We start from the raw sequence: 144,179 nt of genomic DNA, 5'->3' as shown, positions 1-144,179 counted from the left end.
TTTTCAAAAGGGTAATAAAACAAAACTGTACTTACCTTGAGAGACCGGAGTGGAAGGGGGCCTCGAGGATTCTGCTTCTGTAACAAGAAAAAGAGAAAAAAAGAAAGTTTATAACAAAGCCAGATTCCTGCAGTGGTTCTGAATCCACTGAAGTGATTACACTGCATACCTTGAGAGACCGGAGTGGAAGGGGGGCTTGTGGGGTCTGAATCTGTAAAGAAAACACAAAACAACAAGATTTAGTGTTTCCTGTTTCAAGTGTATTGTTCAAATGCATTTCAATGAAACTGTGTCTATGCTGCTGTCTCCACCAGGACAATAATAAATACTAATACAATCAAACAATAAGTCATTTATTACAAAGCCACATTCAAACTGAACTAGTGCACTCCATACCTTTAGAGGCTGGAGTTGAGAGAAGGCTTGAGAGGTTTGGATTTGCAGTAAAAAATACATCATTTGCCTTTTTACATTATTGTTTAAATATATTTGAGTGACATTGTGTGTGTGTGTGTGTGTGTGTGTCTGTCAGTGTGTGTGTGTGTGTGTGTGTGTGTGTGTGTGTATCATTGTGTGTATGTTTATGTGTGGGTGTGTGTGTCAGTGTGTGTGTGTGTGTGTGTGTATCATTGTGTGTATGTTTGTGTGTGTGCGTGTGTGTGTGCGTGTGTGTGTCAGTGTGTGTGTGTGTGTGTATCATTGTGTGTATGTGTGTTTGTGTGTGTGTGTGTCAGTTAGTGTGTGTGTGTGTATCATTGTGTGTGTGTGTATTTGTGTGAGTGTGTGTGAGTATTTGTGTGAGTGTCAGTAAGTGTGTGTGTGTGTGTGTGTGTGTATCATTGTGTGTATGTTTGTGTGTGTGTGTGTGTGTATCATTGTGTGTATGTTTGTGTGTGTGCGTGTGTGTGTGTCAGTGTGTGTGCGTGTGTGTGTGTGTGTGTGTGTGTGTGTGTGGTGCTGTCCTCACCAGGGCAATGGTGAACTCACTGTTGAATTAGTGAGGTTGATAAGAGCACTGAGATTCATTTATAACTCATGGTGTGGGCTGTCAATCACACTAAACAAACTGCCATCTTCAAATTGCACTTACCTTGAGAGACCGGAGTGGAAGAGGGGCTCGAGGATTCTGCTTCTGTAACAAGAAAAAGAGAAAAAAAGAAAGTTTATAACAAAGCCAGATTCCTGCAGTGGTTCTGAATCCACTGAAGTGATTACACTGCATACCTTGAGAGACCGGAGTGGAAGGGGGGCTTGTGGGGTCTGAATCTGTAAAGAAAACACACAACAAGATTTAGTGTTTCCTGTTTCAAGTGTATTGTTCAAATGCATTTCAATGAAACTGTGTCTATGCTGCTGTCTCCACCAGGACAATGCTGACAATGACATGGTTTATTGTTTTCAAATAAATATAATAAATAGACAGTAAGAATGTATATCACAGCACAAGTCTCTCCTGGGTATAACAACGAGGGGTAGCTGCTCCCTCTCACACTCTTAATGACCGGGCTGGATTCTGGTTCTTCAGATCTCTAGGATACACCCTGTCCTGCACTGGAGGTCAGACAGCTACTGTAGGATCAGATGGACTGAGCCTCTGAGTCCCTGCTCACATGGGGTGCAAACACTGAGCTGAATAATTAAATGAACCCCATGTAAAACAATAAGACCCACGTCGTCTGTAACATGCAGCACAGAATGTGAGTTAAGTGCAGGGCTCAGGTGAGGTGCTGGTACCTGGAACACAAGAAGCAGACGTGTAGAGGTAAACTTTCAAAGATGAACTCTTGTGTTTAGTTAGAGGAGTGTCTAATGTTAGGGCAGTTTTCAATAGATTTAAACATGTTGTCAGTCAGGCAGTCAGTTGCCTCACGCTAGATTCAGCTTTCACATTATTGTTGCACACAAATCTCACATGGCTTCAATAGGTCTAGTGGTTCACATGACACATGAGAGAGCCATTCTACTGTGGTTTGTGAATCACACTGAAGTGATTACACTGCACTTACCTTGAGAGACAGGAGTGGAAGGGGGGCTTGTGGGGTCTGAATCTGTAAAGAAAACACACAACAAGAAGATTTAGTGTTTCCTGTTTCAAGTGTATTGTTCAAATGAATTTCAATGAAACTGTGTCTATGCTGCTGTCTCCACCAGGGCAATGCTGACAATGACATGGTTTATTGTTTTCAAATAAATATAATAAATAGACAGTAAGAATGTATATCACAGGACACGTCTCTCCTGGGTATAACAATGAGGGGGAGCTGCTCCCTCTCACACTCTTAATGACCGGGCTGGATTCTGGTTCTTCAGATCTCTAGGCTACACCCTGTCCTGCTCTGGAGGTCAGACAGCTACTGTAGGATCAGATGGACTGAGCCTCTGAGTCCCTGCTCACAGTCTGGGGTACAAACACTGAGCTGAACAAGAGCACAGACTGAACAGGGAGCCTTCAGTCACAGCAGAACAAGGGGTACTGATAGCTGCAATCCACATCACCCCATTACCTCTGGAAGGACATTGACCATCCCATCAGCCTGAATAGGGAGCCTGTGATTGATTCTCAAAGTGGAAACTGCTCGATTTGTCACCACCAGGACCTATTGAAGAGGTATCTAATCATGCTTCCCTCTTTGAACCTGAAGGTACACACTGAATTAAATGAGAACACAGTCTGAACAGGGTCCTCACCCTCACAGCAGAAGAAGGACTTCTGAGAGTTGCAGCCATAGTCAAACCATTGACCAGTCTTACTCATCGCCACACACTTCTCATCCCCTCCCCCATTGTTTGGTTCCCAATAGTTCCAGTTGTGAAATGTGTAGTTATCCCCCTGGTGTGACCACTTCCAGGGCTCATTGAACAGGCCTATCCAGAAGGGCTTGCCCTGCGCTTTCTTCACTATTTCTTCATTTTCACTGGCGTTCTTTATACTGACGAGGTCGGTGTGGTGTTCTCTACAGTACTGCTGAGCTTCAGTCCAGGTTTTCAGTTCTTCAATCAGGGTGTATCTCTCAGTGATGTTGCTGGGCTCTGTGAACACAAACAGCAGATCAAAATCAATGTCAGCTGTGGAGGTGCGCTGGCTCTCCTGTTGTATAGTGATTGAACCCGAGTCACACCCGGCTCAGCTATCAAGGTCATGAAAAGCAGCATCTCTAGCAGTGCATGGGAGTCTCTTTAGTTTATGTCTGAAAAGTATTTAATAGCAAAGTGGGGAAATAAACCTGTTTAGAAGAGAAATACATTTGTCACGAACAACAACACTGTGGAGACTGTACCTCATGAAACATGGCATTTATGCAGCCTAGTGTTGGTTAGGGAAGCACCTGCCAACCGAGTACCTGCTGTGCTATCAGCTGTGTATCAAAGTCCGTCAGATCATTTGCCTATGGTGACTGAAAATAACTTGTAACAGGGAGATGCAACTTTTATATATTGCAGAATACCTGTAAGACCTCATTTGCATAACAAATGAATCAGTCATGTGAGGTTCAGCCCACTACACACAATACAGCAAAGCTACAACCCTCTTTATCACCTTTTATTCTAATACAAATAGTTATTTAACTGCTAAACATATTTCTTCTACATATCTAATAAGGGCCACATATTTAAGATGAGGATTTTGCTGTCTGGAATATAAACAATCTAAACAAAACAATAAGAACATTTCTTTGAATAATACACGTTTTCTTAAGTTTCTTATGAAGGAAAAACAATCTAAGAAACTGTGATATGAATAACACACCTTCTTAACATTTTTCTTAACAAAAAGATGTTTCTTCTTTTGAATGTTTCAAGATTACGGCCCCTGTGCAGTATCCAGGGGACCTGGCTTCAACTCCCAGTCCAGTCAGCTGTTTCATTAACAAGGGAATTGAATCTCAACTCACCGCTGTAGCACATGAAATAGTTTCTCTGACTGCAGAGTGAATCCTCCCACTCTCCCTCTGAATTCACTGAAGCACAGAAGAGGTATCGTCCCCAGTTGGAGTAGATGACATCACCTCCACTGGACCACTGCCAGTTCTCTTTGTCATGATACAGCCCGATCCAGTAATACCAGTTATATACAGTAAATGAAGGTGTAAGACCTATAAGCTTATTAATCCTGGCCTGGTCTTGAATGGTGGGCAGGTCTCTGCCTTGGTTTCTGCAGTAGCTCTGAGCTCCCTGCCATGTCTTCCCAGTTCCTTCATAGAAACACTGACCAGAGGAGCTGCCTGGGGAGAGGGGACAGCACAATAAAGATGAGTGAAAACGTGTTCTTCACAGAAAAGATTTCCACTGGAAATGGAACCAACAGTCACAGATTACTGGTCTTGTAAGAATGTAAGATACTAGTAGAAGTGTATGGTGATAATAAATATACTAACATGCTTGTGGTTTGTACTGTAACACGAGTATCATTCTGGCATGAGTGACGAAGGTCATGGAAACACCAGGTAGACAAAGAAATCGTTGTGAGAAAAACTCAGTTCACTGTCAATCAATGTTAATGTTATTTTAGAATGTGTAAAGGTACATGTCTTGTTATTATAGGATATTGCACAGCACAGCACAATACCTTAAAGCCTAAGGAAATATAACTGGGGTTTTGTTTATTATTTTTACCCCATCTGTGATTGAATCTCAAAGTGGAAACTGGTAGATTTGTCACCACCAGGACCTATTGAAGAGATCTAATCATGCTTCCCTCTTTGAACCTGCAGGTTTACACTGAATTAAATGAGAACACAGTCTGAACAGGGTCCTCACCCTCACAGCAGAAGAAGGAGTTCTGAGAGTTGCAGCCATAGTCAAACCATTCACCAGTCTTACTCATCAACACACAGTTATCATCCCCTCCCCCATTGTTTGGTTGCCCATAGTTCCAGTTGTGAAATGTGTAGTTATCCCCCTGGTGTGACCACTTCCAGGGCTCATTGAACAGGCCTATCCAGAAGGGCTTGCCCTGCGCTTTCTTCACTATTTCTTCATTTTCACTGGCGTTCTTTATACTGACGAGGTCAGTGTGGTGTTCTCTACAGTACTGCTGAGCTTCAGTCCAGGTTTTCAGTTCTTCAATCAGGGTGTATCTCTCAGTTATGTTGCTGGTCTCTGTGAACACAAACAAACAGCAGTTGGAGGCTGGGAGCTGTGGAGGTGAGCTGGCTCTGAACCCAAAACAAATTGTGTTTTCATCAATCCTACAATTTATCACAAACAGCATCCTGTCTACAGTCAGGTACATCTGTGTGTTATTTAAAAATAAGGGGCAACATTCTCTAATTGGCTAATTTACTCCTGTTTCGGTGTTCTCAGTTTGGTATTGCAAATCACATTGCAGACAGATTGGCATTCTCAGTAATGAGTTTAAGTCTGTGAATGTGTAGACACTGGCTATCACTAATTAATCAATGTAATTTACTCAGTATGCAAACGTAGAGACACGGGTTATCACTGTGTGTAATTTACTCAGTATGCAAACGCAGAGACACGGGTTATCACCGTGTGTAATTTACTCAGTATGCAAACGCAGAGACACGGGTTATCACCGCGTGTAATTTACTCAACGTTTGCCCAACACAGGAGACAGTGATTGGCACCTCCACTTCAAACAGTGTCTCAGCTCTGATATGACCAGCCAATCAGAAACGCTCTCTGGCCTCCCTTTGTTCTGAAGATTCAAGTCAAAGTTGTCCCTTCAGAATGGCTGCAAAGCTGTGGAGTTGGCGTGCCAAGTCTCTGGTTCCCTTACGACATCCTGCTTTACCTGAAACTGAACTATACCAACGGGAAGTACACGCAAGTATCAAGCTAATGGTTATCAGGGTATGAGATATATACAGTGCCTTGCGAAAGTATTCGGCCCCCTTGAACTTTGCGACCTTTTGCCACATTTCAGGCTTCAAACATAAAGATATGAAACTGTAATTTTTTGTGAAGAATCAACAACAAGTGGGACACAATCATGAAGTGGAACGAAATTTATTGGGTATTTCAAACTTTTTTAACAAATAAAAAACTGAAAAATTGGGCGTGCAAAATTATTCAGCCCCCTTAAGTTAATACTTTGTAGCGCCACCTTTTGCTGCAATTACAGCTGTAAGTCGCTTGGGGTATGTCTCTATCGGTTTTGCACATCGAGAGACTGAAATTTTTGCCCATTCCTCCTTGCAAAACAGCTCGAGCTCAGTGAGGTTGGATGGAGAGCATTTGTGAACAGCAGTTTTCAGTTCTTTCCACAGATTCCCGATTGGATTCAGGTCTGGACTTTGACTTGGCCATTCTAACACCTGGATATGTTTATTTGTGAACCATTCCATTGTAGATTTTGCTTTATGTTTTGGATCATTGTCTTGTTGGAAGACAAATCTCCGTCCCAGTCTCAGGTCTTTTGCAGACTCCATCAGGTTTTCTTCCAGAATGGTCCTGTATTTGGCTCCATCCATCTTCCCATCAATTTTAACCATCTTCCCTGTCCCTGCTGAAGAAAAGCAGGTCCAAACCATGATGCTGCCACCACCATGTTTGACAGTGGGGATGGTGTGTTCAGGGTGATGAGCTGTGTTGCTTTTACGCCAAACATAACGTTTTGCATTGTTGCCAAAAAGTTCGATTTTGGTTTCATCTGACCAGAGCACCTTCTTCCACATGTTTGGTGTGTCTCCCAGGTGGCTTGTGGCAAACTGTAAACGACACTTTTTATGGATATCTTTAAGAAATGGCTTTCTTCTTGCCACTCTTCCATAAAGGCCAGATTTGTGCAGTATACGACTGATTGTTGTCCTATGGACAGAGTCTCCCACCTCAGCTGTAGATCTCTGCAGTTCATCCAGAGTGATCATGGGCCTCTTGGCTGCATCTCTGATCAGTCTTCTCCTTGTATGAGCTGAAAGTTTAGAGGGACGGCCAGGTCTTGGTAGATTTGCAGTGGTCTGATACTCCTTCCATTCCAATATTATCGCTTGCACAGTGCTCCTTGGGATGTTTAAAGCTTGGGAAATCTTTTTGTATCCAAATCCGGCTTTAAACTTCTCCACAACAGTATCTCGGACCTGCCTGGTGTGTTCCTTGTTCTTCATGATGCTCTCTGCGCTTTAAACGGACCTCTGAGACTATCACAGTGTAGGTGCATTTATACGGAGACTTGATTACACACAGGTGGATTCTATTTATCATCATTAGTCATTTAGGTCAACATTGGATCATTCAGAGATCCTCACTGAACTTCTGGAGAGAGTTTGCTGCACTGAAAGTAAAGGGGCTGAATAATTTTGCACGCCCAATTTTTCAGTTTTTTATTTGTTAAAAAAGTTTGAAATACCCAATAAATTTCGTTCCACTTCATGATTGTGTCCCACTTGTTGTTGATTCTTCACAAAAAATTACAGTTTCATATCTTTATGTTTGAAGCCTGAAATGTGGCAAAAGGTCGCAAAGTTCAAGGGGGCCGAATACTTTCGCAAGGCACTGTATGTAGTAAAATTACTATCGAAAATAAAATCATACACAAACAGACACATACACGCACAGACACACAGACAGGACACAGACACACAGAGACACACACAGACAGATACAGACAGTCAGACAGACACAGAGACAGACAGACAAACAGAGACACAGACAGATTACAGACAGTCAGACACACACAGACAGACGCACACACACACACACACAGGACACAGACACACACACACAGAGATGATCGAAAGGCAAAGTCAATCTACTGCTGACAATGTGAGAAGAACCCAAAGATGAGATTGCATCCAGATTTGCCACTATGCTGCTGTTGGGGGCGACAGGCCCTCAAAGATGCTGAAATCCAAAAGGACACGGTCCAGAAGAAAAACTCTAAGGGCTTTATGTATGATTGATTTTTCAACCTGAACTGAAAACTAATGGTTTACACCAAGTCCACAAGTTAGCGTCAACTATCAGCAAGTTTGAACATCACCATTGAGGGACACATCAGTCATATCCTGGATATTATTGACGATTGGGAACTGACAAGTGATCTGCATGAGGCCAGACTGCTCTCTCACACTTGTAGACACAGTACAGGAGTGGACCAGGAAAAACGTTGAGAAACTATGCACTGCCTTAACAGGGAAATGCTCCAAGTATGGTGATCCTGCACAGCCCTGCACACAGCCTGTCTGAGACAATATGAGGAGGATGAGAACCCGGTGATCCATGCACAGCCCTGCACACAGCCTGTCTCAGACAATGTAAGAAGGATGAGGACCCGGTGATCCATGCACAGCCCTGCACACAGCCTGTCTCAGACAATGTAAGAAGGATGAGGACCCGGTGATCCCTGCACAGCCCTGCACACAGCCTGTCTCAGACAATGCAAGAAGGATGAGGACCCGGTGATCCATGCACAGCCCTGCACACAGTCTGTCTCAGACAATGTAAGAAGGATGAGGACCCGAGAGACTTCTACAAGGAGCTGAAACTCCTTTACTATGCAGGTGAAGCACATCCAGGGAACAATGTAGACAAGAGCGTCAAGCTGCTGTTCATACGTAACCTGTCTGCAGAGGTCAGAGCTGCCATGAGCGCAGTGGAAATGCAGACAACTCAATGCCCACCATCCGGAAGCTGCGGAGAGTATGGTGAAATATACAGATACCCGGCCCAATACCAGCAGCACTCGGGTACTAGGAGATGAAGCAGAGCCTGACTTTCCTGGATCTGAAAGAAATGAACTGCCACAGAACTCCCAGAGAAGATTTCAACCTTCACACAGCAAACCCCAGCCCAGAGGGGAAGGTAAACCTGACAGCCCTACACCTCACCAGAGGGGGGAAACACAGTGTTATAGATCCATCCATCTATCACTAACGAAATGTAGGTATCTTTTGGAACTGCCCCTGAAACACACCAAACACATCTAATAAGCGTATGTTTTTGTATCCTTTCAAGGGCAACTTGGATTCAGGGTTTTGACTGAAAATATTTGCAAGCTGAAATAGTTTGAGATATTAGCAGCTGTAGGAGTGGGTGGATTTGCAAACTCATACAAGCTCCCCTCACAAGGATGCTTAATAATTATAAGAACTGAAATAAATGAATAATCAATTGCAATATATATATATATATATATATATATATATATATATATATATATATATATATATATATATATATATATATAATTATGTCTTTACCTTTGTAGCACATGAAGGCTTCCTGAAGGTGGCAGGGTAAATCAGTCCACTTTCCGTCTGAATTGACTGAAGCACAAAACAGGTCTGCCCTCCAGTTGGAGTAGATGACATCATCGCTGTTAGACCACTGCCAGTTCTGTGTGTCATCACGATACAGCCCGATCCAGGAATCCCCGAGAGAAGCTCCTGTAATATTTAAGAGCTGCTTTGCTTCTTCCTGGCTGCGCACAGTGGCCAGGTCTGTGTGCTTCTCTCTACAGTAGCTCTGAGCTCCAGACCAGCTCTTCTCAGTTTCCACAAACACGTGTTTTCTGATCTGGTTGTACGCAGGTACACAAAACCCTGATAAAAGAATAAACACCATTATTAACATGCTGATAGCTAGTGGAGTGAAAGATTAATAGACTGAGACAGGACAGCATCCTATACCAGCTCATTCTCAGAAATGTTCTGTCCCCGCCGAGGAACTGAAGACATTTTAAAAAAATAGATTTTTATTTGTATTTAAATTTTAGAAACATATTTTCATATATTTTAACATCAATGGAGATTTATTAATTTTTAAATATATTGCAATATGTTCCATCAAATACATGAAGATATTTTGAAATCTATTCTGATTGATGTAAGGTATTACCCTGTGTGGCGCTGTAGCCTCCCAGATGGTATTTGCAGGCACAGACACAGAAAGCTGCACGGTTAAATGCACTAATGAGCCTTTTAATTAAACAAATGAACACCACAAAATGATACAAAAACTAACAACACCACACAGGTCAAAATAAAAGGCACAAGGGCTGACAGCGGTGCGAGGTATTCCGGCAGCGTAATGATGCTAGAGGCAACGCTAACAGCTGTGCGGGGCGCTGCGGCAGAGGAAATGATGCTAGAGGCAATGCTAACAGCTGTGCGGGGCGCTGCAGCAGAGGAAATGATGCTAGTGGCAATGCTAACAGCTGTGCGGGGCGCTGCGGCAGAGGAAATGATGCTAGTGGCAACGCTAACAGCTGTGCGGGGCGCTGCGGCAGAGGAAATGATGCTAGTGGCAACGCTAACAGCTGTGCGGGGCGCTGCGGCAGAGGAAATGATGCTAGTGGCAATGCTAACAGCTGTGCGGGGTGCTGCAGCAGAGGAAATGATGCTAGTGGCAACGCTAACACCTGTGCGGGGCGCTGCGTCAGAGGAAATGATGCTAGTGGCAACGCTAACAGCTGTGCGGGGCGCTGCGGCAGAGGAAATGATGCTAGTGGCAATGCTAACAGCTGTGCGGGGCGCTGCGGCAGAGGAAATGATGCTAGTGGCAATGCTAACAGCTGTGCGGGGCGCTGCGGCAGAGGAAATTATGCTAGTGGCAATGCTAACAGCTGTGCGGGGCGCTGCGGCAGAGGAAATTATGCTAGTGGCAATGCTAACAGCTGTGCGGGGCGCTGCGGCAGAGGAAATTATGCTAGTGGCAACGCTAACAGCTGTGTGGGGTGTGACAGAGTGGTTGCAGTGATGACGTCACGGTCCAAGAAACAGCAACACATAAACAAATACGGGCGGTAGTGAAACTGCAGTGCTACAGCGCTCAGCGTTTTATTAAATAATAAAAGATTTAAACAAAACAAGAAAGAAACAAATGGGCACGTTGGCCAAACAAATAAGTATCATGCTATTGAAAACCAGTATAGTTACCAGTTGTTTTTAACAGTTGTTTTTAGCTCTCCTTGCTCGCTCTCCCATACTCTCCCCTGTACACTCTCCGCGAGGGTAGAGAGCTGCAGGTTTATATACAGTGACCATCTCCCGATTAGCAACAATTAATCAATGAATTAACTCGGGAGATGGTCACCGTCTGCACGAGTTTAATAAGGATGCGTGACTGTCAGCTAGCTAAATAAATCACTAGCTGATCAGTAACGCATCCTCACAAAGTTTTTAAAATCTTAAAACAGTAACAAATACGCAGCGCTTTTATCCGCGCTGCAAACAATAATACAAATCATAATAACACAGTGCACATATATATATAGAGGCGGGACACTCCGCCACACATGCCCCTCCTTGTGTGCAGCACACATGGCCTTTTCAGCCACCTCCCCCCTTAGTCCCCAAAGTGCTCTTGCTGGTGGAAGTGGTGGAGGTGGAGGAGGCAGAGGCAGGTCCAGCTGCTCTGCTCTTGCTAGTGGAAGCGGTGGAGGTGGTGGAGGCAGAGGCAGGTCCCGCTGCTCTGCTCTTGCTGGTGGAAGCGGTGGAGGTGGAGGAGGCAGAGGCAGGTCCCGCTGCTCTGCTCTTGCTGGTGGAAGCGGTGGAGGTGGAGGAGGAAGAGGCAGGTCCCGCTGCTCTGCTCTTGCTGGTGGAAGCGGTGGAGGTGGAGGATTCAGAGGCAGGTCCCGCTGCTCTGCTCTTGCTGGTGGAAGCGGTGGAGGTGGAGGAGGCAGAGGCAGGTCCCGCTGCTCTGCTCTTGCTGGTGGAAGCGGTGGAGGTGGTGGAGGCAGAGGCAGGTCCCGCTGCTCTGCTCTTGCTGGTGGAAGCGGTGGAGGTGGAGGAGGCAGAGGCAGGTCCCGCTGCTCTGCTCTTGCTAGTGGAAGCGGTGGAGGTGGTGGAGGCAGAGGCAGGTCCCGCTGCTCTGCTCTTGCTAGTGGAAGCGGTGGAGGTGGAGGAGGCAGAGGCAGGTCCCGCTGCTCTGCTCTTGCTGGTGGAAGCGGTGGAGGTGGAGGAGGAAGAGGCAGGTCCCGCTGCTCTGCTCTTGCTGGTGGAAGCGGTGGAGGCAGAGGCAGGTCCCGCTGCTCTGCTCTTGCTAGTGGAAGCGGTGGAGGTGGTGGAGGCAGAGGCAGGTCCCGCTGCTCTGCTCTTGCTGGTGGAAGCGGTGGAGGTGGAGGAGGAAGAGGCAGGTCCCGCTGCTCTGCTCTTGCTAGTGGAAGCGGTGGAGGTGGTGGAGGCAGAGGCAGGTCCCGCTGCTCTGCTCTTGCTGGTGGAAGCGGTGGAGATGGAGGAGGAAGAGGCAGGTCCCGCTGCTCTGCTCTTGCTGGTGGAGGTGGAGGAGGCAGAGGCAGGTCCCGCTGCTCTGCTCTTGCTGGTGGAAGCGGTGGAGGTGGAGGAGGAAGAGGCAGGTCCCGCTGCTCTGCTCTTGCTGGTGGAGGTGGAGGAGGAAGAGGCAGGTCCCGCTGCTCTGCTCTTGCTGGTGGAGGTGGAGGAGGCAGAGGCAGGTCCCGCTGCTCTGCTCTTGCTGGTGGAAGCGGTGGAGGTGGTGGAGGCAGAGGCAGGTCCCGCTGCTCTGCTCTTGCTAGTGGAAGCGGTGGAGGTGGTGGAGGCAGAGGCAGGTCCCGCTGCTCTGCTCTTGCTAGTGGAAGCGGTGGAGGTGGAAGAGGCAGAGGCAGGTCCCGCTGCTCTGCTCTTGCTGGTGGAAGCGGTGGAGGTGGTGGAGGCAGAGGCAGGTCCCGCTGCTCTGCTCTTGCTAGTGGAAGCGGTGGAGGTGGAGGAGGCAGAGGCAGGTCCCGCTGCTCTGCTCTTGCTGGTGGAAGCGGTGGAGGTGGTGGAGGCAGAGGCAGCAGGTATTCTTCTGCTGCTGGAGGCCTAGGATCTGGACCTGTGGGCCTTCCCCCCTTGGGCTGTGGCCTCCCAAGTTCCCCCCTTCTGGGCGCTGGATGCACGGGCTCCCCCCTTCTGGGCACTGGACGCACGGGCTCCCCCCTTCTGGGCGCTGGATGCACGGGCTCCCCCCCTTCTGGGCGCTGGATGCACAGGCTCCCCCCTTCTGGGCGCTAGATGCTCACACTCCCCCCTTCTGGGCTCTGGATGCTCGCTCTCCCCCTCTTCGTATTGCATGGGGCATATGGCCAATGTGTGCCCATATGCCCCACAGCTAGGGCACAACTCCACCACGACGTTCGTAATATAAACCTCCCAACCATCCTCCCCGATCTCCTCCTGCTGTTGCTGCGGTTGCTGTTGCTGCTGCAGCTTACCTCTCCCCCTTCTCCTCCTGCTCCTTCTTCCTGCCTTCCTCTCCTGGGCCGGTCCCTCCTCCTCGTCCTGGAAGGGGCAGATCGCTACCGTGTGCCCGTAGACCCCGCAAGCAAGGCACCAGCCTTGGTCCTCCAGACCACCGAGGAGGTCCTCAAACACAAAAAACACTTTTTGAAAAAAAAAAAAAAAAAAAAAAAAGCCCTTTGCTGTTCCTGGTCCAGCTCCTGGAGGCGTTGTTTGTCCCACGCAGGACACCATATGTGGCAGAGGGGTTGCAGCGATGACATCACGGACCAGGAAGAAGTAACACATAAACAAAGAAGGTCGGTAGTGAAACTGCAGCGCTATGGTGCTCAGCGTTTTATTAAATAGTAAAATAAAACAAAAGATTTGAACAAAACAAGACAGAAACAAAAGGGCACGTTGGCCAAACAAATAAACAAATAAATATCGTGCTAGTGAAAACCAGCATGCTTAGCAGTTGTTTTTAGCAGTTATTTTTAGTTCTCCTTGTTCGCTCTCCTGTACTCTCCCCTGTACACTCTCCGCGAGGGTAGACAGCTGCAGGTTTATATACAGTGACCATCTCCCGATTAGCAACAATTAATCAATGAATTAACTCGTGAGATGGTCATCGTCTGCACGAGTTTAATAAGGATGCGTGACTGTCAATGGGCTCCCGAGTGGCGCATCCAGTAAAGGCGCTCCTCGCAGGATGTGCCCTATAGCCTGGAGATCGCTGGTTCGAATCCAGGCTATGTCACAGCTGACCGTGACCGAGAGTTCCTAGGGGGCGGCGCACAATTGGCTGAGCGCTGCCCGGGTAGGGAGGGCTTAGGTCGGCAGGGGAATCCACGGCTCACCGCGCATCAGCGACCCCTGTGGCCGATAGGGCGCCTGTGGCTCTGCAGCGGAGCCGCCAGATCTGTGTTTTCCTCCGGCACTATAGGTCTGGTGGCATTGCTGTGGATCTGCAGTGCGAAAAATGACGGCTTGGAAGGAGCACGTTTTGGAGGATGCGTGTTCCAGCCTCCGTTTCCCGAGTCGGCGGGGGGGTTGCGAGCGGTGAGCCGGGGATACAGATAATAATTGGGCATGCTAAATTGGGGTGAAAACCGGGGTAAAAATAATTGGCGACGACTAAATTAAAAAAAAAAAAAAGAAAAAAAAAAAAAAAAGGATGCGTGACTGTCAGCTAGCTAAATAAATCACTAGCTGATCAGTCACTCATCCTCACAAGGTTTTTAAAATCTAAAAACAGTAACAAGTATGCAGTGCTTTGATCCGCGCTGCGAACAATAATACAAATCATAATAACACAGTGCACATATATATATATATATAGGGGCGGGACACTCCGCCACAGGGGCGCTGCGTCAGAGGAAATGATGCTAGTGACAACAGTGGCAGTGCTAACAGCTGTGCAGAGCGCTGCAGCACAGCTAGCAGTGGCAATGCTGACAACAGAACATGGCTTCTTGGCTCGCCTCTGGGGACGACCCCCCTTCCATTTCCTCAGCACTCGAGCTGGCAGCTGTTCCTCCTCCTCTTGGAGGGGGCAGTTCCCCCCAGCGTGCCCTGACTCCCTGCAGACAGGCGAGGCACCAACCTGAGGCCTCTAGCACGATGAGGAAGGAGGGGGAAGGAAACACTGGGAAGGTGGGGAATCCACCTTTGAAGGTTGGAGAGCCTTGAGGCGGAGCCATTCTTCAAAAGACTCCACTTCTTGGCCAAAGTAGGCCTTGAACAAGGGTCTGCCCCCTTGCACTCCCTATGGATGTGCCCAGAGTCCTGACATACAGTGAGCCCCTTCTGCTCCTCCACGCTCTCATCCTGCCCCCTTTTCTTTCTCTCCATCTTCCTCTTCGGGGCAGGCGAGGCACCATGGAAGTGCATCCTCCATCTGGGTCTTTTGGTCTGGTGGCTGGGGTTGGATCCCCCAAAGGAAACCATCCCTCCTCCATCCTCACCTCAACCTGATAGTGGCATTCATGCCAGAGGGGGTCTTCGTCTGGGCCCACGTCCTGCCGGTGCCCAAACTCCTCGGAGGCGGCCACCTTTGGCCAGCGCTGCTGCTCCTGCTGGATTTCCTTCTGCTCCATTTTCTTTTCTTTACTTTGTTTTCTTTTACCCTGCAGTTTCTGGTCTGTCACTAGGGGCGCTGTCCTGCTTCTGACACCGTATGTGGCGCTGTAGCCTCCCAGATGGTATTTGCAGGGTCAGAGACACACACAGAAAGCTGCATGGTTAAATGCACTAATACACCTTTTAATTAAACAAATAAACAAAACAGTACACGCACTAACAAAACTACACTGGTCAAAATAAAAGGCACAAGTGCCAAAACAAAAGGTTTGACAAAAACCTCACAAAATGTAAACAAAACAGACAGCATGGAACACGAAACACAGAACACAGCCCTACACCTCTATCATATCAATCCTAATCCTTACCAAAGATCTGATCTATACAGTAGATAGTCAACTATCACACCAATCCTAATCCTTACCAAAGATCTGCCACATACACAAGATTGTCAACTCTGCCTTTTCTTCCATCCCTGTCGAAGCAGTGCATCATGGGAACGCAAAGAGTCCCCATAGCGACTTATCCCCTATCTGTAGAATGTAAAATATGCTTCATTTCCTATTCAAAGCATTGTCTTTTTAAAACGGTTGCATTTTTAAACACGATTCACTTAGATTTATTTAGAGCTTCCTTAACACATACGTGTTATTATTTCTATGATCAATGTTTTCACCTGGCCTGACAAGAGCTCTTTATCACTGAAGTGCTGTCAGAAATTGCCACTGTCATGCATATTCATGAGCAGTCAAGCAGTGTGGCTTGGTTGTCAAGGATAGACAACAGCTAGTACTACAGTATAATGCCTCGGAGGTTGTGGCAGACAAAGCTGCAGGTCTTTTAGAACATAAGAACATATGGAAGTTTACAAACGAGAGGAGGCCCCATTCAGCCCATCTTGCTCGTTTGGTTGTTAGTAGCTTATTGATCCCAGAATCTCATCAAGCAGCTTCTTGAAGGATCCCAGGGTGTCAGCTTCAACAACATTACTGGGGAGTTGGTTCCAGACCCTCACAATTCTCTGTGTAAAAAGTGCCTCCTATTTTCTGTTCTAAATGCCCCTTTATCTAATCTCCATTTGTGACCCGTGGTCCTTGTTTCTTTTTTCAGGTCAAAAATGTCCCCTGGGTCGACATTGTCTATACCTTTTAGGATTTTGAATGTTTGAATCAGATCGCCGCGTAGTCTTCTTTGTTCAAGACTGAATAGATTCAATTCTTTTAGCCTGCCTGCATACGACATGCCTTTTAAACCCGGGATAATTCTGGTTGCTCTTCTTTTCACTCTTTCTAGAGCAGCAATATCCTTTTTGTAACAAGGTGACCAGAACTGAACACAATATTCTAGGTGAGGTCTTACTAATGCATTGTAAAGTTTTAACATTACTTCCCTTGATTTAAATTCAACACTTCTCACAATATATCCGAGCATCTTGTTGGCCTTTTTTATAGCTTCCCCACATTGTCTAGATGAAGACATTTCTGAGTCAACATAAACTCCTAGGTCTTTTTCATAGTTCCCTTCTTCAATTTCACTATCTCCCATATGATATTTATAATGCACATTTTTATTGCCTGCATGCAATACTTTACACTTTTCTCTATTAAATGTCATTTGCCATGTGTCTGCCCAGTTCTGAATGCTGTCTAGATCATTTTGAATGACCTTTGCTGCTGCAACAGTGTTTGCCACTCCTCCCATTTTTGTGTCGTCTTTTTAAAGCAAATTTAACAAGTTTGCTTACTAATACCAGAATCTAAATCATTAATGTAGATTAGGAATAGCAGAGGACCTAATACGGGATCAATAAGCTACTAACAACCAAACGAGCAAGATGGGCTGAATGGCCTCCTCTCGTTTGTAAACTTTCTTATGTTCTTAAAACAGCGCCTCACTCACAGATGCACTCAGGACAGACACAAAACGATGCAACACAACACAACACTCAGTACAGATCACTATAGAATAAACACTGGTGCGCGGGACGTGGCACACCAACACAAATTCGCTGCAGTTTCCGTTAACAAAACTAAAAAAACAATAATAATAATAATTTTGCCGCCCTAGGCCTATCGTTAAGGCCGGACCTGCCCCTCGGCCATCGTCTGCACGAGTATAATAATGATACTAATTCAATAATTACTAGATGACAGTCACGCATTCCCACGAGGTATTTAAAAATACAAAACAATAACAAATAAACGGCGGACGGCACCTCGCTCGTCCTGCCAAATAAATCAAAACAGCGCCTTCATATCTAAAATACCTAAATCATAACAGCAATACAAAACACATACAAAATAATACAAAACATGCACAGGGGCGGGGAGTACCGCGTCACGAGGATATACGTAAAGCACACATAACATACATTAAGAACCACTGTTAGAGTATTCAAAACTGTTCAGTCATGAATTTCAACCGTATCTCAGAACTGAACTAAGAATATAAATACAAGCTGATCATTTTAAAAGAGACGGAAATGTACGTCTTTTTAAATGAAGCAGTTGCTTTAAGGGTATTAACATAGAATTAAATCCGAAACCATTTATATTGATCCCAATTCAAATCATCAGACATTATGTCAATTCGTACAGATAAACATTAAAAACTGATACATAAATTATACAATAGATGCCGCTTATTAGCAACTCCGATAAAGACAACTTTTGGTTATTAAAACCTTTACAGGAACCAATCCTATCCCATGGTTTTTCGCTTAACAAGTTTCAGATAATTCCAACTTTTTGATGGCTACCAAGCAGCATCTACTGTATATAAATCAAAAGCTGAATTCAGGAGTTGTAAAATTTACAAAGGATCATGCCGCGGAAGATTGAAAAGGGAGATAATACTATTTTTTTTACTGTGTTGCTACAATTAAATGAGGAACATCCCCGAGGCATTAGTACTACGCGTAGTAGTGATAATAATAATAATAATAATAATAATAATAATAATAATAATAATAATAATAATATCTACCCGCTACCAAACCAAACCACGCCCCAGTCTTGACTGCTCATGAATATTCATGACAGTAGCAATTTCTGACAGCACTTCGGTTATAAAGAGCTCTCGTCAGGCCAGGTGAGAACATCGATTGTAGAAAGAATAACACGTATGTGTTAAGGAGGTGTGTCTCTAAATAAATCTACGTTAATCTCGTTTAAAAATGCAATCGTTTTAAAAAGAGAAGCCTTGGAATAGAAAATGAAGCAGATTTTACATTCTATAGATAGGGGAAAAGTCGCTACCGGCACTCTTTGGATTTCCATGATGCACCGCTAAGGCACGGAAGGAAGTTCCAATGTTAAACCAGCAAAGGTGACCATGTTGTGTAGAAAGAAGATCTGTGTCCTTACTAATTACTACCTGTGAATACGTATTCTATTCACCCGTGTCTGGAGCCTAATTAATCACTTAATCATGTATTCACTTGTCGGCTCCAGCCACATTCCCACGGATCTGACAGGGAGAAATGTAACCCCCTCCCTCCCTGCCAACCCAATATACCCCCTACACACACACGCACGCACACACACACGCGCACACGCGCACGCACACACGCACGCACACACGCACGCACGCACACACGGACGCACCCTGTGACAGGCAGACTGAACGCAAGAGGGCTGGCAACCTCTCCAGATACATGGAAAATAATGTGTAACATACAGGCAGGGAGTGTGGGAAATATCAAAGCAAATAGTGAGAAAAACAGAGATAAAGGAAACCCACCTGCAAGCAGAAGGATGAGGAACCCCCTCTTCTCCATCACAGCAGACTCTGCATTAGAAAGAGAAGACTTTCTATTAATCACCTTCATAAGGGAAGCTTCAAATATAAAAAACACAGCAAAACAAAACAACAATAAAAACACAACACTCAATCACATTGGAACCGCAATAGAAACGTTTATTTAACCTCAATAGAAATGTTTATTTAACCTCAATAGAAATGTTTATTTTTATTATTTATTGAGGAATTACATTGCATATGTGTTCCATGTTCCAAGACTGCTGTTTACAAAATAAACACCACAGTATATTTGATAGCTCTGTGATACCACAGTGCTGAAGAGAAATAATATCATTAGAACTGAATATTTTCATGTGTTCAGTTCAGTGTTCGGTATTGAAGAGTTTGATGCATGCCCGTGCTTAAACACATAACAATTCCTCATCTGCATTGCTTTCTTTAGGTTCATGATGTATTGGTGCTTTCACAGTAATGTTTTACTCGTTAACAATTACAGTAGAACCTGCAATATCCGATTTAATAGAGACGAACAAAAAGACAAAAACATAATACTGTACATGGACAGGACAGGAAAACATGCTGTATTACATAACAACGGATCCGCTTCTAACAGATGTGACAGCGGTCGTCATGGAAACGAGTTCAGAGCCCCAACACTGTCGATTTAAACATCATGAATGTGGACAGGTGTATCACAACTGTATCTGTACTGTACCGGTACTGGAAAGTGAGTCAGGACAGAAAGTGGTTTCGTACGGGTATATTCTATAACGAAACAAACTGTACCGATACAAGTGTGAACAGCGCTTAAAAACACTGTTGTGCCTGCTGATCTGATTGAGATCAGTCGATTGAATGGGACATTATCAAGCAAAAATCATCCCATAGGAATGGGCCAGTAGGTACCTACTAGCCTCCTAACCCCTAAATCTACCCCCTACCCCTAAACCTAATGTCTACAACTAACCTAACAGCCGAAGCCGTCACTTTGACTGCCTTTTACAATACATGTTTTTATTTTTAATATAACCTGCAATATTCTATGTTTTTTTTGTATTTTATTTTTTTTTTATATGGAGAGGTGGGGACAGCAACGACTGTACCTGAGACTGGAGAGGTGGGGACAGCAACGACTGTACCTGAGACTGGAGAGGTGGGGACAGTAATGACTGTACCTGAGACTGGAGAGGTGGGGACAGTAATGACTGTACCTGAGACTGGAGATGTGGGGACAACAACGACTGTACCTGAGACTGGAGAGGTGGGGACAGTAATGACTGTACCTGAGACTGGAGAGGTGGGGACAGTAAGGACTGTACCTGAGACTGGAGAGGTGGGGACAACAATGACTGTACCTGAGACTGGAGAGGAGGGGACAGCAACGACTGTACCTGAGACTGGAGAGGTGGGGACAGTAATGACTGTACCTGAGACTGGAGAGGTGGGGACAGCAACGACTCTACCTGAGACTGGAGAGGAGGGGACAACAACGACTGTACCTGAGACTGGAGAGGTGGGGACAGCAACGACTGTACCTGAGACTGGAGAGGTGTGGACAGCAATGACTGTACCTGAGACTGGAGAGGTGGGGACAACAACGACTGTACCTGAGACTGGAGAGGAGGGACAGCAACGACTGTACCTGAGACTGAAGAGGTGGGGACAGTAATGACTGTACCTGAGACTGGAGAGGTGGGGACAGCAACGACTGTACCTGAGACTGGAGAGGTGGGGACAGTAATGACTGTACCTGAGACTGGAGAGGTGGGGACAGTAAGGACTGTACCTGAGGCTGGAGAGGTGGGGACAGTAATGACTGTACCTGAGACTGGAGAGGTGGGGACAGTAATGACTGTACCTGAGACTGGAGAGGTGGGGACAGTAATGACTGTACCTGAGACTGGAGAGGAGGGGACAGTAGTGACTGTACCTGAGACTGGAGAGGAGGGGACAACAACGACTGTCCCTGAGACTGGAGAGGTGGGGACAGCAACGACTGTACCTGGGACTGGAGAGGTGGGGACAGCAACGACTGTCCCTGAGACTGGAGAGGTGGAGACAGTAATGACTGTACCTGAGACTGGAGAGGTGGGGACAACAACGACTGTACCTGAGACTGGAGAGGTATGGACAGCAACGACTCTACCTGTGACTGAAGAGGAGGGGACAGCAACGACTGTCCCTGAGACTGGAGAGGTGGAGACAGTAATGACTGTACCTGAGACTGGAGAGGTGGGGACAGCAACGACTGTACCTGAGACTGGAGAGGTGGGGACAGCAACGACTGTACCTGAGACTGGAGAGGAGGGGACAGCAACGACTGTACCTGAGACTGGTGAGGTGGGGACAGCAACGACTGTACCTGAGACTGGAGAGGTGGGGGAGTAATGACTGTACCTGAGACTGGAGAGGAGGGGACAACAACGACTGTCCCTGAGACTGGAGAGGTGGGGACAGCAACGACTGTCCCTGAGACTGGAGAGGTGGGGACAGCAACGACTGTACCTGAGACTGGAGAGGTGGGGACAGCAACGACTGTACCTGGGACTGGAGAGGTGGGGACAGCAACGACTGTCCCTGAGACTGGAGAGGTGGAGACAGTAATGACTGTACCTGAGACTGGAGAGGTGGGGACAGTAATGACTGTACCTGAGACTGGAGAGGTGGGGACAGCAACGACTGTACCTGAGACTGGAGAGGTGTGGACAGCAACGACTCTACCTGAGACTGGAGAGGTGGGGACAGCAACGACTGTACCTGAGACTGGAGAGGAGGGGACAGCAACGACTGTACCTGAGACTGGAGAGGTGGGGACAGCAACGACTGTACCTGGGACTGGAGAGGAGGGGACAACAACGACTGTCCCTGAGACTGGAGAGATGGGGACAACAACGACTGTACCTGAGACTGGAGAGGTGTGGACAGCAACGACTGTACCTGAGACTGGAGAAGAGGGGACAGTAAGGACTGTACCTGAGGCTGGAGAGGTGGGGACAGTAAGGACTGTACCTGAGGCTGGAGAGGTGGGGACAGTAATGACTGTACCTGAGACTGGAGAGGTGGGGACAGTAATGACTGTACCTGAGACTGGAGAGGTGGGGACAGTAATGACTGTACCTGAGACTGGAGAGGAGGGGACAGTAGTGACTGTACCTGAGACTGGAGAGGAGGGGACAACAACGACTGTCCCTGAGACTGGAGAGGTGGGGACAGCAACGACTGTACCTGGGACTGGAGAGGTGGGGACAGCAACGACTGTCCCTGAGACTGGAGAGGTGGAGACAGTAATGACTGTACCTGAGACTGGAGAGGTGGGGACAACAACGACTGTACCTGAGACTGGAGAGGTATGGACAGCAACGACTCTACCTGTGACTGAAGAGGAGGGGACAGCAACGACTGTCCCTGAGACTGGAGAGGTGGAGACAGTAATGACTGTACCTGAGACTGGAGAGGTGGGGACAGCAACGACTGTACCTGAGACTGGAGAGGTGGGGGAGTAATGACTGTACCTGAGACTGGAGAGGAGGGGACAACAACGACTGTCCCTGAGACTGGAGAGGTGGGGACAGCAACGACTGTCCCTGAGACTGGAGAGGTGGGGACAGCAACGACTGTACCTGAGACTGGAGAGGTGGGGACAGCAACGACTGTACCTGGGACTGGAGAGGTGGGGACAGCAACGACTGTCCCTGAGACTGGAGAGGTGGAGACAGTAATGACTGTACCTGAGACTGGAGAGGTGGGGACAGTAATGACTGTACCTGAGACTGGAGAGGTGGGGACAGCAACGACTGTACCTGAGACTGGAGAGGTGTGGACAGCAACGACTCTACCTGAGACTGGAGAGGTGGGGACAGCAACGACTGTACCTGAGACTGGAGAGGAGGGGACAGCAACGACTGTACCTGAGACTGGAGAGGTGGGGACAGCAACGACTGTACCTGGGACTGGAGAGGAGGGGACAACAACGACTGTCCCTGAGACTGGAGAGATGGGGACAACAACGACTGTACCTGAGACTGGAGAGGTGTGGACAGCAACGACTGTACCTGAGACTGGAGAAGAGGGGACAGCAACGACTCTACCTGAGACTGGAGAGGAGGGGACAGCAACGACTCTACCTGAGACTGGAGAGGAGGGGACAACAACGGCTGTACCTGAGACTGGAGAGGTGGGGACAGCAACGACTGTCCCTGAGACTGGAGAGGTGGGGACAACAACGACTGTACCTGAGACTGAAGAGGAGGGGACAGCAACGACTCTACCTGAGACTGGAGAGGAGGGGACAGCAACGACTGTACCTGAGACTGGAGAGGTGGGGACAACAACGACTGTACCTGAGACTGAAGAGGAGGGGACAGCAACGGTATCGTTGAACTCCCGACCGTACCATAACAACAAAATTGAGAGGGGGGAAATGAAAATCGTATTTCCTGAATTAACAAATTATTATTAGTTTCCCCAATGGTGAAGGCACAGACAAATAAAAAAAAAATATTATCACGGATTACAATTTTGATCCAGACAGAAACACAGATGTGACCCCCTGTGTGCTGAACTATATATGCTATGTCTCCCTATTCAGTGCAATGGAACGGTCGCAATTCACTCTGCCTAGCAACGACGTCAGGCTGCCATGACGTCAGACTGCTATCTTTGGGGTTCAGTTTCTGTAAAACTAGGACCCCCCCACAAAATATATTAATTATTGCGCATGCACACCCCCGGGATTATGTGTATGCCGAGCGGGGTTCTTTAATTTGCTATGCTTAGAGATACAGGTGTATAAAAAAGAATCTTAATAATTTAAAAGAAAATAAACTCTGTATCTCAACAAGTATTCAACCAAGTGCTACCCCGTTCTCAGGGTTTGTTGAGCCTGCCAGTCCGACCACACATAAACATGTTCATCCATATCGGTGGGATGTTACCTCCCTTTTGAGCTGGTTGTAAAATCGACTTTAAACAGGACCTTCAAGGCTTCATTCAGACCTTAACGATGCCTGTGCGACCGTGCAGACACAACATTAAACAGCTCTACAGCCATCTCCACTCTTAACGAACAGTACTTAATCACAAAAATGTTTATGAAAAAATCTACATATTTCAATAAGAAACTGGAATGATAAAGTAAATACAAAGTCTGCTCTACAGTTTTATATAAGCATTGGTTAAAAATGTACACACTGGCATCTGTTTCTCTTTTTAAAGCTTGTGAGGCATAATAACTTAAATAACAGTTATTCACATTTTGGGTTAGTGTAGGCTCACAGTTTAGATACTACAGTAATCCGGCGTGAATCCGCACGTCACATATCCTCCACGATCAAGCTCTTCAGCAACGTTAGTTTATTATTGAACAGAGAAGATTAGTTCAGAGATTGTAGATCCCACCACAGTTTTCGTACACTGTGTTGTATGTGTTCCATGCTCTTCCATTGCTGGTAGTGTCACGTGAGCTGTTCAATGTGTTGATATGTAAATAAATCCTGCTCGCCTGCGGGGGGCGTATCAACTTCAACCTCCGTCTCGATCTCCTGCCTGTCACTCAGCAGTGAATGCACGCACCCACACGGCAGACGGCTACTCTGTCACAAACATTAATATCTTTCTAAACAAGGTATTTAGAGGAGCTCCATAATAAAAGCTGAATCTCAAAACAAGAATTGTGTGAATATATTAATTGTTACAGCTGTGTGTAATGGTATTTAAAACAGGATTCATTCATCCACTTTTTGCATATCCACCCTTACTCTGGTCCCACCGCAGTCAGATATGAGACGGATTACTGTACTTTGCAATTATTTCTGTTCAGTGGAGTTATATACTTACAATATGACATACTGCAGTAAGAATCAAAGTGTAATATGCATCATTTGGAACTGATTTTATTATTATTATTATTATTATTATTATTATTATTATTATTATTATTATTATTATTATTATTATTATTATCCCCTTCTTGTTTGAAAAGAAACAAACTGCAGTTACATCACTGACCACTTGGTGTCTGTCTCTCTGTGAATCCAAATAATTATCTTTACTGAAATTATTCAACAGTTTAGACAACATTCCTAAAACTATGTATCAGGACACTTTTCTTGCACTAATTAAACAAATTATATTGTAGCAATTATATTGTAGCACATATAAAATGTATAACCACGTGTGTTGTAGAGGTGAATTTAACCCACAGCACCAACTAGCCATCCAGCTAGGACACCAGGCATCCACAGAAAGGTGACAGGCTGGTCTAGTGCATTAACATTAACCCACAGCACCACCTAGCCATCCAGATTGGAACCCAGGCCTCCAGAGAAAGATGACAGGCTAGTCTAGTGCATTAACATTAACCTACAGCACCACCTAGCCATCCAGATTGGAACCCAGGCCTCCAGAGAAAGATGACAGGCTAGTCTAGTGCATTAACAATAGCCATCCATAACTATTACACACTCAATAGTGCTACATTTAGAAATACTAAAGAAGGTATTTCTTAACATTAACATAAACCCAGTGCAGCACCTAGCCCCCCGCCCCTCCCCCCTCTAGGACCCCAGGCCTCCACAGCAAGGTGAAAGGCAGGACACCAGTTTTGATTTGCAGACAGGTTGCTTTCCCTCATGTGACATATCTCGAGTGTTTTGCATGATCACATTTGAATCAAAGGCGAGCCACAGGACTGGTCTGCTGTGGAGTGCCTTTGATTCAAATGTGATAATGCAAAACAGTCTGTTCTTTTTTGCTTGTTCTTTTTTTCTATTCGCAGTGAATCGCAGAACCTTTAACACTTTGTATCCAGGATCCCCAAGTGAAGGGCTTGTAGACTATTCATTTATTTTTACAGTTTTTTAATGGTTAAGTTATAGCCCAATTAAGGGATTATTTAACTATTCAGACAGTTCACCTGGGTTTCAAAATCACCAGTGTTGAGTTATATACATTTATAAACAAAAATGATTAGTAAAAATGATTTACAAAGGATTTGTCGATAAGGACAGGGGGTGACCCGGCTGCCAGGAGGCTCATAAATATGGTAACAATATCTCAGAAGGGTGATACAGCAAACCTGGGCAGGTACAGACCTATCAGCCTTACATCCAGGACATGTTAAAATATGGAAACAATAATAAGACTGTAACACATGTGTTTTGTGTTTCTTTTTTTATTAGTAGTACTGTTTTGTTTGAGTTATTGATTGGTTTGTGTACATTCCTGTCCCCTTTTGCACAGCTGCTGCTGGTCAGACTGCTGGCTCCTTCATTGTGTGTCTGTTCCCCTCCCTGCACACATGCCGTGGAGGGAGTGGAACAATCTGTGCTCATTTACATCGGTACCAGTTCTAGAAATTGACGGTAGTGGAGTGTGGGGAGCTGGTCCTTTTGGACTTCTTTCTCATTGTTGTAACCTATTCGGTATTTTTTTTTTCCTCTCTGCTAGCACTCTCGGCTCCGCTCCAGCAGCGCCTCAGTCTGGTGTTTGTGTGGATGTGTGGGATTTTAAATATTTGTGCGCGGCCGGCACATTGTTTTAAACTGTTTTGTTTAGTTTGTTGCATTATAGGAGTCTCAGGAGTGAGTTATTGAAGTATATTCCTGCCATTGTATATTAATGCATTTAGCCATTTTCTCTGCTAAGTCGCTGTTAACTTGTACCTAGCTACTATAGTTTGTTTTGTAAAATTAACTACACTTAGCTACATCAGGTTGTTTTATAGGGTTCTTGTGTATCTTAGTTTTGCTGTAGTTTTTGTTTTAGTTTAGAAACACTTATTATTTGTGTGATTGCACGTTTGTAATTGATACTGCTTCGTTTTGATTGCTGTGTTTATTTTATTATTGTTGGGTTTTATCTTAATTGATTTTCAGAGTGTTTTGCTTTGTTTTGGTTTTCATCATTTTGTTCTATTGTATTATCAGTTGACACTGACCTGCCTCTGCCCCCTCTCTGGGTTGTCTGGAATTGTGAAAGGGTTAAATTGTCTTTTGAATTTGTTAATATTATTTGCTGAATTTCTCCTCCTGTCTACAGCTCTTCTCTTCTGTAATAAAAGACTTGTTGATTTTTAACTTGCCTCTCTGGTATTTGTGACAAGGGAAGGACTCCTATTGAAAACACAAAAGAACCTGTGTGCTAAGAATAATATTTTTATTCAATTATTTTATATATACATTTTGGGATTCAATCCCAAATGGCGTAGCCGACTACAACAAGTATTTTAAATTAATTATGATTTACTGTTATCCAGGGTTACAAAACTATCCTCAGTATACAGTCACAACACTGATGTCTGCTGCTGGACTACAGTCTGCACGTTTTATAAAAGAAAATACAAGACAGGCTGATCAAACTAATGGGCTTAAAAATCCCTTTAAATATCAATTGTGGCTAAAACTTTACATATGTATCCATGGAAATACACAGTGGCATAAAAAACATATTCAGACAGATCCCCTAGGTTTCACTATGACCAATGTTACACTATATCAATAAAATGATAAGGAATCAGTATTTACAAATAATTTGCTGAAACAAAAAAATACCTTCAGCAAATCTGACACTTTACCTACACATACCCTGAACCATCTAGCCATCCAGATTGGAACCCAGGCCTCCAGAGAAAGGTGACAGACTAGTCTAGTGCATTAAAATTAACCCACTCACCACCTAGACCCCCAGATTTGAACCCAGGCCTCCAGAGAAAGGTGACAGACTAGTCTAGTGCATTAACATTAACCCACAGCACCATCTAGCCATCCAGATTGGAACCCAGGCCTCCAGAGAAAGATGCCAGGCTAGTCTAGTGCATTAACATTAACCCACAGCACCACCTAGCCATCCAGATTGGAACCCAGGTCTCCAGAGAAAGGTGACAGGCTAGTCTAGTGCATTAACAATAGCCATCCATAACTATTACACAATCAATAGTGCTACATTTAGAAATACTAAAAGAAGGTATTTTTTAACATTAACATAAACCCAGTGCAGCACCTAGCCCCCCGCCCCTCCCCCCGCTAGGACCCCAGGCCTCCACAGCAAGGTGAAAGGCAGGACACCAGTTTTGATTTGTAGACAGGTTGCTTTCCCTCATGTGACATATCCAGAGTGTTTTGCATGATCACATTTGAATCAAAGGCGAGCCACAGGACCAGTCTGCTGTGGAGCGCCTTTGATACAAATGTGATCATGCAAAACAGTCTGTTCTTTTTTGCTTGTTCTTTTTTTCTATTCGCAGTGAATCGCAGAACCTTTAACACTTTGTATCCAGGATCCCCAAGTGAAGGGCTTGTAGACTATTCATTTATTTTTACACTTATTTAGTATTAACTTCTGCGATTAATGCATAAATGTTTTTAGAGATTCATTATTTTAACGCGTGTTAATCACATTGCTGTGTCTTGAGCCTTTTGGCACACCGTACTTCAATCCCGGCCGTGGCAGCATGGTATTGAGTGTCTGAGTGCAAGTTATTCTTTAAATAGAAAGTTAGTCACTGAACCTCTTAATGGAGCAAAGCACTGAAAATGAATGGGATTTTTTTTTGACGGCTCACTGGACAGAAAGACGCTTACTTGTCTACTGTCAAAGTGAGTTCCAGTATCACACACGAGTACATCTAGCCTGCTGCGTGCTGAACACGCCTTCATCTCTCAAAATACACGAGCAGCTCTTCAGCTACAGACAATAACAACAACAAATTAAACCCACCAGTTTTAATAGAAATGCAGGATCGCTGCAAGCCCATATCAAGCGAAGAATGATCATGATAATAAATGAGTTAGGCTGCGTTGCTCCTTTTTTTCATGTAGTATGTAAAGCCTGACAATTGTTAGTTTGCAGTTTTTGGAGATGATGACAGTTTTTTTTTGTATGTTCTCTTCACAATTAACAGTTCATTTCCTAGAAGTGCTTACTATAGCTACATATTTATAATTTTATTAAAAAAAACTAATTTATTTCAGTTCACAATCACATTTAAAAATAGATATCCTATGTATTGTGTTTTCTGATCTCTGTATGCTGCTGATCAAGCTTGAACCGCACATGTTATTGTGTTGGTTGTATTTGTAATTTCTAAATTCTTGCCCCTAGTACATTTTGGTGGTGGTCTCAATGGGTACATTTCCTGGTTAAATAAATACATAAATAAATACATTTTAAACAATTTTATTTACAGTTAAGGATAATGAAAACAATAGCATCAGTAATAAAACACATTTATATTCAATGGATGTAGTAATTGTGACAATTTAATATGCAATTAAAACTGAGATTAACTAAGATTCATTTTTTTAATCGTGAGATTAATCGCGATTATTTTTTTTAATCGCTTGACAGCCCTAATTTGAAGTTATAGGCCCAATTAAGGGATTATTTAACTATTCAGACAGTTAACATGGGTTTCAAAATCACCAGTGTGGAGTAGTGGTTAGGGCTCTGGACTCCTGACCGGAGGGTCATGGGTTCAATCCCAGGTGGGGGACACTGCTGTTGTACCCTTGAGCAAGGTACTTTACCTAGATTGCTCCAGTAAAAACCCAACTGTATAAATGGGTAATTGTATGTAAAAATAATGTGTAAAAAATAATGTAATTGTATGTAAAAATAATGTGATAAGGGCGTCTGCTAAGAAATAAATAATAATAAAAATGATTGACAAAAGATTTGTCGATAAGGACAGGGGGTGACCCGGCTGTCAGGAGGCTCATCAATATGGTAACAATATCTCAGAAGGGTGATACAGCAAACCTGGGCAGGTACAGACCTATCAGCCTTACATCCAGGACATGTTACACTATGGAAACAATAATAAGACTATCCTCAGTATACAGTAACGACACTGAGGTCTGCTGCTGGACTACAGTCTGCACGTTTTATAAAAGAAAACACAAGTCAGGCTGATCAAACTAATGTGCTTGAAATCCCTTTAAATATAAATTGTGGCTAAGCCACTTATTTTTAAACAAACAAACTAATATTCCATAAGCTCCCATTGCCTCTGCTGGTGTTATCCCTGCTCTGTGGAGACGTAAAGAGGACTGGTCTCCAATCCACCACCTTCAGAGGAATAGAAAAATAAAGAAATGAAAGAACATTTGAAAAATCACTGAGATGTGTGCTTACCGATTACTAGTGAGTGGAGTAGCTGCTCTCTGTCTCTGTGTCCTGCTCGTTCGATGTGAAGGTGCTGCTGTATTAACACCTGCACATGAATGAGATCACACTGTCAAACCCAACCCAACATGCAAATCAATACTGTGCAAGACATCGAGACATCTTTTATTATAGATTCACAAAGAAACCCATTCCCAATACAACCTGATTGCTGATCATTAACTTCATTTACTAATTAACTATCAACAATTAAAAAAAAAAAACTTTACATATGTATCCATGGAAATACACAGTGGCATAAAAACATATTCAGACAGATCCCCTAGGTTTCAATATGACCAATGTTACAATATATCAATAAAATGATAAGTAATCAGTGTTTACAAATAATTTGCTGAAACAAAAAAATACCTTCAGTAACTCTGACACTTTACCTACACATACCCTGAACCACCCAGCCATCCAGATTGGAACCCAGGCCTCCAGAGAAAGGTGACAGACTAGTCTAGTGCATTAACATTAACCCACAGCGCCACCTAGCCATCCAGATTGGAACCCAGGCCTCCAGAGAAAGGTGACAGACTAGTCTAGTGCATTAACATTAACCCACAGCACCACCTAGCCATCCAGATTGGAACCCAGGCCTCCAGAGAAAGATGACAGGCTAGTCTAGTGCATTAACATTAACCCACATCAACACCTAGCCATCCAGATTGGAACCCAGGCCTCCAGAGAAAGGTGACAGACTAGTCTAGTGCATTAACATTAACCCACAGCACCACCTAGCCATCCAGATTGGAACCCAGGCCTCCAGAGAAAGGTGACAGGCTAGTCTAGTGCATTAACAATAGCCATCCATAACTATTACACACTCAATAGTGCTACATTTAGAAATACTAAAAGAAAGTATTTCTTAACATTAACATAAACCCAGTGCAGCACCTAGCCCCCCGGCCCTCCACCCGCTAGGACCCCAGGCCTCCACAGCAAGGTGAAAGGCAGGACACCAGTTTTGATTTGCAGACAGGCTGCTTTCTCATGTGACATATCTCGAGTGTTTTGCATGAACACATTTGAATCAAAGGTGAGCCACAGGACTGGTCTGCTGTGGAGTGCCTTTGATTCAAATGTGATAATGCAAAACAGTCTGTTCTTTTTTGCTTGTTCTTTTTTTTCTATTCGCAGTGAATCGCAGAACCTTTAACACTTTGTATCCAGGATCCCCAAGTGAAGGGCTTGTAGACTATTCATTTATTTTTACAGTTTTGTAATGATTTTAAGTAGGGCTTTCAATTAATCTCAGTTAACTTCTGCAATTAACACCTAAATGTTTTTAGAGATTAATTATTTTAACTCACTGGACAGAAAGACGCTTTCTTGTCTACTGTCAAAGTGAGTTCCAGTATCACACACGAGTACATCTAGTCTGCTGCGTGCTGAACACGCCTTCATCTCTCAAAATACACGAGCAGCTCTTCAGCTACAGACAATAACAACAGCAAATTAAACCCACCAGTTTCAATAGAAATGCAGGATCGCTGCAAGCCCATATCAAGCGAAGAATGATCATGATAATAAATGAGTTAGGCTGCGTTGCTCCTTTTTTTTCATGTAGTATGTAAAGCCTGACAATTGTTAGTTTTCAGTTTTTGGATATGATGACAATGTTTTTTTTTGTATGTTCTCTTCACAATGAACAGTTCATTTCCTAGAAGTGTTTACTATATCTACATATTTATAATTTTATTAAAAAAAACTAATTTATTTAAGTTCACAATCACATTTAAAAATAGATATCCTATGTATTGTGTTTTCTGATCTCTGTATGCTGCTGATCAAGCTTGAACCGCACATGTTATTGTGTTGGTTGTATTTGTAATTTCTAAATTCTTACCCCTAGTACATTTTGGTGGTGGTCTCAATGGGTACATTTCCTGGTTAAATAAATACATGAATAAATACATTTTAAACAATTTTATTTACAGTTAAGGATAATAAAAACAATAGCATCAGTAATAAAACACATTTAAATTCAATGGATGTAGTAATTGTAACAATTTAATATGCAATTAAAACTGAGATTTAAGATTAATTTTTTTAATCGTGATTATTTTTTTTAATCGCTTGACAGCCTCATTTTAAGTTATAGGCCCAATTAAGGGATTATTTAACTATTCAAAACATTTCTTCCTAATTGAGAATTGTTCAATAATGAGAGTAATTGAACTCTAATTAGATAATTGACATTTCTATTAATAGGCTACAGTGTGTATCCGTTTGCTGGTGTGCCGTCATGAGTTCGGAGTCTGAACCTGAAATCACACTGACACAGACAACATATTGTGTTATAAGTGAAGATAGCAACGAGGACTTTGTTTTAAATTTAGACCTTGAAGGTGGCATTAGAAAAATAAAAAGAATGAAAATAACAAAGGAGAAAGCGGAAAGTAAGCGTTTTGCTGCCCCTAAAACAGATGAAGAAGTTAATATCTTTGCAAGCGATCGATTTTCTGGAAGTACTCGCGCAAAATGTAAATGGGCTGTGAATCTGTTTGAAGTTTGGTTAAATGAAAGGAATTCAAAAGCTGACTTTAAATCTGAGATGCGTGTAATTAGTGGAGATTTAGTCAATATGGATCATGCTGCTTTGTCATACAGCCTTAGCTGTTTTGTGACAGAAGTAAGAAAATGTAACGGAGAGGAGTACGGTGGTAATTCACTATACGAACTTGTAATGTGTAGACAGCATTTTCTAAGACTGCAGGGACGCACTTTAAGTTTCTTAAATGACCCAGCAATGAAGCACAAGAACATATATTGTACTGAACTGTGTGCTGAAATTGGAAATCAATTATGTTTAAACGGTATAAAAGTATAGCTAATTGTTGTTTTAATTGCTGCTTATTAAAAAGACACTCGCTTTTTGTCAATTATTTGTGACTGTGGTTTGTTAACGAATCCACAGTTTTCTGTGGATTCGTAGCTCAAAGTGTGTATTCGTTTATCAACAATTCATCTGCCCTGCACTCCCCTTCTCTTCAAAGCCACACTGCCACTTTAGTTAGACGATTCGTAGATATAATCTACTGAAAGATCAAAGGCTGGCGTCACAGAAATGTTTTAAAAATGGGATAAACCACGGTAAGTGTTGAATCGGTAAAATAATCCACAGTATCTCGTGCCTAACGGCACTTGAAACGGAGGATTATTTTACCGAGTCAACACTTTCCGTGGTTTATCCCTTACAGACAGTTCACATGGGTTTCAAAATCACCAGTGTGGAGTACAAATGCTACACTATGGAAACAATAATAAGACTATCCTCAGTATACAGTCACAACACTGAGGTCTGCTGCTGGACTACAGTCTGCACGTTTTATAAAAGAAAACACAAGTCAGACTGATCAAACTAATGGGCTTGAGAATCCCTTTAAATATCAATTGTGGCTAAGCCACTTATTTTTAAACAAACTAATATTCCATAAGCTCCCATTGCCTCTGCTTGTGTTATCCCTGCTCTGTGGAGACATAAAGAGGACTGGTCTCCAATCCACCACCTTCAGAGGAATAGAAAAATAAAGAAATGAAAGCACATTTGAAAAATCACTGAGATGTGTGCTTACCGATTACTAGTGAGTGGAGTAGCTGCTCTCTGTCTCTGTGTCCTGCTCGTTCGATGTGAAGGTGCTGCTGTATTAACACCTGCACATGAATGAGATCACACTGTCAAACTCAACCCAACATGCAAATCAATACTGTGCAAGACATCGAGACATCTTTTATTATAGATACCCAAAGAAACACATTCCCAATACAACCTGATTGCTGATCATTAACTTCATTTACTAATTAACTATCAACAATTAAAAAAAAAACCTTTACATATGTATCCATGGAAATACACACTGGCATAAAAAAACATATTCAGATAGGTCCCCTCGGTCTCAATATGACCAATGTTCCACTATATCAATAAAATGATAAGTAGTGTGGAGTAGTGGTTAGGGCTCTGGACTCTTGACCGGAGGGTAGTGGGTTCAATCCCCAGTGGGGGACACTGCTGTTGTACCCTTGAGCAAGGTACTTTACCTAGATTGCTCCAGTAAAAAAAAAAACCCAACTGTATAAATGGGTAATTGTATGTAAAAATAATGTGATATCTGTATAATGTGAAATAATGTATAATGTGATATCTTGTAACAATTGTAAGTCGCCCTGGATAAGGGCGTCTGCTAATAAATAAATAATAATAATAATCAGTATTTACAAATAATCTGCTGAAACAAAAAAATAACTTCAGTAAATCTGACACTTTACCTACACATACCCTGAACCACCTAGTCATCCAGATTGGAACCCAGACCTCCAGAGAAAGTTGACAGGCTAGTCTAGTGCATTAACATTAACCCACAGCACCACCTAGCCATCCAGATTGGAACCCAGGCCTCCAGAGAAAGGTGACAGGCTAGTCTAGTGCATTAACATTAACCCACAGCACCACCTAGCCATCCAGATTGGAACCCAGGCCTCCAGAGAAAGGTGACAGGCTAGTCTAGTGCATTAACATTAACCTACAGCACCACCTAGCCATCCAGATTGGAACCCAGGCCTCCAGAGAAAGATGCCAGACTAGTCTAGTGCATTAACATTAACCCACAGCACCACCTAGCCATCCAGATTGGAACCCAGGCCTCCAGAGAAAGATGACAGACTATCCTGATGCATTAACAATAGCCACCCATAACTATTACACACTCAATAGTGCTACATATAGAAATACTAAAAGAAAGTATTTCTTAACATTAACATAAACCCAGTGCAGCACCTAGCCCCCCGCTAGGACCCCAGGCCTCCACAGCAAGGTGAAAGGCAGGACACCAGTATTGATTTGCAGACAGGTTGCTTTCCCCCATGTGACATATCCAGAGTGTTTTGCAAGATCACATTTGAATCAAAGGTGAGCCACAGGTCTGGTCTGCTGTGGAGCGCCTTTGATTCAAATGTGATAATGCAAAACAGTCTGTTCTTTTTTGCTTGTTCTTTTTTTTCTATATGCAGTGAATCACATAACCTTTATTGATTTATTTTTAAACGTTTTTTTATGATTTTAAGTTATAGACCCAATTAAGGGATTATTTAACCATTCAACAGTTCACCTGTGTTTCCAAATGGCCAGTGTTAAGTTATATCCATTTATAAACAACAATGATAAGTACAAATGATTTACAAAGGATGTGTCAATAAGGACAGGGGGTGACCCGGATGTCAGGAGGCTCATCAATATGGTAACAATATCTCAGAAGGGTGATACAGCAAACCTGGGCAGGTACAGACCTGTCAGCCTTACATCCAGGACATGTTACACTATGGAAACAATAATAAGACTATCCTCAGTATACAGTCACGACACTGAGGTCTGCTGCTGGACTACAGTCTGCACGTTTTATAAAAGAAAATACAAGTAAGACTGACCAATCTAATGGGCTTGAAATCCCTTTAAATATCAATTGTGGCTAAGCCGCTTATTTTTAAACAAACAAACTAATATTCCATAAGCTCATATTGCCTCTGCTTGTGTTATCCCTGCTCTGTGGAGACATAAAGAGGACTGGTCTCCAATCCACCACCTTCAGAGCAATAGAAAAATAAAGAAATGAAAGAACATTTGAAAAATCATTGAGATGTGTTCTTACCGATTACTAGTGAGTGGAGTAGCTGCTCTCTGTCTCTGTGTCCTGCTCGTTCGATGTGAAGGTGCTGCTGTATTAACACCTGCACATGAATGAGATCACACTGTCAAACCCAACCCAACATGCAAATCAATACTGTGCAAGACATCGAGACATCTTTTATTATAGATTCACAAAGAAACCCATTCCCAATACAACCTGATTGCTGCTCATTGACTTCATTTACTAATTAACTATCAACAATTAAAAAAAAAAAACTTTACATATGTATCCATGGAAATACACAGTGGCATAAAAAACATATTCAGACAGATCCCCTAGGTTTCAATATGACCAATGTTACACTATATCAATAAAATGATAAGTAATCAGTATTTACAAATAATTTGCTGAAACAAAAAAAAATATCTTCAGTAAATCTGACACTTCACCTACACATACCCTGAACCACCCAGCCATCCAAATTGGAACCCAGGCCTCCAGAGAAAGGTGACAGGCTAGTCTAGTGCATTAACATTAACCCACAGCACCACCTAGCCATCCAGATTGGAACCCAGGCCTCCAGAGGAAGGTGACAGACTAGTCTAGTGCATTAACATTAACCCACAGCACCACCTAGCCATCCAGATTGGAACCCAGGCCTCCAGAGGAAGGTGACAGACTAGTCTAGTGCATTAACATTAACCCACAGCACCACCTAGCCATCCAGATTGGAACCCAGGCCTCCAGAGGAAGGTGACAGACTAGTCTAGTGCATTAACAATAGCCACCCATAACTATTACACACTCAATAGTGCTACATTTAGAAATACTAAAAGAAGGTATTTCTTAACATTAACATAAACCCAGTGCAGCACCTAGCCCCCCGCCCCTCCCCCCGCTAGGACCCCAGGCCTCCACAGCAAGGTGAAAGGCAGGACACCAGTTTTGATTTGCAGACAGGCTGCTTTCCCTCATGTGACATATCCAGAGTGTTTTGCAAGATCACATTTGAATCAAAGGTGAGCCACAGGACTGGTCTGCTGTGGAGTGCCTTTGATTCAAATGTGATAATGCAGAACAGTCTGTTCTTTTTTGCTTGTTCTTTTTTTTCTATTCGCAGTGAATCGCAGAATCTTTAACTCTTTGTATCCAGGATCCACAAGTGAAGGGCTTGTAGACTATTCATTTATTTTTACACTTTTTTTAATGGTTAAGTTATAGCCCAATTATGGGATTATTTAACTATTCAGACAGTTCACCTGGGTTTCAAAATCACCAGTGTTGAGTTATATACATTTATAAACAAAAATGATTAGTAAAAATGATTTACAAAGGATTTGTCGATAAGGACAGGGGGTGACCCGGCTGTCAGGAGGCTCATCAATACGGTAACAATATCTCAGAAGGGTGATACAGCAAACCTGGGCAGGTACAGACCTGTCAGCCTTACATCCAGGACATGTTACACTATGGAAACAATAATAAGACTATCCTCAGTATACAGTCACAACACTGAGGTCTGCTGCTGGACTACAGTCTGCACGTTTTATAAAAGAAAACACAAGTCAGGCTGATCAAACTAATGTGCTTGAAATCCCTTTAAATATAAATTGTGGCTAAGCCACTTATTTTTAAACAAACAAACTAATATTCCATAAGCTCCCATTGCCTCTGCTGGTGTTATCCCTGCTCTGTGGAGACGTAAAGAGGACTGGTCTCCAATCCACCACCTTCAGAGGAATAGAAAAATAAAGAAATGAAAGAACATTTGAAAAATCACTGAGATGTGTGCTTACCGATTACTAGTGAGTGGAGTAGCTGCTCTCTGTCTCTGTGTCCTGCTCGTTCGATGTGAAGGTGCTGCTGTATTAACACCTGCACATGAATGAGATCACACTGTCAAACCCAACCCAACATGCAAATCAATACTGTGCAAGACATCGAGACATCTTTTATTATAGATTCCCAAAGAAACCCATTCCCAATACAACCTGATTGCTGATCATTAACTTCATTTACTAATTAACTATCAACAATTAAAAAAAACCCTTTACATATGTATCCATGGAAATACACAGTGGCATAAAAAACATATTCAGACAGATCCCTGAGGTTTCAATATGACTAACGTTACACTATATCAATAAAATGATAAGTAATCATTATTTACAAATAATTTGCTGAAACAAAAAAATATCTTCAGTAAATCTGACACTTTACCTACACATACCCTGAACCACCTAGCCATCCAGATTGGAACCCAGACCTCCAGAGAAAGGTGACAGGCTAGTCTAGTGCATTAACATTAACCCACAGCACCACCTAGCCATCCAGATTGGAACCCAGGCCTCCAGAGAAAGATGACAGGCTAGTCTAGTGCATTAACATTAACCCACAGCACCACCTAGCCATCCAGATTGGAACCCAGGCCTCCAGAGAAAGATGACAGGCTAGTCTAGTGCATTAACATTAACCCACAGCACCACCTAGCCCTACAGATTGGAACCCAGGACTCCAGAGAAAGATGACAGGCTAGTCTAGTGCATTAACAATAGCCACCCAGAACTATTACACACTCAATAGTGCTACATTTAGAAATACTAAAAGAAGGTATTTCTTAACATTAACATAAACCCAGTGCAGCACCTAGCCCCCCGCCCCTCCCCCCGCTAGGACCCCAGGCCTCCACAGCAAGGTGAAAGGCAGGACACCAGTTCTGATTTGCAGACAGGTTGCTTTCACTCATGTGACATATCCAGAGTGTTTTGCAAGATCACATTTGAATCAAAGGTGAGCCACAGGACTGGTGTGCTGTGGAGTGCCTTTGATTCAAATGTGATAATGCAGAACAGTCTGTTCTTTTTTGCTTGTTCTTTTTTTTCTATTCGCAGTGAATCGCAGAATCTTTAACTCTTTGTTTCCAGGATCCACAAGTGAAGGGCTTGTAGACTATTCATTTATTTTTACACTTTTTTTAATGGTTAAGTTATAGCCCAATTATGGGATTATTTAACTATTCAGACAGTTCACCTGGGTTTCAAAATCACCAGTGTTGAGTTATATACATTTATAAACAAAAATGATTAGTAAAAATTATTTACAAAGGATTTGTCGATAAGGACAGGGGGTGACCCGTCTGTCAGGAGGCTCAACAATATGGTAACAATATCTCAGAAGGGTGATACAGCAAACCTGGGCAGGTACAGACCTGTCAGCCTTACATCCAGGACATGTTACACTATGGAAACAATAATAAGACTATCCTCAGTATACAGTCACGACACTGAGGTCTGCTGCTTGACTACAGACTGCACGTTTTATAAAAGAAAACACAAGTCAGGCTGATCAAACTAATGTGCTTGAGAATCCCTTTAAATATCAATTGTGGCTAAGCCACTTATTTTTAAACAAACTAATATTCCATAAGTTCCCATTGCCTCTGCTTGTGTTATCCCTGCTCTGTGGAGACATAAAGAGGACTGGTCTCCAATCCACCACCTTCAGAGGAATAGAAAAATAAAGAAATGAAAGAACATTTGAAAAATCATTGAGATGTGTGCTTACCGATTACTAGTGAGTGGAGTAGCTGCTCTCTGTCTCTGTGTCCTGCTCGTTCGATGTGAAGGTGCTGCTGTATTAACACCTGCACATGAATGAGATCACACTGTCAAACCCAACCCAACATGCAAATTTATTTTTTATTTATTTATTAGCAGACGCCCTTATCCAGGGTGACTTAGAATTGTTACAAGATATCACATAATTTATTTATTTATTTATTTATTTATTTACATACAATTACCCATTTATACAGTTGGGTTTTTATTGGTGCAATCTAGGTAAAGTACCTTGCTCAAGGGTACAGCAGCAGTGTCCCCCACCTGGGATTGAACCCACGACCCTCCGGTCAAGAGTCAGAAGCCCTAACCACTACTCCACACTGCTGCCCTAAATATGGATGCTACTGTGCAAGATATTGAGACATCTTTTATTATAGATTCACAAAGAAACCCATTCCCAATACAAACAGGGTGAATACTTAACTAATGAAGACTTTTCAGTTTTTTATTTTTAATTGATTTGTTTTTTCACCCCCCCCCCCCATTTTTTCACACATTGAAAGTGTTGAGTAGGTTGTGTAAATCAAAGGGAAAAAAATCTCATTTAAATACATCAAGATTTCAGGTTGTAACACAACAAACTGTGAAAACGTCCAATGGGGTGAATACTTACTATAGGCACTGTATATAGTGAAAAGTGTTGAATTAAAATCAAGGGAAGTAATGTTAAAACTTTACAAAGCATTAGTAAGACCTCCTCTAGAATATTGCGTTCAGTTCTGGTCACCTCGCTACAGAAAGGAGAGAAAGAGTGCAAAGAAGAGCAACCAGAATTATTCCAGGTTTTAAAGGCATGTCATATGCAGACAGGATAATATAACTGAATCTATTCAGTCTTGAACAAAGAAGACTACACGGTAATCTGATTCAAGCATTCAAAATCCTCAAAGGTATTGACAATGTCGACCAAGGGGACTTATTTTTTTTTACCTGAGAAAAAAACAAGGACCAGGGGTCAGAAGTAGAGATTAGACAAAGGGGCATTCAGAACAGAAAATAGGAGGCACTTTTTTTACACAGAAAATTGTGGGAGTCTGGAACCAACTCCCCAGTAATGTTGTTGAAGCTGACACCCTGGGATCCTTCAAGAAGCTGCTTGATGAGATTCTGGGATCAATAAGCTACTAACAAGTAAACGAGCAAGATGGGCCGAATCGCCTCCTCTCGTTTGTAAACATTCTTATGTTCTAACCTGTGAGCTCCCCCACTCTGCCACTGGAACCACGTCTAACTGCCCAGCCAGTCTGTGATATCTCTTTTGGAGGCTGCCTGCAATGATGCACGAGGCAGGAGCAGCTCCAGGCTGGATTGAAGTGACTGTTTGTCCAGGGGGTCCCCCTCTGTCCCAGCAGGGAGTCTCCCTCAGAGGGGTGAGGCTCTACAGTGACTGAGCTTTTGAGGATGGGTGGCAAGAGCCCCCAGAGCAGAGACACACAGAACACCACACCTGTAGGTTTGCATTCAACAGGAGAATAGTTAGAGGTGAAACACGGCTTCAAGTTACCCTGAGAATTTCAAAAATGAACAAATAAATAAATTATACCACAGCTTTATAACAGATCATTGTTTAAATGTAGCTGAATTAATAAATAAATAAATAAATAAATAAATAAATAAATAAATAAATAAATATTCCTGTGTGTGACCGCTAGGGGGTGCTGCAACCCCCAAAAGTTATTATAATAATACAAAAGTAAATAAGTCACCATATTTGTCTACTTCTTTACCTTTCTACATGAATGTGTGTATATAGTCAGTTTATTATCACACAATATCAAACTTATCTAGGATTGTCTTTATTTTGCCATATTATTATTTATTTCTTAGCAGACACCAGGGTGGTTTACAATTGTTACACACAATTACATTATTTTTTTACACATTATTTTTACATATAAATACCTATTCATGAGTTGGACTTTTACTGGAACAATCTAGATAAAGTACCTTGCTCAAGGATACAATGAACTGGGTGAGGAGGTGATTGAACTCTAGTCATTACCATTGCAGGCATGGAGATTACACACACAGAGCAATGAACTGGGTGAGGAGGTGATTTACAAAGAAAAGAAACAGGAAGATTCTTAGAAGTTACATTTTTTTGAAGAGAGGAAATTATGTTTCACAAAACAACAAAGATTTTGTTTCGATCATCCATCAATTTTTTTTTACATTTTCACATTAGTAGCACAGTAGAAGATTAAAGGTATCATTTAAAAAGATAAATGGGTTAAACATAATAATCTAATTATTAGAAGACACTAAACACAAATGTTTGTGTACATTCACTTTATTATACAGCAGTTTAAACTAGGAATCAAAGAATGCTTTATATTGTAGTAAAATTACCCAATCATTTCAGTACTGTTTCAAAAATATCAGTAATTCTGTTTGAAATATCTAGGCCCGCCCCTTTTTACTGAACTCATTCAAGGAGGAATGAACATTATCAAGCAATGCAGTCTAAACTGTACAGTGTAAAAGCTGAACAGTGTTTGGGTGCCACCTACTGGATACATTGAAGCATTGCAAATTTAACGCTTGTAACGTTTGAAGGGTTACAACTTAACGCCACTCAAATAGAATATTGGTGTTATTAATAAAACCTGAGAGATGTCTCGTCATGTTTTAATAATAAACGCTTTCTGCAATGCACACATTCTGTAGGCTGCTCATTCACCTTCACTCGTGTTGCTTCTCCTGAATGAATACACTTTGTACAGACCGGGGACAACAACTACAGACCCAAATACAGCTTTACCGAAAGTACTGTTGGGCGCAGTAATATAAATGCAGAGTATTGTATGAGAATATTTACCTTTGTTTCCAATCTGCGCAGTCATAAGCAGTTAAACTACTAAAACATTTTTAAAATACTGTAACTGGACTGTTTAATACAAACCTCTCACTCTCTGACATATATGATCTGATTTCATTATTCATTCAATACATTTAGTTTATTAACCTGCTGTGTCACTCCACTGGGTAGTTATTCATATAATAAAAAGCATTTCATTCAAAGAGCTTTAGTTTTCTAACGCCTCTCAGGTTTTTCTTGTGGAATGGGACGCTTTTTAATCACAATAAGACACCTCAGGACATCTTTTCAAAGCTTTTACACCAGTCTTTAATTAACTCCTATTTATTTTAAAGAGGTAAACCACCTGTTCATTTTACAAAACTAGAACCACACAGCTGAGTAATACACTGTATTTCAAGCCCTCTTCAGCACTCTCAGTGTGTTTAGTTTTTCATGTTGTAACATTAACATGATGTCTTGTCCTTTTTAAAATCAATAGCAGTTAATTAAAGGCTGGAGGAAGCGCTTTGATAACGCGTCCCCTCGAGTCTCACAGAGCAGCGCACTCCTTGGCGTGTCTCATTGCTGGTGACTCTTCTGCTGCTGTGGACGCGGCTCTGTTGCCTGGTTTATTATTATTATTATTATTTATTTCTTAGCAGACGCCCTTATCCAGGGCGACTTACAATTGTTACAACATATCACATTATACATTATTTCACATTATACAGATATCACATTATTTTTACATACAATTACCCATTTATACAGTTGGGTTTTTACTGGAGCAATCTAGGTAAAGTACCTTGCTCAAGGGTACAACAGCAGTGTCCCCCACTGGGGATTGAACCCACAACCCTCCGGTCAAGAGTCCAGAGCCCTAACCACTACTCCACACTGCTGTTTAGTTCGCAGCGCAGTCTGAGGAAGATTCTAAATCTGTGCCGCTGGACAGCAGGGAGGAATACTGTCCTGGATAAAGAATAGGAGACAAGAATACAGTTTAAGAGAAACTAAATAAAAGCATGGGGTAGAAATAGCAGAGGTTACTGCCTGGAAGTTTACTCGTGAAGAATGACCTTTCTGCGACCCTGTGCTGTATTTACCAAACAAGTTCACACGCCCTGAACCTCCAGACTAGCGAAGAGAAAGCTATGAAACTGCGCCCATGCCTGCGCCATTGTGGATCTGTTTGTGACAACGGCGCTCAACTTGAATTAACCTGATATACGTCTAAAAACATTATCAGGGGTATCGCGTTAGTGTTTGAACATCTCATTCGGAAGAAGAGGACGGGAAATATCAATATAATTACACGAAACACAGATTATATATCTGCGTGAAACTCACAGCATCGACGCTGCTGCAGCCTGATAGAGAAAGGACTATACCAACTCCGGCATGGGGGAGGGGTTACCTGAATTCAAATTGTATTCACTGGGAAAAATATAGAGCTACAAACAGCTCGATTATGATGTTAAAATTGAAAGTCATATTCATTTTTTATTAAAAGATTCCCGGTATCACAATTCCCTTTGCGGTTCATATTCGATGAATTGTCAGACCGCGCTGATCGGTTTGTATTTTGTGATTGGTATATTCCTCGTTCTGTGGGAGACAGACCCGTTCAGACACTGAGGGAGAGCAGAGAGGAGGTGAGAGAGTCTGCATGGAGCTCTACAATGTGTTTATAAACTACAGAGCGCTGTTATATTGTATTATTTTGAAAGGTCCGGGTTGTAGTGTGGTAGGAGCGCGTTGTTTTTGTGTGTGTGTGTGTGTTGTATTTGTGAAGCGGCGTGTCTGTGTCAGCGCGTTTGTTTTTATTCTCATCCTCTCATTCACAGTCTGTGTGTTTCAGGGCTGACAGCTTCGCGGGTTTCCAGACAGATTCTCATTGTTCTGAAAGCGTCTCGCGGGTCAATACGGGGTTCGTTCTGTTACCCGGAGCGCGCGCCGGCTGCTCGTGGCTGCTGTCTTTCTGACGTCACACGCAGCTTGTAGAGAAGCGCGTCTCCAAACCTCGCAGCGCAGCTCAGTGACGCGCTTGAAAACGCGACACAGCATTCCCTAATAACACTTGCCATGCATTATGACTTCAAAGTCATCACTGTAAGGCGATGACCTTATTATTTAATGATTTTATTTTGTTTTATTTTACTTTATTATTTCTTTGATCACCAATTGCCACAGCAACACACTGTTTATGTATGTAGTACTTATTTTAAGGTAATAAATAAACACAATTCTCTAGGGATTTATTTATTTTTAATTCTTATTACTCTCTTACATCTCATTACATTATGTATGTGTGTGGAGATTAGATAAAGGGCTATTTGGAAGAGAAAATAGGAGGCACTTTTTTACACAGAGAATCATGAGAGTCTGGAGCCAACTCCCCAGTAACGTTGTTGAAGCGACACCCTGGGATCCTTCAAGAAACAGATTATAATAATAATAATAATAATAATAATAATAGTAATAATCTTTAGTTTTATAGCGCCTTTCATAGTGGACCATCATCACAAAGTGGTGTGTGAGCTATGCATCAGCTGCAGAGTCACTTACAACAACGTCTCACCTGAAAGACGGAGCACAAGGAGGTGAAGTGACTTGCTCAGGGTCACACAGAGTCAGTGGCTGAGCTGGGATTTGAACCGGGGACCTCCTGGTTACAAGCCTGTTTCTTTAACCACTGGACCACTCAGCCTCCTAAAAGGAACAATAAGCTCCTAACAACCAGGTTTGAGGACAAAATGACTCCTTGCTGATCAGTCTTTAAGAGAATGTTTTATAAAACACCAAACATACTTATTTAATGAAAAGAGAACTATAGTAACTTTCATCCATCATTCTTGAGATTAGACAGATACAATCCTCTGGGATTATAAACGTATTACAAGAAATTCTGTGTCCCTTCAATAGTAAATCCAGCCCTGCTATTAAAGCCAGGTTTTGTCGGTCCCTTGAATGGCCTTAGTAGCACTATATTTAAATAAATGCATTTATTTTTCAGCTGTTACTAAGCAGAATCTCGTGTGCTGCCATGGACAGTGTGGAGATGGAATCTGTCCAGATTAAAGAGGAGTTCTCTGAACCTGAACTTGTCCCATTTAGAGCAGAGGTCTGTGGGCTGGCTTCTCTCCCCATTAAACAGGAGCTCTGTGAGATGCAATGTGACAGCAGTCAGCCACAGGTCTCTGAGGTTAAAGCTGAGCGCAATGAATTGGAGATCCCGCAGACAGAAGAACCCCTTCCTGTGAAACAAGAAGAGGTGCTGGAAATTAACCATATTAAACAGGAGCCCCCTGAAGTAGAGTTTGACCACATGGACCAAGGGATGGAAGAATCCGAGGACTTCAAACCAAACATCCCTAAGCTGGAGAGAGTCTGTGTGAGAGAGCAAGGTGCTGGAGAGGAAGGCTTTCTCAACAGCATGCAAGGAGGTGGAAAGGAAGACAGGCAGTCACATTCAGAATGCAGTCTAGCAGGTGAGTGACTCCCAGTAGCTGTGACATTGTCATTCTAGATTGCGTGATAGTGTGGCAGAGAGGGAGGGAGGGAGCATGTGGGTTACATTACTGGCTATTTGTCTTTCCTTTACCACTCACACCAGTTCAGGATAGGACTCGCTACTGGTGATCTTAAGATACAGATATAAGCCTCTTTCACACGGGCACTCCTACCCGATTATACCAAGGGGAGAAGAACTAAAGTACTGTATATAACATTAGAAATGTTCAGTGTCTAAATAGAGGGATATTATTGTACATGTGTAGCTTTATTAGGGGTGCTTGATTCCGCTTCATTTATTTTAGACTGTTAGACTTCTACAAATAGTTAGTTTAAACGTTCAAGTAAAAACATTGAGAGTGCTATATCTTTTTAAATAAATAGCTTTCTGTAAATGATCGCACAGCCTATATGTCTGTAAAAATGTCTTCTGATTGTTCAGTGTTTTACCTCAGCTTTTCAGCTCTCCTTAAAAAATGCAGTTGATCCTGTTAAGTCGAGGTGCAGTCGGCACCCTCATTTCGTATTCGATTATCGTATAGACATTTATCAATGATTATCCATGCATTGAGGTTTTATTTTTCAAAATAAACAAACGTTAGTTTTTTTTTTTTAACAGACGCTCTAATAACTAAAACAGTGTTGTGCATAGTAGTTAAACAAAAAGGCACGACTTGCATTCAAATGAGAACACTTCAATTATATAAAAAACAAATACAAAGGACTTACATTTAACAACTGAAAAGAATATGCGTGCGTCTGCATCAGATTAACATTGTAATAATAATTTAAAATACTGTATTTAACAGAAGTAATTTCTGAACTATGGTTGTTCAATACTGTTCACATTTTATGTCCAAAAGCAAAGCGTTTGAATTAATCTCACAAACCGTGACTAATGTAAAAATTGTACTAAATTCAGCTTATTTTTCTATAATATTGCCATATAATCCAAAAACAACATGCTTTGAAACAAAAGGTAATTGGTAGATTTAATAGATAAAAATAGTGTTGCCTTAATTTTTAAATGAAGAAACCGTGCATCCAATAGGCCTGCTTGTGATTTGTCTTCTCCAAGACGAATGTAAAGGCTTGAAGTGTGTATCCTAGCAACGCGCTGATCTGCCGTACCAGCACACAAAGCAGCACACTCACACTCAAGGATTTAATGCAAACCAGCAAGACTAAAAATCTGGATCAACAAAACACATGAACTTGTTGAATCAGTTGCGATCGTCTCAGTAATCAACCATGGTATTGTGTTTTCAGCCAGAGTTTTATCGCGTTTCCTGCACTACCAGCCATGCACTTGCATTGTTGTTTGCCTGGGCCCCACCTCCTCCTCACTAGATCTAGCACCAGTAGATATATTTTCATATATTTTGACATTGTTCCTGTGCTGCTGCTGTAACTAAGCACTGCAGAGCACAGTCTCCCTTTATATCACAATGTGCCCAGACAGCGCTTCGGTTATTTAGATCTCCTAAAGATAACATTGATAGTCATGAGAGCAAAAGCATGGTGGAAATTGCGAGGTGAATATCCAGTGACAATGATGTCACGTGACAAAGGTAGGAAATGGACAACGAAAGAAAACTCTGAGCAGGCGTTATTTGCTGTTCTTAATATTTGAACTGCACATTTGACAAAGTTTAAACAATTCAGCAAAATTAAAAACATTTGACACTTTGCTAACGTTTAACCGTTTAAACTTTAAATGATTAACACCCTTAAACGTAATGCTATTGAAAAATATATAATTGTAGGGTGTTTTAGAGGAAATAGACCCGAAACATTACAGGAGAACTCTGAGGGCAGATTTTGATGCCAGGGCTCAGTTTCACCAGCGTCAGTCTTTACTGACTTTGCTTTTACACATAATGTAAAAAGAGTATGTATCGGGATTCTGAAAAATATAGCGTTCCACGTCCCCACGTGTTGCTACAACTGTTTAAATAACGTACCTGTCATTTCTTTTCATTGTTCACATCCTGACAACTTTTAACACATGACTTTAGTCTGTTGCAAAGCTCTTTTAGAAATGTCTGCTCTAGTGCACTGAGGTTTGAGATCTGTACTCTAAATCACTGCAGGAAGAGAGATCCATAAAACAGGGGTGAGTCTGAATAATCGAGTATTCTAAATGAAATTACTACTCGAATACTGTGTGATCAAGTTTCAAGTACTCGTTAATTTCTAAAACAAATGGAAAAATTAGCTATCTACACCCGAAAAAGCTTGGCATGGTATTTTGACAGTGGAGCAAGTTAAAAGTGATCAGCCACTACAATTGTCACATCACTGATAACTGACAGGAGGCGGGGCTCTTCCTTACCTAGCTCTGCTATTGGCTAAGGGAGTGCATGAGCAGTGAAAATAGCATCTTTTAAAAAAAAAATGCAGTGCTTGGAAGTATTTTGAAAAAAGTTAAACAAGATCATCGTGCAATGTAATCTCTGCAGCACAAGCATTTCGTACTGTAAATCAACAAGTACATTCTCAATCATCTAAAATGCCAGCACCCATCTGCTACTTTGGAAGAAAACACAGAATGTGGCAAAAAACAAGCAAGCAGTGCATCTTTTACTGTGTGCAGTGGGGATGTGAGGCGTCTCGACTGAAACAAGCAAGCAGTGCATCTTTTACTGTGCGCAGTGGGGATGTGAGGCGTCTCGACTGAAACAAGCAAGCAGTGCATCTTTTACTGTGTGCAGTGGGGATGTGAGGCGTCTCGACTGAAACAAGCAAGCAGTGCATCTTTTACTGTGTGCAGTGGGGATGTGAGGCGTCTCGACTGAAACAAGCAAGCAGTGCATCTTTTACTGTGTGCAGTGGGGGTGTGAGGCGTCTCGACTGAAACAAGCAAGCAGTGCATCTTTTACTGTGTGCAGTGGGGATGTGAGGCGTCTCGACTGAAACAAGCAAGCAGTGCATCTTTTACTGTGTGCAGTGGAGATGTGAGGCGTCTCGACTGAAACAAGCAAGCAGTGCATCTTTTACTGTGTGCAGTGGGGATGTGAGGCGTCTCGACTGAAACAAGCAAGCAGTGCATCTTTTACTGTGCGCAGTGGAGATGTGAGGCGTCTCGACTGAAACAAGCAAGCAGTGCATCTTTTACTGTGTGCAGTGGGGATGTGAGGCGTCTCGACTGAAACAAGCAAGCAGTGCATCTTTTACTGTGCGCAGTGGGGATGTGAGGCGTCTCGACTGAAACAAGCAAGCAGTGCATCTTTTACTGTGTGCAGTGGGGATGTGAGGCGTCTCGACTGAAACAAGCAAGCATTGCATCTTTTAGAGATATGAGGCGTCTCGACTGAAAAAAGGCTTTTTGTTTATTAAGCCATATCCACACGGAACGCGAGCAACACAAGCAAATAATTTAGAAGTCATTGCAGTCAAATGGGAGTATCCACACCAGCAGCGAGTGATGCGAGCGACGTCGCTTTGAGAATTCTGCGTCGCTAAAATAGAACTTGTTTCTGTTTTTATTTTTTTTTCATTGCGCAACTGGAATGAAGCTGACCAATCTGAAGCAAGGTTAACACCCTTGACAGACATCAAACACATGCCTCAAAACACGTCCCATCCATGGGGTGAGGATATTAACACTTTTATCTGAACACAACACTTCATGTCAAATTCGGGGATACGTGTTTTTAGTTTACTGATAGAATGTCTGAATGCATAGAAAATATAATCATTCATAAGTAAATGAGATCAGAGATGACTCAAACACATGATCTGATGTGTCACAGTCTTCAACAGCGTTTATGAAGAAGTGTAGCAAAAAATGGATTTGCAGAATAACACGGATAATACTAATAATAATAATAATAATGTTGCACTTTAAAATACTTTTAAAAAGTTAATGAACAAAAAGGATCACAAAAGGAATTTGTAAAGAATCACAATTGAGATTGCAGTAACGTGTATATATATTATTTTACAATGGAGTTGCCAGAGGTCAGGATAACATTTTATCAAAACAAGCCCTGTTTTGTAAAGACAGCCCATCTCTAGTTTGTCCAATAGGAATGCGTGGGCGGGGTCATGTGTTTATTTCCAGTCTTCTGGATCCTTTCCAACATTGACATTCGGTGACTTCGCTCGCGTCGCTCTGTCTGGTGTGGATACGGCTTTAGAAGTGACCTTTCATTCAGATTTACACTGCAAACTATCCAGGCAATGCTAAACCTTTGCTGCTACTGATATATATATATAATATATATATTGTGAGCGAGCTTGCCACTCACTCAGGTTCGTGCCCCTTTAAGAACTGCGACCCAGGACAGAGAAATGGAGGTTTAAGGCGCAGCTGCACTATTTTTATTAAACAGAAACAAAATAAACACAAAACAAAAACCTAACTCCGTTTTGGAGCGCTTACTAAACAGGTACTTTCCCTGGCTAACTTGCAGGACGGCTAAGCCGTTTACCTGGCACCACAGAACACACACGCTAACACAGCACTTACTTTTCTGACTGCTCAGAAGCAGAGCACCTCATCTGCCTCCTTCTACTCAGCAGCCTTGAGCAGACTTACTGCTCCTCTTAAATACCCTGTACCTGGCTCTAATTTACAATAGCTACCAGGTGCAGGGGATAATTAATAATAAAACAATTAACAAAACTAATTAACTAAATACAAAAAGGTGCCATTTTTCCTTCAGGGAGGTTTTAACCCCCTCCCTGCTGTCTCACACAACACACTGCCTTACAATATATATACAGTGCCGTCCTACCCCACAACTTCCAAGTGAAAAAAATATTCTAGAAATTTGTAGAAAATTAATTAAAAATAAAAACTGAAATAGCTTGTTTGGATAAGTGTCCACCCCGCTTGTAATAGCAATCCTAAATTAGCTCAGGTGTAACCAATAGCCTTTAAAATCACACACCAAGTTAAGTGGCCTCCACCTGTGTTAAAATGTAGTGATTTCATGATAAATTCAGCAGTTTCTGTAGGTTCCCTCTGCTGGGTAGTGCATTTCAAAGCAAAGACCATGAGCACCAAGGAGCTTTCAAAAGAACTCCTGGACAAAGTTGTTGAATGTCACAGATCAGGGGATGGGTATAAAAAAAATACCAAAGGCCTTGAATATCCCTTGGAGCACGGTCAAGACGATTATTAAGAAGTGGAAGGTGTATGGCACCACCAAGACCCTGCCTAGATCAGGCTGTCCCTCCAAACTGGATGACTGAGCAAGGAGACTGAGGCTACCAAGAGGCCAATGACAACTTTGCAAGAGCTACAGGCTTTTATGGCCAAGACTGGTCAAAGTGTGCATGTGACAACAATATCCCAAGCACTCCACAAATCTGGTCTGTATGGTAGGGTGGCAAGAAGGAAGCCGTTACTCAAGAAAGCCCACCTTGAATCCCATTTGAAGTATGCAAAAAAAACACGCAGGAGATTCTGTAGCCATGTGGCAAAAAGTTTTGTGGTCTGACAAAACTAAAATGGAACTTTTTGGTCTAAATTCAAAGCGTTATGTTTGGCACAAACCCAACACAGCACATCACCCAAAGAACACCATCCCTACTGTGAAGCAAGGTGGTGGCAGCATCATGTCATGGGGATGTTTCCCATCGGCAGGGACTGGGGCACTTGTCAGGATAGAAGGGAAAATGAATGGAGCAAAGTACAGTGAAGTCCTTGAGGAAAACCTGCTGCCCTCTGCAAGAAACCTGAAACTGAGACAGAAGTTCAGCATGACAACGACCCAAAGCACACAGCCAAATCTACACTGGAGTGGCTAAGGAACAAAAAGGTAAATGTCCTCGAGTTGCCCCGTCAGAGCCCCGACCTAAATCCAATCGAAAATTTCCATCAACGCTCCCCAAGGAACTTGACAGAGCTTTAACAGTTTTGTAAAGAAGAATGGTCAAATATTGCCTAATCTAGGTGTGCAAAGTTGGTAGAGACCTATCCCAACAGACTCACAGCTGTAATTGCTGCCAAAAGTGCTTCCACCAAGTATTAACTCAGGGGGTTGGTGACTTATCCAATTATGATCTTCCAGTTTTGTATTTGTAATATATCATCTTTTTCTCAATAAAAAAACTTTTTTTCCCCTTAACAGTGTGGAGTATGGTGTGTAGATAAGTGGAAAAAATCCTCATTTAAATGCACGAAACTCTGAGGCACTGACACAACAAAATGTGAAAAAAGTTCAAGGGGGTGTAGACTTTCCATAGGCCCTGTGCATAAGAACATAAGAACATAAGAAAGTTTACAAACGAGAGAAGGCCATTCAGCCCATCTTGCTTGTTTGGTTGTTAGTAGCTTATTGATCCCTGAATCTCATCAAGCAGCTTCTTGAAGGATCCCAGGTTGTCAGCTTCAACAACATTACTGGGGAGTTGGTTCCAGACCCTCACAATTCTCTGTGTAAAAAAGTGCCTCCTATTTTCTGTTCTGAATGTCCCTTTATCTAATCTCCATTTGCGACCCCTAGTCCTTGTTTCTTTTTTCAGGTCAAGAGTGTCCCCTGGGTCGACATTGTCTATACCTTTTAGGATTTTGAATGTTTGAATCAGATCGCCTGCAAATATCTTATTATTCGAAATTCCCACCCCTCACAAAAAATGTGAGTGTTGTGTTTGTTCGTTTGTCTAGTAAACTGTTTGTTTGTTTCTAAGACTACTAACACTGTCCGGAGCTGTAGCCACAGGCCAGCATCAAACCTGGACACCAGCACTTCCCTCACCACAACAAATTGTATTACACATCACGAGCACTAAAATCACTCACTAAAGAACTGTGTCTGTGTTTTGTGTTACGTGTGGGTGTTAAAAGAACGGGATTTTTTGTTACGGGTCAAACCCGGGGATTCTAATTGAAGTGATACACGTTACTGTATCGCTTTACAACAGTATTATTTACAGCTGATTGCCGTCAGCCTCTGGACATTGTGAAACCAATACACACCCTTGCACCTGGATATAATTGTGTCTGTTTTCTTGCACCTGGATATAATTGTCTGTCTGTTTTCTTGCACCTGGATAGAATTGTCTGTCTGTTTTCTTCTGCACTGCTGCATTACCTTCATCTGCACTCACTTACCCACTTTGCCACAGCGTCCCTATGTGTGGTTGCTGCTAATACTTTCTAAAGACCTGTCACTGTTATGAGTAATTAGAGGTTGAGGAGTCGAAACTTTCATTTTTGGTATATTCGAATATCTTATTATTCGAAATTCCCACCCCTAACAAAAAACCTTAAGTGCTCTGTTTTTTCTGTTCCGTACCACGTCATGGGTCACTATTGCTGTGTTACCTGACAATGTTGGCAATAATCCTGACGCTATCAGTGCACTAGGGTGGGCATTTTGAAAAGACCTTTGAAACATACTTTAAAGTTATGTGTAAAAAGTTGTCATGATGTTAGCATTGAAAATAAATGACTGGTACGTTATTTAAACAGTATTATTATTATCATTCTTCTTCTTCTTCTTCTCTTAGCAGACGCCCTTATCCAAGGCGACTTACAGTCGTAAACAAAAATACAGTTGTAGCAACACATGAGGATGTGGAACGCTATATTTTTGGAACCCCGCTACTTACTCTAAGTTTTTAACTTTAAGCTGGTGTAACCCAGTGCAAGCCCCCACAGCTGAAATTCATATGCTTTAATCCACTCCTCCACCGTTGTTGAACTCCATGGCAGTGCTTGACAACACAGTGGGGCTCGGGCACAGAAATATCGCACGTGCACATCCAGCGATCTTTGAGAAACTGCCTCTGCACAGGGGATACACAATCCTATGGGTTACAGAAATCTGCATAACACCCTTCAGGACAATTTGATTTTGAGATGCATGCCTTGGTTTGAACGTCAGTGAAGTCAAGTTTTATCTATATATCTAGTTTGCCTATGTGTTAATCCGGCCCTGCACATGCCCTGAGAGTTGGTTCATACATCACTGCAGATGAATGCGATACACCAGCGCAGACCCCATGCGATTTCAGATCACAGACGCATGAGAAAAGGCTGTACGACTTTCCAAAAAAGACGCATGTCGCAAGAGTGTGTGTGACCTGTCACACAGGGTCAGAGACCCTCAACTCCGACCACAAATTATGTTGGAGTCTGAAGTATGAACCAACCTTAAGCCTACAAGCAGTCCGTCTTACTTTCTTTCCTGTTCTTGTTTTCCAGGTTCCAGTCCAGCAGCTAAAGCGAGGGCAGACGGTGGAGAATATCCTGACTGTGGTAAAGGTTTAACGCAGTTAGGGCATTTAAACAAAACCCAGCGAATTCACACAGGCGAGAAACCGTATTGCTGCACTGACTGTGGGAAGAGTTTCAGTCATTCAAACAGCCTTGTTTTACACCAGCGAATTCACACAGGAGAGAAACCGTATCACTGCTCTGACTGTGGGAAGAGTTTCAGTCAGTCAAACAGCCTTGTTTTTCACCAGCGAACTCACACAGGAGAGAAACCGTATCACTGTTCTGACTGTGGGAAGAGTTTCAGTCGGTCAAACAGCCTTGTTTTACATGAACGAACTCACACAGGAGAGAAACCATATCACTGTTCTGACTGTGGGAAGAGTTTCAGTCGGTCAAACAGCCTTGTTTTACACCAGTGAACTCACACAGGAGAGAAACCGTATCACTGCTCTGACTGTGGGAAGAATTTCAGTCGGTCAGGCAGCCTTGTTTCACACCAGCGAACTCACACAGGAGAGAAACCTTATCGCTGCTCTGACTGTGGGAAGAGTTTCAGACAGTTAGGCAGCCTTGTTTCACACCAGCGAACTCACACAGGAGAGAAACCGTATCACTGCTCTGACTGTGGGAAGAGTTTCAGTTGGTCAGACAGCCTTGTTTCACACCAGCGAACTCACACAGGAGAGAAACTGTGTCTCTTAAACAAGCCCTTCCAAAACACCAGTGAATTCACAGAGGAGAGAAACCTTAAAGACTGTTTTGTGTATCACTCCTAACTCTTTCTGGTCCATTTATTCAGCATGTATGTTTTGTGTATCACTCTTAAGAGCTTGCATTTTAAATTATAAAAATGCAAATCCACTCTCTTGCTCTCTGTCAAAGTGGGTGGTGACGTGAACACGTCACAAGAGGCTTCTCTGCTGTCAGTTTAACTCAGGCTGTCAATGCAGTCAGTGCCTGGGAGTGGGAATATGCAGAAAGGAAACTATTCCACACCTCATCTGATGGACGAGTTGGGATAAATCAATAACTCGGTGTGGAAATGAGTTTCAGAGTTTAACATTTGAACTTCATTAACTTGAAAATAAATAAATTGATGGGAATGAGTATCCAGACCCCTGATGTAGCATCCCAGAGATGAGACTGCAGCGTCCTTACTGGGCAACCGCCTGGAGGATGGGTCTTGGAAATTCATCACTATTCAAAAACGAATGAAAACTGATAGTGTTGCATGACTGTATTATGACATGAATGAGTGAATATTGCGTGACGTGTCGCTTTGCAGTGTGCATTGTCCATGCTTGTGTTTGTGTTGCTTTTGTAAAGTGCCCCGAGTAATAGCAGTGCAGTGTAATGGATGTGTAATGGATGTATTTATTTTTTTGAATGTAATAAGATTGAGTTTTATTGTGTGATTTTTATCATTTTTACTGTTGCACTGTCCCTTTAAACCCCAGGGAGACTATTGGTCTCCATAGTAATAGCAGTGCTAATTTGTAAAGGGGGCCAGCTGTATAAAAACAGGTGGGGTTAATCAGTGCGAGGGCGATCGGGTTTGAGAGATTTGTGAGCTGAGAGCACAGGTCGGGGAACTACTGTTTGGTAAGGATTGTAACTTTTCAAGTGTAATACTGAGGCGCTGTGAATTGGCTGAAGCGCTAGAAGTTAATGGTAAACTGTTCATATTGAATAGTTTGGTCCGCTCTATATTGGAGTGGTTTCAGTGAAGTATCCCCCGTGCTCTTCGGTCGCAATTGTATGAGATTGATTACAAAAGAGAGTGTGCATTGTCTGTATTCTGAGTTGGTAATTACGATCCTGTGAATTCTGATGTAATTATCTGAGCGCTGCATACGAACTTTTTTTTCTGTGTTATTGGTTGTTTTAGACTTTGAGAGTAGCGTCTTTGTCCTGATTATCCTAACTGTAATTGTGTATGTGTTTACAATGTATAGTTATAAAAGGCCTGTTAACTGTTGATTGCACACCTGCACTTTATCAACTTGTGTATTAACTAAAATAGCGGCTATTGGAGGGTTTAAGCATTAGGCATTTTTTAGGTTGCATGACGTTTTCTGTTTTTCTATGAAAATCACTGATTATTATTTTTTTTTTAGTGTGTTATTTAAGGTTTGTTTTATTGTTTGGAATTGTGTTTGTGGAAACCACTATTTGCTTGAAGGCTGTTATTTAAAAGTGTTATTGTGCTGTGATATTTTGTTTAAATAAAATTCTTGTTGTTTTTATACCTTGTTGTCCTCACTTTACACACTGTGCTGTCTTGATTTTTAAAGAACCTGTTATTTATTTGGAGTTATATTAACTTCAAATTGGCATAGTCATTAATTCTACTTAATTGGTTATTTAAGATAGTCAATTTAATTATAGGGATAACCAAGGGAGTTATCCTTGGTTGACTATTGAACGGTGTTTTGGAGGGGGGCGCTACATTATGCACGGACAAATGTGATCGCACAGTTCCGTTTTTCCGAAGCTGGTAAAGGATTTATACTTTACAGTCCACTCACTATTTTCTGTAGGAGTCTAACCCTGTATAATATGCAGAGTCTGAGATACATATTTAGCATTCAAAAGCAATCCATGTGATTTCTTTACCAGTCGTTCATTATTTTGTGTATCAGCCTCCACACAAAGCCGAGCGCAGTGCGGTATACTGTAATGATGCTGCAGTCAGTCTGCCCGGACTGCACCTGAACCATCTTAAAAACACGAAGCCTCCAATAAGCTCATTTGTAAAAGTTAGTAAAGAATGGCGCTATATAATCTAAGGAAGCTGAATGTGAACTCCTAGCTGGAGCAACGAGAGAGGGAGAGAGGGGGCGGGGCAGAGAAGGAGGCGGAGACGCTGCTAGGCAACCGGCTCCTGAACATTCCACTCCGCTGAGCAGAGACCGTTAGGATTTAAAAATGCCAAAGTTCCGAGCGGCGTCAGGCGCTTCGTTTAATTAACACACCGTTGCTGATATTTTAATTTTGAAGATAACCATATTTTAAATATTCAAATAGCACTGTATTAAAAAACACTTCAGTTCCAGACCGTTTCCCAACAAATAAAAGAAGGTACGTATTTATAATAAGTATATTTGTTATGATATTAAGAGTAAACAAATGTGCTACAGTTTGGTGTATCATGTATTTATTTATAAAATGTTGTAGTGTTTCTTTTTTTAATTTATTTTTTCACAAAATAACATCCATACATTATCAGTTAGTCTGCCAGTGTAATCAAATCTCAATATTACTCGTCAGTAATTCATACATAGACACGCTGTGGTAACTTCAAGAAGTTAAAATGGAAGGCTGGATTACAGTTTAACCAAATAAATAAATACATTAATAACAACATGCAACAAAAATACGTTTGTGTAGCTCGTACATATTTAAATTACGAAATGCGACCCGTTTTAGAAATGGATTTATATACTAACTGCCATTTAAATCTAAATTAAATTTAAAACTGTTTAAGGGGCAGACTAGCATAGATGGTTTCTAAAATCCATTCATATGTTAAACTATAACGCCACATTACTTAGCAATATAGAAATGATTCATTTGTAAATTAGCTGTAAAATTAAGAAATAATCAGAATTATGGTTGCATGGATTTATGATTAAAATATACCCACATGTATTTGTTTCATGTCGTAATTTATTTATTTATGTATTTATTTAAACTTTAATTGACGCTTTCATTTGAACCTCTTGCTGGTGCCACGGCTTGTCTCTGTATCTATTCACTGATATTTGAGATTGTGTTTAGTACAGACTAGCAGCTGAGCTGATAATCTTATTGATGTTATTTTGTGAAAACAATAAAGCGTTAATACTGTATTAATACTGTAATAGTGTGGAGTAGTGGTTAGGGCTCTGGACTCTTGACTGGAGGGTCGTGGATTGTATGTAAAAATAATGTGGTATCTTGTGTAACAATTGTAAGTTGCCCTAAGAAATAAATAATAAAAAATAACAAAAAAAATGACTCTACGTGTTGTAACTTGTGCGGGTGATGTCATAGGTTGTCATGGCAGCGCCGCTCATCACGGGAGGGGTTATCCGGGACAAACGCTTCCTTCACTGGGTCGAAGAAACGCTGGAGTTCCGCTGACTTCTCAATAAGGATCCCGAGATATCCAACCTGAATATCTAAATCAATACAGTGACAACAAAGGACTGTGACATCTAACCCTAATGACTACATCTATATACGTGTGTGTGTATTTAAAATCAGTTATAAGAATGGTTGTGTTAATAGAAAATAGCCATGGTCCTGGAAGTGAAACGGAATATTAATTTTTAAACACACAATCAGAATGATTAAACAAGTAATCTAGAAATGTATCTCTCTATATTTTTTCTATAATAAATGAATGTGCGGTCACTTGCTGAGCACACCACTACAGTTTAGCGAGCCAGTCATACAGGAGCACAGTAAGCGCTTTCCAAACCCGCCCGTGTTGTGTCCCGATGTGAGGAGCGCTGAGACAGGCTCGCTTTTCTAAAGGTAAGCAGGACATTAGAGCACGCTGCTGTGTTCAAGGAATGGAGTAGAAAGTGAACATGTGGTTCAGAGCAGACACGCACTCTGACAGGCTGGGTGGGGTTTAACATGGCTACTGCGACAGGATCACTGTTACTGCAGCTGCGGGCACCTACTCTGCATTTTATAATGGAGCGAAACTAACCACACACCATTTCTGAGGATGTGTACTAGCTATGTAACAGTGGAAATGACATCGTCCTGTCACACAAAACATGGTGTAATTGCACTTGAGAGAGAAAACGTTGAGAACTGAGATGTATGAATTGTGGTAATGTAACTTGTACTGTGATCGTGTCGCTTGTGAATATAGAACACAAAGCTACCTAATGATTCGCTGGCTGCAGAGTCATTTGCTGCTAGGGAAGAGTGATCTGACTCGCTTCGTGCTGGCAGGAAAGAGAAGTCAAACACAGACACACATGCTGTGTGTTCTTGAATCTTGAATAGAAAGTTCTTAACTCTCGTATTTGAATAAACGAGATATTTAGTAGGCAAAGGTGCTGGGTGGGGTTCAGCCCTGGCAGGGGTGCAAATCGATCTGAAAATTGGTGCTGAACTGTTTTGAGGTCCACCGAGAGGACGGATTTCCCCGGACACAGCGACTCGAAGGGGAAAACAAACTATATATATATATAGTCTGTTGTTAATATATATTAGGGGTGAGGCACCATATTCGAATATTCTACATGCAATTAACATTCAAATTCTTTGCTATAGGTTTGATGTTTATACAACAGTAGTTTTTGAATACATTATTATTTTTTTAACAAATGGAAAATTCGCCAACTACAACCGTAAAACTCTCACCTCACTGGACACTGCAGATATTGACAGGCAGGCGGGCGCTCTTCATCATGCAGCTCTGCTATTGGCTGAGGGAGTAGACGCCAGTGACGCAGTTGTTTCCTGTAGTCTCGCGTCTGCAATACGAACAACTACAACAGCTTCGAAAAAGAGTAACGCCTGAAACGATCTTGAGAAATTAAATGAGACCCCTGAACAAAAACCTGTGTGCACACCACAAGATAGTTTTTTTTTTTTCAACAGCGGGACTTAATAGTTAGATTGCGTTTTCCTCTTTCCCCGGAACATGTGTGGACGTGCGGATCTTTTTAAACAACAACGTGGTGTACATTACAGAGCCAAAAAAAAGTTTTAGATTATGGTACACTTAACTCACACTTAAATAGAAAAGTCTGCCAATCTTTTTGTCGTTAAGCTTAATAGGTCATTTTAAGAAAAATGAAGTGAGAAATACAGAAATTATGAATTTATTGATGGAATATACTGCCGGTCAAAATATTACAGTTCATGAGGTGAAAAAAAGTCCCTGAAGACTGTTTGATTGTAACATTTTGTACTTTTTCATTTGCCATAAACATTACATTGAATATTCCCGTTCATAGTAAAATGTTTGAGATAAAATGGCATTTGTGAATTGAAAGCAGACTGATTTATCACATCTGAGGGAGGATTCACGGAACAGCCAAACACTGCACTGGCACTCGAGGGAGGGGCTTCCGAGTGGGTTTTTTTTTGTAGGAAATGATCCTATTTAGGTTTGGCGGTGTTCAAGACAGCTCACCAATAATTCCTGAGGCTGTTTTCACACCGATGGCCGGTAAGCGGCATCATTTCCCAAGATTGTAAACCAGCATTAGATGACATGTGGACTAAACGAGTTCCGTGTCAGTTTGCGCAGTGCCGCAGCCCTTCCCGTCCGCGGCGAGCTCAATAGAATTCAATACCGAACCCGACCGTGTTTAAAAACCCAACGGGTGTGTCAGCAGAGAGCAGGAGAGATTTTAATTGTGTTTTAAATATGTTTCTGAAATCGGAGGGTAGTGGTGAGATGTATCTGTTGTGTCTAATTTAAACATTGCATCCTCACTAGTCAGTTTTATAAGGCAATATTTAGTTTAATAAGTAGATGCCGCTGTTGCATATATATTGTAAATGAACCTCACCCACTCGGGTTCTTTGCCCCTTTAAAAATAGGCCCACGACACTGAAATTAATTTTTTTTTTCAGCGCTGACGTGCTATTTCTTAAAATAAACAAATACACACAAAATAAAACAAATCCAAAGTAAACACCGAGCTCTCTTCGAGCAGCAACTAAACATAAACCAGGAACCTAAACTAAAGACAGGACAGCCAAGCTGTTTACCTGTTGCCAAATAAAACAAAGCTACACAGCACACTCCAACAAAAAGGATTCACACTACCTTTTTTTTTCTTTTATTTTATTGTACGCCTGCACACACTCGCAAGCGGGCTCCTCACACAGCAGCCCAGAACAGACTGTCTGCTTTCCTTTTATACCCTGCACCTGGCTCTAATTTACAATAAATCACCAGATGCAGGGGATAATCACTAATAAAAACAATTAAACAAATGAAGGCTTTTCAGCCTGTGACCTTCTGGGAAATGTAGTCCTTTGCTCCCCAGGACTATACTTCCTCACTATATATATATATATATATATATATATATATATATATATATATATATATATATATATATATATATATAATTACATGCTGAGTGAGACTTACGTGGTGATTTCTCAGCTGGCTTTTGAATAAAGTGTTACTGCTTACCTCAGAGGTTTCTTTGTTCTGTTCTCTGATTAAATACCACTGTATATTAGCCATTTATTCTGTAATTCTTAGTGACAGAGATGAGAAAAACATTGTTGGGTGATTTAAATGCTGTTTCAGTTGTATGTTGACATTTTTACCTACAGAAACACTGTTTAGATCATTGATACTATTAAGGTGTAGTAATATAAATAGATCAGGGGCCGTATTCACAAAGCTGACTGAAGTCTAAGGCTGGTCATAACTCGTCAATTTGGACTTAAGTCTTATTCACGAACGAGTCTTAACTGAGTTTTGGTCTTAAGTTAGGTCTTAACTTTAAGACTACCCTGAAGGAGGCTTAAGTCCAGAGCTGCCTTTGAAACAACTTTTTTTTCTGCCATGGCTCGACAGGTGATAGTATGTGATTTACTTGATGATCACCCAGATGAGAATTGCCCAAAGCAATTCTACCCTAAGACTGAATTGAGAAGTCGATACCGTTTTAATAAACAGTCACTTGAAACCAAATCGAAGCAATCCAATTCCAGCGTGTTTTTTTTTATTGTATTACATTAAATATGTTATTGCAATGTAGATCATACCATTAACATTATAACAATAATTAGGGCTGTAAATCTATGTTTAATTTATAAAAAGCAGCAGTTTAATCATATGTTTAAATATAATTATAACGATAACTTTTTAAATAAAAAATTACGAACTTCTATAATAAAATATACATTTGACATTATTTATATTTACATGACATAATGATTTTTCTTAAGTCCCAGTGAAGAATCAAAATGATCAATCTGTCCCTCAGGCAACTGCTTTCTCTTGAGTGGAAGACAGTGAAGACGTTGTGCGAGGACAGAAACGCTGGTCTAAGTTAAGACTCCCCAGAAAATCGTTTCGTGAAACAGACTTAAGACTCCGTCATAACAAAGTCAGCAAAAGTGACTTAAGCCCGTTTTTTGGTCTTAGACCAAAGCAAATCAAATCCTAGTGTGACGGTACAGCAAAGCAAATCGAATCCGAGCGTGGCAGGGTACAGCAAAGCAATTCGAATCCGAGCGTGGCAGGGTACAGCAAAGCAAATCGAATCCGAGTGTGGCAGGGTACAGCAAAGCAAATCGAATCCGAGTGTGGCAGGGTACAGCAAAGCAAATCGAATCCGAGCGTGGCAGGGTACAGCAAAGCAAATCAAATCCTAGTGTGACAGGGTACAGCAAAGCAAATCGCATCCGAGCGTGGCAGGGTACAGCAAAGCAAATCGAATCCGAGCGTGGCAGGGTACAGCAAAGCAAATCGAATCCGAGTGTGGCAGGGTACAGCAAAGCAAATCGAATCCGAGTGTGGCAGGGTACAGCAAAGCAAATCGAATCCGAGCGTGGCAGGGTACAGCAAAGCAAATCAAATCCTAGTGTGACAGGGTACAGCAAAGCAAATCGAATCCTAGTGTGACAGAGTACAGCAAAGCAAATCGAATCCGAGCGTGGCAGGGTACAGCAAAGCAAATCGAATCCGAGCGTGGCAGGGTACAGCAAAGCAAATCGAATCCGAGTGTGGCAGGGTACAGCAAAGCAAATCGAATCCGAGCGTGGCAGGGTACAGCAAAGCAAATCGAATCCGAGCGTGGCAGGGTACAGCAAAGCAAATCGAATCCGAGCGTGGCAGGGTACAGCAAAGCAAATCAAATCCTAGTGTGACAGGGTACAGCAAAGCAAATCGAATCCGAGCGTGGCAGGGTACAGCAAAGCAAATCGAATCCGAGCGTGGCAGGGTACAGCAAAGCAAATCAAATCCTAGTGTGACAGGGTACAGCAAAGCAAATCGAATCCGAGCGTGGCAGGGTACAGCAAAACAAATCGAATGTGGTCATCTCGTAGTTGCTTGCGTATTGAGTCAAACTCTCGGCGGCTCTTCTGAACGGCAAATGAAAAATCCTGGAAGAACATTATTTTCCTCCCGTTGAATGTCAGATCGCCCTTCTTTCTTGCAGCCTCCAGTACGGCTTGTCTATCCCTGTAGTTGTGGAATCTCACGATAATGAGTCGCGGTCTTTCTTCAGCTCCAGGCTTAGGTGTGAGCGAGCGGTGAGCCCTCTCTATTTTGAGAATTCCATGCTTGGCTGTAATGTCCAGTTGTTCGGGTATCCATTTTTCACTGTATGGGTGATTTCCCCTCCGTGCCCTCAGGCAGACATGTGATTCTTACATTTTTACGCCTCCCCCTGTTCTCTGCATCCTCCACACTTGTAACTCTTTTATCACCTTCTCAGCCATCACTGTACGCTTATCTCGATCAGTAATCTCTGTCCTCAATAAAAGATATACTTCTGTTGCTTGAATCATTTTACCAGATTCAATAATTTCTGCCTTTAGAGTGTCGACTGAGCTGATAATTCGTTCAAGCTTTCTATCCAGTATACTTTTGATTCGTGTAGAGACATCTTGAACTATCTGCGAGATGAAGGCTTCAGGTATACAACAGCGGTCTCCATCTTGTCCCTCTTCGTGTCGAGTAGCACTCCTAGTTTTGGAATTTTTCTTCGTTGATTTTGTGGTTCGTTTATTTTTTTGTTCGTTGATCTCGGTCGAATTCGCCCAATATTCATCCAGGGACATTGTTACTGGAGGTTTAGTATTTGTTACTGGCGAAGTAGAACAGGAGGGGGTCAAATGGTGGCAAAATACAATCAGGTAATGCGGAGCTCGTCTCTTTCACATCCCCCCAGAGAATTAATTTTAAAGATGATCAGCCCTCCTTTAAAGGGAGGGACCAGTGGTGAGTTAAGAACTGTTTCAGTTCAGGGGAGGCGGGGGTGGTGGTTCCTGTGCGTCATCATTTCCTGTCAGTGCAGAGAGGAAGTTGATTTTCTGGTGCACAGTGCGGCCGTGTGGACAAGACAACAAGGTAGAGATCTAAAACAGTTTCACTCTTTATATACATAGATTTATATTAAGTTAAAGGTATTCATAGGTTTTTTTTTCAGTAAAAATGTCATAAAATATGTGATGGAAATCAATCGCTATTGATGGGTTAGTAATGTGAGTAAGACTGTCCTCTCAGTGATTCAGTCATGTGAACGGGGTTTGAAGCAGAATGCAGAGCATGTAGTTTAGGAATCTAAAAATCTGGTGTAACTGCGCAACACTTACACTCGGTTATACAGGTCCTGACTTTCTGTTGATCTGTTAGTAATGTGAGTAAGACTGTCCTCTCAGTGATTCAGTCATGTGAACGGGGTTTGAAGCAGAATGCAGAGCATGCAGTTTAGAGATCTCACTGCAGTCCCTCAGTCTGGTGTAACTCCGCAACACTTACACTCGATTATACAGGTCCTGACTTTCTGTTGATCTGTTAGTAATGTGAGTAAGACTGTCCTCTCAGTGATTCAGTCATGTGAACGGGGTGTGGAGCAGAATGCAGAGCATGCAGTTTAGAGATCTCACTGCAGTCCCTCAGTCTGGTGTAACTGTGCAACACTTACACTCGATTATACAGGTCCTGACTTTCTGTTGATCTGTTAGTAATGTGAGTAAGACTGTCCTCTCAGTGATTCAGTCATGTGAACGGGGTTTGGAGCAGAATGCAGAGCATGCAGTTTAGAGATCTCACTGCAGTCCCTCAGTCTGGTGTAACTGCGCAACACTTACACTCGATTATACAGGTCCTGACTTTCTGTTGATCTGTTAGTAATGTGAGTAAGACTGTCCTCTCAGTGATTCAGTCATGTGAACGGGGTGTGGAGCAGAATGCAGAGCATGCAGTTTAGAGATCTCACTGCAGTCCCTCAGTCTGGTGTAACTGCGCAACACTTACACTCGATTATACAGGTCCTGACTTTCTGTTGATCTGTTAGTAATGTGAGTAAGACTGTCCTCTCAGTGATTCAGTCATGTGAACGGGGTTTGGAGCAGAATGCAGAGCATGCAGTTTAGAGATCTCACTGCAGTCCCTCAGTCTGGTGTAACTGCACAACACTTACACTCGATTATACAGGTCCTGACTTTCTGTTGATCTGTTAGTAATGTGAGTAAGACTGTCCTCTCAGTGATTCAGTCATGTGAACGGGGTCTGAAGCAGAATGCAGAGCATGCAGTTTAGAGATCTCACTGCAGTCCCTCAGTCTGGTGTAACTGCGCAACACTTACACTCGATTATACAGGTCCTGACTTTCTGTTGATCTGTTAGTAATGTGAGTAAGACTGTCCTCTCAGTGATTCAGTCATGTGAACGGGGTTTGAAGCAGAATGCAGAGCATGCAGTTTAGAGATCTCACTGCAGTCCCTCAGTCTGGTGTAACTGCGCAACACTTACACTCGATTATACAGGTCCTGACTTTCTGTTGATCTGTTAGTAATGTGAGTAAGACTGTCCTCTCAGTGATTCAGTCATGTGAACGGGGTGTGGAGCAGAATGCAGAGCATGTAGTTTAGAAATCTCACTGCAGTCCCTCAGTCTGGTGTAACTGCGCAACACTTACACTCGATTATACAGGTCCTGACTTTCTGTTGATCTGTTAGTAATGTGAGTAAGACTGTCCTCTCAGTGATTCAGTCATGTGAACGGGGTGTGGAGCAGAATGCAGAGCATGCAGTTTAGAGATCTCACTGCAGTCCCTCAGTCTGGTGTAACTGTGCAACACTTACACTCGATTATACAGGTCCTGACTTTCTGTTGATCTGTTAGTAATGTGAGTAAGACTGTCCTCTCAGTGATTCAGTCATGTGAACGGGGTTTGGAGCAGAATGCAGAGCATGCAGTTTAGAGATCTCACTGCAGTCCCTCAGTCTGGTGTAACTGCGCAACACTTACACTCGATTATACAGGTCCTGACTTTCTGTTGATCTGTTAGTAATGTGAGTAAGACTGTCCTCTCAGTGATTCAGTCATGTGAACGGGGTGTGGAGCAGAATGCAGAGCATGCAGTTTAGAGATCTCACTGCAGTCCCTCAGTCTGGTGTAACTGCGCAACACTTACACTCGATTATACAGGTCCTGACTTTCTGTTGATCTGTTAGTAATGTGAGTAAGACTGTCCTCTCAGTGATTCAGTCATGTGAACGGGGTTTGGAGCAGAATGCAGAGCATGCAGTTTAGAGATCTCACTGCAGTCCCTCAGTCTGGTGTAACTGCACAACACTTACACTCGATTATACAGGTCCTGACTTTCTGTTGATCTGTTAGTAATGTGAGTAAGACTGTCCTCTCAGTGATTCAGTCATGTGAACGGGGTCTGAAGCAGAATGCAGAGCATGCAGTTTAGAGATCTCACTGCAGTCCCTCAGTCTGGTGTAACTGCGCAACACTTACACTCGATTATACAGGTCCTGACTTTCTGTTGATCTGTTAGTAATGTGAGTAAGACTGTCCTCTCAGTGATTCAGTCATGTGAACGGGGTTTGAAGCAGAATGCAGAGCATGCAGTTTAGAGATCTCACTGCAGTCCCTCAGTCTGGTGTAACTGCGCAACACTTACACTCGATTATACAGGTCCTGACTTTCTGTTGATCTGTTAGTAATGTGAGTAAGACTGTCCTCTCAGTGATTCAGTCATGTGAACGGGGTGTGGAGCAGAATGCAGAGCATGTAGTTTAGAAATCTCACTGCAGTCCCTCAGTCTGGTGTAACTGCGCAACACTTACACTCGATTATACAGGTCCTGACTTTCTGTTGATCTGTTAGTAATGTGAGTAAGACTGTCCTCTCAGTGATTCAGTCATGTGAACGGGGTTTGAAGCAGAATGCAGAGCATGCAGTTTAGAGATCTCACTGCAGTCCCTCAGTCTGGTGTAACTGCGCAACACTTACACTCGATTATACAGGTCCTGACTTTCTGTTGATCTGTTAGTAATGTGAGTAAGACTGTCCTCTCAGTGATTCAGTCATGTGAACGGGGTTTGAAGCAGAATGCAGAGCATGCAGTTTAGAGATCTCACTGCAGTCCCGCAGTCTGGTGTAACTGCGCAACACTTACACTCGATTATACAGGTCCTGACTTTCTGTTGATCTGTTAGTAATGTGAGTAAGACTGTCCTCTCAGTGATTCAGTCATGTGAACGGGGTTTGGAGCAGAATGCAGAGCATGCAGTTTAGAGATCTCACTGCAGTCCCTCAGTCTGGTGTAACTGCGCAACACTTACACTCGATTATACAGGTCCTGACTTTCTGTTGATCTGTTAGTAATGTGAGTAAGACTGTCCTCTCAGTGATTCAGTCATGTGAACGGGGTCTGAAGCAGAATGCAGAGCATGCAGTTTAGAGATCTCACTGCAGTCCCTCAGTCTGGTGTAACTGCGCAACACTTACACTCGATTATACAGGTCCTGACTTTCTGTTGATCTGTTAGTAATGTGAGTAAGACTGTCCTCTCAGTGATTCAGTCATGTGAACGGGGTGTGGAGCAGAATGCAGAGCATGTAGTTTAGAAATCTCACTGCAGTCCCTCAGTCTGGTGTAACTGCGCAACACTTACACTCGATTATACAGGTCCTGACTTTCTGTTGATCTGTTAGTAATGTGAGTAAGACTGTCCTCTCAGTGATTCAGTCATGTGAACGGGGTGTGGAGCAGAATGCAGAGCATGTAGTTTAGAAATCTCACTGCAGTCCCTCAGTCTGGTGTAACTGCGCAACACTTACACTCGATTATACAGGTCCTGACTTTCTGTTGATCTGTTAGTAATGTGAGTAAGACTGTCCTCTCAGTGATTCAGTCATGTGAACGGGGTTTGAAGCAGAATGCAGAGCATGCAGTTTAGAGATCTCACTGCAGTCCCTCAGTCTGGTGTAACTGCGCAACACTTACACTCGATTATACAGGTCCTGACTTTCTGTTGATCTGTTAGTAATGTGAGTAAGACTGTCCTCTCAGTGATTCAGTCATGTGAACGGGGTTTGAAGCAGAATGCAGAGCATGCAGTTTAGAGATCTCACTGCAGTCCCGCAGTCTGGTGTAACTGCGCAACACTTACACTCGATTATACAGGTCCTGACTTTCTGTTGATCTGTTAGTAATGTGAGTAAGACTGTCCTCTCAGTGATTCAGTCATGTGAATGGGGTTTGAAGCAGAATGCAGAGCATGCAGTTTAGAGATCTCAGTGCAGTCCCTCAGTCTGGTGTAACTGTGCAACACTTACACTCGGTTATACAGGTCCTGACTTTCTGTTGATCTGTTAGTAATGTGAGTAAGACTGTCCTCTCAGTGATTCAGTCATGTGAACGGGGTGTGGAGCAGAATGCAGAGCATGCAGTTTAGAGATCTCACTGCAGTCCCTCAGTCTGGTGTAACTGCGCAACACTTACACTCGATTATACAGGTCCTGACTTTCTGTTTGCCTTGCTCTTCTGCCTACATGTTAATAAAATGTATTGATACAATAACACAGTGCACACTGGGAATTGAACAGCACGTTTCTCTCTGGAAATGGCTTCTTCCTTCCTTGATATGAGTTGAAAACATTGCGTTAAAATCATTTAAATGCTATTTGTTTATGTGTAATTTTAATATGATCCTAATGTCAAATAGTAGTCAAAATACCCCCCCTCTCTCTCTCTCTCTCTCTCTCTCTCTCTCTCTCTCTCTGTTCTTTACAGGAAGTTGCTCGCTGGTATTGTGGTCGGCGCTCACTTCCTGTCTGCAAAAAACAAACAAGGCGATAAAAAATAAAAACGAATCTCTGGTTCAGAAACTCACCCTGCGTCACTTAAACTAATAAACTTATTTTTTTACTTTTTGGATTTTATTTATATAGTGCTTTTCATACCACAGATTCTCAAAGCGCTTTACATGGTGGTTAAAACAAAAAGAAATATGCAATTTCAAGAAGTAGTAAAATTTGCAAACATTAAATAACACTACGACTACTACTACTACTACTAATAATAATAATAATAATAACAGTACTACTACTACTACTACTACTACTAATAATAATAATAATAATAATATCAATAAATAATAATAATAAATCAAAAGAAAACTATTGAAGAAAACAGAAAATGAATAAGAAAGATTGATAAAAGACAAAATTACAAAAATTAGAAAATAACAAAGATACAATTATATTTGTAGGTCAAGTTTAAAAACCTAATCTTTAAAAGTAAGTATTTATTCACATTAAAATGCACTTCCTTCCTCCTCTCCTGTTCACTTTTACCTTTGGGAGGCACAAAATGCCAGCGTTACCTGAACTTAAAATGCGCATTTAGTGCTGTATATGTCAATTCTAAAACACATTGGGAGCCAGTGCAGTGAGTCCAGCACAGGAGTGATATGAGATCCCCAGCAGCTGCATTCTGAACAAGCTGCAGACGTGATGAGGTGTGATGGGGAATCCCAGCAAATACAGCATGGCAAGAGTCAAGTCTAGAAGAAAGCATGAATTAACTCAGCATCAGACAAAGAAAGAACAATTCGAATTTTAGCAGTGTATCATAGATTAAACATGTTTGCAATGTACAGGGGTTAAACATTTTAGCAGTGTATTGTAGATTAAATATGTTTGCAATGTATCAGGAGTTAAACGATTAGCAGTGTATTGTAGATTAAACATGTTTGCAGTATATTAAAGCACAGGCTGAATACTGCATACATGAAACGGACAGGTACATGTAATTCTACTTTCATTCACAATCTCATCTCATTTACGTACTCCAACAGTGTTTGTTCATTTTGATTGTCCTTTCGCTATAACGAACCCCTCGATATAACAAACAAAAGGCTTGGACCCCAACAGGTTCTTTATAGCGAGGGTGAACTATCATCACTTGTCATCTCAAGAGTAATCTTATTGTTAACGTGTGTGCAGGGCAGTGCTGTGTTAATAACCATTGTGTTAAAATTAATTCTCATATTTATAATTACTGTTAGAGACGCTGCTGCATTTTTACCATATGTAGGGGTGTTTGTGAATTGAGTTTGTCAGTTATTTTATTAACAAGAGTTTGTCAGTTAATTTATTATTATTATTATTATTATTATTATTATTATTATTATTATTATTATATGCTTACCTATTGCTTTTCTCTTACTTATTCTGTTAATTTCATAGGTTGATGCACGTGTGTCATGACATAAGTAATAAATACATTTGTATTTATTGATTCATATCGTGATTGGACTTATTGTGTCCGGTGTCATATTGTGTCCGGTGGTCAACTCTGTCTAAGAGAAAACTTGGGCTAAGAGAAGACTTCACTTGCTTCCTGAGGGGTGTTCTCTTAGCCAGGACTTCTGTGCTTTTAACCCACCCCAACTACTGAGTGGGAGCAAATTCCTACATTTCTACTGGAGACTCCGCAGACAGGGAGGATTGCACACGCTCGCGAGATTTAAACGAGATTACAGTTAGATACGCAGGATTGTTCTTGCTCGAGGGATTCAAAGATATATTACAGTTAGATAGGGAGGATCGTACACACAGGATTTAAAGCTATATTACAGTTAGATAGGGAGGATTGTACACTCACAGGATTTAAAGCTATATTACAGTTAGATAGGGAGGATTGTACATGCCCACAAGAAAAACTGAAGCCCTAACTATGAGTATTTCAAATGTCTCTTATATGCTCAGCACAGTTGGCTGGACATTATTCCTGACATCACTGTCTTTGTGTGTCTAATCAGCTGTGTGGATGATCAGTACAGAAGATGGAAAAGGAAACTGCAGACGTGGAAACAGGTAAGAATGAAAACAAACTGACTGTCTTTTGATCTACAATAATCAATAATACAATTTGAGTAAAAGTAACACAACTTCTTAGTCCAGCAGAAACATGTTTTAAAACAGGTATCAGGACATCAGCACCATATTAACCACTGGCTCTCACTTCACTACAGTAAAACCTTCACACTGTAGATTCACTCTCCCTGTGCAGCAGGTATCAGGACATCACCACCATATTAACCACTGACTCTCACTTCACTACAGTAAAACCTCCACACTGTAGATTCACTCTCCCTGTGCAGCAGGTATCAGGACATCACCAGCCATCACCACCATGTTAACCACTGGCTCTCACTTCACTACAGTAAAACCTCCACACTGTAGATTCACTCTCCCTGTGCAGCATGTATCAGGACATCACTAGCCATCACCACCATATTAACCACAGGCTCTTTTTCACAGTTCAATATTCATTCACAGATACACGATGCAGTTTGGTCTCTGAGTTAAAGCTGATAGGAATGTTGATACAGTAATCCCACCCCCTAAACTATTCTGACAGGGCATGTGTGCTGAAACTATCTAGACAGATACATCGGCTTGGAGTGATTGTTCCACAGCGACTGATCTGGGGTCAGTTTACCTGAAACACACGACAGTAACACTGATATTTACAATTCTGAACTCCACAAACCTGCAATCTGAATCACACGACAGTAACACTGATATTTACAATTCTGAACTCCACAAACCTGCAATCTGAATCACACGACAGTAACACTGATATTTACAATTCTGAACTCCACAAACCTGCAATCTGAAACGCACGACAGTAACACTGATATTTACAATTCTGAACTCCACAAACCTGCAATCTGAAAGGATTCAAATATAAATCAAATCCATTTCTATGCATTATCTATACTTGTTTCTATTGGAATGTATTCCTGTGCTTGTGATGCCATGATCTAGATAGTTAACGATGCAACACTCTACTATTCCTTTCTATTTAAACCTATATTTGAAAGCGCGTATCAGACAGGGGAGATGAACCTGCAGCTTCAGGGGAGCGGGCACACCGCTGGCTACGAACGCAGCCCTCAGTGAACAATCAACCCGAGGGACCGCTGCCCTGTCAAATAGCAACATTGAATAGCAAGATTCACTATAATCCCCACTGCGTCCCCAGCCTGTGTCATATACAATGTGTGATTGATAGAGAATCGTGCATATTAATGTACTAAGTGGAATATTTAAAATATTTGGTCATGTTTTTTCTTTTTTGTTTGTTGTTGAATTTAAGTAATTCTTAGACTTAAGTTTATGCTATTAAGTTTTAAAAGTTATTGATATAATATTACATTTGAAGTGCTTATTTTAACTATAATGAAGTTGTCACTAAGTATTTGTTTTCACTCATAAAGAGCTGAAGATGAAGACTCAAACAAGCCCTGCCCTTGTTTAACACATTCTATCTTGATTAGCTGCATCTAAAATGAAGAGCAGATCTGGATGCATGTAGAGATCAACATGCTTCATGAACATGTGACTGAAAATAACCACTTGTTTTAAGCACAGCTCAATATTTTACAAGCACCTGAGAGATGAACATGCCTGATGAATACAGCCCTGTTTCTAATATGAATGTTACCTCTCCTACACTGTCTCTACCTACATCACTGCCTCTGTCTCCACAGTTACTGTTTCTAATATGAATGTTACCTCTCCTACACTGTCTCTACCTACATCACTGCCTCTGTCTCCACAGTTACTGTTTCTAATATGAATGTTACCTCTCCTACACTGTCTCTACCTACATCACTGCCTCTGTCTCCACAGTTACTGTTTCTAATATGAATGTTACCTCTCCTACACTGTCTCTACCTACATCACTGCCTCTGTCTCCAGTTACTGTTTCTAATATGAATGTTACCTCTCCTGCACTGTCTCTACCTACATCACTGCCTCTGTCTCCACAGTTACTGTTTCTAATATGAATGTTACCTCTCCTACACTGTCTCTACCTACATCACTGCCTCTGTCTCCAGTTACTGTTTCTAATATGAATGTTACTGCTCCTACACTGTCTCTACCTACATCACTGCCTCTGTCTCCACAGTTACTGTTTCTAATATGAATGTTACCTCTCCTACACTGTCTCTACCTACATCACTGCCTCTGTCTCCACAGTTACTGTTTCTAATATGAATGTTACCTCTCCTACACTGTCTCTACCTACATCACTGCCTCTGTCTCCACAGTTACTGTTTCTAATATGAATGTTACCTCTCCTGCACTGTCTCTACCTACATCACTGCCTCTGACTCCACAGTTACTGTTTCTAATATGAATGTTACCTCTCCTACACTGTCTCTACCTACATCACTGCCTCTAATATGAATGTTACCTCTCCTACACTGTCTCTACCTACATCACTGCCTCTGTCTCCACAGTTACTGTTTCTAATATGAATGTTACCTCTCCTACACTGTCTCTACCTACATCACTGCCTCTGTCTCCACAGTTACTGTTTCTAATATGAATGTTACCTCTCCTACACTGTCTCTACCTACATCACTGCCTCTGTCTCCACAGTTACTGTTTCTAATATGAATGTTACCTCTCCTACACTGTCTCTACCTACATCACTGCCTCTGTCTCCACAGTTACTGTTTCTAATATGAATGTTACCTCTCCTGCACTGTCTCTACCTACATCACTGCCTCTGTCTCCACAGTTACTGTTTCTAAAATGAATGTTACCTCTCCTACACTGTCTCTACCTACATCACTGCCTCTGTCTCCACAGTTACTGTTTCTAATATGAATGTTACCTCTCCTGCACTGTCTCTACCTACATCACTGCCTCTGTCTCCACAGTTACTGTTTCTAATATGAATGTTACCTCTCCTGCACTGTCTCTACCTACATCACTGCCTCTGTCTCCACAGTTACTGTTTCTAATTTGAATGTTACCTCTCCTACACTGTCTCTACCTACATCACTGCCTCTGTCTCCACAGTTACTGTTTCTAATATGAATGTTACCTCTCCTACACTGTCTCTACCTACATCACTGCCTCTGTCTCCACAGTTACTGTTTCTAATATGAATGTTACCTCTCCTACACTGTCTCTACCTACATCACTGCCTCTGTCTCCACAGTTACTGTTTCTAATATGAATGTTACCTCTCCTACACTGTCTCTACCTACATCACTGCCTCTGTCTCCACAGTTACTGTTTCTAATATGAATGTTACCTCTCCTACACTGTCTCTACCTACATCACTGCCTCTGTCTCCACAGTTACTGTTTCTAATATGAATGTTACCTCTCCTGCACTGTCTCTACCTACATCACTGCCTCTGTCTCCACAGTTACTGTTTCTAATATGAATGTTACCTCTCCTACACTGTCTCTACCTACATCACTGCCTCTGTCTCCACAGTTACTGTTTCTAATATGAATGTTACCTCTCCTACACTGTCTCTACCTACATCACTGCCTCTGTCTCCACAGTTACTGTTTCTAATATGAATGTTACCTCTCCTGCACTGTCTCTACCTAAATCACTGCCTCTCTCTTCTCTCTGTCCTTCCATTTCTCTCTCCTCTCTGACAATCCCCCACTCCCTCCCTTTCTCTCTTCTCTGAGGCAGTCCCTCACTCCATTTCTTTCCCTCCTCTCTCAGACAATCCCTCACACCCTCCATTTCTCTCTGACAATCCTTCACTCCCTCCCTTTCTCACTACTCTCTTTCTGAGACAGTCCCTCACTCCTTTTCTCTCATCTCTCTCTGAGACAGTCTCTCACTCCCTCTCTGTCTCCACAGTTACAGGTGCATCAGGAATCCTCAGTCCCTCACTCCCTCTCTGTCTCCACAGTTACAGGTGCATCAGGAATCCTCAGTCCCTCACTCCCTCTCTGTCTCCACAGTTTCAGGTGCATCAGGAATCCTCAGTCCCTCACTCCCTCTCTGTCTCCACAGTTACAGATGCATCAGGAATCCTCAGTCTCTCACTCCCTCTCTGTCTCCACAGTTACAGGTGCATCAGGAATCCTCAGTCCCTCACTCCCTCTCTGTCTCCACAGTTACAGGTGCATCAGGAATCCTCAGTCCCTCACTCCCTCTCTGTCTCCACAGTTTCAGGTGCATCAGGAATCCTCAGTCCCTCACTCCCTCTCTGTCTCCACAGTTACAGGTGCATCAGGAATCCTCAGTCCCTCACTCCCTCTCTGTCTCCACAGTTACAGGTGCATCAGGAATCCTCAGTCCCTCACTCCCTCTCTGTCTCCACAGTTACAGGTGCATCAGGAATCCTCAGTCCCTCACTCCCTCTCTGTCTCCACAGTTTCAGGTTCATCAGGAATCCTCAGTCTCTCACTCCCTCTCTGTCTCCACAGTTTCAGGTGCATCAGGAATCCTCAGTCCCTCACTCCCTCTCTGTCTCCACAGTTACAGGTGCATCAGGAATCCTCAGTCCTTCACTCCCTCTCTGTCTCCACAGTTTCAGGTGCATCAGGAATCCTCAGTGTTTCTCAGAGTTTTGGCAGTTTTGGCCGTGACTATAAGAGTATAAACCCTGCACGTGATGCCAAGTCCATGAGTTGGGATAGACCTTATCTCAGCAACCCTAAGGTATGGTTACACTGATCATTAGAAGAGACTCTAGTTTCCATTGGTAAAAAGTCTATGATTTAACATTGTAAAATCCACAATATATGCAAAAATCTGTTTTTCCAATCACACTGTTTAAAGAACAATGTAATGATCAAATTCTGGTTGACTGTGACCACATATCATTTGTATTCAGACACGGGCAGACTGCTGTTTCAGAGAAAGCTTAGGGTCGTATTCATAAAGTGTTTACCAGGCATTTAAATTTAGACAGTGAAATCATACGAACATAAGAAATTCAAGAACGAGAAAAGGCCATTTGGCCCACCTATGCTCGCTCACTTTGGTGCCAGCGTGGTCCGTTAGCGCTCAGGAGAGGAAAAACTAAAAACACCCGAACCAGATTAGCAGGGGAAATGAAACCTCTGGGAATCCGTGGCTAGACAGACTAAAGGTCTTATTGTGGTCACAGAGAGGGTTATACAGTATTGTTCATGACAGCATCCAGTCTGTTCTTGAAGAATCTGATAGTCTCTGCTTCAACAACTCTGTCCAGCAGCCTGTTCCAATGGTTCAACACCCTTTCTGTGAAAAAGCTCCTTCTCCCCTCGGTTCTGAATATGCTCTTCTTCAGCTTCCACCCGTGGTCCATGGTTCTGTTCTCTGTGATCTGTGAAAAATATTCTCAGCAGTTACTTTGTTAAACCCCTAGACAACTTTAAATACCTCTATTAAGTCACCTCTGGCTCTCCTTTCTAGGCTATATAGATTCAGCTCTTTCAGTCTATCTTCATATGACATACCCTTCAGTCCTGGAATTAATCGTGTTGCTCTTCTCTATACTCCCTCCAATGCCTCAATGTCTTTATGATAAGGGGACCAGAGCCGTCTACAGTATTCTAGGTGTGTATTCTGTGTGAGGTGAGGAGCAGCTGTGTGAGGTGAGGAGCAGCTGTGTGAGATTAGGAGCAGCTGGGTGAGATGAGGTCAGGAGCAGCTGGGTGAGATGAGGTCAGGAGCAGCTGGGTGAGATGAGGTCAGGAGCAGCTGGGTGAGATGAGGTCAGGAGCAGCTGGGTGAGATGAGGTCAGGAGCAGCTAGGTTAGGTCAGGAGCAGCTGGGTGAGATCTCTGGAACAAAGTAAAACTAAACCAGAATGCTGTTCCGTGACTCTAAAATGTATTTTTTCTGCATACAATAGAGTTAAATGCCCATTCGATGCTGAACCAGATTGCAGCTCCCCATGAAACTCATTTTATGATTGATAATAGTCTGGTCCCAGGTGAATGTTAAAATCAGACTTTTAATGAACTGTATGCACTTGTTTTCATATTATAGTAACTCGATGAATGAACTTTTCTTTTGCAGATTCCTGGTTTGCTGAAGAGAGTTTTCAAGGTACAAGGGGGGGGGGTATTGTTAAATGATGGATGAATAAGACAGGGGGGAAGAAAAGGAGAGATTGTGAGTGAAAGAGAATTGGGAAAGAGAGAAGGACTAGAAGGGTGGGTGTAGTTAAGTGTCATGATGTACAGTACTGTGCAAAAGTTTTAGGCAGGTATGAAAAAATGCTGTAAAGTAAGAATGCTTTCAAAAATAGACATGTTAATAGTTTATATTTATCAATTAACAAAATGCAAAGTGAGTGAACAGAAGAAAAATCTAAATCAAATCCATATTTGGTGTGACAACCCTTTGCCTTCAAAACAGCATCAATTCTTCTAGGTACACTTGCACAAAGTCAGGGATTTTGTAGGCATATAGTCAGGTGTATGATTAAACAATTATACCAAACAGGTGCTAATGATCATCAATTCAATATGTAGGTTGAAACACAATCATTAACTGAAACAGAAACAGCTGTGTAGGAGGAATAAAACTGGGTGAGGAACAGCCAAACTCAGCTAACAAGGTGAGGTTGCTGAAGACAGTTTACTGTCAAAAGTCATACACCATAGCAAGACTGAGCACAGCAACAAGACACAAGGTACTTATACTGCATCAGCAAGGTCTTTCCAGATGTGCTGTCCAAGCTCTTTTGAAAAAGCACAAAGAAACGGGCAACGTTGAGGACCGTAGACGCAGTGGTCGGCCAAGGAAACTTACTGCAGCAGATGAAAGACACATCATGCTTACTTCCCTTCGCAATCGGAAGATGTCCAGCAGTGCCATCAACTCAGAATTGGCAGAAAACAGTGGGACCCTGGTACACCCATCTACTGTCCGGAGAAGTCTGGTCAGAAGTGGCCTTCATGGAAGATTTGCGGCCAAAAAGCCATACCTCCGACGTGGAAACAAGGTCAAACGACTCAACTATGTATGAAAACACATGAACTGGGGTGCAGAAAAATGGCAGCAGGTGCTCTGGACTGATGAGTCAAAATTTGAAATATTTGGCTGTAGCAGAAGGCAGTTTGTTCGCCGAAGGGCTGGAGAGCGGTACACTAATGAGTGTCTGCAGGCAACAGTGAAGCATGGTGGAGGTTCCTTGCAAGTTTGGGGCTGCATTTCTGCAAATGGAGTTGGGGATTTGGTCAGAATTAATGGTCTCCTCAATGCTGAGAAGTACAGGCAGATATTTATCCATCATGCAATACCATCAGGGAGGTATCTGATTGGCCCCAAATTTATTCTGCAGCATGACAACGACCCCAAACATACAGCGGAAGTCATTAAGAACTATCTTCAGCGTAAAGAAGAACAAGGAGTCCTGGAAGTGATGGTATGGCCCCCACAGAGCCCTGATCTCAACATCATCAAGTCTGTCTGGGATTACATGAAGAGAGAGAAGCAACTGAGGCTGCCTAAATCAACAGAAGAACTGTGGTTAGTTCTCCAAGATGTTTGGGCCAACCTACCTGCCGAGTTCCTTCAAAAACTGTGTGCAAGTGTACCTAGAAGAATTGATGCTGTTTTGAAGGCAAAGGGTGGTCACACCAAATATTGATTTGATGTAGATTTTTCTTCTGTTCACTCACTTTGCATTTAGTTAATTGATAAATATAAACTATTAACATGTCTATTTTTGAAAGCATTCTTACTTTACAGCATTTTTTCACACCTGCCTAAAACTTTTGCACAGTACTGTATATCATCAATTAAGAGTTTCTTCTTCAAAGGATATTCATGCTGTTATTAACCTACTGTACCATAGGTCACCCTTTATTTGTAATTTCAGTACCAGAAGGAAAACACCAAAGACATATATAAGTCAAACCAATGATTTATTTAGAAAGACAAAGGTTTTTATAGTGTTTGAAATGATTATTTTTATAGCATCATTCATCAAGACATGCAACAAGCTGGATACAATTGTAACCGTTTCTTTTTGGATGTAGTGTGAATCTTTAAAAGTAAACTTCTAAGAAAATCTAATCAAGACTCAGTGCAACATGTCAAATACAAAACAAGCAAAGTGAATATCAAATCAATTCAAACTAAGTGACACGCAAAATAAAATTGCTATCATGAATTAAACTCCTTAACATGAATTAAAACCATGACAAATCTAATAAAAATCTGCAAAACAAGGAACATAATGGATGTAAAGAACTGACCATCTTGTTCACATACATGCAGATTTATTGTACTGCTCTTTCTCCTTTCAAATATATAAAACCTTGTAGAAAACAGGCATTCTACAATGTAGCTAAAACACAGCAGCTTAATGTTTAAAAAGTAATGAAACAGAATCAAGTATCCTCAGAGAATACCGTAACCGACTCCAAGCACAAGGTAGCTACTCTGTGTGCACAACACTTCTCCACGTATAATACTGTATGATTACAACAAGCACTAAGAGAAAATAAACAATGGTGAGTCTGTGATTTAATAAATAACACAAGAATGAGAATGAGCTAATCTACTCACCCCCACGAGCACTTTTTTCTTTTTTGACTTGAAAAAAGAAAAAAGGACCAGGGGTCATAAATGGAGATTAGATAAAGGGGCATTCAGAACAGAAAATAGGAGGCACTTTTTTACACAGAGAATTGTGAGGGTCTGGAACCAACTCCCCAGTAATGTTGTTGAAGCTGACACCCTGGGATCCTTCAAGAAGCTGCTTGATGAGATTCTGGGATCAATAAGCTACTAACAACCAAACGAGCAAGATGGGCTGAATGGCCTCCTCTCGTTTGTAAACTTTCTTATGTTCTTATGTTCTTATATCCAGAAGTCCCGTGTGTTTCTGCTTCCCTGCACTTTAAACCAAAACATACTCATAAATATATAAACAAGTTCTCAAACCAAGCAATAAAATAGAACACACTTGCTACTAACCACCAGCAGTGCTGCAGCCTTCTGGATAAACCTGAGTCCCATGTGTCTCTGCTTTCCCTGTACACCAGCAATGCTGCAGCCTTCTGGATAAATCTGAGTCCCATGTGTCTCTGCTTTCCCTGTACACCAGCAATGCTGCAGCCTTCTGGATAAACCTGAGTCCCATGTGTCTCTGCTTTCCCTGCACACCAGCAATGCTGCAGCCTTCTGGATAAATCTGAGTCCCATGTGTCTCTGCTTTCCCTGCACACCAGCAATGCTGCAGCCTTCTGGATCAATCTGAGTCCCATGTGTCTCTGCTTTCCCTGTACACCAGCAATGCTGCAGCCTTCTGGATAAACCTGAGTCCCATGTGTCTCTGCTTTCCCTGCACACCAGCAATGCTGCAGCCTTCTGGATAAACCTGAGTCCCATGTGTCTCTGCTTTCCCTGCACACCAGCAATGCTGCAGCCTTCTGTAATCACCTATGCCTTTATACAGGGGTTTTCACTAACCCACCTGTGTTAGCCCTTTCCTAGCTTGACTGAATTGACAACTTGTATTAGCCATGCCACACTACAGTAGTTTTATATATGAATCTATTTTAGTAATATGAATGTGAGCATCTACAGTAGAATAGTGAAGATCTGAACCCATCCTGAAGGTTTGTAATTATTCACTCATTCCACAGGGGTCTGATAGAAAGTCCAGACATCAAGAGGTTGGTGAATGGAGCCTGGAAGAGTGTCGACACTCCATCATGGAGCTGGCAAAGGAGATGAACAGAGTCTTGAAGGTACAGAGAGGGAGGGGAGAGAGGGAAGGAGGGATAGAAGAGTGAGCAGTATTGGTTATTACAGAGAGGTGGAGAGGGGGGGTGAAAAGGCGAGTCCTGAGGTTACAGGAGAGGAGAGAGGCAGAGGGGGAAGAAGGGCTGAAGTGGGGTGTCAGCATGCCATCGTGTCAGATAAAGCAAAAAGCTTAGGAGTCTTGAAGGTACGGAGAGAAGGGTGTGTGTGTAGGGGGTGGGGGGATTGGTAATTAATGTAGCCAACAAAGACGTTCATGTATAGAATACGGAACAGAGTAGAAACAGCATTAATTGAATTCCATTTTTAAATGTAATTAAGCAATAAAGAACACTGGCGTGTGATTTGAGGATTGTGAAAAGGATTGTGGGAAGAGACCGCAGGCTATTCATCATTTAAACCCCAGCAACACAAAAAACACACACGGCTCATCTTTGTGCCTCTACTGAGAGAGTCTAGCAGTTCAATTCAAACCCACAGAGGCACCGATTCTAATAAACAAATGTAGTGTCCATCTGCATTCTATATGCCTAATATTCCTGACTACAGTACTACCAGTTTAACCTCGAGAGTCAGTGAGTATCTGTGTCTTAAATGAGTTACTGCTGTTTGAAATGCCAAAGAGTTCTATCTTAGCTTGAATTGTGGGATGCCGTTCCGTGCCATCTCTCCTGTAGGTGAAACCAGAAAACACATGAGATTATTATACAGAGCTAACAAAGGAGTTAAACAGTGTCTTGAAGGTAGAGAGAGGGTGGGGTGAGGGGAGTGTGTGTGTTTGAAGGGGTGAGGGGAGTGTGTGTGTTTGAAGGGGTGAGAGGAGTGTGTGTGTTTGAAGGGGTGAGGGGAGTGTGTGTTTGAAGGGGTGAGGTGTGTGTGTGTGTTTGAAGGGGTGAGGGGAGTGTGTGTGTGTTTGAAGGGGTGAGGGGAGTGTGTGTGTGTTTGAAGGGGTGAGGGGAGTGTGTGTGTTTGAGGGGGTGAGGGGAGTGTGTGTGTTTGAAGGGGTGAGGGGAGTGTGTGTGTGTTTGAAGGGTTGAGGGGAGTGTGTGTTTGAAGGGGTGAGGGGAGTGTGTATGTGTTTGAAGGGGTGAGGGGAGTGTGTGTGTTTGAAGGGGTGAGGGGAGTGTGTGTGTGTTTGAAGGGGTGAGGGGAGTGTGTGTGTGTGTTTGAAGGGTTGAGGGGAGTGTGTGTTTGAAGGGGTGAGGGGAGTGTGTGTGTGTTTGAAGGGGTGAGGGGAGTGTGTGTGTTTGAAGGGGTGAGGGGAGTGTGTGTGTTTGAAGGGGTGAGGGGAGTATGTGTGTGTTTGAAGGTGTGAGGGGAGTATGTGTGTGTTTCAAGGGGTGAGGGGAGTGTGTGTGTGTGTGTGTGTTTGAAGGGGTGAGGTGTATGTGTGTTTGAAGGGGTGAGGGGAGTGTGTGTGTGTTTGAAGGGGTGAGGGGAGTGTGTGTGTTTGAAGGGGTGAGGGGTATGTGTGAGTGTGTTTGAAGGGGTGAGGGGAGTGTGTGTGTGTTTGAAGGGGTGAGGGGAGTGTGTGTGTGTTTGAAGGGGAGAGGGGAGTGTGTGTGTGTGTGTGTTTGAAGGGGTGAGGGGAGTGTGTGTGTGTGTGTTTGAAGGGGTGAGGGGAGTGTGTGTTTGAAGGGGTGAGGGGAGTGTGTGTGTGTTTGAAGGAGTGAGAGGAGTGTGTGTGTGTTTGAAAGGGTGAGGGGAGTGTGTGTGTGTGTTTGAAGGGGTGAGGGGAGTGTGTGTGTGTTTGAAGGGGTGAGGGGAGTGTGTGTGTGTGTTTGAAGGGGCGAGGGGAGTGTGTGTGTGTGTTTGAAGGGGTGAGGGGAGTGTGTGTGTTTGAAGGGGTGAGGGGAGTGTGTGTGTTTGAAGGGTTGAGGGGAGTGTGTGTGTGTTTGAAGGGGTGAGGGGAGTGTGTGTGTGTGTGTGTTTGAAGGGGTGAGGGGAGTGTGTGTGTTTGAAGGGGTGAGGGGAGTGTGTGTGTTTGAAGGGGTGAGGAGAGTGTGTGTGTGTTTGAAGGGGTGAGGAGAGTGTGTGTTTGTTTGAAGGGGTGAGGGGAGTGTGTGTGTTTGAAGGGGTGAGGAGAGTGTGTGTTTGTTTGAAGGGGTGAGGGGAGTGTGTGTGTTTGAAGGGGTGAGGGGAGTGTGTGTGTGTGTGAAGGGGTGAGGGGAGTGTGTGTGTGTGTTTGAAGGGGTGAGGGGAGTGTGTGTGTTTGAAGGGGTGAGGGGAGTGTGTGTGTTTGAAGGGTTGAGGGGAGTGTGTGTGTGTTTGAAGGGATGAGGGGAGTGTGTGTGTTTGAAGGGGTGAGGGGAGTGTGTGTGTTTGAAGGGGTGAGGAGAGTGTGTGTGTGTTTGAAGGGGTGAGGGGAGTGTGTGTGTGTTTGAAGGGGTGAGGGGAGTGTGTGTGTTTGAAGGGGTGAGGGGAGTGTGTGTGTTTGAAGGGGTGAGGGGAGTGTGTGTGTGTGTGAAGGGGTGAGGGGAGTGTGTGTGTGTGTTTGAAGGGGTGAGGGGAGTGTGTGTGTTTGAAGGGGTGAGGGGAGTGTGTGTGTTTGAAGGGTTGAGGGGAGTGTGTGTGTGTTTGAAGGGATGAGGGGAGTGTGTGTGTTTGAAGGGGTGAGGGGAGTGTGTGTGTTTGAAGGGGTGAGGAGAGTGTGTGTGTGTTTGAAGGGGTGAGGGGAGTGTGTGTGTGTTTGAAGGGGTGAGGGGAGTGTGTGTGTGTTTAAAGGGGTGAGGGGAGTGTGTGTGTTTGAAGGGGTGAGGGGAGTGTGTGTGTTTGAAGGGGTGAGGGGAGTGTGTGTGTGTTTGAAGGGGTGAGGGGAGTGTGTATGTGTGTGTGTTGGGGTTGACTCTCCTCCATTTAGCTAACGAAGGAGTTAAACGGTGTCTTGAAGATACAGAGAGGCAGCTTTGACAGCAACAGTTAGGTGCAGTTTAGGAGTTTCTTTGTTGTTTCATTCCTGTTCAATTTCAATTAAAATCACTGGTTTCTGCAGTGCTTGTGGTTAAATTCATTGTTTTAAAGATTTCTTATTGATTGATTTCAGAACTCTGCCATTCCTACCCCTGTGTCCAGTGAGGATACGTGCAGCCTGGAAGAGTGTCGCTGCTTCATCATGAAATGGGCTGGCGAGTTGGACAAGCTGGTCCAGGTAAAGAGAGACACAGAGAATGAAGCTCGAAGTGGAGACAGGGTGCAGTGAGAGCTGAGAATCAGGTTCACAGGCAGGGTGCAGTGAGAGCTGAGAATCAGGTTCACAGGCAGAGTGCAGTGAGAGCTGAGAATCAGGTTCACAGGCAGGGTGCAGTGAGAGCTGAGAATCAGGTTCACAGGCAGGGTGCAGTGAGAGCTGAGAATCAGGTTCACAGACAGGGTGCAGTGAGAGCTGAGAATCAGGTTCACAGGCAGGGTGCAGTGAGAGCTGAGAATCAGGTTCACAGACAGGGTGCAGTGAGAGCTGAGAATCAGGTTCACAGGCAGTGAGAGCTGAGAATCAGGTTCACAGGCAGGGTGCAGTGAGAGCTGAGAATCAGGTTCACAGGCAGGGTGCAGTGAGAGCTGAGAATCAGGTTCACAGGCAGTGAGAGCTGAGAATCAGGTTCACAGGCAGTGAGAGCTGAGAATCAGGTTCACAGGCAGGGTGCAGTGAGAGCTGAGAATCAGGTTCACAGGCAGGGTGCAGTGAGAGCTGAGAATCAGGTTCACAGGCAGTGAGAGCTGAGAATCAGGTTCACAGGCAGGGTGCAGTGAGAGCTGAGAATCAGGTTCACAGGCAGTGAGAGCTGAGAATCACGTTCACAGACAGGGTGCAGAAGTAATACTCTTAAAGTCAAATTTATAAAATTTAGCAGTTTCCCATATTATTACATAGTGCTGCATGAAGGGATTTAATTATTCAGATGAAGCTCATCACTGGTGCGGCTTATTGGTTTTGATTGGGCTGATTGACCATTCCAAGTGAAACAACTGAAGAAGATGCTTTGAAGAAAAAGTCACACTTTGCACAGTAGTTGTGTGGATTTCATGTTCTAAGAAAGCAGCACAAACCCAAGCAGCTGTTTCTTCGCTCGTTTCACTCTGATGGTAAATCAGTCTAATCAACACCAATGACCCTCACCTGATTGTAAGCAGCTTGATCCGAATAATACTTCTACCATGTGTTGTGTTTGCTGTAATTTCCCATGCTTGCATGTGCCTTCACCATCTCATACAAAAGTAAACCTTTATAAGGGACGTGACGAGGATGCAGACTGACGACCAAATGAATCAGTCAGTCAGCTACATATTGCAAGTGTTATCCCCTCTGTTCTGCTGGCTGATTTCACAGAGAAGGGGAGCTGCTGCCCTGAGAACACTGATATCTAGTCTGGGTTTGTTGTGTTCATAGACACCAAAGCAAAGTCAGAGTGCTGGACAGGTTGAGACAAGAAAAGGAGCAGAGCTGAGAAACAAAGAGGATCTTCCAGGACCAGAGGGGGAGGAGCTGAGTGAGGGGGCGGGGCAGAACCAGGGGGAGGAGCTGGACCAAGAGGAGGAGCAAAGACTGAAGGACGGTCACGACATCATCATGCAGTGGGCAAGAGAGCTAAAGACAGTGCCAGAGGTAAGATTTTAACACATTTCAACAGCTGGGTCTAAACACACTGTGCATGAGTGCATCTCAAAAGAGGTTCCTGTATCTCATTCCTACACACCCACACTGCTAGTGATCTGTTCTGAACATACTGTCCATGAGTGCATCTCAAAAGAGGTTCCTGTATCTCATTCCTACACACCCACACTGCTAGTGATCTGTTCTGAACATACTGTCCATGAGAGCATCTCAAAAGAGGTTCCTGTATCTCATTCCTACACACCCACACTGCTAGTGATCTGTTCTGAACAGGATATCTTTTTATTTTTCATTCATGAGTTAATCACTGCTATAATGTAAGCACATGCAGTCATTTGCTGCTACAATGGGGATAGATTAATTTAGTAAATCTCACCTCTGATATCAGGTAGTTTTTCACAGTGAGGCTCCATTTAGATTGGTATGCAGTGTTGACAGGGAGATAGCAGAGTGCTCTACCGTTTTGTATTCACAGCCATGGCAGGGATGTATGATACTGACATGCTTCTGTGATTCATTTCAAAACATTGCCCAAATCCTTCTCTAGAGTTCCTGACACACTGTGGTCTGGAGTGAACTCTCCTTATCCTCTAATCTCTATTGTCTTTAACCAGAACTCTGTCTCAGCGGGGGAGGCTGTGGAACAGGGTGTTGCAGAGCTGGTGAAGGAGTGGAAACGAGGCAAGCTGAGTAACATCTTACCCATCATGGAGTTCATCATGTGGACCCTGATCAAGGAGGAGGCAAAGGTGAGAGCAGCAAGATAAACCCACAGCAGAACTCAGCTATATACTTGTACATGTGCTTTGTGTCACAGTGGAGCACACAGGGATAGGGAGATGATCATTTCTATTCATTAGCAGACAAACAATCCTTTTATTAAACTGCACTTAATAATACTTTGCCCTGTGTTAATATCTGTGCTATTTGACAAATACGTCAACTACTACAAGTCTCTGTCAAATGGCACATATATATTAACACAGGGTAAAGTATAATGAATTGATAAAGAAGACACTCAGACAGGCACATATGTTAACACAGGGCAATGTGTAATGAATTGACAGCTGGTACACATTCAGTTGTTTCTCTCTTGACTGAATTGTCGTTGTTTTTTAGGGAATGCTGAAATCTCAGAATATTGGTGAGTACGGCAAACCTGCAACATGTTATAATTCATCTCTGACCGTCCAAACACAAGATTGTCTTGATGACAGAGAACTCAGAATCATCACATTCCTGTTTGTGGAACAAGAAAGACAATAACGTTCATATAAGTTATAACAATACCTGTAAGATGTTTGGACCTTGCTGTGCTGTTTCACTTGAAATAACTTTCAGTACTTTTTTGGCAGTTTTACTGTCCAAAAGCTTGGTGGTGTTTTCATTTTTGGCTTCAGTATCTGTATTACTATCAGTGTATCTATAATTATTACTGTCCTGAAGCTTGGTGTTATTGTTTCATTTTTGGCTGCAGTCCCTGAATTAGCACCTTCATTGTTTCCAGTCAGGTAGCACCATGATAAACTTCAATAGATGCACCTATTATTCTCAATAAAGAGTCTCCCTGAGCTCACTTTTACACACGTAGCTGCTCAGGCTGCTAGGAAACGGTCTGCCTGGTTCAAGTGCAGCCGTGTCACCTGGGATCAATGAACTCAATGGCCCGTCGGTTTAGACATGTTTTTTTTGTATTTTATACACTATTAAATCGTTTTTTATTTCTGTAAATGCTACTGCAAGGGTAATTGTATACAGAACATGAATTACCAAGACCAGTCAGAACCAGTGTGCAGTTGTCATCTCGTACCCTTTTCTAAACCAGAAGCCTGGTCTCTCTGAACTATCATTCTGGCACTGTGTGCTGTTGTTTTATTCATTCATTCAGGTTTTTATGTTACTGTAATAATCGAAAAAAAAGACTTACAAACACAGCTGAATTATTAAAATAACAACTAACTCTGAAAAGCGTCTCTAAAAGAAATAAAACAGCATTTCACCTTTCTTTTTTTTAATAAAGGTGTATTGTTATTGTTGTTGTTGTTATTAGTTTTAATAACTGTTTGATTTGCTGTGTGTAGTCTAGACATTATTTTTAATTTTATTTTGTCTGTATTTATCCTTTTATTCTCGACTGTGGGCAGGACCACGTGTCTTGAGAAGGCATCTCTTGATAAATAATTAGCAATGTTTATAATAAACATGATTCTCAGTATTGATATCCTCACTAGTCATTTTAGAACAGCGCTAGCCTGAGTGTCGTTCTCCTCCAATGACAAGGAGGCAGTATTTGAGTGACAGGTCACTTCTTCTGAGGGGAGCAGGTTCATCTTGATTCCTGCTGTCTTTTGAACACAAGACGATGTTATTTCAAGTTAAACTTTGACGGGTGGAATTGTATTTCCGGGATGGAAATTGAAAATCCATGAAGGATTCACTCAGGGAACCCAACAAGGAGACGAGTCTCTCCGAAATGGGAAACGAGAGAATCACAAAACACAGCATGGGAACTTTCACAAGCAAAACACAGCATGGGAACTTTCACAAACAAAACACAGCATGGGAACTTTCACAAGCAAAACACAGCATGGGAACTTTCACAAGCAAAACACAGCATGGGAACTTTCACAAGCAAAACACAGCATGGGAACTTTCACAAGCAAAACACAGCATGGGAACTTTCACAAGCAAAACACAGCATGGGAACTTTCACAAGCAAAACACAACATGGGAACTTTCACAAGCAAAACACAGCATGGGAACTTTCACAAGCAAAACACAGCATGGGAACTTTCACAAGCAAAACACAGCATGGGAACTTTCACAAGCAAAACACAGCATGGGAACTTTCACAAGCAAAACACAGCATGGGAACTTTCACAAGCAAAACACAGCATGGGAACTTTCACAAGCGAAACACAGCATGGGAACTTTCACAAGCAAAACACAGCATGGGAACTTTTACAAGCAAAACACAGCATGGGAACTTTCACAAGCAAAACACAGCATGGGAACTTTCACAAGCAAAACACAGCATGGGAACTTTCACAAGCAAAACACAGCATGGGAACTTTCACAAGCAAAACACAGCATGGGAACTTTCACAAGCGAAACACAGCATGGGAACTTTCACAAGCAAAACACAGCATGGGAACTTTTACAAGCAAAACACAGCATGGGAACTTTCACAAGCAAAACACAGCATGGGAACTTTCACAAACAAAACACAGCATGGGAACTTTCACAAGCAAAACACAGCATGGGAACTTTCACAAACAAAACACAGCATGGGAACTTTCACAAGCAAAACACAGCATGGGAACTTTCACAAGCAAAACACAGCATGGGAACTTTCACAAGCAAAACACAGCATGGGAACTTTCACAAACAAAACACAGCATGGGAACTTTCACAAGCAAAACACAGTATGGGAACTTTCACAAACAAAACACAGCATGGGAACTTTCACAAGCAAAACACAGCATGGGAACTTTCACAAACAAAACACAGCATGGGAACTTTCACAAGCAAAACACAGCATGGGAACTTTCACAAACAAAACACAGCATGGGAACTTTCACAAGCAAAACACAGCATGGGAACTTTCACAAGCAAAACACAGCATGGGAACTTTTACAAGCAAAACACAGCATGGGAACTTTCACAAGCAAAACACAGCATGGGAACTTTCACAAGCAAAACACAGCATGGGAACTTTTACAAGCAAAACACAGCATGGGAACTTTCACAAGCAAAACACAGCATGGGAACTTTCACAAGCAAAACACAGCATGGGAACTTTCACAGGGAAGGTAGCATTGTTAATAATTGAAAACGAATGCTTGAACAACACTATGAAGTTTAGACTGTGATACTGGATCTTTAAAGAGATTCATCTGTACTTCCAGCTGGAATATTGATTCAATTCTTTGCCGACTCTGTCTTTATCTCTTCACACAGGTGCTGGGAGATCCATCCCTGATTTAGGTATTTATCACTGTTGCAGTTTTGTTGATTTTCAGGTGTTGCATTCTACTGTTAAGAATATTTCATCTATTTTTCTTTCATTTTTTCTAGTCTGGCAGTGGATTCACAAGGCATCAGGTACTCTTTAAGTTTACTATATTTTGCTGAAGTCTGATATTTCTGATTGATTTTTGGTATAACAGTTTTTTCTAGTACAGAGGGACAGCCCACTGTCAACAAATGATTTAATTTGGTCGTTGACAGTGGGCATCTCCTCTCTGCTCTACAGTTTTTTTTAAAGCCATGTTCTCCCCTCTCTCTTTTCTTCCCATCCTCCCTCTCGCTCTCTTACACCCTTCCCCTTTTCACTACCGCCTCCTCCTCCTCCTCCTCTTCTTTCCTTTTCTCCCTCATCTCCTTTCTGTTTTACTGTCCTCCCTCTCTGCTCTCTTCCCCTGCCACGCCTCTCCCACTCTCTATTCACCTCCTCTCTTCTCTCTTCTCCTCTCCCCCTCTCTCTTCACCTCTCCCCTCTTCCCCTGCCTCTCCTCTCCCCCTCTCTCTTCACCTCTCCCCTCTCTTCCCCTGCCTCTCCTCTCCCCCTCTCTCTTCACCTCTCCCCCTCTCTTCTCTCTTCTCCTCTCCCCCACTCTCTTCACCTCTCCCCTCTCTTCCCCTGCCTCTCCTCTCCCCCTCTCTCTTCACCTTGTGGTGGAATTTTCTGCATACAACCGAGCAGGCACCGGTCCCGTACTGAGGGAACGATTGAGACAGAGACAAGTTGGAGCAACTCACACTTTATTAGTCTGCAGACTGGAGCATTCAACAGAGTAACACAGACTCTGCAAGCAACCGCAAAGAAAGCTCAAAATACACTAAGTCAAACAGTTCCTTATATAATCAGTTTTTGCACAGAGTTCATGACTTGTGGTAATTCTTATCTTCCTTAGTCAGCTCAAACCAACCTTGTGGTATTCTTGATACTGTTGCCTACCGACTTTTCTGATTGGTTGATTTTTCTAGTTGCTAGGGAGAGAGTGTCTATCAGGTCCCACAAAGTTGATTCCCCTAATACAAGAATATTAGCTAAGTGACTGGGGAGAAAAGAGGAATTATCGCTGTCTCAAAATATTATCATTTGAGACAGTGTCCTATTCTCATGTCGCTGACTCATGCACTTCTCTGAAAACAGGGCTGCTGACCCTTGGCCACATTCCAGTGTGTTAGTTCAACATTGTAAATCTAATACTTTGTTAACATCAAACTTCATATAATATCATTATTCAGGTTATACAAATCACAGAGATCACCCAAACATATTAGATTAGAACTCTTCGTGCGATTATTCTATAATTCCTCTATCACATTCCCTCCTTTTGTAAATATTATTACAACTATTGTTAGATAGAATAATTATACAACATCGTCAGCCATATCACTGAAAGGGTTATTATCTTCATTGCATAGGTTCTCAGTAGTAAGCAGTGGCATAGTTAGGTGGTGTCCAATGCTTTGGTGCACAGTTTCTTGATGCATATTACAAACAACATTGGCTAGCCCTGTAAGTGATCTCTTGTTTCTTTAAACACATATTTCAAATAACAGACAATAACATAGCAATAAGCAGTACCAATAATGAAATAAGCGAGGACGCATGTCCCACCACATTCCACTAGTCAGCCCAGTCCACTCCAGCACTTTCTCCAGCTAATCCACATAGGATACCCCACCCGCATAATCGGGCACCTGCTAATATTAGTTGACCAGTGTTGCCCGCCAGCGACGCCTGCACTCTAGCTATCACTACTCTTGAGTGAACGTCCATAAGCTGTGTTACTGTGTGCCAATGCCATCAGCATACCTGTATGATTAATTGTCTTCATCCATTCTTCAGCATCTTTGTTAATGCCTGTGATGTTAATAAGTGGAGTGGGGTGCATGTTCAGGTGTCCCACAGTCACAACACCCTGTGGGTGAAAACACACAGCCGGCGACATGAGGCATACCTGGCCGCTACTTCCCACCCCCATGCTTGAGGTGATTACACACCATGTTCCATTCCTCATCTGAGTGCATCTTTCGTACCCTAGCTTTGGGTGTACCATTGCTTCCATCATTTACATTGACAGGTTAAGGCTGCCAGCATGGTCACACAGAACAGCATCACCAAATTCAATATACTCAGTGGTCTTGAAGTACAGGGTGGCATTTTGGGCACACTGACCAACCCATGTCTATTTGTGGGACGGTAACCCATGTTCCAATTACTACCCCTAGGTTACTGACATTTATCCCGGTACTGTGGTGGACCCGACTGGTGGCATGTGGCACTATTAAAATAAAACAAATATCTTCATCACATCGTTCAGTACATATCAGTATCCGGTCATATCCCACGCAACACCTGTTCTCTCCAAGCTGTCAAATTTACATCTTCAATTATTGCGTCAACCGTCTTTCACCAGTCATTTGTTCAGCCATGGCCAATCTCTGAATAGCATCACCTGTTTTCAGAAACCGGCCATGGTTTTCATTGTCCTGCTGTATACTATCTATGGAATTGAGGCTTGAATTCACAGCCCCGAACCACCCAGCAATGTCGTCAATCAGACCCCTCCTTTGATGGCCACCTGCGTTACGTTGGCAAGTATCCAATTCACGATTAAAGGTTTTATTCAATATTTTAGTTAATAGTCTAAACTCACCACACCTTTTGGTGTATTGTCGTTTGATATCTTCAATGTTTATTCTTACCAACGTTTACAACCAGGTTACTCCCATCACAAATGGTTTTGCCCTCCCCACAGCTAGCAACCTGTCTGGGGGAGAGGGCGTTAACGGGGGACATTGAGTGGAGTGGAACTGTAGCTTCATACCTCCCATATACCATGTATTTCACACTCTGTGTGCTATACTTTGCCCTGTCACATTAACACATGTCCAATCATAAGTATCGTGGGTGCACCCCCACATTCTGCTGTTTTTGCTCTCGACTTGTTGCATTAGTTTGCTCCTGTTGTCACTGTTTGGTATAGGTTTTTTTTTTTTTCGTCCAGAGACAGTCCACCTCCAATGACGCGTTACTGCTTACAGTTCAGTTGCATATTGACTCATACTGGACCCCTCCCACTGTTATATCACAAGTAGGACAAATAGGACATTGTTCAAACTGTGCTGGAGTCATTGCATTATTCTGGCTTATCAAACGCACAGGTTGCCACGTTCCCTCTATGTCACTCTCGAAGGGAAGTGGTCTTTGTTTCCATCCATTACCCTGTCGTTGTCTAAGGATTCATGTGCAGTTCTTCCAGGGGGCCCCCAAAGCTTGTCTCTCTGTACACGCCTCATTCCACGCCCAGAGGTGTGGAATCCTCTCCGACTCTGGAATGACATAATACCTGGAACACAAATCATGTTACTGTCCTTTGCTGCTCCCGCTGTCTGTGGAAAGAGATACCATTAGTTTCAGGATATTCAGTGTCAGCAAATTCAAACTGAGATGTATCCACGCGATGGTACCGTTTGGTCTGTGTCCAATGTACTCACTTAACCCCATGTAGGAGCTTCACTGCTACACTAGTTTGTGTCACCATCAGCACTATGTATTAACCAAACCATTGACATCTCTTTTCCCTCCTTGTGTCTATTTTGTGTGTCTATAATAGACTGCTGTTTCTTGCCCGGATCCTTAATAGACCCGTCGGCACTCAACCTGTTTATTCGTCTGTCCTTTTTTTTTTTTTTATCAATGCATTCCGTTTCTATCTGTGCAAGTATAACAAAATATATCTACTGACACAGCTGCTGTTTTGTGGTTAACAGGAAACCGCATTGCTTCCTTAGCTGGCTTGTTCACTTTTTCGTTGCCTAAAAACAAAAAATCTGTTCCTTGACTGTGTGCTTTCACTTTAGCTGACTGTGTGGTTTGTCCAGTTCTTTTACTTGGTAGCATTCATCAGACTTCTGGTGGCAGTTATTTGCCCTGTGTCCTAACTTTCCACAAGTAAAACATTCACCATTACTGTAATTCCTCCCCCCACCTTGCCACGGCTGCAATAGGGGCGGGGGTGCCAGGCGTTCCAGCTTTTTGTCTTTACTTGTTTTCTTATTCTGCACTGTTTGCATCATAAGTTCCTTTTTTTCCTTTCTCTTCACATCCACACACACACACACAACCAGACCCGGGTCACTCAATCACATCTCACAAGAAATTCCAGTTACACAACAATGCCGCAATCGGCAAAACACTAGACCTTACATGTCCGTCTACCAGGACTTAATTTACCCTCTGTCAAGTCTCAAGTCTTGGTCCAGCAAACACCCATGAGTGCTTTAAATGCTTAGTCGAAGTACAAACTCAACTGTTAGCGACTGGATCCACTAAATATTGGGGATGGTAATTAAAACATACTCATCCTCCTTGGACAGTCAATAACAGACAAGCCAGCGCGACAATTAATTGCAAATTGTTTATTATGTTAAATCTGTAGTGGGGTCTTTTGGAAGGACTCGACGTGACAGCCCGTAGCGCCAATCTTATAAACTTTGAATACGCAGCGCGAAGGAAGTCAGCAAGTGCATTCAAAATACAATTCTGACATTCGCACTCAATATAAACCACATGTGCACATAAACAGATAAACAAACAGAAAGGAACAAACACAAAAGATGGACTATTAGTTCAGTAGCTTTTTTTAGGAACAAGTTATTACTTCAATTCGCTTCATGAACGATAATCATTCCTGGGATTTCAACAACCATTTACCTTACACAGAACTCCCAGTCCGTTTCTATAATGAGCTACGTTACTTGCACTTAATGTTCCTCTCAAGGAGAAACTTGTCCTGGCATTTTACGTAGCACCAGATCCTCCAAACTCAATATAAATCGCCCATTTATTGTAATATTTTCCTTTAAAACAAGAATCTACCATTCATTCTAGTCCACTTAATACGAAAACTTTTCAGACAAACACGCGAAACACTCAAGATCTCATCATCATCCCGAGCACTCCACAATAAGACGTCTATTTAATTTTGGTTCCCTACCCTGTACTAGTACAAGCCACTGTGGCTTTCTTTGTTAGATCACAACCCGTGCTCCCGTGCAGTGCTATGACAGTTCTCCCATAATCTGCCTCACCGTCACGGGGGTTAGTGATCACAGCCTCACAGTGCTCTGACTACTTGGTCTCCTGTGTAGTGCCAGCAACAGCTTCCGTAAACTGCTCTGCTCACAGGGTCAGCCTTGTAGTTCTCTGGGGTCTGCCCTGACCACTCGGTCTCCTGTGTATCGCACAGGGTCAGCCTTGTAGTTCTCTGGGGGCCTGCCCTGACCACTTGGTCTCCTGTGTAGTGTGAGCAATAGTTTCCATAAACTATGCTACTCACAGGGTCAGCCTTGTAGTTCTCTGGGGTCTGCCCTGACCACTCGGTCTCCTGTGTATCGCACAGGGTCAGCCTTGTAGTTCTCTGGGGTCTGCCCTGACCACTCGGTCTCCTGTGTATCGCACAGGGTCAGCCTTGTAGTTCTCTGGGGGCCTGCCCTGACCACTTGGTCTCCTGTGTAGTGTGAGCAATAGTTTCCATAAACTATGCTACTCACAGGGTCAGCCTTGTAGTTCTCTGGGGTCTTTTCCTAATCAAATCGCTGGTCCAGATTGTCTCTACTCACCGCCTCAGCAGGGCTGTTTTGTTCGGGATCCTTTATCCGCCTCACTGACGCCCCCAGCCAGATTCGGAGCGGACTCCGCCAACCCTCTTAGTTGCGGGCGTCCTGACCCAAGTTTAAGGATTAGGTCTCACCGGTGATTTACTCCGTTTCCCGGGACGATCAGCGGACGGAGTTCAGGATCCCATCCTCGTCGCCATATATGTGGTGGAATTTTCTGCATACAACCGAGCAGGCACTGGTCCCGTACTGAGGGAACGATTGAGACAGAGACAAGTTGGAGCAACTCACACTTTATTAGTCTGCAGACTGGAGCATTCGACAGAGTGTCACAGACTCTGCAAGCAACCGCAAAGAAAGCTCAAAATACACTAAGTCAAACAGTTCCTTATATAATCAGTTTTTGCACAGAGTTCATGACTTGTGGTAATTCTTATCTTCCTTAGTCAGCTCAAACCAACCTTGTGGTATTCTTGATACTGTTGCCTACCGACTTTTCTGATTGGTTGATTTTTCTAGTTGCTAGGGAGAGAGTGTCTATCAGGTCCCACAAAGTTGATTCCCCTAATACAAGAATATTAGCTAAGTGACTGGGGAGAAAAGAGGAATTATCGCTGTCTCAAAATATTATCATTTGAGACAGTGTCCTATTCTCATGTCGCTGACTCATGCACTTCTCTGAAAACAGGGCTGCTGACCCTTGGCCACATTCCAGTGTGTTAGTTCAACATTGTAAATCTAATACTTTGTTAACATCAAACTTCATATAATATCATTATTCAGGTTATACAAATCACAGAGATCACCCAAACATATTAGATTAGAACTCTTCGTGCGATTATTCTATAATTCCTCTATCACAACCTCTCCCCTCTTCCCCTGCCTCTTCTCTCCCCTTCTCTCTTCACCTCTCCCCTCTCTTCCCCTGCCTCTCCTCTCCTCCTCTCTCTTCACCTCTCTCCTCTTCCCTTGCCTCTCCTCTCCCCCTCTCTCTTCACCTCTCTCCCTCTCTTCCCCTGCCTCTCCTCTCCCCCTCTCTCATCACCTCTCTCCTCTCTTCCCCTGCATCTCCTCTCCCCCTCTCTCTTCAGCTCTCCCCTCTCTTCTCTCTTCTCCTCTCCCCCACTCTACCTCTCCGCTCTCTTCCCCTGCCTCTCCTCTCCCCCTCTCTCTTCACCTCTCCGCTCTCTTCCCCTGCCTCTCCTCTCCCGCTCTCTCATCACCTCTCCACTCTCTTCCCCTGCCTGTCCTCTCCCCCTCTCTCTTCTCCTCTCCCCCTCTCTCATCACCTCTCCCCTCTCTTCCCCTGCCTCTCCTCTCCACCTCTCTCTTCCCCTCTCGCCCTCTCTTCCCCTGCCTCTCCTCTCCTCTCTCTTCACCTCTCTCCACTCTTCCCTTGCCTCTCCTCTCCCCTCTCTTCACCTCTCTCCCTCTCTTCCCCTGCATCTCCTCTCCCCCTCTCTCTTCAGCTCTCTCCTCTCTTCCCCTGCCTCTCCTCTCCTCCTCTCTCTTCACCTCTCTCCTCTCTTCCCCTGCCTCTCCTCTCTCTTCACCTCTCCCCTCTCTTCCCCTGCCTCTCCTCTCCCCCTCTCTCTTCTCCTCTCCCCTCTCTTCTCTCTTCTCCTCTCCCCCACTCTACCTCTCCGCTCTCTTCCCCTGCCTCTCCTCTCCCTCTCTTCACTTCTCCCCTCTCTTCCCCTGCCTCTCCTCTCTCTTCACCTCTCCCCTCTCTTCCCCTGCCTCTCCTCTCCCCCTCTCTCTTCACCTCTCCCCTCTTCCCCTGCCTCTCCTCTCCCCCTCTCTCTCTTTACCTCTCCTCTCTCTTCCCCTGCCTCACCTCTCCCCTCTCTTCCCCTGCCTCTCCTCTCCCCCTCTCTCTTCACCTCTCCCCTCTTCCCCTGCCTCTCCTCTCCCCCTCTCTCTCTTTACCTCTCCTCTCTCTTCCCCTGCCTCTCCTCTCCCCCTCTCTCTCTTCACCTCTCCCCTCTTCCCCTGCCTCTCCTCTCCCCCTCTCTCTCTTCACCTCTCCCCTCTTCCCCTGCCTCTCCTCTCCCCCTCTCTCTTCACCTCTCCCCTCTCTTCCCCTGCCTCTCCTCTCCCCCTCTCTCTTCACCTCTCCTCTCTTCCCCTGCCTCTCCTCTCCATCTCTCTCTTAACCTCCTCTGTCTTAAAGATGCTCATGTAGTTCATTGAAAGTGGTTTTAGGTTCAAGCCTCTTTTTAGGTTCAAGGTCTTTTGTTTGTACTCCGGATGTTTCTCTAAACACATCAGCTTTGTCATTTAAGAATAGGGGTTAGTCTGTGGCTTTGCTGAATAATGGTTCAGATTCAATTGAAATCTATTCTGGAAATCCCTCTTTCTCTCCTCCCTCTCTCTCTCTTTCCCCTCTATCCTCTCTCCTTTCCTCACATGGGTGCTTGTCCCAGGTGGCAGGTATATATTAGATATAGAACCGCTATCCAATTGTGATGAAACTTGGTACGGGCATTCTGTAGAACAAATTACTAAGAGTATCATAACCTGGAGCCTGTGTCTCTCCCCTCCCTCTGTCCCCAATCTCTCCCTCATCCCCTAACCCCATCTCTCTTTAACCTCCCCTCTCCCAGCCCCTCCCCCTCTCTTTCTCCCTTTCCCTTCCTCTACTAACCCCCTCTTCCTCGCTCCCTCTCTCCCAGGTGTCAGGTATATACTATGTGTTACACTTTTACATACATCTAGGTAACCACTTAGATTTGGATCTGGTATCCCCTCTTTTTCTCCCTATCCCTTTCTGCCTAACTTTCTTACAGTATTCCCCCTTTACCTCTCCCTCTCTGCCCCCCCTCCATCTCCTTTTCCCACCTCTCCCTTCCTCTCTCTCTCTCTCTCTCTCTCTCTCTCTCTCTCTCTCTCTCTCTCTCTCTCTCTCTCTCTCTCTTTTTACACACTGGGATCTGTCAATGATCTCCGGGTAACTCAGCTTATTATCGCTGATCATAATTAAATCCCAGTCTTCATATTTCACTTTAGGCTAGAGGGTTAGTCCCTCCCTGCTAAAGCTATCATTGGCTGCCTCAAGATTTAATAAAACAAAATGGAGAGTGATAGGTGGAATCACTCCAGTTCATAACATCAATCATTTCTTTAATGGACACTTGAAGCATCCAATGATAGCAGGGATCTCGGTTTAGCTGTCCAGTCAGAGAAGAGGGGTGTAGTTCCGGGGAGTGGCATTGTGAAAGCTCACTGACGCTTCACTTCCCAGACTGAGCGCGGATGAGAGGAGGAGTCGATGCTTGAGAGCCGTTACATTTAAACATGAGTTTAAAAAACACATTTACTTCAGCATTTTACTTACAATAACATGTTGTTCCCTCAGTTATATCCTTCTATAGATACTGTTGTGCTGTCAAGCTAGCGTGTTTAACAGCACTGATACAGTGAAGAAGTGTTTTGTTTCTTGCTTTTGAATCCCCAGGGCTGGAATGTGGTGGTAGGATATTGAAATAAACAGAGACTGTGAGATGATTTGTTAAATTGTAATAACCAGCAATCCGGACTCCTGGTTAAACATTCAGAAACTCTAGTTGTTGTCTCTGACACTGCCATTAACCCTTTAAGGACGTGATGGTGTAACACGATCATACTGAAGTGTCATTCTGGGCCCGTGATCGGGTAAACACGATTAAAACACACTTCGTTTCTTTGACTTGCTGGGACACCATACTTTGCAGTACAGCTTGTTAACGCATGTCGTTGGATAGGGGAGGGGTTGAACTTCACTGCCTGATTGGTTGTTTATTTGTGTGATGTCACTGAGACGCGAATTTCATTTGTAAAGGACAGAGGCATTTCACAGCAGCACGCAGAGACAAAACATGACACAGGAACTTGTTTACAGCAAAGAAAATAACCGAGAAATAATATAAATTCAATATATTCGACATAGTTATATTAGAACATTTATTCTGTCTCGTGTTTTAATATAATGTGCCTATAGAAAGTCTACACCCCCTTGAACTTTTTTCACATTTTGTTGTGTCAGTGCCTCAGAGTTTCATGCATTTAAATGAGGATTTTTTTCCACTTATCTACACAACATACTCCACACTGTTAAGGGGAAAAAAGTTTTTATTGAGAAAAAAATTATAAATTAAAAATACAAAACTGAAAGATCATAATTGGATAAGTCTCCACCCCCCTGAGTTAATACTTGGTGGAAGCACCTTTGGCAGCAATTACAGCTGTGAGTCTGTTGGGATAGATCTCTACCAACTTTGCACACCTAGATTTGGCAATATTTGACCATTCTTCTTTACAAAACTGTTCAAGCTCTGTCACGTTCCTTGGGGAGCGTTGATGGACAGAAATCTTCGTCATGCCACAAATTTTCGATTGGATTTAGATCGGGCCTCTGACTGGGCCACTCAAGGACATTTACCTGTTTGTTCCTTAGCCACTCCAGTGTAGCTTTGGCTGTGTGCTTTGGGTCGTTGCCATGCTGAAAGGTGAACTTCTGTCCCAGTTTCAGCTTTCTTGCAGAGGGCAGCAGGTTTTCCTCAAGGACTTCTTCTCTGTACTTTGCTCCATTCATTTTCCCTTCTATCCTGACAAGTGCCCCAGACCCTGCTGATGAGAAACATCCTCATAACATGATGCTGCCACCACCATGCTTCACAGTAGGGATGGTGTTCTTTGTGTGATGCACTGTGTTAGGTTTGCGCCAAACATAACGCTTTCCATTCAGGCCAAAAAGTTCCATTTTAGTTTCGTCAGACCACAAAACTTTTTGCCACATGGCTATAGAATCTCCTGAATGTTTTTTTGCATACTTCAAACGGGATTCAAGGTGGGCTTTCTTGAGTAATGGCTTCCTTCTTGCCACTCTACCATACAGGCCAGATTTGTGGAGTGCTTGGGATATTGTTGTCACATGCACACTTTGACCAGTCTTGGCCATAAAAGCCTGTAGCTCTTGCAAAGTTGCCATTGGCCTCTTGGTAGCCTCTCTGATCAGTCTCTTTCTTACTCGGTCATGCAGTTTGGAGGGACGGCCTGATCTAGGCAGGGTTTTGGTGGTGCCATACACCTTCCACTTCTTAATAACCATCTTGACCATGCTCCAAGGGATATTCAAGCCCTTATATATTGTTATTATACCCATCCCCTGATCTGTGCCTTTCAACAACTTTGTCCCGGAGTTCTTTTGAAAGCTTCTTGGTGCTCATGGTTGAGTCTTTGCTTTAAAATGCACTACATAGCACAGGGAACTTACAGGAACTGCTGAATTTATCCTGAAATCATGTGAATCACTACAATTTAACACAGGTGGAGGCCACTTAACTTGGTGTGTGATTTTAAAAGCGATTGGTTACACCTGAGCTAATTTAGGATTGCTGCTACAAGGGGAGTGGACACTTATCCAACCAAGCTATTTCAGTATTTATTTTTAATTCATTTTCAGCAAATTTCTAGAATATTATTTTCACTTGGAAGTTGTGGGGTAGGATGTGTAGATAAATGAAAAAAAATGTATGCATTTTAATTCCAGGCTATAAGGAAACAAAAGGTGAACATTCTGAAAGGGGTGTAGACTTTCTATAGGCACTGTATATGTTTTTACAACATTTCTAAATATCAAACGAGTGGATATAAGGATTCATGTTTCAGGAACTATATTTATTTATTATTTTGTCCTTATTGCTGATAATAATGGAGTGAAGAACTATTATTTTATTTATACATATTTATTTTGAGTAAATAATCGAGAGTAGTGTCCATTATTGCTTCTAAAGACCCTGAGGATAAACGTGTATTCTGTCATTGCAATCACTCAGGTGAAACAGTGTCTTTTGTAATTTGCCCAAACATCAATATTTTTCAACAAAAACTTCAGGAAGTATTGGAAGGTCCCTCTGGTCATAGAATAAGACATTTTTATACATGTATCTCTAAGGAGAATACAAAATAATAGAAAAATACGTAACGTTAAAAAAGAAAAGAAACGAAATATAGTTTTGAAAAAAAAGTGAAAAGCTTGTCTGGTTTCTGAAGTGCTTTATAATGCTCCCCAGAGTGTTCAGAAGAAAAGAACAGTTCCAAGATGCTACTGTAAAAATAGATGTTTAGTGAATTTATATAGGAAGAGAGTCAACTACTACCAAAAAAGGGTTAACCACATTATAAATGTTTGGTCCTTATAGAGTTAAGCAGTGCTGCTTGTGAGCGTGGGTTTCCACATTTAAAAAAACAAATATCGGTCCTGTCTATCAGCCTCAGTCTGCCCTGATGCACATTCATGTGTGTAAGATGACACTGAAACCTTTGATCCTGAACCCAGCATCCTTGACAGGGGTGCAAATCGCTTTAAATTATCAAACCCGCCCTAATCGAGCCCTCTCACAACTTCACACACGGCACAACCCTTCTCTCCTGTGTATGTGGAGGAGTGGGGGGGGGGGTGTCATGTGACTAGTCCTTCCTCTCTCTCCTCCCCTCTCCTCTCCTCTCCCTCCCTCCATCATACCCTCCTCTCTCTCCTCTCCCTCCCTCTTCTTTTTCTCCTCTTCCATCTCTCTCCTCTCCCATCACCATACCCTCCTCTATCTCTCCCTCCCTCTCTCCTCTGTCCTTTCCCTCCCATGATCATACCCTCCTTTCTATCTCCTCTCTCTCCCTTTCCCTCTCTCTCCCTGTACCTCCTTCACCTTTACTCTCCCTCCCTACATACCGTCCCTCTCCACTGTCCCCCTCACCTGTCTGTCCTCTCCCTCCCTCCATCATACTCTCCTCTCCTCTCTCCTCCCCTCCCTGCCCCCTCTCTCCCCTCCCTCCCTCCCTCCCTCTCCCATCTCTCCCTCCCTCCCTCTCCCATCTCTCCCTCTCTCCCTCCCTCTCCTTTATTGGCATGGGACACCAGCAGTATTGCCAAAACAATTACATTACATATCATATGAACAATAGATTTACAACAACAATAACAACAAAACTAATACCAATAATAATAATAATAATAATAATAATAATAATAATAATAATAATAATAATAATAATGACCGCTGGTATATAGAATGTAACTCAGAGTAGTGTTATTGAAGTAACGCCCTGTGCAGAGTGTTCACTGTGTGTCCCTCAGGCTGACAGGCGCACACATACTGGGCAGCCAGTGGGGCTGTGTGTCCCGCTCCCAGGAGGACTGCCAGTTTTTCTGGGTCAGCCAATTGTGGGAAGTGTGGGAGGGAAATAGTAATTTTTTTTAAGGAATTTGTCTCTTGTTTGGTTGTATTTCTCACAGTGTAGGAGAAAGTGCATCTCTGTCTCGACCTCTCCTGTCTCACAGTGACCACAGAGCCTGTTCTCTGTGGGTAGCCAGGTCTGCCTGTGTCGGCCTTTTTCAATGGCCAGGCTGTGGTCACTGAGCCTGTACTTGGTCAGGATCTGCCTCTGCTTTGTATCTCTGACAGTGAAGAGATACCCTCCAGAGTAAAGTCTCTTTTTAGGGCTCGATAGCAATCAAGTTTATTTGGGGTTTTTGTTTCTTTGTCCCAATGTTCCAGATAGGAGTTTTTGATTTGTGTTACAGTTTGGTTGACTCTGATTGGCAGTGCTGTAGCAGAGCTGTCCTGAAGCTGGTTAGTGTTAGTGTGGGTTAGTGCATTGAGCTTCAGGACCCTGGGCTGAGCTCTTGGGTTAGAAGGGCCTTGTACTGGATAACTCTTGCCAGATTCTGACAGGTAGATTTATTTTATAAAGCCTCCTTTTGATGGTATAAAAAGCTCTGCAGGCTTTTTCTTTTAGTGCATTCACTGCCAGGTTAAAGCTCCCTGATGCACTGATGGTCAGGCCTAGGTATGTATATTGTGTGGTGTGTTCTGCCACGTTTTACCTCTGGCCATATAATTGATACAGAGAGCACACTATAAACACTCACTTTATTATTATTATTATTATTATTATTATTATTATTATTATTATTATTATTAATATTATGGGCGGCACTGTGGCGTGGTGGTTAGTGCTGCTGCCTCATAGCTCCAGGGTCCTGGGTTTGAGTCCGGCCTCAGGGGCCTGTCTGTGTGGAGTTTGCATGTTCTCCCCATGTTCGCTGGGTTTCCTCCAGGTACTCTGGTTTCCTCCCACAGTCCAAAGACATGCTGGCTAGGTGGATTGGCCTCTCTAAATTGCCTCTTAGTTGCCCTGCGATGGACTGGCGTCCCATCCAGGGTGTAGGCCTTGCACCCCTGTGTCTGTCAGGTTAGGCTCCGGCTCACCGCAACCCTCTATAGGATTAAGTGGTTACAGATAATGGATGGATTATGATTATTATTATTATTATTATTATTATTATTATTATTATTATTATTATTATTATTATTATTATTGTCTCCTCACTTCTTCACAGTTGACAGTTTGACTCTGGACCTCGATACAGCACACCCCCGGCTCACCCTGCCTGTGGATGAGAAACACGTGAGAAGGAAAAGGCAGGATCATAACAATCCCCAGAGATTTGATTACAGGCGCTGTGTCCTGGGCAAGGAGGGCTTCACCTCAGGGAGACACTACTGGGAGCTTGGGGTGGGAGAGAATACATTCTGGAGATTAGGAGTCAGCAGAGAGTCTGCCCCGAAGAAGGGGAAGTTCAGCATGACCCCCCAGCAGGGTTACTGGACTGTGGGGTGGAGTGGAGATGAAGATAAAGATGAGTTCACTGCTCTCACTGACCCCCAGACCCCCCTCCCCCCGAGCCTGAAGCCCCAGAAGCTGGGGGTGTATCTGGATTATGAGGAAGGGCAGCTCTCCTTTTACAATGTGGAGACCAGATCTCACATCTACACTTTCACTGACATGGAGTTCAATCCCAATGAGAAACTCTATCCATTCTTCTGGTCGTTGGAATACAAAGACCTTGCACTGGTGTCCCCGGGGAAGATGAATGACAGCTTTTTCTTTCTTCTAGTCTGGAAATGGATTCTTGCTGCATCAGGTACTGTTTCACTTTACTACTTGTTTGCTAGAGGCTGATATGCTTGTTGATTTATTATACATTTCTATAACTCCTATCTGGTTTGAAGTGTTACAGAACACCCTTTAGTGTTTTCAACAAATACACAGCTAATTTTGTCCTTATTGCTGATAATAATGGAGTGAAGAACTATTATTTTATTTATAGATATTTATTTTGAGTAAATAATCGAGAGTAGTGTCCATTATTGCTTCTAAAATCCCTGAGGATAAACGTGTATTCTGTCATTGCAATCACTCAGGTGAAACAGTGTCTTTTGTAATTTTTGTAAATAACATCAATATTTTTCAACAAAACTTTCAGGAAGTATTGGAAGGTCCCTCTGGTCATAGAATAAGACATTTTTATACATTTATCTCTAATCAGAATACATAATAATAGAAAAATACGTAACGTTAAAAAAGAAAAGAAACGAAATATCGTTTTGAAAAAAAAGTGAAAAGCTTGTCTGGTTTCTGAAGTGCTTTATAATGCTCCCCAGAGTGTTCAGAAGAAAAGAACAGTTCCAAGATGCTACTGTAAAAAATAGATGTTTAGTGAATTTTTATAGGAAGAGAGTCAACTACTACCAAAAAAGGGTTAACCACATTATAAATGCTTGGTTCTTAAAGGGTTAACCACATTATAAATGCTTGGTCCTTAAAGGGTTAACCACATTATAAATGCTTGGTCCTTAAAGGGTTAACCACATTATAAATGCTTGGTCCTTATAGAGTTAAGCAGTGCTGCTTGTGAGCGTGGGTTTCCACATTTTAAAAACCAAATATCGATCCCGCCTATCAGCCTCAGTCTGCCCTGATGCACATTCATGTGTGTAAGATGACCCTGAAACCTTTGATCCTGAACCCAGCATCCTTGACAGGGGTGCAAATCGCTTTAAATTATCAAACCCGCCCTAATCGAGCCCTCTCACAACTTCACACACAACACAACCCTTCTCTCCTGTGTATGTGGAGGAGTGGGGGGGGGGTGTCATGTGACTAGTCCTTCCTCTCTCTCCTGCCCTCTCCTCTCCCTCTCCCTCCCTCCATCATACCCTCCTCTCTCCTCTCCCTCCCTCTCCTTTTTCTCCTCTTCCATCTCTCTCCTCTCCCATCACCATACCCTCCTCTATGTCTCCCTCCCTCTCTCCTCTGTCCTCTCCCTCCCACAATCATACCCTCCTTTCTATCTCCTCTCCCTTTCCCTCTCTCTCTCCCTGTACCTCCTTCACCTTTACTCTCCCTCCCTACCTACCATCCCTCTCCACTGTCCCCCTCACCTGTCTGTCCTCTCCCTCCCTCCATCATACTCTCCTCTCCCTCTCTCCTCCCCTCCCTCTCTACTCTCTCATCTGCCCCTCTCTCCCCTCCCTCCCTCTCCCATCTCTCCCTCTCTCCCTCCCTCTCCTTTATTGGCATGGGACACCAGCAGTATTGCCAAAGCAATTACATTACATATCATATGAACAATAGATTTACAACAACAACAACAACAACAACAACAACAACAACAACAACAACAATAATAATAATAATAATAATAATAATAATAATAATAATAATAATAATAATAATAATAATAATAATAATAATGGGCAGCAGTGTGGAGTAGTGGTTAGGGCTCTGGACTCTTGACCAGAGGGTTGTGGGTTCAATCCCCAGTGGGGGACACTGCTGTTGTACCCTTGAGCAAGGTACTTTACCTAGATTGCTCCAGTAAAAACCCAACTGTATAAATGGGTAATTGTATGTAAAAATAATGTGATATCTGCATAATGTGAAATAAGGTATAATCTGATATCTTGTAACAGTTGTAAGTCGCCCTGGATAAGGGCGTCTGCTAAGAAATAAATAATAATAATAATAATGACCGCTGGTATATAGAATGTAACTCAGAGTAGTGTTATTGAAGTAACGCCCTGTGCAGAGTGTTCACTGTGTGTCTCTCAGGCTGTGACAGGCGCACACATACTGGACAGCCAGTGGGGCTGTGTGTCCCGCTCCCAGGAGGACTGCCAGTTTTTCTGGGTCAGCCAATTGTGGGAAGTGTGGGAGGGAAATAGTAATTTTTTTAAGGAATTTGTCTCTTGTTTGGTTGTATTTCTCACAGTGTAGGAGAAAGTGCATCTCTGTCTCGACCTCTCCTGTCTCACAGTGACCACAGAGCCTGTTCTCTCTGGGTAGCCAGGTCTGCCTGTGTCGGCCTTTTTCAATGGCCAGGCTGTGGTCACTGAGCCTGTACTTGGTCAGGATCTGCCTCTGCTTTGTATCTCTGACAGTGAAGAGATACCATCCAGAGTAAAGTCTCTTTTTAGGGCTCGATAGCAACCAAGTTTATTTGGGGTTTTTGTTTCTTTGTCCCAATGTTCCAGATAGGAGTTTTTGATTTGTGTTACAGTTTGGTTGACTCTGATTGGCAGTGCTTTAGCAGAGCTGTCCTGAAGCTGGTTAGTGTTAGTGTGGGTTAGTGCATTGAGCTTCAGGACCCTGGGCTGAGCTCTTGGGTTAGAAGGGCCTTGTACTGGATAACTCTTGCCAGATTCTGACAGGTAGATTTATTTTATAAAGCCTCCTTTTGATGGTATAAAAAGCTCTGCAGGCTTTTTCTTTTAGTGCATTCACTGCCAGGTTAAAGCTCCCTGATGCACTGATGGTCAGGCCTAGGTATGTATATTGTGTGGTGTGTTCTGCCACGTTTTACCTCTGGCCATATAATTGATACAGAGAGCACACTATAAACACTCACTTTATTATTATTATTATTATTATTATTATTATTATTATTATTATTATTATTATTATTATTATTATTATGGGCGGCACTGTGGCGTGGTGGTTAGTGCTGCTGCCTCATAGCTCCAGGGTCCTGGGTTTGAGTCCGGACTCAGGGGCCTGTCTGTGTGGAGTTTGCATGTTCTCCCCGTGTTCGCTGGGTTTCCTCCAGGTACTCTGGTTTCCTCCCACAGTCCAAAGACATGCTGGCTAGGTGGATTGGCCTCTCTAAATTGCCTCTTAGTTGCCCTGCGATGGACTGGCGTCCCATCCAGGGTGTAGGCCTTGCATCCCTGTGTCTGTCAGGTTAGGCTCCGGCCCACCGCAACCCTCTATAGGATTAAGTGGTTACAGATAATGGATGGATTATTATTATTATTATTATTATTATTATTATTATTATTATTATTATTATTATTATTATTATTATTATTATTGTCTCCTCACTTCTTCACAGTTGACAGTTTGACTCTGGACCTCGATACAGCACACCCCCGGCTCACCCTGCCTGTGGATGAGAAACAAGAGAGAAGGAAAAGGCAGGATCATAACAATCCACAGAGATTTGATTACAGGCGCTGTGTGCTGGGCAAGGAGGGCTTCACCTCAGGGAGACACTACTGGGAGCTGGGGGTGGGAGAGAATACATTCTGGAGATTAGGAGTCAGCAGAGAGTCTGCCCCGAAGAAGGGGAAGTTCAGCATGACCCCCCAGCAGGGTTACTGGACTGTGGGGTGGGATGGAGATGAAGATAAAGATGAGTTCACTGCTCTCACTGACCCCCAGACCCCCCTCCCCCCAAGCCTGAAGCCCCAGAAGCTGGGGGTGTATCTGGATTATGAGGAAGGGCAGCTCTCCTTTTACAATGTGGAGACCAGATCTCACATCTACACTTTCACTGACATGGAGTTCAATCCCAATGAGAAACTCTATCCATTCTTCTGGTCGTTGGAATACAAAGACCTTGCACTGGTGTCCCCGGGGAAGATGATTGACAGCTCTTTCTTTCTTCTAGTCTGGGAAGGGATTCTTGCTGCATCAGGTACTGGTTCACTTTACCACTTGTTTGCTAGAGGCTGATATGCTTGTTGATTTATTATTCATTTCTATAACTCCTATCTGGTTTGAAGTGTTACAGAACACCCTTTAGTGTTTACAACAAACACACAGCTAACCATTGCTTTTCATAATAATAACAACATGGGTCATGCAGGTTTTATTATTTTATAGTATTGATAAGTTCATGTCATAACAAAAAGTCTGCAGTTGTTCCAATAATAAGGCTGTAAATCTACGTTTAATTGACTACATGTTTAAACCCAGAGTTAATCGGTCGTTTAACCGTTTAAACGGGCAAACAATTTATGTTTCAGTAACTTCACATTTGTATATTTTACTTGCATTATTTTAAGACCCATTTTAATCTGTTTTGTATTTTAAGTGATTCTAACAGATTCACACAGTCAAACATAATAAGCATATATGAATATATAATATGAAGAAAAACTGATCTTACCTTTATACTTGTCTTGTGCCTTTTTTCAGAGAATACATTTAACTTTTTTACATTAAACTGCAGTCCTCAAACTTCAAATAATCCATGTCAGAAAACTTTGGTCCAAAAAACTTTAGTTCCGAAAACTTTAGTCCAAAATCAAAGAGTTTCTTTCATTTGTTATGTATTTACAGGCTGTGTGGTCCAGTGGTTAAAGAAAAGGGCTTGTAATCAGGAGGTCCCCGGTTCAAATCCCACCTCAGCCAGTGACTCATTGTGTGACCCTGAGCAAGTCACTTAACCTCCTTGTGCTCCATCTTTCGGGTGAGACGCACTTGTAAGTAACTCTGCAGCTGATGCATAGTTCACACACCCTAGTCTCTGTAAGTTGCCTTGGATAAAGGCGTCTGCTAAATATCCAAATAATTTACAAAGAATAAAATGAAAACGTAAGGGGAAGAAACTTAGATAGCGTACTTCAACGGTAAAATCCACTTTTTAGATTCTTCTGCAAGAAAACTAGTTTGTCAACATTTTCTGGGTCCAGTGAACTTCTCAGCTCTGTCACAATATTCCCAGCCTTTGAAAAAAGTCTCTCGACTGGTACTGAAGTAGCTGGCACGGTGAGGTATTTGCGTCCAATTTTTGCCAGTCGCGGGTATTTGTGACCATTCACTGCCGACCACTTCAGTGGGTTACTTTCAACATCCAAATGGGGTTCACATAGGTACTGCTCAAGCTCTCGTTCATTTACATTTGATGCCGGTGGAGCTTCGCGCTGTCTCCCTAGAAGAAAACACAGAGTTGAGCGGGGATCCTCACAGCCTTTCTTTGCAGGTGGGGTTGTTTCGCTCTCTGTTTGAGAGGTGGAGGCTTCGTTGTCGACGGCTGCGAGTGTGTTTTCAGTGGCTGGGAAGATCACTGTGTGCATTTCATTCTTTATCGCCCCAAACGCTTTATTGGAAGGCAAATCTTCATTTGAAACAACAAGATGGTTGCTGATTAACCCATGCATTAGTGGATGTATGAAAGATGCAAACACATTTGAAGTGGTCTCGCCAGACAGAACAGTTGTAGCACAGTACAGCGGCTTTAATGTGCTTGCTAGAGATTCAGAAATTTCCCAGCTCTCGTCTTTCATTTCAAGTGTGCGGGCATCTGTAAGCTTGGTGATTCTCCTATCACTGAAGACAGCACAAACTGCCCACCTTTGTTCCAAGAGACGCTCCAACATGAGAATGTTGATGTTCCAGCGTATTTTAACATGCTGAACAAGCTGATGTTGAGGAAGATTCATTACTCGTTGCTGTTCTTGAAGCGTGTTCCAAGCACAAGTGCTGTGCTTAAAGTGACCCACAAGATGTCGTGCTTCTCCAAGCAGGCGAGAGATGCGGTCAGTTTTCAGACCAGCCTGAACTGCAAGCTGTAGCGAGTGTGCAGTGCAACCATGATCCTGAGCATTGCAGCTCATTTCACCAAGCCTCCGCACGTCTGAAGCATTATCATGAACAGCAGCTACAACTTTGCCGTGAAGATTCCAAGATTCTGCTACGTTTTGAACAAAATTGGTCAGATGTATGACGTTCTTCTATTTCTGTTGTACACAAGACTGTAGTTTTAAACTCCCATTCATCAGTGATGTAGAGCGCGAGAAACAAAATGTAAGAATCTTGTGCTCTTGATGACCAGCAGTCTGTCGCCAAGTGTATGTGTGTAGCTTTATCTAGGGCTTCTTGCAAATTAGTTTTCACATTGTCATACAGACTGTGTATTCGATTTAGTACGGATGGACATGATGGTACCTTGTAATCGGGTTCAATGAAAGACAGCACCTGGCGAAATCCATCACCTTCCACTGTGCAAATGGGAGAGCAATCTCGTGCAATCATTTCTCCATTTAGTTCTGATATCCTTTCAGCTTTTACTGGGTCACAAGTCCGCGGGCGCGTAAATTGTGTAATCCGTGCCTGGCTTGCAGTGACTGATCCTTCAATGATGCTCTGTGGATGCCTCAGTCGAAGGTGGTTCAGCATTGTACCAGTGTAGCCTCCCCAATAAACTGCTTGAACAAACTGTACACCTGACAGTACTTTCACACGTGTTATTACAGTCTTTACTACCGCATTAGAGGAAATAGTTGATTAATGCACATCACTTTGATTGGTTGAGGACCGATCACATGAGAGAACACCACGATAGGATAGGAGAGGAGGCGGATTGGGGGTTGGCGCAAATCTAAAAAGGCAAAACTACTGTAAGTTACAGATGAAGAAAAAGACGTAATATAAGGAAACGCATTCTTTTTTTATCAAGTGGGGTTTAAACATATACTAATTTTATTTAAACGAAAATATTTTTTATCTACTTACCATTTAAACTCTTACAGCCTTATACAATAACAGCAATGTATAAGTTTAAATTATTACAGAACACACCTTAGTGTTTATAACAAACACATTCTTACCATTGCTATCTCCTGTGCTAAATGTATTGCAGAGAGATCTTTACAACATGATATCAATTGTTTTGATATTTTTATTCACATAAATTAACTGAGAAATGAAGGTGATGGCAAAACACAGCGTGAGGATTGTGTCACACATCCATGTGTACCTGCCTGACTCTTCACACAGTGTGAGGATTGTGTCACACCTCCATGTGTACCTGTCTGACTCTTCACACAGTGTGAGGATTGTGTCACACCTCCATGTGTACCTGCCTGACTCTTCACACAGTGTGAGGATTGTGTCACACTTCCAGCTGTGTACCTGCCTGACTCTTCACACAGCGTGAGGATTGTGTCACACCTCCATGTGTACCTGCCTGACTCCTCACACAGTGTGAGGATTGTGTCACACCTCCATGTGTACCTGCCTGACTCTTCACACAGTGTGAGGATTGCGTCACACCTCCATGTGTACCTGCCTGACTCTTCACACAGTGTGAGGATTGTGTCACACCTCCATGTGTACCTGCCTGACTCTTCACACAGTGTCAGGATTGTGTCACACCTCCATGTGTACCTGCCTGACTCTTCACACAGTGTGAGGATTGTGTCACACCTCCATGTGTACCTGCCTGACTCTTCACACAGTGTGAGGATTGTGTCACACCTCCATGTGTACCTGCCTGACTCTTCACACAGTGTGAGGATTGTATCACACCTCCATGTGTACCTGCCTGACTCTTCACACAGTGTGAGGATTGCGTCACACCTCCATGTGTACCTGCCTGACTCTTCACACAGTGTGAGGATTGCGTCACACCTCCATGTGTACCTGCCTGACTCTTCACACAGTGTGAGGATTGTGTCACACTTCCAGCTGTGTACCTGCCTGACTCTTCACACAGTGTGAGGATTGCATCACACCTCCATGTGTACCTGCCTGACTCTTCACACAGTGTGAGGATTGTGTCACACCTCCATGTGTACCTGCCTGACTCTTCACACAGTGTGAGGATTGCATCACACCTCCATGTGTACCTGCCTGACTCTTCACACAGTGTGAGGATTGTGTCACACTTCCAGCTGTGTACCTGCCTGACTCTTCACACAGTGTGAGGATTGCATCACACCTCCATGTGTACCTGCCTGACTCTTCACACAGTGTGAGGATTGTGTCACACCTCCATGTGTACCTGCCTGACTCTTCACACAGTGTGAGGATTGTGTCGCACCTCCATGTGTACCTGCCTGACTCTTCACACAGCATGAGGATTGTGTCACACCTCCATGTGTACCTGCCTGACTCTTCACACAGTGTGAGGATTGTGTCACACCTCCATGTGTACCTGCCTGACTCTTCACACAGTGTGAGGATTGTGTCACACCTCCACGTGTACCTGCCTGACTCTTCACAGAGTGTGAGGATTGTGTCACACCTCCATGTGTACCTGCCTGACTCTTCACACAGTGTGAGGATTGTATACCTGCCTGACTCTTCACAGTGTGAGGATTGTGTCACACCTCCATGTGTACCTACCTGACTCTTCACACAGCATGAGGATTTTATCACACCTCCATGTGTACCTGCCTGACTCTTCACACAGTGTGAGGATTGTGTCACACCTCCATGTGTACCTGCCTGACTCTTCACACAGTGTGAGGATTGTGTCACACCTCCATGTGTACCTGCCTGACTCTTCACACAGTGTGAGGATTGTGTCACACCTCCATGTGTACCTGCCTGACTCTTCACACAGTGTGAGGATTGTGTCACACCTCCACGTGTACCTGCCTGACTCTTCACAGAGTGTGAGGATTGTGTCACACCTCCATGTGTACCTGCCTGACTCTTCACACAGTGTGAGGATTGTATACCTGCCTGACTCTTCACAGTGTGAGGATTGTGTCACACCTCCATGTGTACCTACCTGACTCTTCACACAGCATGAGGATTGTATCACACCTCCATGTGTACCTGCCTGACACTTCACACAGCGTGAGGATTGTGTCACACCTCCATGTGTACCTGCCTGACTCTTCACACAGTGTGAGGATTGTGTCACACCTCCATGTGGACCTGCCTGACTCTTCACACAGTGTGAGGATTGTGTCACACCTCCATGTGAACCTGCCTGACTCTTCACACAGTGTGAGGATTGTGTCACACCTCCATGTGTACCTGCCTGACTCTTCACACAGTGTGAGGATTGTGTCACACCTCCATGTGTACCTACCTGACTCTTCACACAGCATGAGGATTGTATCACACCTCCGTGTGTACCTGCCTGACTCTTCACACAGCGTGAGGATTGTGTCACACCTCCATGTGTACCTGCCTGACTCTTCACACAGTGTGAGGATTGTGTCACACCTCCATGTGGACCTGCCTGACTCTTCACACAGTGTGAGGATTGTGTCACACCTCCATGTGAACCTGCCTGACTCTTCACACAGTGTGAGGATTGTGTCACACCTCCATGTGTACCTGCCCGACTCTTCACACAGCGTGAGGATTGTGTCACACCTCCATGTGTACCTGCCTGACTCTTCACACAGTGTGAGGATTGTGTCACACTTCCAGCTGTATACCTGCCTGACTCTTCACACAGTGTGAGGATTGTGTCACACCTCCATGTGTACCTGCCTGACTCTTCACACAGTGTGAGGATTGTGTCACACCTCCATGTGTATCTGCCTGACTCCTCACACAGTGTGAGGATTGTGTCACACCTCCATGTGTACCTGCCTGACTCTTCACACAGTGTGAGGATTGTGTCACACCTCCATGTGTCCCTGCCTGACTCTTCACACAGTGTGAGGATTGTGTCACACCTCCATGTGTACCTGCCTGACTCTTCACACAGTGTGAGGATTGTGTCACACCTCCATGTGTACCTGCCTGACTCTTCACACAGTGTGAGGATTGTGTCACACCTCCATGTGTACCTGCCTGACTCTTCACACAGTGTGAGGATTGTGTCACACTTCCAGCTGTGTACCTGCCTGACTCTTCACACAGTGTGAGGATTGTGACACACTTCCAGCTGTGTACCTGCCTGACTCTTCACACAGTGTGAGGATTGTGTCACACCTCCATGTGTACCTGCTTGACTCTTCACACAGTGTGAGGATTGTGCCACACATCCATGTGTACCTGCCTGACTCTTCACACAGCGTGAGGATTGTGTCACACCTCCATGTGTACCTGCCTGACTCTTCACAGTGTGAGGATTGTGTCACACCTCCATGTGGACCTGCCTGACTCTTCACACAGTGTGAGGATTGTGTCACACCTCCATGTGTACCTGCCTGACTCTTCACACAGTGTGAGGATTGTGTCACACCTCCATGTGTACCTGCCTGACTCTTCACACAGTGTGAGGATTGTGTCACACCTCCATGTGTATCTGCCTGACTCCTCACACAGTGTGAGGATTGTGTCACACCTCCATGTGTACCTGCCTGACTCTTCACACAGTGTGAGGATTGTGTCACACCTCCATGTGTACCTGCCTGACTCTTCACACAGTGTGAGGATTGTGTCACACCTCCATGTGTACCTGCCTGACTCTTCACACAGTGTGAGGATTGTGTCACACCTCTATGTGTACCTGCCTGACTCTTCACACAGTGTGAGGATTGTGTCACACCTCCATGTGTACCTGCCTGACTCTTCACACAGTGTGAGGATTGTGTCACACTTCCAGCTGTGTACCTGCCTGACTCTTCACACAGTGTGAGGATTGTGACACACCTCCATGTGTACCTGCCTGACTCTTCACACAGTGTGAGGATTGTGTCACACCTCCATGTGTACCTGCCTGACTCTTCACACAGTGTGAGGATTGTGTCACACTTCCAGCTGTGTGCCTGCCTGACTCTTCACACAGTGTGAGGATTGTGTCACACCTCCATGTGTACCTGCCTGACTCTTCACACAGTGTGAGGATTGTGTCACACCTCCATGTGTACCTGCCTGACTCTTCACACAGTGTGAGGATTGTGTCACACTTCCAGCTGTGTACCTGCCTGACTCTTCACACAGCGTGAGGATTGTGTCACACCTCCATGTGTACCTGCCTGACTCTTCACACAGTGTGAGGATTGTGTCACACCTCCATGTGTACCTGCCTGACTCTTCACACAGTGTGAGGATTGTGTCACACCTCCATGTGTACCTGCCTGACTCTTCACACAGTGTGAGGATTGTGTCACACCTCCACGTGTACCTGTCTGACTCTTCACAGAGTCTGAGGATTGTGTCACACCTCCATGTGTACCTGCCTGACTCTTCACACAGTGTGAGGATTGTATACCTGCCTGACTCTTCACAGTGTGAGGATTGTGTCACACCTCCATGTGTACCTGCCTGACTCTTCACACAGTGTGAGGATTGTGTCACACTTCCAGCTGTGTACCTTCCTGACTCTTCACACAGTGTGAGGATTGTGTCACACCTCCATGTGTACCTGCCTGACTCTTCACACAGTGTGAGGATTGTGTAACACTTCCAGCCGTGTACCTGCCTGACTCTTCACACAGTGGGAGGATTGTATACCTGCCTGACTCTTCACAGTGTGATGATTGTGTCACACCTCCATGTGTACCTACCTGACTCTTCACACAGTGTGAGGATTGTGTCACACCTCCATGTGTACCTGCCTGACTCTTCACACAGTGTGAGGATTGTGTCACACTTCCAGTTGTGTACCTGCCTGACTCTTCACACAGTCGGAGGATTGTATACCTGCCTGACTCTTCACACAGTGTGAGGATTGTGTCACACCTCCATGTGTACCTGCCTGACTCTTCACACAGTGTGAGGATTGTGTCACACCTCCATGTGTACCTGCCTGACTCTTCACACAGTGTGAGGATTGTGTCACACCTCCATGTGTACCTGCCTGACTCTTCACACAATGTGAGGATTGTATCACACCTCCATGTGTACCTGCCTGACTCTTCACACAGTGTGAGGATTGTGTCACACTTCCAGCTGTGTACCTGCCTGACTCTTCACACAATGTGAGGATTGTGTCACACTTCCAGCTGTGTACCTGCCTGACTCTTCACAAAGTGTGAGGATTGTGTCACACCTTCATGTGTACCTGCCTGACTCTTCACACAGTGTGAGGATTGTGTCACACTTCCAGCTGTATACCTGCCTGACTCTTCACACAGTGTGAGGATTGTGTCACACCTCCATGTGTACCTGCCTGACTCTTCACACAGTGTGAGGATTGTGTCACACCTCCATGTGTACCTGCCTGACTCTTCACACAATGTGAGGATTGTATCACACCTCCATGTGTACCTGCCTGACTCTTCACACAGTGTGAGGATTGTGTCACACTTCCAGCTGTGTACCTGCCTGACTCTTCACACAATGTGAGGATTGTGTCACACTTCCAGCTGTGTACCTGCCTGACTCTTCACACAGTGTGAGGATTGTGTCACACCTCCATGTGTACCTGCCTGACTCTTCACAAAGTGTGAGGATTGTGTCACACCTTCATGTGTACCTGCCTGACTCTTCACACAGTGTGAGGATTGTGTCACACTTCCAGCTGTATACCTGCCTGACTCTTCACACAGTGTGAGGATTGTGTCACACCTCCATGTGTACCTGCCTGACTCTTCACACAGTGTGAGGATTGTGTCACACCTCCACGTGTACCTGCCTGACTCTTCACACAGTGTGAGGATTGTGTCAAACCTCAATGTGTACCTGCCTGACTCTTCACACAGTGTGAGGATTGTGTCACACCTCCATGTGTACCTGCCTGACTCTTCACACAGTGTGAGGATTGTGTCACACCTCCATGTGTACCTGCCTGATTCTTCACACAGTGTGAGGATTGTGTCACACCTCCATGTGTACCTGCCTGACTCTTCACACAGTGTGAGGATTGTGTCACACCTCCATGTGTACCTGCCTGACTCTTCACAGAGTGTGAGGATTGTGTCACACCTCCATGTGTACCTGCCTGACTCTTCACACAGTGTGAGGATTGTGTCACACCTCCATGTGTACCTGCCTGACTCTTCACAGAGTGTGAGGATTGTGTCACACCTCCATGTGTACCTGCCTGACTCTTCACACAGTGTGAGGATTGTGTCACACCTCCATGTGTACCTGCCTGACACTTCACAGTGTGAGGATTGTGCCACACCTCCATGTGTGCCTGCCTGACTCTTCACACAGTGTGAGGATTGTGTCACACCTCCATGTGTACCTGCCTGACTCTTCACACAGTGTGAGGATTGTGTCACACCTCCATGTGTACCTGCCTGACTCTTCACACAGTGTGAGGATTGTGTCACACCTCCATGTGTACCTGCCTGACTCTTCACACAATGTGAGGATTGTATCACACCTCCATGTGTACCTGCCTGACTCTTCACACAGTGTGAGGATTGTGTCACACTTCCAGCTGTGTACCTGCCTGACTCTTCACACAGTGTGAGGATTGTGACACACCTCCATGTGTACCTGCCTGACTCTTCACACAGTGTGAGGATTGTGTCACACCTCCATGTGTACCTGCCTGACTCTTCACACAGTGTGAGGATTGTGTCACACTTCCAGCTGTGTGCCTGCCTGACTCTTCACACAGTGTGAGGATTGTGTCACACCTCCATGTGTACCTGCTTGACTCTTCACACAGTGTGAGGATTGTGCCACACATCCATGTGTACCTGCCTGACTCTTCACACAGCGTGAGGATTGTGTCACACCTCCATGTGTACCTGCCTGACTCTTCACAGAGTGAGGATTGTGTCACACCTCCATGTGGACCTGCCTGACTCTTCACACAGTGTGAGGATTGTGTCACACCTCCATGTGTACCTGCCTGACTCTTCACACAGTGTGAGGATTGTGTCACACCTCCATGTGTACCTGCCTGACTCTTCACACAGTGTGAGGATTGTGTCACACCTCCATGTGTACCTGCCTGACTCTTCACACAGTGTGAGGATTGTGTCACACCTCCATGTGTATCTGCCTGACTCCTCACACAGTGTGAGGATTGTGTCACACCTCCATGTGTACCTGCCTGACTCTTCACACAGTGTGAGGATTGTGTCACACCTCCATGTGTACCTGCCTGACTCTTCACACAGTGTGAGGATTGTGTCACACTTCCAGCTGTGTACCTGCCTGACTCTTCACACAGTGTGAGGATTGTGACACACCTCCATGTGTACCTGCCTGACTCTTCACACAGTGTGAGGATTGTGTCACACCTCCATGTGTACCTGCCTGACTCTTCACACAGTGTGAGGATTGTGTCACACCTCCATGTGTACCTGCCTGACTCTTCACACAATGTGAGGATTGTGTCACACCTCCATGTGTACCTGCCTGACTCTTCACACAGTGTGAGGATTGTGTCACACTTCCAGCTGTGTACCTGCCTGACTCTTCACACAGTGTGAGGATTGTGACACACCTCCATGTGTACCTGCCTGACTCTTCACACAGTGTGAGGATTGTGTCACACCTCCATGTGTACCTGCCTGACTCTTCACACAGTGTGAGGATTGTGTCACACCTCCATGTGTACCTGCCTGACTCTTCACACAATGTGAGGATTGTGTCACACCTCCATGTGTACCTGCCTGACTCTTCACACAGTGTGAGGATTGTATACCTGCCTGACTCTTCACACAGTGTGAGGATTGTGTCACACCTCCATGTGTACCTGCCCGACTCTTCACACAGTGTGATGAGGATTGTGTCACACCTCCATGTGTACCTGCCTGACTCTTCACACAGTGTGAGGATTGTGTCACACCTCCATGTGTACCTGCCTGACTCTTCACACAGTGTGAGGATTGTGTCACACCTCCATGTGTACCTGCCTGACTCTTCACACAGTGTGAGGATTGTGTCACACCTCCATGTGTACCTGCCTGTCTCTTCACACAGTGTGAGGATTGTGTCACAACTCCATGTGTACCTGCCTGACTCTTCACACAGTGTGAGGATTGTGTCACACCTCCATGTGTACCTGCCTGACTCTTCACACAATGTGAGGATTGTATCACACCTCCATGTGTACCTGCCTGACTCTTCACACAGTGTGAGGATTGTGTCACACTTCCAGCTGTGTACCTGCCTGACTCTTCACACAATGTGAGGATTGTGTCACACTTCCAGCTGTGTACCTGCCTGACTCTTCACACAGTGTGAGGATTGTGTCACACCTCCATGTGTACCTGCCTGACTCTTCACAAAGTGTGAGGATTGTGTCACACCTTCATGTGTACCTGCCTGACTCTTCACACAGTGTGAGGATTGTGTCACACTTCCAGCTGTATACCTGCCTGACTCTTCACACAGTGTGAGGATTGTGTCACACCTCCATGTGTACCTGCCTGACTCTTCACACAGTGTGAGGATTGTGTCACACTTCCAGCTGTGTGCCTGCCTGACTCTTCACACAGTGTGAGGATTGTGTCACACCTCCATGTGTACCTGCTTGACTCTTCACACAGTGTGAGGATTGTGCCACACATCCATGTGTACCTGCCTGACTCTTCACACAGCGTGAGGATTGTGTCACACCTCCATGTGTACCTGCCTGACTCTTCACAGAGTGAGGATTGTGTCACACCTCCATGTGGACCTGCCTGACTCTTCACACAGTGTGAGGATTGTGTCACACCTCCATGTGTACCTGCCTGACTCTTCACACAGTGTGAGGATTGTGTCACACCTCCATGTGTACGTGCCTGACTCTTCACACAGTGTGAGGATTGTGTCACACCTCCATGTGTACCTGCCTGACTCTTCACACAATGTGAGGATTGTATCACACCTCCATGTGTACCTGCCTGACTCTTCACACAGTGTGAGGATTGTGTCACACTTCCAGCTGTGTACCTGCCTGACTCTTCACACAATGTGAGGATTGTGTCACACTTCCAGCTGTGTACCTGCCTGACTCTTCACACAGTGTGAGGATTGTGTCACACCTCCATGTGTACCTGCCTGACTCTTCACAAAGTGTGAGGATTGTGTCACACCTTCATGTGTACCTGCCTGACTCTTCACACAGTGTGAGGATTGTGTCACACTTCCAGCTGTATACCTGCCTGACTCTTCACACAGTGTGAGGATTGTGTCACACCTCCATGTGTACCTGCCTGACTCTTCACACAGTGTGAGGATTGTGTCACACCTCCATGTGTACCTGCCTGACTCTTCACACAGTGTGAGGATTGTGTCACACCTCCATGTGTACCTGCCTGACTCTTCACACAGTGTGAGGATTGTATCACACCTCCATGTGTACCTGCCTGACTCTTCACACAGTGTGAGGATTGTGTCAAACCTCCATGTGTACCTGCCTGACTCTTCACACAGTGTGAGGATTGTGTCACACCTCCATGTGTACCTGCCTGACTCTTCACACAGTGTGAGGATTGTGTCACACCTCCATGTGTACCTGCCTGACTCTTCACACAGTGTGAGGATTGTGTCACACCTCCATGTGTACCTGCCTGACACTTCACAGTGTGAGGATTGTGCCACACCTCCATGTGTGCCTGCCTGACTCTTCACACAGTGTGAGGATTGTGTCACACCTCCATGTGTACCTGCCTGACTCTTCACACAGTGTGAGGATTGTGTCACACCTCCATGTGTACCTGCCTGACTCTTCACACAGTGTGAGGATTGTGTCACACCTCCATGTGTACCTGCCTGACTCTTCACACAATGTGAGGATTGTATCACACCTCCATGTGTACCTGCCTGACTCTTCACACAGTGTGAGGATTGTGACACACCTCCATGTGTACCTGCCTGACTCTTCACACAGTGTGAGGATTGTGTCACACCTCCATGTGTACCTGCCTGACTCTTCACACAGTGTGAGGATTGTGTCACACTTCCAGCTGTGTGCCTGCCTGACTCTTCACACAGTGTGAGGATTGTGTCACACCTCCATGTGTACCTGCTTGACTCTTCACACAGTGTGAGGATTGTGCCACACATCCATGTGTACCTGCCTGACTCTTCACACAGCGTGAGGATTGTGTCACACCTCCATGTGTACCTGCCTGACTCTTCACAGAGTGAGGATTGTGTCACACCTCCATGTGGACCTGCCTGACTCTTCACACAGTGTGAGGATTGTGTCACACCTCCATGTGTACCTGCCTGACTCTTCACACAGTGTGAGGATTGTGTCACACCTCCATGTGTACCTGCCTGACTCTTCACACAGTGTGAGGATTGTGTCACACCTCCATGTGTATCTGCCTGACTCCTCACACAGTGTGAGGATTGTGCCACACCTCCATGTGTACCTGCCTGACTCTTCACACAGTGTGAGGATTGTGTCACACCTCCATGTGTACCTGCCTGACTCTTCACACAGTGTGAGGATTGTGTCACACTTCCAGCTGTGTACCTGCCTGACTCTTCACACAGTGTGAGGATTGTGACACACCTCCATGTGTACCTGCCTGACTCTTCACACAGTGTGAGGATTGTGTCACACCTCCATGTGTACCTGCCTGACTCTTCACACAGTGTGAGGATTGTGTCACACCTCCATGTGTACCTGCCTGACTCTTCACACAATGTGAGGATTGTGTCACACCTCCATGTGTACCTGCCTGACTCTTCACACAGTGTGAGGATTGTGTCACACTTCCAGCTGTGTACCTGCCTGACTCTTCACACAGCGTGAGGATTGTGTCACACCTCCATGTGTACCTGCCTGACTCTTCACACAGTGTGAGGATTGTGTCACACCTCCATGTGTACCTGCCTGACTCTTCACACAGTGTGAGGATTGTGTCACACCTCCATGTGTACCTGCCTGACTCTTCACACAGTGTGAGGATTGTGTCACACCTCCACGTGTACCTGCCTGACTCTTCACAGAGTCTGAGGATTGTGTCACACCTCCATGTGTACCTGCCTGACTCTTCACACAGTGTGAGGATTGTATACCTGCCTGACTCTTCACAGTGTGAGGATTGTGTCACACCTCCATGTGTACCTGCCTGACTCTTCACACAGTGTGAGGATTGTGTCACACTTCCAGCTGTGTACCTGCCTGACTCTTCACACAGTGTGAGGATTGTGTCACACCTCCATGTGTACCTGCCTGACTCTTCACACAGTGTGAGGATTGTGTAACACTTCCAGCCGTGTACCTGCCTGACTCTTCACACAGTGGGAGGATTGTATACCTGCCTGACTCTTCACAGTGTGATGATTGTGTCACACCTCCATGTGTACCTACCTGACTCTTCACACAGTGTGAGGATTGTGTCACACCTCCATGTGTACCTGCCTGACTCCTCACACAGTGTGAGGATTGTGTCACACCTCCATGTCTACCTGCCTGACTCTTCACACAGTGTGAGGATTGTGTCATACCTCCATGTGTACCTGCCTGACCCTTCACAGAGTGTGAGGATTGTGTCACACCTCCATGTGTACCTGCCTGACTCTTCACACAGTGTGAGGATTGTGTCACACCTCCATGTGTACCTGCCTGACTCTTCACAGAGTGTGAGGATTGTGTCACACCTCCATGTGTACCTGCCTGTCTCTTCACACAGTGTGAGGATTGTGTCACACCTCCATGTGTACCTGCCTGACACTTCACAGTGTGAGGATTGTGCCACACCTCCATGTGTACCTGCCTGACTCTTCACACAGTGTGAGGATTGTGTCACACCTCCATGTGTTCCTGCCTGACTCTTCACACAGTGTGAGGATTGTGTCACACCTCCGTGTGTACCTGCCTGACTCTTCACACAGTGTGAGGATTGTGTCACACCTCCATGTGTACCTGCCTGACTCTTCACACAATGTGAGGATTGTATCACACCTCCATGTGTACCTGCCTGACTCTTCACACAGTGTGAGGATTGTGTCACACTTCCAGCTGTGTACCTGCCTGACTCTTCACACAATGTGAGGATTGTGTCACACTTCCAGCTGTGTACCTGCCTGACTCTTCACAAAGTGTGAGGATTGTGTCACACCTCCATGTGTACCTGCCTGACTCTTCACACAGTGTGAGGATTGTGTCACACTTCCAGTTGTGTACCTGCCTGACTCTTCACACAGTCGGAGGATTGTATACCTGCCTGACTCTTCACACAGTGTGAGGATTGTGTCACACCTCCATGTGTACCTGCCTGACTCTTCACACAGTGTGAGGATTGTGTCACACCTCCATGTGTACCTGCCTGACTCTTCACACAGTGTGAGGATTGTGTCACACCTCCATGTGTACCTGCCTGACTCTTCACACAGTGTGAGGATTGTGTCACACCTCCATGTGTACCTGCCTGACTCTTCACACAGTGTGAGGATTGTGTCACACCTCCATGTGTACCTGCCTGACTCTTCACACAGTGTGAGGATTGTGTCACACCTCCATGTGTACCTGCCTGACACTTCACAGTGTGAGGATTGTGCCACACCTCCATGTGTACCTGCCTGACTCTTCACACAGTGTGAGGATTGTGTCACACCTCCATGTGTTCCTGCCTGACTCTTCACACAGTGTGAGGATTGTGTCACACCTCCGTGTGTACCTGCCTGACTCTTCACACAGTGTGAGGATTGTGTCACACCTCCATGTGTACCTGCCTGACTCTTCACACAATGTGAGGATTGTATCACACCTCCATGTGTACCTGCCTGACTCTTCACACAGTGTGAGGATTGTGTCACACTTCCAGCTGTGTACCTGCCTGACTCTTCACACAATGTGAGGATTGTGTCACACTTCCAGCTGTGTACCTGCCTGACTCTTCACAGTGTGAGGATTGTGTCACACCTCCATGTGTACCTGCCTGACTCTTCACACAGTGTGAGGATTGTGTCACACTTCCAGTTGTGTACCTGCCTGACTCTTCACACAGTCGGAGGATTGTATACCTGCCTGACTCTTCACACAGTGTGAGGATTGTGTCACACCTCCATGTGTACCTGCCTGACTCTTCACACAGTGTGAGGATTGTGTCACACCTCCATGTGTACCTGCCTGACTCTTCACACAGTGTGAGGATTGTGTCACACCTCCATGTGTACCTGCCTGACTCTTCACACAATGTGAGGATTGTATCACACCTCCATGTGTACCTGCCTGACTCTTCACACAGTGTGAGGATTGTGTCACACTTCCAGCTGTGTACCTGCCTGACTTCACACAATGTGAGGATTGTGTCACACTTCCAGCTGTGTACCTGCCTGACTCTTCACAAAGTGTGAGGATTGTGTCACACCTTCATGTGTACCTGCCTGACTCTTCACACAGTGTGAGGATTGTGTCACACTTCCAGCTGTATACCTGCCTGACTCTTCACACAGTGTGAGGATTGTGTCACACCTCCATGTGTACCTGCCTGACTCTTCACACAGTGTGAGGATTGTGTCACACCTCCATGTGTACCTGCCTGACTCTTCACACAGTGTGAGGATTGTGTCACACCTCCATGTGTACCTGCCTGACTCTTCACACAGTGTGAGGATTGTGTCAAACCTCCATGTGTACCTGCCTGACTCTTCACAGAGTGTGAGGATTGTGTCACACCTCCATGTGTACCTGCCTGACACTTCACACAGTGTGAGGATTGTGTCACACCTCCATGTGTACCTGCCTGACACTTCACAGTGTGAGGATTGTGCCACACCTCCATGTGTGCCTGCCTGACTCTTCACACAGTGTGAGGATTGTGTCACACCTCCATGTGTACCTGCCTGACTCTTCACAGAGTGTGAGGATTGTGTCACACCTCCATGTGTACCTGCCTGACTCTTCACACAGTGTGAGGATTGTGTCACACCTCCATGTGTACCTGCCTGACTCTTCACAGAGTGTGAGGATTGTGTCACACCTCCATGTGTACCTGCCTGACTCTTCACACAGTGTGAGGATTGTGTCACACCTCCATGTGTACCTGCCTGACACTTCACAGTGTGAGGATTGTGCCACACCTCCATGTGTGCCTGCCTGACTCTTCACACAGTGTGAGGATTGTGTCACACCTCCATGTGTACCTGCCTGACTCTTCACACAGTGTGAGGATTGTGTCACACCACCATGTGTACCTGCCTGACTCTTCACACAGTGTGAGGATTGTGTCACACCTCCATGTGTACCTGCCTGACTCTTCACACAATGTGAGGATTGTATCACACCTCCATGTGTACCTGCCTGACTCTTCACACAGTGTGAGGATTGTGTCACACTTCCAGCTGTGTACCTGCCTGACTCTTCACACAATGTGAGGATTGTGTCACACTTCCAGCTGTGTACCTGCCTGACTCTTCACAAAGTGTGAGGATTGTGTCACACCTCCATGTGTACCTGCCTGACTCTTCACACAGTGTGAGGATTGTGTCACACTTCCAGTTGTGTACCTGCCTGACTCTTCACACAGTCGGAGGATTGTATACCTGCCTGACTCTTCACACAGTGTGAGGATTGTGTCACACCTCCATGTGTACCTGCCTGACTCTTCACACAGTGTGAGGATTGTGTCACACCTCCATGTGTACCTGCCTGACTCTTCACACAGTGTGAGGATTGTGTCACACCTCCATGTGTACCTGCCTGACTCTTCACACAGTGTGAGGATTGTGTCACACCTCCATGTGTACCTGCCTGACTCTTCACACAGTGTGAGGATTGTGTCACACCTCCATGTGTACCTGCCTGACTCTTCACACAGTGTGAGGATTGTGTCACACCTCCATGTGTACCTGCCTGACACTTCACAGTGTGAGGATTGTGCCACACCTCCATGTGTACCTGCCTGACTCTTCACACAGTGTGAGGATTGTGTCACACCTCCATGTGTTCCTGCCTGACTCTTCACACAGTGTGAGGATTGTGTCACACCTCCGTGTGTACCTGCCTGACTCTTCACACAGTGTGAGGATTGTGTCACACCTCCATGTGTACCTGCCTGACTCTTCACACAATGTGAGGATTGTATCACACCTCCATGTGTACCTGCCTGACTCTTCACACAGTGTGAGGATTGTGTCACACTTCCAGCTGTGTACCTGCCTGACTCTTCACACAATGTGAGGATTGTGTCACACTTCCAGCTGTGTACCTGCCTGACTCTTCACAGTGTGAGGATTGTGTCACACCTCCATGTGTACCTGCCTGACTCTTCACACAGTGTGAGGATTGTGTCACACTTCCAGTTGTGTACCTGCCTGACTCTTCACACAGTCGGAGGATTGTATACCTGCCTGACTCTTCACACAGTGTGAGGATTGTGTCACACCTCCATGTGTACCTGCCTGACTCTTCACACAGTGTGAGGATTGTGTCACACCTCCATGTGTACCTGCCTGACTCTTCACACAGTGTGAGGATTGTGTCACACCTCCATGTGTACCTGCCTGACTCTTCACACAATGTGAGGATTGTATCACACCTCCATGTGTACCTGCCTGACTCTTCACACAGTGTGAGGATTGTGTCACACTTCCAGCTGTGTACCTGCCTGACTTCACACAATGTGAGGATTGTGTCACACTTCCAGCTGTGTACCTGCCTGACTCTTCACAAAGTGTGAGGATTGTGTCACACCTTCATGTGTACCTGCCTGACTCTTCACACAGTGTGAGGATTGTGTCACACTTCCAGCTGTATACCTGCCTGACTCTTCACACAGTGTGAGGATTGTGTCACACCTCCATGTGTACCTGCCTGACTCTTCACACAGTGTGAGGATTGTGTCACACCTCCATGTGTACCTGCCTGACTCTTCACACAGTGTGAGGATTGTGTCACACCTCCATGTGTACCTGCCTGACTCTTCACACAGTGTGAGGATTGTGTCAAACCTCCATGTGTACCTGCCTGACTCTTCACAGAGTGTGAGGATTGTGTCACACCTCCATGTGTACCTGCCTGACACTTCACACAGTGTGAGGATTGTGTCACACCTCCATGTGTACCTGCCTGACACTTCACAGTGTGAGGATTGTGCCACACCTCCATGTGTGCCTGCCTGACTCTTCACACAGTGTGAGGATTGTGTCACACCTCCATGTGTACCTGCCTGACTCTTCACAGAGTGTGAGGATTGTGTCACACCTCCATGTGTACCTGCCTGACTCTTCACACAGTGTGAGGATTGTGTCACACCTCCATGTGTACCTGCCTGACTCTTCACAGAGTGTGAGGATTGTGTCACACCTCCATGTGTACCTGCCTGACTCTTCACACAGTGTGAGGATTGTGTCACACCTCCATGTGTACCTGCCTGACACTTCACAGTGTGAGGATTGTGCCACACCTCCATGTGTGCCTGCCTGACTCTTCACACAGTGTGAGGATTGTGTCACACCTCCATGTGTACCTGCCTGACTCTTCACACAGTGTGAGGATTGTGTCACACCACCATGTGTACCTGCCTGACTCTTCACACAGTGTGAGGATTGTGTCACACCTCCATGTGTACCTGCCTGACTCTTCACACAATGTGAGGATTGTATCACACCTCCATGTGTACCTGCCTGACTCTTCACACAGTGTGAGGATTGTGTCACACTTCCAGCTGTGTACCTGCCTGACTCTTCACACAATGTGAGGATTGTGTCACACTTCCAGCTGTGTACCTGCCTGACTCTTCACAAAGTGTGAGGATTGTGTCACACCTCCATGTGTACCTGCCTGACTCTTCACACAGTGTGAGGATTGTGTCACACCTCCATGTGTACCTGCCTGACTCTTCACACAGTGTGAGGATTGTGTCACACCTCCATGTGTACCTGCCTGACTCTTCACACAGTGTGAGGATTGTGTCACACCTCCATGTGTACCTGCCTGACTCTTCACACAGTGTGAAGATTGTGTCACACCTCCATGTGTACCTGCCTGACTCTTCACACAGTGTGAGGATTGTGTCACACCTCCATGTGTACCTGCCTGACTCTTCACATAGCGTGAGGATTGTATCACACCTCCATGTGTACCTGCCTGACTCTTCACACAGTGTGAGGATTGTGTCACACCTCCATGTGTACCTGCCTGACTCTTCACATAGCGTGAGGATTGTATCACACCTCCATGTGTACCTGCCTGACTCTTCACACAGTGTGAGGATTGTGTCACACCTCCATGTGTACCTGCCTGACTCTTCACACAGTGTGAGGATTGTGTCACACCTCTATGTGTACCTGCCTGACTCTTCACACAGTGTGAGGATTGTGTCACACCTCCATGTGTACCTGCCTGACTCTTCACACAGTGTGAGGATTGTGTCACACCTCCATGTGTACCTGCCTGACTCTTCACACAGTGTGAGGATTGTGTCACACCTCCATGTGTACCTGCCTGACTCTTCACACAGTGTGAGGATTGTGTCACACCTCCATGTGTACCTGCCTGACTCTTCACACAGTGTGAGGATTGTGTCACACCTCCATGTGTACCTGCCTGACTCTTCACACAGTGTGAGGATTGTGTCACACCTCCATGTGTACCTGCCTGACTCTTCACACAGTGTGAGGATTGTGTCACACCTCCATGTGTACCTGCCTGACTCTTCACACAGCGTGAGGATTGTGTCACACCTCCATGTGTACCTGCCTGACTCTTCACAGAGTGTGAGGATTGTGTCACACCTCCATGTGTACCTGCCTGACTCTTCACACAGTGTGAGGATTGTGTCACACCTCCATGTGTACCTGCCCGACTCTTCACACAGTGTGAGGATTGTGTCACACCTCCATGTGTACCTGCCTGACTCTTCACACAGTGTGAGGATTGTGTCACACCTCCATGTGTACCTGCCTGACTCTTCACACAGCGTGAGGATTGTGTCACACCTCCATGTGTACCTGCCTGACTCTTCACACAGCGTGAGGATTGTGTCACACCTCCATGTGTACCTGCCTGACTCTTCACACAGTGTGAGGATTGTGTCACACCTCCATGTGTACCTGCCTGACTCTTCACACAATGTGAGGATTGTATCACACCTCCATGTGTACCTGCCTGACTCTTCACACAGTGTGAGGATTGTGTCACACTTCCAGCTGTGTACCTGCCTGACTCTTCACACAATGTGAGGATTGTGTCACACTTCCAGCTGTGTACCTGCCTGACTCTTCACAAAGTGTGAGGATTGTGTCACACCTTCATGTGTACCTGCCTGACTCTTCACACAGTGTGAGGATTGTGTCACACCTCCATGTGTACCTGCCTGACTCTTCACACAGTGTGAGGATTGTGTCACACCTCCATGTGTACCTGCCTGACTCTTCACACAGTGTGAGGATTGTGTCACACCTCCATGTGTACCTGCCTGACTCTTCACACAGTGTGAGGATTGTGTCAAACCTCCATGTGTACCTGCCTGACTCTTCACAGAGTGTGAGGATTGTGTCACACCTCCATGTGTACCTGCCTGACTCTTCACACAGTGTGAGGATTGTGTCACACCTCCATGTGTACCTGCCTGACACTTCACAGTGTGAGGATTGTGCCACACCTCCATGTGTGCCTGCCTGACTCTTCACACAGTGTGAGGATTGTGTCACACCTCCATGTGTACCTGCCTGACTCTTCACAGAGTGTGAGGATTGTGTCACACCTCCATGTGTACCTGCCTGACTCTTCACACAGTGTGAGGATTGTGTCACACCTCCATGTGTACCTGCCTGACTCTTCACAGAGTGAGGATTGTGCCACACCTCCATGTGTGCCTGCCTGACTCTTCACACAGTGTGAGGATTGTGTCACACCTATGTGTACCTGCCTGACTCTTCACACAGTGTGAGGATTGTGTCACACCTCCATGTGTACCTGCCTGACTCTTCACACAGTGTGAGGATTGTGTCACACCTCCATGTGTACCTGCCTGACTCTTCACACAATGTGAGGATTGTATCACACCTCCATGTGTACCTGCCTGACTCTTCACACAGTGTGAGGATTGTGTCACACTTCCAGCTGTGTACCTGCCTGACTCTTCACACAATGTGAGGATTGTGTCACACTTCCAGCTGTGTACCTGCCTGACTCTTCACAAAGTGTGAGGATTGTGTCACACCTCCATGTGTACCTGCCTGACTCTTCACACAGTGTGAGGATTGTGTCACACTTCCAGCTGTGTACCTGCCTGACTCTTCACACAGTCGGAGGATTGTATACCTGCCTGACTCTTCACACAGTGTGAGGATTGTGTCACACCTCCATGTGTACCTGCCTGACTCTTCACACAGTGTGAGGATTGTGTCACACCTCCATGTGTACCTGCCTGACTCTTCACACAGTGTGAGGATTGTGTCACACCTCCATGTGTACCTGCCTGACTCTTCACACAGTGTGAAGATTGTGTCACACCTCCATGTGTACCTGCCTGACTCTTCACACAGTGTGAGGATTGTGTCACACCTCCATGTGTACCTGCCTGACTCTTCACATAGCGTGAGGATTGTATCACACCTCCATGTGTACCTGCCTGACTCTTCACACAGTGTGAGGATTGTGTCACACCTCCATGTGTACCTGCCTGACTCTTCACATAGCGTGAGGATTGTATCACACCTCCATGTGTACCTGCCTGACTCTTCACACAGTGTGAGGATTGTGTCACACCTCCATGTGTACCTGCCTGACTCTTCACACAGTGTGAGGATTGTGTCACACCTCTATGTGTACCTGCCTGACTCTTCACACAGTGTGAGGATTGTGTCACACCTCCATGTGTACCTGCCTGACTCTTCACACAGTGTGAGGATTGTGTCACACCTCCATGTGTACCTGCCTGACTCTTCACACAGTGTGAGGATTGTGTCACACCTCCATGTGTACCTGCCTGACTCTTCACACAGTGTGAGGATTGTGTCACACCTCCATGTGTACCTGCCTGACTCTTCACACAGTGTGAGGATTGTGTCACACCTCCATGTGTACCTGCCTGACTCTTCACACAGTGTGAGGATTGTGTCACACCTCCATGTGTACCTGCCTGACTCTTCACACAGTGTGAGGATTGTGTCACACCTCCATGTGTACCTGCCTGACTCTTCACACAGCGTGAGGATTGTGTCACACCTCCATGTGTACCTGCCTGACTCTTCACAGAGTGTGAGGATTGTGTCACACCTCCATGTGTACCTGCCTGACTCTTCACACAGTGTGAGGATTGTGTCACACCTCCATGTGTACCTGCCCGACTCTTCACACAGTGTGAGGATTGTGTCACACCTCCATGTGTACCTGCCTGACTCTTCACACAGTGTGAGGATTGTGTCACACCTCCATGTGTACCTGCCTGACTCTTCACACAGCGTGAGGATTGTGTCACACCTCCATGTGTACCTGCCTGACTCTTCACACAGCGTGAGGATTGTGTCACACCTCCATGTGTACCTGCATTTTTCATCCAGGCAGCGAGGGTGCGTGTTATCTGGCTGTGACTCATACCTGCCTTTCTGTTGGTTTTCTATTGAGTCTCATGGTCTCTGGGATCTGTCAGTGATCTCTGGGTAACTGAGCTTATTATCACTGATCATAACTAAATCCCAGTCCCCATATTTCACTTTAGGCCTTAGGGTTCCAATTCACTCAAAGTCCCGCCCTGCTAAAGCTATCATTGGCTGCTTCAAGATTTAATAAAACAAAATGGAGAGTGGTAGGTGGAATCACTCCAGTTCATAACATCAATCATTTCTTTAATGGACACTTGAAGCATCCAATGATAGCAGGGATCTCGGTTTAGCTGTCCACTCAGAGAAGAGGGGTGTAGTTCTGGGGAGTGGCATTGTGAAAGCTCACTGACGCTTCACTTCCCAGACTGAGCGCGGATGAGAGGAGGAGTCGATGCTTGAGAGCCGTTACATTTAAACATGAGTTTAAAAAATACATTTACTTCAGCATTTTACTGAAAATAACATTTTGTTCCCTCAGTTATATCCTTCTATAGATACTGTTGTGCTGTCAAGCTAACGTGTTTAACAGCACTGATACAGTGAAGAAGTGTTTTGTTTCTTGCTTTTGAATCCCCAGGGCTGGAATGTGGTGGTAGGATATTGAAATAAACAGAGACTGTGAGATGATTTGTTAAATTGTAATAACCAGCAATCCGGACTCCTAGTTAAACATTCAGAAACTCTAGTTGTTGTCTCTGACACTGCCATTAACCCTTTAAGGATGTGATGGTGTAACACGATCATACTGAAGTGTCATTCTGGGCCCGTGATCGGTTAAAACGATTAAAACACACTTCGTTTCTTTGACTTGCTGGGCCACCATACTTTGCAGTACAGCTCGTTAACACATGTTGTTGGATAGGGGAGGGGTTGAACTTCACTGTCTGATTGGTTGTTTATTCGTGTGACGTCACTGAGACGAGCATTTCATTTGTAAAGGGCGGAGACATTTACAGCGGCACGCAGAAACAAAACATCACAGGAACTTGTTTAGAGCTAATGTGAAAACACTGTCAATCCGATGTGTTTGACTGATAGTTATATTAGAACATGTATTCTGTCTCGCGTTTTAATATATATACAGATGTGCTCAAATTTGTTGGTACCCTTACAGCTCATTGAAATAATGCCTTATTCCTCCTGAAAAGTGATGAAATTAAAAGCTATTTTATCATGTATATTTGCATGCCTTTGGTATGTCATAGAATAAAGCAAAGAAGCTGTGAAAAGAGATGAATTATTGCTTATTCTACAAAGATATTCTAAAATGGCCTGGACACATTTGTTGGTACCCCTTAGAAAAGATAATAAATAACTGGATTATAGAGATATTTCAAACTAATTAGTTTCTTTAATTAGTATCATACATGTCTCCAATCTTGTAATTAGTCATTCAGCCTATTTAAATGGAGAAAAGTAGTCTCTGTGCTGTTTGGTACCATTGTGTGCACCACACTGAACATGGACCAGAGAAAGCAAAGGAGAGTGTTGTCTGAGGAGATCAGAAAGAAAATAATAGACGAGCATGGTAAAGGTAAAGGCTACAAGACCATCTCCAAGCAGCTTGATGTTCCTGTGACAACAGTTGCAAATATTATTAAGAAGTTGAAGATCCATGGAACTGTAGCCAACCTCCCTGGGCGCGACCGCAAGAGGAAAATCGACCCCAGAGTGAACAGAAGGTTAGTGCGAATGGTAGAAAAAGAACCAAGGATAACTGCCAAAGAGATACAAGCTCTACTCCAAGGTGAAGGTACGTCAGTTTCTGATCGCACCATCCGTCGCTTTTTGAGCGAAAGTGGGCTCCATGGAAGAAGACCCAGGAGGACTCCACTTTTGACAGAAAAACATAAAAAAGCCAGACTGGAATTTGCTAAAATGCATATTGACAAGCCACAATCCTTCTGGGAGAATGTCCTTTGGACAGATGAGTCAAAACTGGAGCTTTTTGGCAAGTCACATCAGCTCTATGTTCACAGACGAAAAAATGAAGCTTTCAAAGAAAAGAACACCATACCTACAGTGAAACATGGAGGAGGCTCGGTTATGTTTTGGGGCTGCTTTGCTGCGCCTGGCACAGGGTGCCTTGAATCTGTGCAGGGCACAATGAAATCTCAAGACTATCAAGGCATTCTGGAGCGAAACGTACTGCCCAGTGTCAGAAAGCTCTGTCTCAGTCGCAGGTCATGGGTCCTCCAACAGGATAATGACCCAAAACACACAGCTAAAAGCACCCAAGAATGGATAAGAACAAAACATTGGACTATTCTGAAGTGGCCTTCTATGAGTCCTGATCTGAATCCTATCGAACATCTATGGAAAGAGCTGAAACCTGCAGTCTGGAGAAGGCACCCATCAAACCTGAGACAGCTGGAGCAGTTTGCTCAGGAAGAGTGGGCCAAACTACCTGTTAACAGGTGCAGAAGTCTCATTGAGAGCTACAGAAAACGTTTGATTGCAGTGATTGCCTCTAAAGGTTGTGCAACAAAATATTAGGTTAGCGGTCCCATCATTTTTGTCCATGCCATTTTCATTTGTTTTCTTATTTACAATATTATGTTGAATAAAAAATCAAAAGCAAAGTCTGATTTCTATTAAATATGAAATAAACAATGGTGGATGCCAATTACTTTTGTCAGTTTCAAGTTATTTCAGAGAAAATTGTGCATTCTTCGTTTTTTGTGGAGGGGTACCAACAAATTTGAGCACGTCTGTATATATATATATTGAAAAGGAGAGGAGAAAGTGTGTTTAGTTATAATGCCCCAGATTGTGAACTCACTGTGAAGTGAAGATCACATGTAGACACTGCAGGGGTCCATATGTTACACTTTGACATGCATCTAGAGAACTGCTGATCTGATTGTGATGAAACTTGGTACAGACATTCTTTCTACACATTATTAAGAGTATCACAATCTGGAGCCTGTCTGCACCTCTCCTCTCATGAGTGTACCCCTCCCTCTATCATTCTCTCCTCTCCTCTCCTCTCCTCTTCTCCTCAGTGGGGATGCATATCCCAGTGTATACTCGAGGCTGGGCTTCTGATTGTCAGTGTTTTACCCGACTTTTCTACTCTGCTTTAAGAATTCATCTGATCCCTGTGAAGTAGTTTGTGTCTCTCAATCACAACTGAGAAACGTGTTCATAGTAAACTTGATTCATTCTGTGAAACAACTAAATGGGCTTTTCAATCAGCCAAGCCTTCATTTTCATTACAAGCAGGACATGCAAACGAGATCGCGACATGTTAATAAGAGACTCCTCTTTATTAAAGCTAGAATGAACAATACAGTATTTTATGCTGGACTCACATTATTACAATCGCTGTGCCTGACTGTATTGACATTAATAAAGAGGAGTCGCTTCTGCTTTGCAATGAACAAGTAAGACTTACGATTTAAAAGCCCATTTAGTAGAAAAAAAACGTAAATTCAATCAGTTGTACAGTTGTGATTGAGAAGCACAAATTGCTTAAATTCTTAAGGAGATGAGAAAACTCAGGATGAAAAAACAGAAATCCGAAGCCCTAATTATGTTTATGTGCAAATGCCCCTCCCCTCTCCCCTCCCCTCCCCTCCCCTCCCCTCTACCTCCCTCTCTCTCCTCTACCTCCCTCTCCCCTCTCCCGTCCTCTCCTCTCCCCTCTCTAGCCTCTACCTCCCTCTTGCCTCTCTCTTCCACATTTCTCCTCTCCTCCCTTCTTTCTCCTCCCTCTGCCACCCTCTCCTTTCCCTCCCTCCCCTCTCTCTACTCCCATCTCTCGCCTCTCCCTCCCTCCTCTCTCTCTCCACTCCCCTCTCTCCTCCCCTCTGTCTTCTCCCTGTCTTCTCAATTCAATTCAAAGGTGCTTTATTTGAATGACAGACATCAGCAGTATTGCCAAAGCAATTACATTACATATCATATGAACAATATAAATTACAATAACAACACAAATAATAACAATGATCATAATTATTATATTGATAATAATTCTAACAAATGTAATAATTTGGAAGGTGTCAGTAAGGTTAGTGATTTCAGGAGAGCCAGTTGCTTTATCGAATTCCTCTGTGCTGTTTGGAGCCCATTTATAAGTATGGTTCAGATGGTACAGCTTGCATGGCTGTATTAGTGTGTTACTGGGCTGTCCTGTTCTTTGTAGGAACACAGTAATTTGACTGTGGTCTGACAGAGGTGTTTGTGGCCTGACAGTGAATGCATTAATAAAGGAGGGGTCCAGGTCAGTGATGGCGTAATCAACTACGCTAGTCCCAAGAGCTGAGCAGTATGTGAATCTACCTAGAGAGCCCCCTCTGATCCTGCCATTAATGATGTACAGACCCCAGGCTTGAAAGAGATGCACTAACTGCCTCCCATTTGTGTTCACAATACAATCAGGGTTGTTTCTGTGGATTGAGGTAGGTGTGAGGTACAGAGGGGTTTGTCCAAATACATGGCTGTTACCTTGTGTGCTTCTACAGTCAGGCTCTGTTCCTGTTCTGGTGTTGAAATCCCCACAGAGCAGCACATTTCCCTGGGTCTGGAAATGGCTGATCTCTGTGTGGAGGGCATGAAAATATTCCTCATTGTAGTTTGTAGGGCTGTAAATCTACGTTTAATTGACTACACGTTTAAACCCATTGTTAATCCCGTCGTTTAAACGGCCATAAATTTAATGTTTCTCTCATTTCATATTTTTCTTCCACTATTTAAGTCCTATTTTAACCTCGGTTTGTTATTCAAAGTGCGTACCAATGGTAAACATAAAAGCATAAAGGAGGCCTGTACGTTTGCACTAAAATGTAATCTATTTTAATAGCATGAAATAAACATTCCTAGTTGATTTTACAACGTACCACTTCTCCAGAAGCTCCATAAAAAGTGTGTGTATCCAACATCGAAAAAACATTAAAAAACAACAACTCTATTTAAATTAAACTTAAAACACAGTGACAAGACTACATTTTTAGTTTCATTCACTTGTATATTGTTGGCAGGAAACAAAACATGTTCAGAACCAAAAAACTTTATTATTTTTTCATTAAAAATCGAAGCCGTTGTCTGATAGAATACTCGTTCCCAGCATCCCTCTCTTTCACAACAGTGCATGAGCATTCATGTGAAAAAATAAAGACTTCATTTCCCAGCGTCCCTCCCCTTCACCACGGCGCCTGCGCATTCACGTGAAAAAATAAAGACTTCATTTCCCAGCGTCCCTCCCCTTCACAACGGTGCATGAGCATTCACATGAAAAAATAAAGACTTCATTTCCCAGCGTCCCTCCCCTTCACAACGGCGCCTGCGCAGTCACATGAAAAAATAAAGACTTCATTTCCCAGCGTCCCTCTCTTTCACAGCGGCGCTTGTGCATTCACATGAAAAAATAAAGACTTCATTTCCCAGCGTCCCTCTCTTTCACGGCTTCTCGTTTCAGCTCGCTTGAATAATTAAAAGCTGTTCTGTAATTGCAGATGTCCTGTTGAACACACAATAAAATATGGACATATAAAAAGGTGTGCACACTTTGTAACAGACATCTTATTCGCCGTTCTTTTTATAAATAAATAAACCGTAGCTGCATGTTTTTCTTTTCCAGTGTGTTACAGTGTTTTACTGTGGCGTGAATGGAGCCGTGAGGTGCCTTAATCACACAGGCTATTCACTTTACTGAAATAATGTACAGTACTAACACTAGGGCCCTATGGAATCACACAGGCTATTCACTTTACTGAAATAATGTACAGTACTAACACTAGGGCCCTATGGAATCACACAGGCTATTCACTTTACTGAAATAATGTACAGCACTAACACTAGGGCCCTATGGAATCACACAGGCTATTCACTTTACTGAAATAATGTACAGTACTAACACTAGGGCCCGATGGAATCACACAGGCTATTCACTTTACTGAAATAATGTACAGTACTAACACTAGGGCCCTATGGAATCACACAGGCTATTCACTTTACTGAAATAATGTACAGTACTAACACTAGGGCCCTATGGAATCACACAGGCTATTCACTTTACTGAAATAATGTACAGCACTAACACTAGGGCCCTATGGAATCACACAGGCTATTCACTTTACTGAAATAATGTACAGTACTAACACTAGGGCCCGATGGAATCACACAGGCTATTCACTTTACTGAAATAATGTACAGTACTAACACTAGGGCCCTATGGAATCACACAGGCTATTCACTTTACTGAAATAATGTACAGCACTAACACTAGGGCCCTATGGAATCACACAGGCTATTCACTTTACTGAAATAATGTACAGCACTAACACTAGGGCCCTATGGAATCACACAGGCTATTCACTTTACTGAAATAATGTACAGTACTAACACTAGGGCCCGATGGAATCACACAGGCTATTCACTTTACTGAAATAATGTACAGTACTAACACTAGGGCCCTATGGAATCACACAGGCTATTCACTTTACTGAAATAATGTACAGCACTAACACTAGGGCCCTATGGAATCACATAGGCTATTCACTTTACTGAAATAATGTACAGGACTAACACTAGGGCCCTATGGAATCACACAGGCTATTCACTTTACTGAAATAATGTACAGCACTAACACTAGGGCCCTATGGAATCACACAGGCTATTCACTTTACTGAAATAATGTACAGGACTAACACTAGGGCCCTATGGAATCACACAGGCTATTCACTTTACTGAAATAATGTACAGTACTAACACTAGGGCCCTATGGAATCACACAGGCTATTCACTTTACTGAAATAATGTACAGCACTAACACTAGGGCCCTATGGAATCACACAGGCTATTCACTTTACTGAAATAATGTACAGTACTAACACTAGGGCCCTATGGAATCACACAGGCTATTCACTTTACTGAAATAATGTACAGCACTAACACTAGGGCCCTATGGAATCACACAGGCTATTCACTTTACTGAAATAATGTACAGTACTAAGACTAGGGCCCGATGGAATTTTTTTCCTTTTTTTCTGATTTCTGTTTTTACCGTTTTAAAAAAATGTAATTCAGTTAATTTAAATGAACTTATTCACACCGCGGGCAAGGTGAACAACACAAAACCGTAAACCTACAGGCTTCTACTCTTTCCATTTGGTTTGCGTTTGTCTACATTGGATTAAGTATTGTTTTATCCAATTGTATTGAAAAATAGTTTTGTTCACTTTAAAAACGGGTTGTATTTATTTATTTGTTTTAGTGCAGTGTGGGACGCTTCAAAGCAAACAGATGGGCGTGTTTCACAACTTTCAGTTTTGAACTTGATCAATTCTATATCACTGCTATGCAACACCTGGAAGTTGGTTACTTATTCCAGGTTCCTTATTCGCGATGTAGTTGACAAAGCAGCGCGTCCTTTTTCTGTGTGTTTAACTCACTTACACATCTTGCTCAATTAATATATTGCCACTATTTAAAAAATAATCGCTCCTTCTTTAAAAAAAAAAAAAAAAATATTAACAACAAATCTGTAACAGCAGCATAGCGGTTCCCTATATTACCCGCTTGTTTCGCCCCATTTAACCCACATTAGACGCCTTGCTCACTAAATATCGAGGTATTCCTAGATAGGTTATAACCCCCTCTTTGCAAAAACACTAAAGATTTTAGTGAGCAAGCCGTACCCCACGATCAGCAGCACCCCAAAATGTAGCCCATTATAACCTATACAGAACGCATGGGGACACGTCATTGGATGACCCATTTACCCCCCTTAGATGGCTTGCTCACTAAAATCTTTACTGTTTTTGCAGAGGAGATGATAACCTATCTAGGGAAAGCTTGATATTTAGTGAGCAAGCCGTCTAAAAAAAAGGTAGGTGAGCTGAGTGCCAGAAACCAAGAACAAAAATGCAGGGTAAGACAGTAATCAGTGTAATAAATGTGTATCGAGGTGTGGAGAACAACACAATAGAAATAGAAATACTGATTGTGAGTCTGCCAAAGAAAACAAATAAAGAAAAATACATCCACAATTAGAACAAAACACAATTAAATATGTGCAACCGATATGAAAAACAAATCATCCAATTAGAGACCTTCTCCACAGGGCAGAATTCACCCAAACCAATACAAATGTCCAAAAAGAAAAAATAATGTCCTTATTGAAATGGTCCTTACCCAGGACAGAAAAAAATTAACCAGCAGCAGAAAATATGAAATTGGTAATCTCTCAGCCAGAGTTCAGGAAATGATGCAGCATCGGAGTTAGGGTTCCTCTGCTTTAAGAAAAGTCCTCCCAACAAACGATTTCCCTTTGGACATATAGATTGGATGAATACTCCTTCCAGAGGAAGCCAGGAACAGCTTGGTGAGACGAGGCCCAGAGATCCGGATGGGGGATAAAAACATTAATACATTACTCTTAATCAAGAAGATAATTATAATCAGGATTAAAGTCTTAGATACTCTTTCTTTCCTGAGTGTTCTCTTTCTTCTTCAAAACACAGTAGATTAGAATAGACTTCAAACAAACCAACGAACAAACACCACACCCTTCTCTCTCCACAAAAACTGCCTCTCCCCTAAACCAGTCAGGTGCCCGTTATCAAGAAATTGACCAAATGGCTTTAATGAGGCAAAGCTCATTAATTAAATGAGAACCAGGGCATTTCAATAAAAGCACTTAAACAATTAACCAGGTAACTAAGAACAGCTGCAAAAAAACAGCTAAACACAGTGTTGAGTAGAACACACTGGACTGAATAGTTACTTTGAATTATCAGCATTTACCACGAAACCCTTGAAACCATTCCATTTGATTCCTTTCTATTTAATGTCTTAAGAATGTTTATTAGACATGATAATAACCGAGCCAGGTTTCCTGACACACAGTGAAGTGCAGCAGGCAGCACGCTCCTTATGCTGCACAGCTGAAGCTACAAGCTGGTTTCTTGCTAAATGTTAATCAAATATCGATTGAAAATGTAATGACACGTCACGGCCATTTATATCACGTTTTGTTACCGTTGAAAATATGTAATAATTTCCCCTTATTGAAAATACAGTTAATCTGACTTGAATGTCAATGGAAAGTAACAAGGAATAATTGAACGTAAATTTAATATGCAATTTAACATTCATTTAATATCAGTTTAATATTAATTTATGCCACGCAATATAAAGCGTTATCATTTTTTCTAATGAATAAAGTGATCAGTAATCGCGCAGATTATTTTGTGGTTACTTTATAAACCAGCCCTTAACAGAAAATAAATAAATAAAGAAATAAGCTCCGTATATTGGAAATGTGCAAAGAATCTGAAAATCACATTCAATTCGGTCATTTTAAAAAATCCCATCTATTAACATTGCATGTGTAAAAACAAGCTGTACAGAAAAATCTCTTTAATGTTTCGTTTAGATTTTGTTTTTAATAGGCCTGCTTTAAATCTATTTTTCTGGCGTGTTTACTGACATTTTTAAATACTATCTGTAACTTTTTAAAGTTATTAGTAGTAGTTAATCTAACTTTAAATAATATGAAATGAAATTATTCGGTTTGTATTTGCAGTCAGCAGCATGTGAAACACAAACCCATATTTGTGTATTCCTGTGAAATCTTTTGGTACTTTACCGTTTGGGACAGTCCGACCTCGGGATCCATTCTCAAAACAAATCCACAGCACTCCTCTGTGCGCGCGTGTCCGTGGAATCTGACGTCACGTTCCACAGGCAGCTGCTTCTTTGAACAGCAGTGTGAACACACCCGCGCTGGGGGGGCTCGGCTCGGGTCCGGCTCGGCTCGGCTCGGCTCGGCTCGGCTCGGGTGTGCTGGTCTGAAAAGGCTAAGATGTTTGGGCTCCAGATCTTGTTCACTCGCCGGTCACGGAAGAGCCTCCGTCAGGGTTTTCTCTCACACTTTCAGTTTGTGTTTCTTCTCCCCTCTTCAGGATCGCGTATCTCGCGGCTCATTGCGTTCACTGCGGTTTCCATGACAACAGAACACTGCTACAATTCGAAATTCGAAGAACTGCTACAATTCCAACTGCGATTCCAAACTGCAGCTTGAGTTCATCCTGTCGATTTAAGAGACTTTACTGTACGAGGCGATCTCGGGGTTTAGTTAATATTTATATCTAGTAAATATTATTATTTCAAGATTCATTTTAATTGAGGTAAGAGGCTCAGCTTCTGCCTTTGTCACCTTTCTTTCTTTCTTTCTTTCTTTCTTTCTTTCTTTCTTTCTTTCTTTCTTTCTTTCTTTCATTCGTTCCTCTTTTATATTATTTTATAATAATAATAATAATAATAATAATAATAATAATAATGATGTCTCCTCTCTGCTCCACAGTTGATGTGACTCTGGACCCTGATACAGCACACCCCCAGCTCACCCTGTCTGCGGAGGGGAAACGAGTGAGACGGGGAGGGACATGGCAGGATCTCCCTAACACTCCACAGAGATTTAATAACACGTTCTGTGTGCTGGGCAGGGAGGGCTTCACCTCGGGGAGACGCTACTGGCAGGTGCAGGTGGGGGGGAATACATACTGGAGATTAGGAGTCAGCAGAGAGTCTGCCAAGAGGAAGGGGGGGTTCAGCATGACCCCCCAGCAGGGTTACTGGACTGTGGAGTGGAGGTGGAGTAGAGATGAGTTCACTGCTCTCACTGACCCCCGGACCCCCCTCCCCCTGAGCCTGAAGCCCCAGAAGCTGGGGGTGTATCTGGATTATGAGGAAGGGCAGCTCTCCTTTTACAATGTGGAGACCAGATCTCACATCTACACTTTCACTGACATGGAGTTCAATCCCAATGAGAAACTCTATCCATTCTTCTGTACTTACAGTAATACAGACCTTGTGCTGGAGTCCCCTGACGTTGACCCTGTCAGCGCTGCAGATTAAACACACATTGCTGTCTGAACCAGGAAACTATTCAAACAGCTCAGACAATCTCCTCTTCACTTTCACTGACACTCTCTCTGCACTCTTCTGGGCTGATGAGAAGAAATCCTCTCTCTTCCACCCTCTTACCCTGAGCCCCTCCTCTTTATTTCTCTACACCCCCTTTCCTACTCTCCCTTCCTGTCTCCCTCTCTCTTTCCCCTCCACCTCTCTCCATCTCCTTCTTTCTCTTTCTCTCCTCTCCCCTTCTCTCTGCCTCCCCTATGGCTCTCCCCTCCTCTTTCTCTCTCCCTTCCCTCTGATATGCTAATCTCCTCCCTTTCCCACTCTCCCTCTCTCCTCCATCCTCTCTACTCTCCCTCTCTCCACCCTGCCTTCTCTACTCTCCCTCTCTCCTCCTTCCCCTCTACTCTCCCTCTCTCCACCCTGCCTTCTCTACTCTCCCTCTCTCCTCCATCCTCTCTACTCTCCCTCTCTCCTCCATCCTCTCTACTCTCCCTCTCTCCTCCATCCTCTCTACTCTCCCTCTCTCCTCTATCCTCTCTACGCTCCCTCTCTCCTCTATCCTCTCTACGCTCCCTCTCTCCTCCATCCTCTCTACTCTCCCTCTCTCCTCCATCCTCTCTACGCTCCCTCTCTCCTCCATCCTCTCTACTCTCCCTCTCTCCTCTATCCTCTCTACGCTCCCTCTCTCCTCCATCCTCTCTACTCTCCCTCTCTCCTCTATCCTCTCTACGCTCCCTCTCTCCTCCATCCTCTCTACTCTCCCTCTCTCCACCCTGCCTTCTCTACTCTCCCTCTCTCCTCCATCCTCTCTACTCTCCCTCTCTCCTCCCTGCCTTCTCTACTCTCCCTCTCTCCTCCATCCTCTCTACTCTCCCTCTCTCCTCCATCCTCTCTACTCTCCCTCTCTCCTCCATCCTCTACTATCCCTCTCTCCTCTATCCTCTCTACGCTCCCTCTCTCCTCCATCCTCTCTACTCTCCCTCTCTCCACCCTGCCTTCTCTATCTCCCTCTCTCCTCCATCCTCTCTACTCCCTCTCTCCTCCCTGCCTTCTCTACTCTCCCTCTCTCCTCCATCCTCTCTATGCTCCCTCTCTCCTCCATCCTCTCTACTCTCCCTCTCTCCTCCCTGCCTTCTCTACTCTCCCTCTCTCCTCCATCCTCTCTACTCTCCCTCTCTCCTACAGCCTCTCTACTCTCCCTCTCTCCTCCCTGCCTTCTCTACTCTCCCTCTCTCCATCCTGCCCTCTCTACTCTCACTCTCTCCACCCTGCCCTCTCTACTCTCCCTCTCTCCTCCATCCTCTCTACTCTCCCTCTCTCCTCCATCCTCTACTCTCCCTCTCTCCTCCATCCTCTCTACTCTCCCTCTCTCCACCCTGCCTTCTCTACTCTCCCTCTCTCCTCCTTCCTCTCTACTCTCCCTCTCTCCACCCTGCCCTCTACTCTCCCTCTCTCCTCTCTCCTCCCTGCCCCCTCTAATTTTGTACTGTGATATTTTGTAACAGCTGTAAGTCTCCCTGGATAAGGGTGTCTGCTAAGAAATAAATAATGATAAAAGACTTTCTAGACAATAGATGAATGCATTATTTTCCATGTAATCAATATTTACACTGAAGCTGAGATGCTCCCTGAATATTATTCATTGCTAAACTCAGTGAACTGATTTCTGCTATTTTGATATGAATCTTCTGTTCTGTTTTTGTAGCGCATCTATTTTCTATCTTTCTTGATAAAATGTATAAAAGATATAATGGTGTTGTGTGATTTACTGCTCAATTGTTTACCTCGGCAATCTTGAACTCGTAAAAAGAAAGACATTCATGACAGCAGAGTGCTGATTAAATGAGACCATTACACATATGAATGAATTGTATCCTTAAACTGGATTTTTAATTGTGATTCTTCCCTCATAACTCTCAACAATAACAAGCCTGTTGGGACCATGAGCAGATTCTTCACAGAGACAGCTGGGGCTGTACTACAGATCCACAGCGCTGGTGAGAGAGGGGAGGGGGAGAGGGAGGGAGGGGGAGACAGCTGGGGCTGCAGTACAGATCCACACCACTGAGGAGAGAGGGGAGGGGGAGACAGCTGGGGCTGCACTACAGATCCACACCGCTGAGGAGAGAGGGGAGGGGGAGAGGGAGGGAGTGGGAGACAGCTGGGGCTGCACTACAGATCCACACTGCTGGGGAGAGAGGGGAGGGGGAGGGGGAGGGAGACAGCTGGGGCTGCACTACAGATCCACACCGCTGAGGAGAGAGGGGAGGGGGAGAGGGAGAGAGGGGGAGACAGCTGGGGCTGCACTACAGATCCACACCGCTGAGGAGAGAGGGGAGGGGGAGAGGGAGGGAGGGGGAGACAGCTGGGGCTGTACTACAGATCCACACCGCTGGTGCGAGAGGGGAGGGGGAGGGGGAGGGGGAGGGAGACAGCCGGGGCTGTACTACAGATCCACACCGCTGGTGCGAGAGCACAGGGGGAGACAGCTGGGGCTGTACTACAGATCCACACCGCTGGTGAGCGAGGGGAGGGGGAGAGGGAGGGAGGGG

The 144,179-nt window shown here is 44.0% G+C and overlaps 2 protein-coding genes across 5 annotated transcripts; one reads left to right on the top strand and one right to left on the bottom strand.

Annotated features, from left to right (window-relative positions):
• Nucleotides 1-1,702: 1,702 nt before the first annotated feature.
• LOC131709446 (macrophage mannose receptor 1-like) lies at nucleotides 1,703-15,670 on the bottom strand. The gene is made up of 6 exons (XM_059011986.1): nucleotides 15,622-15,670; nucleotides 9,162-9,503; nucleotides 4,759-5,100; nucleotides 3,894-4,223; nucleotides 2,689-3,030; nucleotides 1,703-1,734 (listed from the first exon to the last, which is right to left on the bottom strand). The coding sequence occupies exons 1-6, from the start codon at nucleotides 15,668-15,670 to the stop codon at nucleotides 1,703-1,705; spliced, it is 1,437 nt and encodes a 478-aa protein (XP_058867969.1).
• Nucleotides 15,671-58,280: 42,610 nt separating this feature from the next.
• On the top strand, nucleotides 58,281-142,606 carry LOC131709355 (E3 ubiquitin-protein ligase TRIM7-like). Of its 4 annotated transcripts, none has more exons than XM_059011812.1 (14): nucleotides 58,281-58,382; nucleotides 70,640-70,694; nucleotides 75,187-75,317; nucleotides 76,665-76,694; nucleotides 80,249-80,353; nucleotides 83,410-83,514; nucleotides 84,751-84,966; nucleotides 85,590-85,724; nucleotides 86,095-86,119; nucleotides 88,936-88,962; nucleotides 89,053-89,079; nucleotides 102,992-103,576; nucleotides 106,826-107,410; nucleotides 141,068-142,606. In XM_059011812.1, the coding sequence occupies exons 2-14, from the start codon at nucleotides 70,664-70,666 to the stop codon at nucleotides 141,619-141,621; spliced, it is 2,556 nt and encodes an 851-aa protein (XP_058867795.1). In that variant the 5' UTR covers nucleotides 58,281-58,382; nucleotides 70,640-70,663; the 3' UTR covers nucleotides 141,622-142,606. The 4 variants fall into 4 exon arrangements, with proteins under 4 accessions (XP_058867795.1, XP_058867796.1, XP_058867797.1 ...); XM_059011813.1 differs by lacking the exon at nucleotides 58,281-58,382 and adding an exon at nucleotides 63,789-63,921 and having other exon boundaries at nucleotides 84,760-84,966; XM_059011811.1 differs by lacking the exon at nucleotides 58,281-58,382 and adding an exon at nucleotides 63,791-63,921.
• Nucleotides 142,607-144,179: the final 1,573 nt, after the last annotated feature.

This window comes from Acipenser ruthenus, chromosome 43 (assembly GCF_902713425.1).
Source record: "Acipenser ruthenus chromosome 43, fAciRut3.2 maternal haplotype, whole genome shotgun sequence".
NCBI classification, from domain to species: domain Eukaryota; kingdom Metazoa; phylum Chordata; class Actinopteri; order Acipenseriformes; family Acipenseridae; genus Acipenser; species Acipenser ruthenus.
This window is presented reverse-complemented; position numbering and strand designations above follow the sequence as displayed.

Bases quoted from the DNA above. Each gene is read 5' to 3' on its own strand.
- LOC131709446 (XM_059011986.1), bottom strand. From the start codon at position 15,670: ATGGAAGAAAAGGCAGAGTTGACAATCTTGTGTATGTGGCAGATCTTT. The intron at 5,101-9,161 runs GTAAAGACATAA...TTGTGTTCACAG, and splicing joins AGCCTTCATGTGCTACAAAG to AGACCAGCAACATAACTGAG. The intron at 1,735-2,688 runs GTGAGGACCCTG...CTTGTGTTCCAG, and splicing joins GTCCTTCTTCTGCTGTGAGG to GTACCAGCACCTCACCTGAG.
- LOC131709355 (XM_059011812.1), top strand. From the start codon at position 70,664: ATGGAAAAGGAAACTGCAGACGTGGAAACAG. The intron at 76,695-80,248 runs GTACAAGGGGGG...CTCATTCCACAG, and splicing joins TGCTGAAGAGAGTTTTCAAG to GGGTCTGATAGAAAGTCCAG. The intron at 89,080-102,991 runs GTACTCTTTAAG...ACTTCTTCACAG, and splicing joins GTGGATTCACAAGGCATCAG to TTGACAGTTTGACTCTGGAC.